At 31.7% G+C, this 141077-nt stretch overlaps 17 protein-coding genes, 1 non-coding gene and 2 pseudogenes across 27 annotated transcripts in view; 6 read left to right on the top strand and 14 right to left on the bottom strand.

Moving 5' to 3' along the window:
* The window catches only part of LOC108323159 (pectinesterase), a 3923-nt gene extending 2637 nt beyond the window's left edge, over positions 1-1286 (top strand). The window contains exon 3 of the mRNA XM_017555522.2: positions 618-1286. Coding sequence (XP_017411011.1) covers positions 618-832 — 215 coding nt within the window. The 3' untranslated portion in view covers positions 833-1286. The remainder of the gene's footprint in view (positions 1-617) is intronic.
* Positions 1287-11126: 9840 nt separating this feature from the next.
* LOC108323161 (phosphoglucomutase, cytoplasmic) lies at positions 11127-17578 on the bottom strand. Its single transcript, XM_017555525.2, has 19 exons — positions 17476-17578; positions 17245-17335; positions 16740-16821; positions 16480-16535; positions 16077-16190; positions 15836-15898; positions 15028-15147; positions 14801-14901; positions 14393-14452; positions 14197-14296; positions 13941-14098; positions 13765-13860; positions 13382-13445; positions 13208-13289; positions 12938-13110; positions 12779-12855; positions 11861-11993; positions 11516-11632; positions 11127-11439 (listed from the first exon to the last, which is right to left on the bottom strand). Exons 2-19 carry the CDS (start codon positions 17323-17325, stop codon positions 11368-11370), a joined length of 1749 nt encoding a protein of 582 aa, XP_017411014.1. The 5' UTR covers positions 17326-17335; positions 17476-17578; the 3' UTR covers positions 11127-11367.
* A 2992-nt stretch (positions 17579-20570) lies between these two features.
* LOC108323144 (LEAF RUST 10 DISEASE-RESISTANCE LOCUS RECEPTOR-LIKE PROTEIN KINASE-like 2.1) lies at positions 20571-24041 on the bottom strand. The gene is made up of 3 exons (XM_017555509.2): positions 23139-24041; positions 22140-22175; positions 20571-22034 (listed from the first exon to the last, which is right to left on the bottom strand). The coding sequence occupies exons 1-3, from the start codon at positions 23959-23961 to the stop codon at positions 20884-20886; spliced, it is 2010 nt and encodes a 669-aa protein (XP_017410998.1). The 5' UTR covers positions 23962-24041; the 3' UTR covers positions 20571-20883.
* A 2313-nt stretch (positions 24042-26354) lies between these two features.
* Positions 26355-28564, top strand: LOC108323145 (uncharacterized). Its single transcript, XM_017555510.2, has 3 exons — positions 26355-26571; positions 26679-28258; positions 28391-28564. Exons 1-3 carry the CDS (start codon positions 26355-26357, stop codon positions 28562-28564), a joined length of 1971 nt encoding a protein of 656 aa, XP_017410999.2.
* Positions 26750-26856, bottom strand: LOC128195135 (small nucleolar RNA R71). Its single transcript, XR_008246707.1, has one exon. It is a non-coding gene; the product is annotated as a small nucleolar RNA R71 (small nucleolar RNA).
* A 9761-nt stretch (positions 28565-38325) lies between the features above and the next one.
* On the bottom strand, positions 38326-39874 carry LOC108323146 (uncharacterized; annotated as a pseudogene).
* A 1060-nt stretch (positions 39875-40934) lies between these two features.
* On the bottom strand, positions 40935-41705 carry LOC108323156 (protein XAP5 CIRCADIAN TIMEKEEPER). 2 transcript variants are annotated; one of them, XR_001831650.2, is made up of 4 exons: positions 41492-41705; positions 41337-41402; positions 41189-41251; positions 40935-41119 (listed from the first exon to the last, which is right to left on the bottom strand). XR_001831650.2 is itself a non-coding variant. In XM_017555520.2 (3 exons), exons 1-3 carry the CDS (start codon positions 41660-41662, stop codon positions 41246-41248), a joined length of 243 nt encoding a protein of 80 aa, XP_017411009.1. In that variant the 5' UTR covers positions 41663-41705; the 3' UTR covers positions 40935-41245. The 2 variants fall into 2 exon arrangements, 1 of the variants encoding a protein (XP_017411009.1); XM_017555520.2 differs by having other exon boundaries at positions 40935-41251.
* Positions 41706-43532: 1827 nt separating this feature from the next.
* LOC108318785 (two-component response regulator ARR14) lies at positions 43533-48987 on the top strand. Of its 4 annotated transcripts, none has more exons than XM_052873916.1 (5): positions 44471-44571; positions 44918-44984; positions 48100-48239; positions 48326-48481; positions 48547-48987. In XM_052873916.1, the coding sequence occupies exons 3-5, from the start codon at positions 48116-48118 to the stop codon at positions 48822-48824; spliced, it is 558 nt and encodes a 185-aa protein (XP_052729876.1). In that variant the 5' UTR covers positions 44471-44571; positions 44918-44984; positions 48100-48115; the 3' UTR covers positions 48825-48987. The 4 variants fall into 4 exon arrangements, with proteins under 4 accessions (XP_052729883.1, XP_052729879.1, XP_052729876.1 ...); XM_052873920.1 differs by having other exon boundaries at positions 44472-44571; positions 44847-44984; XM_052873923.1 differs by lacking the exons at positions 44471-44571; positions 44918-44984 and adding an exon at positions 43533-43622.
* Positions 48988-60597: 11610 nt separating this feature from the next.
* Positions 60598-63526, bottom strand: LOC108323155 (LEAF RUST 10 DISEASE-RESISTANCE LOCUS RECEPTOR-LIKE PROTEIN KINASE-like 2.1). Of its 2 annotated transcripts, none has more exons than XM_052873911.1 (3): positions 62614-63526; positions 62424-62462; positions 60598-61921 (listed from the first exon to the last, which is right to left on the bottom strand). In XM_052873911.1, the coding sequence occupies exons 1-3, from the start codon at positions 63350-63352 to the stop codon at positions 60807-60809; spliced, it is 1893 nt and encodes a 630-aa protein (XP_052729871.1). In that variant the 5' UTR covers positions 63353-63526; the 3' UTR covers positions 60598-60806. The 2 variants fall into 2 exon arrangements, with proteins under 2 accessions (XP_052729871.1, XP_017411008.1); XM_017555519.2 differs by having other exon boundaries at positions 62424-62459.
* Positions 63527-67192: 3666 nt separating this feature from the next.
* On the bottom strand, positions 67193-70938 carry LOC108323151 (protein SAR DEFICIENT 1). The gene is made up of 7 exons (XM_017555514.2): positions 70705-70938; positions 70544-70619; positions 69844-70402; positions 68372-68532; positions 67996-68190; positions 67805-67886; positions 67193-67715 (listed from the first exon to the last, which is right to left on the bottom strand). Exons 1-7 carry the CDS (start codon positions 70791-70793, stop codon positions 67504-67506), a joined length of 1374 nt encoding a protein of 457 aa, XP_017411003.2. The 5' UTR covers positions 70794-70938; the 3' UTR covers positions 67193-67503.
* Positions 70939-74213: 3275 nt separating this feature from the next.
* LOC108323148 (glycosyltransferase BC10) lies at positions 74214-77106 on the bottom strand. Its single transcript, XM_017555511.2, has 2 exons — positions 76571-77106; positions 74214-75024 (listed from the first exon to the last, which is right to left on the bottom strand). Exons 1-2 carry the CDS (start codon positions 77081-77083, stop codon positions 74383-74385), a joined length of 1155 nt encoding a protein of 384 aa, XP_017411000.2. The 5' UTR covers positions 77084-77106; the 3' UTR covers positions 74214-74382.
* A 4704-nt stretch (positions 77107-81810) lies between these two features.
* On the bottom strand, positions 81811-84950 carry LOC108323163 (AP-3 complex subunit delta). The gene has a single exon (XM_017555528.2). It carries the CDS (start codon positions 84888-84890, stop codon positions 81966-81968), a length of 2925 nt encoding a protein of 974 aa, XP_017411017.1. The 5' UTR covers positions 84891-84950; the 3' UTR covers positions 81811-81965.
* Positions 84951-91693: 6743 nt separating this feature from the next.
* On the top strand, positions 91694-101526 carry LOC108323162 (zinc finger protein BRUTUS). Of its 2 annotated transcripts, XM_017555526.2 has the most exons (14): positions 91694-92275; positions 93202-93411; positions 95415-95609; positions 96122-96477; positions 96616-96844; positions 97065-97233; positions 97339-98580; positions 98678-98849; positions 98980-99201; positions 99280-99417; positions 100106-100340; positions 100456-100515; positions 100967-101038; positions 101205-101526. In XM_017555526.2, exons 1-14 carry the CDS (start codon positions 91994-91996, stop codon positions 101334-101336), a joined length of 3714 nt encoding a protein of 1237 aa, XP_017411015.1. In that variant the 5' UTR covers positions 91694-91993; the 3' UTR covers positions 101337-101526. The 2 variants fall into 2 exon arrangements, with proteins under 2 accessions (XP_017411015.1, XP_017411016.1); XM_017555527.2 differs by lacking the exons at positions 91694-92275; positions 93202-93411; positions 95415-95609 and adding an exon at positions 95869-95932.
* Positions 101527-104306: 2780 nt separating this feature from the next.
* LOC108323153 (uncharacterized) lies at positions 104307-105398 on the top strand. Its single transcript, XM_017555517.2, has 2 exons — positions 104307-104960; positions 105060-105398. The coding sequence occupies exons 1-2, from the start codon at positions 104520-104522 to the stop codon at positions 105129-105131; spliced, it is 513 nt and encodes a 170-aa protein (XP_017411006.1). The 5' UTR covers positions 104307-104519; the 3' UTR covers positions 105132-105398.
* Positions 105399-108866: 3468 nt separating this feature from the next.
* On the bottom strand, positions 108867-110471 carry LOC108323154 (uncharacterized). Its single transcript, XM_017555518.2, has one exon. The coding sequence runs from the start codon at positions 109808-109810 to the stop codon at positions 109079-109081; it is 732 nt and encodes a 243-aa protein (XP_017411007.1). The 5' UTR covers positions 109811-110471; the 3' UTR covers positions 108867-109078.
* Positions 110472-113184: 2713 nt separating this feature from the next.
* Positions 113185-119717, bottom strand: LOC108323140 (AMSH-like ubiquitin thioesterase 1). Of its 2 annotated transcripts, XM_017555504.2 has the most exons (14): positions 119408-119716; positions 118214-118278; positions 117993-118068; positions 117731-117913; positions 117447-117541; positions 117109-117214; positions 116993-117039; positions 116304-116634; positions 115594-115683; positions 115143-115205; positions 114989-115063; positions 114834-114896; positions 114296-114348; positions 113185-113537 (listed from the first exon to the last, which is right to left on the bottom strand). In XM_017555504.2, the coding sequence occupies exons 1-14, from the start codon at positions 119516-119518 to the stop codon at positions 113363-113365; spliced, it is 1533 nt and encodes a 510-aa protein (XP_017410993.1). In that variant the 5' UTR covers positions 119519-119716; the 3' UTR covers positions 113185-113362. The 2 variants fall into 2 exon arrangements, with proteins under 2 accessions (XP_017410993.1, XP_052729862.1); XM_052873902.1 differs by lacking the exon at positions 115143-115205 and having other exon boundaries at positions 119408-119717.
* A 2300-nt stretch (positions 119718-122017) lies between these two features.
* Positions 122018-125162, bottom strand: LOC108323149 (putative calcium-transporting ATPase 13, plasma membrane-type; annotated as a pseudogene).
* A 1458-nt stretch (positions 125163-126620) lies between these two features.
* Positions 126621-130206, top strand: LOC108323164 (uncharacterized). Of its 2 annotated transcripts, XM_017555529.2 has the most exons (9): positions 126621-127025; positions 127555-127650; positions 128404-128488; positions 128775-128896; positions 129230-129254; positions 129354-129437; positions 129627-129656; positions 129749-129854; positions 129952-130206. In XM_017555529.2, exons 1-9 carry the CDS (start codon positions 126933-126935, stop codon positions 130013-130015), a joined length of 705 nt encoding a protein of 234 aa, XP_017411018.1. In that variant the 5' UTR covers positions 126621-126932; the 3' UTR covers positions 130016-130206. The 2 variants fall into 2 exon arrangements, with proteins under 2 accessions (XP_017411018.1, XP_052729849.1); XM_052873889.1 differs by lacking the exon at positions 127555-127650.
* Positions 130207-131453: 1247 nt separating this feature from the next.
* Positions 131454-133374, bottom strand: LOC108323165 (40S ribosomal protein S7). Of its 2 annotated transcripts, none has more exons than XM_017555530.2 (6): positions 133258-133374; positions 132846-132928; positions 132696-132769; positions 132485-132608; positions 131877-132059; positions 131454-131716 (listed from the first exon to the last, which is right to left on the bottom strand). In XM_017555530.2, the coding sequence occupies exons 2-6, from the start codon at positions 132918-132920 to the stop codon at positions 131597-131599; spliced, it is 576 nt and encodes a 191-aa protein (XP_017411019.1). In that variant the 5' UTR covers positions 132921-132928; positions 133258-133374; the 3' UTR covers positions 131454-131596. The 2 variants fall into 2 exon arrangements, with proteins under 2 accessions (XP_017411019.1, XP_017411020.1); XM_017555531.2 differs by having other exon boundaries at positions 133263-133348.
* A 1121-nt stretch (positions 133375-134495) lies between these two features.
* Positions 134496-135649, bottom strand: LOC108323152 (uncharacterized). The gene has a single exon (XM_017555516.2). It carries the CDS (start codon positions 135511-135513, stop codon positions 134602-134604), a length of 912 nt encoding a protein of 303 aa, XP_017411005.1. The 5' UTR covers positions 135514-135649; the 3' UTR covers positions 134496-134601.
* Positions 135650-141077: the final 5428 nt, after the last annotated feature.

The raw sequence follows: 141077 nt of genomic DNA, 5'->3' as shown, positions 1-141077 counted from the left end.
AGTGTATGACAATAAGTTTTAAGTGAAAAGGAAGTTCTATAAGTATTTTTAATTAAAAAATTGGAGTTATAAAATGATTTTAGATGTACACAGTAAAGTAAGAGAACGTATATATAAAAATAATTTAGGTATGATACAATAGAATAAAAGAGAGAAAAATAACAAGAATTAATAAAAGTATATAACTATTCACACGGGGATGTTCAAAAGGATAATAACTCTCTACAGGAGTCTGCGTGCCCTTTGGTGGTATATGGGGACAGAAAGAAAAAGAGAAAGAAATAATTAAAAGATAAGAAAAACTAAACTTACCCTAAAAATAAATTTTATCATATTTAAGAGGTATAATTATTATTTATTTGACAACTTACACATTTTAGACCTGTTTAATTATAAAAATCAATTTTAAGATTTTAAAATAATTTTTAATATTTAAATAAAAAATATTTTAAAATAAAAATAATAAAAAATTTAATAATTTTTTGTAATTAAAATAAATAAATAAAAAATATTTCTGAAACGAATATCTAAAAATAGAGAAAAAAATAACACGAGTAACTGTTAACTGGAGTATTTACGTACTTACGGTTGGAGGGAAACTGGTGTTGTTTCTACAGGTTGGTCTGAGTGGAGCGGAAACTTTGCACTGAGCACTCTATATTACGGTGAACATGCGAACACAGGAGCAGGTGCCGGCACCGGAGGGAGGGTGAATTGGGGAGGTTTTCGTGTGCTCTCCAGCACTGAGGCTGTGAAGTTCACCGTCGGAGAATTCTTGGCCGGTGGCTCGTGGATTCCTGGGAGTGGCGTGCCCTTCGACGCAGGTTTATGAAAAAGGAAAACTGAAACGATGTGTTTTGTTGTGTTGTCTTGTGTTGTGTGGTCAGTGTGGTGGGTGGAGTGGGGAGGACTTGGGTGGTATTGTTTCCAAATTGGGACATAACAACTTCCTTAAAGAAAGGAAAACTAAATTGTCATGTAGGTTCTGTGTTGGGCTCTTCCTTGTACAGAGGGTACACAAAATGCTGTACTTCAGGTTGTGGGCTTCGTCTTCCCTTGCCTTAAGGACACTCTGTTCCTTTTGTCGACAGAACTTCAAGGAAGCATCGATCCATATCCGTGATGATACTTGATAGATAGATAGATACGAATATTCAATATTCTGTACTTCTCTTTTCTGACGTGAAGATAATCCTGTATATATTATATATGTGAATAATTGTAATGGAATGTCACCCATGTGTGTTCATTTGCATAAGTGTATAAAAGTTTCTGATTCAAGTTTTTCTATCTTGTACCGTACCTTCATAAATATTGAACATCATTCTTCTTCAGGTCCACTATATATTTTTATTTCTTTATTTCTCCCGATTACATCATTATTTTTTTGCAAAAAAAGTATATATAGGAAACATACAGATGATTTTTCCATCTTAAAATCTTTGTTTCTCTTTTCACTAAACACCCTTTTAGCCTCTAATGGATTAAGAAGTTATTCTAAATAATGTATATACTTTTCAAAACAAAAGTCATTTGTGCCAAATAACACCATTGATAATTATAATCTCTGCTATAGGACCCACAAACCAGTGGCGAGAAATTTGGGGCATGAAATTGAAAATTAGAAGAAAAAAATATCTAAACCGACATGGAGAAAAAGATAAAGAACCTGCCATTAATCCTTGCTTCTTTCTGCTAATCTTAAATCGTATAGACGTATATGATAACAAGGAAAAGTAAACTATATAAAAGGAAATACAGGTATACATACATACATGAAGCTCATAGCCGCAAATTATAATTGAATTTATATTACGTTAAACGGTTGTAATTAATGTTTCATTATCCTGACCAGCTGTGTATTCAGATAACTAAATACGTTCACTGTTCATTATCGTTGTCTTCTCTTATTTTCTGTTAAGCTATTTAATCATCTGAACTAAAAGAACTGTGTGATAAAATGCATACTGCATGAAATTAAACAACCATTTATAATAGTATAAGCACATCGCAAAGAAGATTAATGATACGTAATTGTAGTATAAGTTGTCGTTTTCTAGTTAAGATGATAATTGATTAAGGAAACTAAGTCACATGGAAAGTTAAACAATGTTAGGTTGTGGTCCTCTGTTGATGTTAACCTTCTAAGTATGGATTGTGATAGCTATCAAATAGAATTACAGAAAAACCAAATGGTTTTGCTCTGAAAATACAAGTCATGATATGTCTGGTCTTCTTCTTCTGTATTTTTTCCTGTTTAGCCGCCAGCAACAAGTTGTAATTAGCATATTCTTCTGTGAAAAATTAATACGATTATCGTGGAAAAGCAAAAGAAAATGAAGTATGATAAGATGTTTAAGACTTAAAAGGCTTGTGTATAACTGGTCCACCCATCATTTCTAATAGCTGTCTTTTGGTGGCTTTATCTTTAATAAACTACGGGGATTTAAAATTTCCAATGATGTTGAACAAAACCAGGGAAATGATTGGAGGAAAAAAAAAACAGATTAAAAACTTAACTTAAAAATAAAACTATAAGTAAGCGTCGACTTTGTTGTATTAATTTGTGTACTGTCTTTTTCATATATAGTTACCGTCAATTTTGTAACACTTGTATGCGACAAAATATATAAAATGTAAAATAAACTAAACAATCACAAATTAAAATACTTGTTACTCTGATTTTTCAAAACAAAAACAGAAGTGTATAAATTAATATGAACTATTTTACGTTTTATTTTACATAAATATATGATAAAAATTACTTACTACTAATAATTAGTGTTTGTTTGTGCAACGTGTTAATTATTTTCAGATTTTCTTTAGGGTCCTGATAGAAAAAACGTACCTGGTGCAACATAATAACAACATAATTAACACTGTCATTTTCTTATATTTCCATTTAACAACCATAAATAGTATTATTTTATTTTATAATTTTATTTATATTTATTTTGTTAGTAAAGGGCAAAATCATAAACAATCCCCAGAAAAAAAAATCCAGATAAATCAAGATTGAAAATTTCCAGTGTGAGACAAATTATAACTAATAGTATCTCAATTAATATTAATTCGAGTCTAATTTATTTATTGTTTACTATATTAAAGAAAAGGTTATAAAGTTGAAGAGTAGTTGGCCTCATAGCTCACAGAGGGCCCAGGCCCAGCCCAGGCCCAGGACCATGCATTAAATCAAAACTATATGGATGTTTTTTACACGAACGAACATTTTGGTAAGTCAAATCGGAACCTGTCATGATGATCACAACATGAAAGGTAACGGTGGATAATGATAACCTTGTCCATAGATAAATGATAGATAATTTATTAAAAAAATACTTTCTACAGTGCATTTTTCCATAAACTTTAGAATGTCCTGATAGAAAACTCTTGAAGAAAGCAGTGACCTTTTATATGGGTGGAGTTATATAGTCAACATATATTAACAATTGTAATTATAAAATAGAACTTATTAATATTATTATAATCTCTTAATTTTATAATTTATTAGGATTAGACGTCCATCACTGCCTATAAGGGCCTAAGTGATTAAGAGATTTCAATCTCATTAATTCATATAATTAAAAGATTGGTATGATTAACAAGAGTGTGAGAAGTAGATATACTAGAAATCTCTTCAAACAATAGTGTGTGAAACAAAGTTGGGTAGTAGGACCAGATTGTCTCTACCAACCGATCAGAGGTTTGAAAAACAATATTTATATGTCATTAGTCAGACTGTCAACTTAATAGCATAAATTGCAATCCTTCCACTAAGCTTAACATCATAAATTCACTCGTTGCCCCAACCATACTTCATTTTTACCAATATTTTATATAATCTCAACCTAAAAGTAAAAACACATTTTAGTTTTTCAAAGACAACGTTATTTCTGGCAAAAAAGAAAAAAACAAACTATGAGAAATGGATGTTTTGTTCTGCTATTATTATTGATATAAACACGTTCGATAGCGAATACCAGTAAGTGAAAGGTATCAATTTTCGAAACCTGTTCCTCGAATAAAGGAATCTTGTCACTATAATTATAAATATATCTATGGAATGAAAATATTGAAAATTCAACTCCTCTTTCTAAAGCGTAATAAAAAAATGATGATATTGAACAAATGGATGATTCTTTCTTTCATTCCTCCATTATTTCTTTCAGATGGATGGTTTCAAGCTTTTCATATTATAATTATTTTTACCCATTTACTTAAAAACGTTGTACTCATATATTTACAGTTTCTCTTTTTGCCAAACTTTTTTTATATTTATCTTCAGTAGTCGGCAGGAGTTAAATTAAGCGTTATTTTAGAAATTATTAAGAGAACACTGAGGAAAATTGTGTGGTCATATCTCTATTATTAGATTGTGCCTGCCTATATCTTATCTTAGAACTCAAATAATTTTAGAGAAGATAGAATATGTTTATTTGATTACACTATCATTTAACATAACATATAAAATATTTTTGTTGTTTTTTTCATAATACATCCTTTTAGAAATTATCTTTATCATATTTTGTTATAGATTCATAAATATAATTCTTGTGGACTAATAATTAATAGAATGTAAAGAAATATTTTGAAATCATTAACTTGTATGTATTTTTTCTTGTTATTACGTACAATTAATTGAGTACATGTTACGGTACATAGTTTGATTCTTAAAATATAATATTTTTATTTTAAATTTTTTTTAAAACCAACAGAAAATTATTTTTTTAATGTATTGTTTCATTGTTTTTTAGACATATTATTTTATTCGTTATTAAATCATTCACTAATATCAAGTCTCACACATTAAATATATCTTAAAATAGGAAGGTAATCTTATATAATCAAACATAAAATCAATTTAAAGTACACAAATAAAATCTCACTTTAAAAACTAGTTTTGTAAAATTAAATCAAACTTAAAATCCTTTAACTCAAATAAATTCAATCTATATGTGTTAAATTTAGATTAGAAATGGATTAATATCCCAGTAGCCAACGCAATCTAAATCAAATATTATTCATCATCAAATCATATTTTAGTAATTTCTATCTAATCTTTGTCCCCTCACTTTTGAATGGTTAAATAAATAAAAAAATGTTATACAACAAATATATACTAATTGCAGTTTCAAACGGTAGTCGCAAAAATATTTGTTATTAACATTTAATTATCATTGTAGTATACTTGGTGGTTATATATGTATCATTCTTACCTTTACTTTTTGGTGAAATCGATGACATGCATTGTTGATTATAATGTTTTTCATCAGTTGTCATATATATCATCATAATTTGATGTCGTTCTGCTTACCAATATCTTACTATATACTTGTAACTTTAATGTTTCTAATATCTTTTCTCAATTCTTCAAACTCCTGTCTTTATATACACTGATGGAGAAGATAAAATCATAATAACTAGGTTGAGGATTTTCGTATACAAAATGACCAGTCAAGGATAATTTAAAATTAATGTTGTAAATATTAAGATACATACAAAGTTTCACATAAAATTTATTGATAAGAACTTAATTCAGAATAAACAATATCTAATATAGAGATTTATATGTGTTATCCTCCTTAGAACAGATAGCAAATTAATCATCACTGTAATTTGTCAACTTAATAATCCGCCATAGCAATTTGAAACTGTTATGGTTTTTACGTTCGATTTGGGTGACAATAGTGTTGCATCAAAGCTGTGAAGAGCCAGCTCTTGGTTTGCATATCCAAGTCAATCATTCTTGAATTATAACTGGTGAAAAGATATGCGTGCATATAAAGATAAAAATGTTTAAGGTTATTTAATGTAAGAAAACCTTGTTGGGAAGCATAGAAACATTACTAATGAATGTTGTTTGTCCTACATCATCAACTCATATATTAGTCTTTGTACAATACAGCTCTATCAAATAATTGTTGTAATACTGTATGATTGGAAAAGAATGTAGTTATTAATCATTTCTTCTCACGATTTTCACCTAGAAAATTGAAATCCTATTACAGCTACACTTACATGACAATAAGTCAAGAACCATTATTTAAAACACGAATAAATCACAATTTTTTTATTAGTTATATAAAATTTTATTTACTTTTAACCCAATGTGTATGAAAAAACTATGCTTTTTTATTTTAAGCAAAACAAGTTAAAAAATGTAGATAACTATAATTAAGTTATTAAAACGTGGATAACTTAAACTATGTTTTATAAAATTGTGATTAGTTTAGATAATGTATTTAAAAATATAAGATAAATATTTAAAAGTGTCGATAATTTATACCGTATTTAAAAATATGAGTAATTTAATTTTAAATATTTCGTATTACTATCATGATACAATAATAATTAAATTGTTATGGAGTATATTAATTATATACAATGACAGAGACAAAATACACCAAGTCATAATTAAATTATGATACTTAATTTACTATAATTTTAAATAAAAAATGTTACATCCTAATTATCAATTATAATTCTTGACTTAGCTATAAACATTCCATCTATGAATTAATGTCAAAGTTAAGTTTCCAGGTTCAATGCATTGTAATGATCACTTAAAAAAACATTTTCTCAACAAATAAATTAAAGTGCTGTTTAAACAGATAAGATTGTATGTTTACTTGATGCTAATTAAATATCCCGATGTAATCAATCAACTTCACTGTCTAAAACAAGGTCATTTCCATATCAATAATGCATACCAAACTTTGAAATTTTAAGCTGAAGAATTTTACTTTTATTTTTAAAAGAGAAATCGAAAGAAGAATACAATAAGATAAGAGGTTGAGTTGCAAAACTCATTCATCTACGAATTCAAAGAAAACCACTAAGGATTTGTCCCTTTAGCTGGCCAGGAAATTATTATGAGAATATATATATATATATATATATATATATATATATATATATATATATATATATATATATATATATATATATATATATATATATAATTAAACCATGTCGCTTAAATGTTCTTTAATTGTAAAAGAATATCTACTCATCATCAAGATTTGACGAGAAGATATTAAGAAAATGGTTAAAATTGTGTCAGTTTCATTGGCTTCATTAGACAGAGACGACAAGTAGTACTAATTTTGTACAACTTAATGTTACGGACAATAATAATCAGAAATCCTTGTCATTTTCGTATGAAGCACTGTAAGGATAAAATAATCTAATAAACTTCATACTTTCAAACAACATTAATAAAAACGAAAGCATATTTAAAAAATCACACAGAATTAGTTATAGCTGTAGACAAATTGAATGTGACGAATTCATTTAGAATACAACATTTAGATTCACTGACAAAGCTTTTCCTACAATAATTAAAAATAACTTCTAAATTAACTAATATATTTGATGAGAAGAAAAATTCTAATTCTGCAGAGAAAAATATATTAGTTCAAACTATAAGAGTCTAATTATGATAGATTAAAGAAAATTAATACTAAATCTTTTAAAATAAGAATTTCTTGAAAATTATAATAAATTTCAAAGACTTTTATGAATTGTGTACCAGTTTAATATGATGAGAAAATTAGTTATTGAGGTTTAAATTTTTACTTCTGTTGTATTGGTTTACCTATTTATGTATTTTTCTTAACTTTTTCATGATAGATATTTTTTTCTATGTATACAATATATTTTTATCATGCGTTTTCTTCATGTTTTCCTGTTGATTTTTTTTAATAAAATTTTCATATAATTATGTATCATAAACTCGTGGAAAGTTGGTATGCAAGGTTAAGTTTGGAGTGAAAAGAGCAGTCTGAGCAGCTTTATGAAAATAATTGAAAGAAAGTACCCAAAAAGTCAAAACTGAAACCTATTTGTGTGTTGTGTTGGGCAGCTTCTTTGTTTCCAAAAGTCATGACGACTTTGAAATGAAGAACACAAAATAATGAAGTTTGTGTTGGATTTTTCCTTATTCATAGGCTACACTAATAAAATCTTGTACTTTGCCTGTTTCTTCTCGTGTTCCTTATCTTGCACTCTAACTAGTACTTCGAATAGGAGATCATAAGAACGGTGTTTGGATTTAAATTAAAATATTCAAACTAATTATTGGACATTATGTCAAACTTTGTCTTTTAAATTCAATTAAAACTAAAGTTCATCACTTTATAGTTAATTAGCCTAAAAAGTATAATAAATTATTTTTTAATTCGAAATAAATATAATTTACCTTAATTTTCTAACAAAAATATAAACTCATATTTTATATATGGTAGATAGGAACTGAATTTATTTTGTTTGAAAATCGTATAAACTGGTAGCCGTCTTAATTTATTAATTACATAACATAAGGAGTCTTTGTATATAAGTTTTTGTTTTTCCATTTGTAGTCTACTAGCAGGATTTAATGCGTGAAAGTTACTTATAATTTGCATTATTCACATTACTAAATTTATAACATTATTTTATTTATTTATATATTCCATTTATATAATTCATCTTATCTTTATTTTATCTCTGTTTTGCGCAAAAGTTATACGCATTTATTTTATTAATAAATTTCACAAAACTTATATCAATGATATAAAATTCATATTTTGTGAAACATTCAAAATGACTTCTTTCAAGGATAACTATTTCTTCGCTATACTTTTCAGTTGCTTGATTGATTAAGTGGATTCCAAACATTTCACTTTTCAAAATAAAATACTCATCTGTACAATCCCTTGCATAAAAAATGTCATTCACAACCTAATTTATTCAACCAAACCTTTGGAAGTAAGTTAGTATACAAAAATTTATGTCCTTGATGGATTAAAATATGAACTAAACTTAATTAATTTAATGATATTAAAAAATGAGCATGTTGTCACGTAAACGAATATATATTTTTTAAAGACTCCAAAAATGCTCTAATTCAATTTTTTAAATATTCATTCTATCTAAATACTTTAAGTCTTCAATTTTACGGGTATTCATCCTCTCTAAACTAGATAGAAATTATATATGCATGAAACAATTTGAAACCCAAGTCAGCTAAATACATTCATTAATAATAAATGCGGTTACCTTATAAATTATATTGTTTATACTATTGTTCATAATTTTTACTTAGATAAATCTCATACATGTAACTTAATAACTTTTTAATCTTAAATTATTATAGTTAATTTTGAATTATTATGAATATTAAATAGTTTGTATAGTGTCGTTCTAGTCGAATAGATAAAAATCAAGTACATATCAATTTACCAAACCAACGCATATTATTGGGTTAAACCAACGCATATTATTCGGTTAACAAGAGTAATTGTGGCTAAGAACCTTTTACATGCTTAACATATTATATTGTTAAAGACTTACCAACAGTTTCATAATGTCAGTAATTGATTTTTAGTGCTAGTCTTTTTTATCTTAATATTCTTATCTTATTTATAAAAATAAAAAATATATTTAGCTGATTATGTAACCCTATAAAGCATAATTTACAATACATATGAAAAGCTTATTCAGATTTATAGTACTGAAAAACACATATAAAAGAAATACATCGCCTGTTGTTTAAAAAAAATTATTTACATATATTTGAATTAAACTTGGAAAGTTGGCCTTATCACACACACATTGTGTGGTCATATCAACATATGGGATTGAACCAGCATCTTGTTAATCAAATAATTTAAGTAGCTAATCTTATTAATTTCCATATATTAATTGTCGTCATACATTTCACCATTCACATTCTGCCTTCTAAATAATAAATCAAATAATTTAAATCAGTGACCCTAATTTTTTTTTGTTTGTAAAAGTATTGTTATCATACTTGAGTTTATGTTTGAAAAGTTTTTGGAAGTTAAAACATTACATCAATACAGTGTAATTAAGTACTCTGTTAAGGAGTGTAGGTTTGAAAGCAGTTCATTTATCAAAAAGCACATTAAGAATTTTCAAGAAGTTAAACAATTTATTTCCTTAAAACAAATCAAATATATATGTATTACTTTTATATCAGTAATTAACATCTCAAATAAGGAACACAAACCATTCTATGTTAATGATAAAGTAAGTTCAACCTATTTGTTATTGAGATAAGACACTAAAATGCAGATTTAACAATTCAAACTTAATCATTAAGCATCTGACCCTTAGTGGCGATGAATGCTAAGAAGTTAAGTTCTATACTTAAGTTCGTCTTTCTTGGCCCAGTGAAGAATGTGAGGGGTAACACTTCTATGACAACAAATAGGTAAACCTCATCTCAAAACAAGGCTGAGCAAGTATTCAAGTGGCTTTGATGATGTTTTATTAATTACTTTGATTTCTAATCCTAATGAGTATCTCTTATTTGTATATCTTTTATAACTATTCGTACAATTTAAAGATACTAATATTTAAAATACCAGTCATTTATTTATAATAAACATGGGATAATTTTTTTCTGTTTTTGAATCTTTTAAAAAACATTTTTAATGTAAAATTCAAAGATAATCGCTTTGGGAATTCAAAGTTAGGGGAAATTATAGATGTGGTAACAATGAGATTTTTGTGTGGCGAACGTGTTGCTAGCAAACCTTACTGAAAGAAACTATACTAAAAACCATGTGGAAAAGACAAGTATCATTTGTTACTATTATTAATAGTAGGTTCAGAAATGACATTTTAATATTTTTTCTAAATCAAACTTTAATAAATTATTTATAGGAAAAAAACAAAAAGTGTAAATGTGTACATACATAAAGCCAGTAAACAAGTAAAAATCTCATATACAACTTTGGAACAATTTTCTGATTAATTTTTATAATGTTAAGTATTTTTTTACGAAGAAATAAAGAAAAGAAATCTCTGGCGTTTGCCCATAAGGTTAATTGTTCAGTATTAAGATTTCGTCAGTCTCGTTATGCCTACCTTTTCTTTCATTTCTGTTTTCAGTATGCCAGCTGCGATTAAGATTCATTTGGCCACCAAAACACTCTGGCACCATTCTTTCATTCTACGGAATTTTTTTGGCAACACTTTTTCACCAGAAATAATCTAAAATGGCCCATGAACCCGTACAAGACATTTGAAACGAAACAGCTAACCGTTGTTTGTTCTGCCAGTATCCATCTATCTTCTTCCAAAGATTACGAGAGAAATCAAATATCACGGCAGCAACCTAAAGAAGAAGGGAGTGCCCCCTAGAGGAACAATTATATTAAAAGACTATAATTATAGCACTCAGCAGTTGCAAATTATTCAGCACATCAAAATTTAGATAAAGTAATTCAAACTCCACTCAAGTGCCCACAGCAAAAGCTGCAAACAACCAAAGGTACAGGTCGGCTATCCGTAACACCGGATAGAAACTGGACAACAAAATGACATTCTCAGATCTAACCACGCTCCACTTGTATGCGTTCATGTAATCACAGTTGGTGCAGATCGACCAGTGAATTCCTCCATTTTTGAAAGTTTCAATGCAACTTCCACCTGTAATTGGGAAATTCAAGTCAGTCAAGACTAGAGTTAAAAGCATCTTCAATATGAAACATTTTATGCATCTTACAAGAGGAGCAAGCGCCTCATTTGAAAGTCTCCCTATTTTTGATGGATCCTTTTCATATTGCTCAATGTATAGTCGAATAGTTGCACCTTCTGATCCAGTTCCAGAGAGACGGAAAATCTAGGGTAGCGTATTGAACATAAGAAATCAAGGTAGTTTAGTAGACCCCATGAAAAATGAAGAGAAAATGGAAAATGAAATATATCTTAAGGGAAAAAAAATCCCACATCAACTTCAAGTTCCTAACAATGGAAAAAGATGAATATGGAACATGCATTTTCAATTACGAATTTCCTCCCACTTCCATCAAGTTAGTCGCAACAAATATTTCTTAAGCAGTAAACTCACCAATCGCGATCCATCCTCAAATAAATATCGAATTCCCTGATGTGATGAGATGGAACCATCCACAGGATCTTTGTACTCAAATTCATCAGCGTGGGAAACCTTCGAAACATCTGACCTTACCCCGTTAATAATCCTAAAAATAAGGGAATAAATTCATTAGATTTACCATGATACGCCATATTCAACCCCTTAACCGAGTAACCTTATTCCTAGGTCAAATACCGATTAACTAAACAGGTAACTGTAACATATTCATCAGTTCAAGTCCAATTGCTTATTTCTAAATTATTCTAAATAATCAGGAAATTCTATTGTGATGAGCAACAGATCAATAATTAGCACCGGAGGTGAACTAAAGCGGATCTACGAATAGGTAACTACAACATATCTATAATCAACAGGAGAAGTGAACTGAAGCGGGAAGACAAAAGGAAGTGGACCGATGTATACTTTTTCATGACTTGGTCAATATCTTACATGATAAACGTTTGGATTGTATTACCTAGGTTTTTTGAATAATGGTAGAATTTTGTGCTTTTGCTTTAGGTCAATGACTCCTAGAGAAGTCCACCAGAATGTCGCCAGTTTTTGGTTCTTTGGAGATGCACTAGTTATTTGAGGTTTTTTGTTGATGGATTGTGTACGATACTCAGGTAAGCAAGTATAGGACAGTTCTCACCCAAAGAATATCTTTATAAGAAGTATCAAAAAGATAGGGAAGAACTGTAAAATAACTATGGGGCTGCCATTATCCAGAAGTACAACGTACAGATCAGCTTCTTGATATCAATTTAAATAATTTCATTCAATGATCAAATTGATTGCCAAAAGCTTTTACTGCATGATAAGGGGGAAATATACTGTAAGGAAACTCAACTAAAATAATCTTGGTGTAATAAATTACTAATATTAACATACTCGTTGACTTCTGAAAGTGAGGACTGCAGCTTGACCAGATAAGCCATCAATTCCTTAGCTGCACCTGCATCCACGTTCTTTAACGAAAAAAGTTGAGGTCATTAACAGATTTTCAAAACGGGTTATAACAAAATATAACAAAATGTGATAGTATCATACTTCGTAGTCATATCGAGTATAATAATGGCGCCCATAAGTAGCCCAATGTTGGCGAACTATGTCTTCAACAGTGACAAGCTTGTCTTCAAGTTTATCTTTATTTTTATATGCAAGTATAGATAGCCAGGCCAGAACTGCCCAGATTCCATCTTTCTCACGAATATGGTCAGAACCTAACCACAAACATAAGGAATAATCACAAGATAAAATTAGGTTTTAAAAAAGTTTAAAGTTGTAGTTTGCTCCTCTTAATGCATGGCAAAAACGTACCAGTCCCAAAACTTTCTTCACCACAGACTGAACATAATCCAGCATCCATTAAATTACCAAAGAACTTCCAACCTGTGGGGACCTGGTTTTGAATAATAAATAAATTAAATAATTGTGTGCCCAAAAGCCACTGCCAAATGTTTTCATAAGTAAAGGCATCGAAGAGCAGAGTACCTCAAAAAATTTCAAATTCAGATGTTTGGCTACAACATCCAGGGCAGCAGAGGTTGGCATGCTCCTACAAAATATTTACGGTTTAAAATTGGTAGACATTAAGCTCTAGATTAACAGCAGATCAACAACTTCTGTTTAATTCGATGTAAATTCTTCCTGTTTCATATTCCAACTAGAAACAAATTCAATCACACCTTTTGCAGCAGCTAACTAGATAGTTACAAGACAGAACAATTACTAAACGTGTGCAAGTATAAGGTTGTCATAATAACTACATAAAATGGCTCAAGTGCACATTAGCACATGTGCTTCTGTATGCGCAAACACAGACTACTGACGAAATTGAGAGAGAAGAGCTTCAAACATATGAAAATGATGAAAACCTGGCAACACCCTTTAAACCAGTAGAGAAGTATGGTATAGCATCAACAGCATTTGCAGCAATAATGGCCACGGAATCTGAAGGAGTGACAAAAAACCTAACAAACAAGGGATACAAAAATATTACACTAAAAGGTAAGAAAAGATTCAAATTCATCATAAATAAGGGTAACACTACCTTTTACCAAGTATCATGTTGCGATCTGCATCACCATCAGCAGCAGCACCAAACTCTGGGGGCTCATCTTGTGGTTCTGATTTGCCCAATCCCAATCGAGCAACCAACTCTTTCGCATAAGTCAAATTGGGGTCTGGGTGTCCTCCTCCAAAGTCTTCCTATATCCAATAAGTCATCCACAAATCAAAGACAAATCACCACCAGCACTCAGAATATTGAAAGCCATACTAAGAAATAATCAACAAGAGAATAAGACCTTAGGTGTACAGTTCAGTAAAGAGCTTTCTTGTGCTCCAAGTTCATCCACAAAAATACTCTTTGCATATGCTCCAGCAACCCCATGAAGTGCATCATAACTTCAATGAAGGTAAAGAAATTTACTATAAAGTTTGGAATTAAAAAAACTAAGAAAAGTTCTATATCAAAGTTTAAACATCATCCCCAAAATATACCAGAAAGTGAACTTAGGAGAGGACAGCAGTTTCTTGATAGATTCAAAATCAAAAATTGACCTGCAAAATTTCAAGCATGGAGAAAGAAAGGATTGAATCAGCAGAAGCAAGTACAAATATAGAACACTTAATGATCTTATTAAAATAAGAAAATAAAAGAATTGCTTGTTGTAAGAACAACTGCCTCATGTGATACCAAACTGGATACTCAAAAAGGAAAAGGCAGGAAAGTTTATTAAAAGAAACTCATACAGCTTGACAAATTTAAACATTTTCTTCTTTCAATGTTCTCCAGTTTCGCAGCTCAATTGGCAGTTGTCATCACGATATGACATGACAAAAGAAATCCAACTGCATAAAAATTAGTTGTAGTCACGCAGAGTGTACAATGAAGTTGTAAAATCTTACTTCATCAATTTTATATAATCACTCGCTGAATCAAAAACCTCAACGTCAAATGGTCCTTCAGGGCCTGTAAAGTTTGTAACACCTGTTGTGGTGATATCCACCTGGGTAGACAATCAGGGAATGGGAAATATGGGTTAGATTGATACAAAAAAGTACAGTCTTGATTAAAAACAAGGTGATATAAATAAAGAAAAGGGGAAGATTTGTAGCCAGGTCTTGAGCAGTACATCTGGAAGATCTGCAGCAATCAGGTACTCCTTAATTGTTGTAGTGAATTCATATATCTTGTTAGTAATTCCCTCTGGTGCAGGTCCACCGTTTTCCATATTATATTTAATACCAAAATCCTACAACATTGAAAAAAATGACAGTTACAATCATTTAGAGTTAATTTTACAACCAATTAGATATCAGTATAATACTACCCAAGAAACTCCCATCCACTCCTACAGTTATCTATGAAAATATTCACCTTGTTAACTTAATTATGTCTCGTTGATATCTAAGAAAAACAATAATTTTATAACCACAAGATTATTTTGGGGAAGGGACACTCTGGAATATGTTCATGGTCACATAAACGCAATATGTTAAGGTTCACATAGATCAAGCTTGTCACTGAAATCTTCCCTGCATTTTAAAAATAATATTGTGTAATTAAATGTTTCCCTGATATTTCTTGCTCTTTGGTTTTTGACTACTTGCTACCTTTTTATCTTCTGTAAAGAAAAAATAGGTATTATCACTTATCGTTGGGTCATACAAGATAAAAAAAAAATGAATAGGGCACAATTTTTTTTCATGTCATTTGTAACTCCGTGAAACACAGATTATATTGATCTAAGCAATGTAAGTCAGCCGCAAACAACTCAACTGGCATAGCTATAGGCTAATTGTCAGAAAACCTAGTCCAGATTTCAGAAATAGAACGTGAGAGAGATCCACACATTAAATTACTATACTGGATATAATCATACACATTAATATAGTTTAACTCGTCTAGAAATAATTAAAGTAATTCACAGCAATTCTCACCTCATCAGGACCACCGGGATTGTGACTTGCTGTCAGTATAAATGCACCTGTTGCCTTGGATCCCTGTACAGATAACAATTTTTTTAATCACTATTTTTGCTTTAATACAGCAGAGAAATATATTACCTGATGTTCTTCCACTATAAAAATCATGCACCATATTCGAAGAAATAAAAAGCATTCTAAGCATAATAATGAGATAGCAAATAATGAGAACCAAACTGTAGAAAACATTACTCACATCAGCTCCAACTCTTTCACGTATGACAGCAGACACAGCAGGAGTTGAAAGCAATCCATTTTGACCAACCCAAACACGTCTTACACCATTTGCTGCTGACATTTTAGTTATAATCTGCAGGTTCATTAAGATCATTAACGATGTGCAGAAGTCGGATTAGTCCAAATGTCTGCCTGTGTTAGATGTAGAACAAATAAAATTAAACCTAAAGAAAAAGAAAAAAGCTCAATTTCAAATTGACCGCATCGGAAAAAATAGTAAGACAACAAAGAAATGCAAATGAGAAATTTTCCAAAGAAGTGTTACCATTTTGCCAGCACTTATAAAGTAATTGATAAACCAAATACTTCAGACACCACGAAGACTACACTAAAAGCAACAAAAATGGGCAGTGAAAAAGTACCTGAATGGCATCCTTTGAAAAATAACGACCATCACCAGATACAACTAGTGTTGCACCTACAAGAATGGAAGAAACAGTTCTCACAATCTTACAGTATAATGAAACCAGAAAAGGAAAACAGTTTCTGAAAAGATATGATGAATCCCTATCTTCTTTTGTCATGACAAAAAATGCATATTCATTTCTGGCGCAGTACAGCTAATTATAAAATTTCACTACCGTGAGTTTGAAGCAAAGTAAGAAAATTGAAGGATTCCTACCTCTGACTTTTTCCTCGGTTAATGCATTGAACGTTGCCTGAACAAAGTTATGGAGGTAATGAGGTTGAACAAATACTTTCACCTGAAAAGATCCATCCAGCAAGAAACCATTACTATTAACAGAAGGAATAACGAGCAACGAAGAAGAAAGCACCGATGTGAAACAGATCTTACAACAGAACAAATAATTCAAACTACATTGCAATTCCGAACAACTTAACAATTAAACTGATCCTAAACCGCGTATAACGAATTCATTCTGATCCAATCGCGATTCATCTCAAACACAACGCATAAACATCACATGCAGCTCAATCAAAATAACATGATCCGAAGGAGATCGGAATCAGAATATCTCATTTCAAGACAAGATCCAGCACTGCAACTCTGAGAAAAACAAAACAAGAAAGAATATACGAAGCGCGGAGAAATCAAAGGATGAAGTGATTTGGGAATGAATGAAATGGCGAGTGAGAATTGAGAAGAAGAAGAGAAGAAATGCAACCTTCTTGCGGAGACCAGAGGTTCCAGGCTTCTGGCCATCGAAGGGAGTAGTGTCTACGCGCGAAACGTTGAAGAGCACCATGGACGGTTACCTGAAGAAAGGAAAAGGAAATCCAGAAGGTTGAGACCAAAGAGAAAGTGTGTTGGTGAGAGAAAATCTGTTAGTGAGAGAAAGATGCGACGTGTATTTATAGGTGGAAGGAAGAGGGTGGAAGAGGAAGGAGAAGAGGACCTTAATGAGTGGAGTTTGCAGTAGATGAACGCTAATTTAGATGACATTTGTGCGACGAGGAATTTTATGGGAGTCTCTTCCCTGTTTTTTTCATTTTCTAACCATCGATAATTACTTTAGACTTAAACAAGACCTACTGCAATATATTTTCATTTTATTTTATTTTATAAACTTAATAAATCCTTTTTTAAATAAATTGTAAAACCTTTTATTAAAATTATATTTATTTATATTTTTACATATCATATTATCTTTTTTAATTTATATTTAAATATTTAAAATTCTACCATTGTTATAAAATTTAATAACTTTGTTGTACGTGGCATTATTACTACACGATGATATAAAAAAGTTATACTGACGATATATTTTAGTTAAAAAATAAAAACTATTTTAAATTGTAATTAATGTTTTTTATACTAATCAATACTTGTCATAAATATACTAAATAACCAATATTACCAGATATTATCATGTTTTCAAATTTTAACGAGTGCTTAGCTACATAGACGTTGATTTAGAAAAACACGTCATGCATGATTAAACATAATTAGTTTAATGACCTTCGATAATGAAGCTATTTATTTATTTCTTAGAAACCTCATTTTGTCTTTTTGAAAAAAGAGAATGAATTTTTTTATGATGGTATGTGATGAAAAACATAATCAAATCGTAAATTTTAATTTATTAAGATTTCAATTACCTCTAACTACCTCAAACTCTTTTATAATTTACAATTTAATAGGTTCGCTAAATTATATTAATTATATTAGAGTATATGTTTTTAACATCCTTTAATAATACACAAATTTGATAAACTTGGCTTGTCAAGTTTTATCAATGTTTTTAATTATTTTAGAAGCTGCTTACGTGAAAATGATTGGATGAAAAACTATATAAATAGATAGGCTCTTTGTGATGCTTTTGGTATTGGGACCATGGATTTAATTGCAGGTACTAACATTTATTTTGAATTGCTTTGGTAATATTCCAACTTCAAAATGGTTTATTCCATTTTATGATACGTGTGAACCACATGCGTATGTTAATTGCTCTTCCCCGTTCACGATGCTCCCTTTTATAATTTTAATCACCAGAACGGACATTAGGCAAATGAAAGTAACACAGCTATGAGTTTGGTCTACCCAATCATTTGTTGCTCTTTCTTTTAAATAAAATTTCAACACAGCAAAATAAAATAAAAATCATCAAGAACAGTGGCAAAGATGATAATAAAATTTAAATGAGAAACTTAGCGAAGAACCTTTACGCAACTTTTAGGTTCCATTAGTTATGCAATCCCCGTATATAGTTGGAAACCTGTCATTTCCTTACACGAGCGTACCAGAATGGGTGCCTTTTCCTTCTCACATCAACATCATTATACATCGAATCCGAAATTAGGTTAGATTAACAAAATCTTATATAATTTTAATATATATATAAAAACCACTCTATTTTTTCTAAATTATAACAAATATTTTTACAATAAGAAACAGCTACCTAATTGAATTTTAATCAAACGTAATGTTCTTTTAAGAAAATAATAAAAATGTTATTTAACCGAATATTGTATAACATTTTATCCATGAATAGCAAATACGTAACTACTATATCGAGATAAATTCGTGTTTTTTTATTTTTTTTATTTTTATGGGACACATTTAAATTATATTTATTTATTTATTAACACCAACATCACTCAATTTGATTTTATTTCTATAAGTTTGATTAGATTATTTATTTAAGTCTAAATCAAATCCACGAAGACTTCTAATATATCAAACAAGATCAGATCAATTCAACATTTTAATATAGTTATATCATAAAGTAAAAATATATTTACGTATTTTTCACAATCTGACACAACCAACTGTTCGCAAAACGTGATCTTTCCCTCTGAAAACAATTTAACTATATAAAAAATAATAATACTTCTATATTTCATTAAAATAAAATACCTACTTGCTTGACAATTATATTATAGCAATATAAATTAATGATTAATGAAACTATTATCTATTTATATACTTAAATTAATAGTTATTATACATTTATTTATGATAGACGAGTAACGAGACATGAATTGAACTTACAAGATTACCTTCTATCTAAAATTTGAATACAATAGACTTATGATTTTTTGTTGTTGTTGAACTTAACTTTCTTATTTCTCTTAGGCTAAGTCTTATATTTCTAATAGTTTGGAAAATGCATGCTTTTATTCCCTTTTGATGCATTTGTAAATTTAGGTTGATGAACCGAGCAAGAGTTGTGTTACTCTTAGCACTTCAAGCACTGAAAAAAAAAATTATATATATAGAGAGAGAGAGAGAAAAAAAACTTATAGAAAGTTAGTCAAATTAAACAGAGACTTAATGCATTTCAACTAGATGCTTATGAAGTGCAAAATAACTAAAATCCTGGAAGATAAACATAATGACGTTTCGTTACAAATTCATATCTTAGCTTCAATATTATCAATATTTGGCAAAGAGAAATATTAGATAAAAATAAAAATATCTTAAAAGTGACAAATATTTTATATTTTTTAATATATAAATTAAAAGATTATAATAATTAAGATTTTTCTTTATAAAAATAATTAAACAAATTTGTGGCAGAAAAAGTTGTATAATATACAGTATATATGTCAACATATGCATATTGATGTAAATGTCATGACTAATCCTCTAAGCCTAAAGAAGAATGATATAAGTTATTATTAGAAGTTAATCTAAATAGGTAAGTAATAAAGTTAAAACAAAATTGAATTGTAATTAGGTCATCTTTACCAAAAGTTTATTGGAAAAACTATAGAGGAATAAAAAGTATAGTTGTTGAAATTTTTACGACACATTATTTATATATTTATTGTACGTATTTATTGTTTCTGCTATGTGAACCAAACTGACTTTAGTAGGAGAGAAACCTGACAGTATCTACGATAATGTCCAAAAACAAAATTGGATTTGAAGATGATTAGTGGAAGACCACCCATTGAAGAAAATTTGAAATGGTGCAAAAATAGGTGCTTAAGACAATGAGTAAAAAATCACTTGTTGAAGAGAATACTCGATCCGTCTAAGAGAAGACTAGACCACTTGCATCCGAAACATATAATATTCTCCAATGATGATAGAAAAGTTTGTAAATACATAACAACCGAACTAATAAATTAATGTTTACAACACAATTCTCCAAATATGAAAGGCCACAAACTGTTTCATTTGTTGCAGTTATTTCACATATGCATGCGTGATGCCCATCACCCGTACCGCCTCCAAATAATAGAAAAAAGGACACTTAAATAACTATTGCATGAAAATGAAAGACAGATCAAACCTTAAGCTTTGATCATCAATACCGAATGTTCGGTTTGAAAAATTTTTGACAGAAGAGACGCAACTATGAGCTGCACGAGAGACTATCAAATGATTCGGATATTGCAGTGGAAAAACCTGTTGATCTTGGAGGAGAAGAGAGGAAAGGTTTTGGTGGTATTTCCAAGGAATCTGCACTACCTAACAACATGTCAATCACTCTACTTATGGTAGGTCTGTGAGAAGGAATTGTCTGAATGCACCACAAAGCCACCGTAGTCATTCTCTTTGCTATCTCATTCTCCTCACCAGACAATATCCCCTCAAGTCCCAAATCATTGCCCTGCTCAAGCTTCTTGTAAATAACCAAATGTGGGAAATATAGTTCGCTTGAGCGACTAGCTTCAACGTTGATGTTCTTCTGTCCTCCAACCATTTCTAGCAGCATCATTCCATAGCTGTAAACATCAGACTTGTGTGAAACACCTCCAAAACTTTTATTGAACACTTCAGGAGCCACATACCCTACTGTCCCTCTAGCATTTGACATTGATATAATGCTTTCATCTATTGTGCTCAGCTTAGCAAGTCCAAAATCTGATATCTTTGGGCGGTAAGTTTCGTCCAAAAGGATGTTATGTGGCTTGATGTCAAAATGCAGAATCCGAGTGTTGCATCCTTTATGCAAATACTCAAGTCCTCGAGCTATGCCTATTGCAATCTGGTTCAATCTGTCCCAACCCAATGGTGGAGTACTGGTTTTATTTTTTTCTGCTGCTTTCTTGTGAATGTACTTCTCAAGTGAACCATTGGACATAAACTCATACACGAGGGCTTTTCTGCTTCCATCTAGGCAGAATCCAAGGAGAGAGACAATGTTAACATGAGATGTTTTGCTTATGCTTGCAACCTCATTGATAAACTCTTCGCCATTCTCCTTTGATTCGTTCAGTATCTTCACTGCCACCGAACAACCGTTGAGTAACTTTCCTTTGTACACAGATCCATAACCACCTTCCCCCAGTTTAATTTTGAAGGAGTCCGTCATTTTCTTAACATCAGAGAAACTGTATCTCTTTATACCCATAGAACCTTGGCTTTCAAGGAAGGCTTCTATAACTCGATCATTCTTTTTTATCTTGCCCAATTGTATCAATATAAATTTCCAAATTCTAGCTTTGTTGCGGCATATGATGACAGCGATTAGAGGTAGTGCAAATCCAGTACCAACGAAACCTGTTAGCAGAGTTTATGATCGATTAAGATTGTCTTATTACATGATATATGTCCAGAAAACAAATGCATATAATATGAGAAGTGTTTGTGAAAAAAAAAAAGCACCTAAAACCAGCTTCAACACTCTGCTATTCCTGCTACCTGCACGAAAAAACATACGTCACTATAATGATTGAGATCTTAATGGACAAAAATGTCACATGTGAATTCAAACTCCAATTATAACAGTGAGTATCATGTTTAAAAATGGTAAATCCTACCAATCCTAATAAGTTAAAGTGAGTGTTACAATTTTCAAACTTAACCCCGTGATTGATTCTTGAACTCCAACAAGTATCTACCTAAACCACACCAACACGTGGCCTACCATTACTCTGGAAGGCAGTGGAAACTGAAAAGTCAACCATTGCGGAAAACGAGCTGAAAGTGTTGCGTGTCTATTAGTCATGCCACGCTGGTGTACTTTTGTGACCTGTTTTTTCATCAATATGTAGCTTATTATTGTTGTTATTTTATTATACAGTAAATTAGTAATACGCAGATGCTGCACAAAGTATATTTGTTTAAACCAAATGGGGTTCCGGTTAGCTGGAACGTCTCATCTGCAGCATCCAGGTCAAACTATGATGCTAAAACAAACAAAAAAACTTGACTCTGTTTGCTATAATTCTAAGCATTTTCACTACCAAAACTAATAATTATTGCCACGTACATTCCCTATATTTTAACCATGTTTCTGTCACATGACGCACATTCCCAATTAATATATTCCCCTCACTGTACCTACTGTCTAAAATGCCATCAATATCAAAAGGAGAAAACTAATACTAGGAAATTATGATTAGTATTAGAGGTTTTCCTTTTAAATACAATTTGTTAAGTTTTTCATTAACTACGTTTTACACTTAGATTATCACAAAGGTAGGAAGAGATGAAACGTAATCTCCATCATTATGTATCTTCTTCACCTTTATACATATAGGATGAGTTAAGCTTGTGTGTGCATGAGACCAAAATGGTAGGATACTAAATAATAGAAACATTTTTGGTGTACTAGAGGTATTCAATTCAGAAAACGAAGAGATAAGAGAAAAGAGAACATACTTTCGTGAGTAGAGCAAACTGAACCCCGAGTTCCACCCGAGCAATAGCAAGAAAACTGATTGGAATCATTCTCATTCGTTCCACATGCTCCTCCAGAATCCCTGCACGCTGTGCACTGAGAACTCCACTCGGCATCAAACTTCACATCAAACCCTTGATCCAACGCTTTCTTCAGCGGCTCAATCCCGTTCCCAGAATCCCAAACAACACCCTCTGAAACTTGCACCAGAACGCTAACCCCGCAGTTCTGAAGGCCCGGGAACTGCCTCAGCTGAGTTCCATTGACCACATAGAAAGCGTGCTTATTAGTATCATTCTGACACGTAAAGGAGTTTCCCCCGACAGAATCCTGAGAGGGGCAATCGTAGAATACAGTGACATTCTGGACGGTGGGGAGGAAAGCAAAGGGACTGGAACTGAGAGAAGTGTTGGTGAAATTGGAAGAGCAGCGATCATAGACAAGGTCTGTTCGCACCATTCTCATGGTGGAAGCCGTTTGGTTGATGTGTAGTACATGGAAGTTCATGGAACCAACTTGAAGCGAAGCGTTTCGGTTATCCATGCAGGTGAGGTTGAAGCCATTGCGGCCACAAAACTGGGGTCGGCTCCCTCCCCAGAAAGGATAGGATAGGTTTGTGAGAGTTCCACAGCTGAAAGATTGGCTGCAAATGGAGTAGGTGTTGTTTTGTTGAGAGTAGGATTGTGGCAAAGCTGCTAAGAAGAAAGCAAGGGCGAGTATGGATGCAAGGAAGGAGGAAGGGGTGGTCATAGTTGGATGGCTGGATGAAAAGGCCTGAGTGATCTTAATGGTGAAGCCTGGCATGCTTTCGTTGAAAATTTGGAGATAGAACAGAAAAGTGGGTAGTTTCTTTGCTCTTTACGGAAAGAAAATTAAGGCAAAAGAACAAGATTTATCAAGTGGTGTATGGTTGTGTTTTGATTGGAGTATTATATACCATTTTCTGAAACGAGGATGGATAAAATAATTTGAGTGGAAAACAGAAGTTTCATTTGACTAACTAGAATAACAGAACTTCTTTCGTGGAACTTTTTGCCCTTTCACACGGGGTAGCTTTTGGTGCAGTGGCAATATACCCGAGGGCATCACATGCGTCGGAGAAGAGTCTTAAGATTTCCATATCAGTCTTTTTCATTCACTTTTTTTATTTGGACAGACCCTTATTATTTTACCACGTACCTATAAAATATGACAAACGCTCTGAGCAGAATGCGGATATTTATATACAAGGAAAATTACTGGCACCTTATTTGAGGTTACTGACATTTGACACTGGCTGACTTGTCAAAGATATTATCTTTTATAACGTGATGAATGTAAAAGAAAAATGATACTTCAGACGTATATTTTCTATATTTATTTCATACTCTTTTATTTTTATTTTTAAATTTATAATTTTTTAATGATTATTTTATTTTTATAACGTGCCTTAAATGAATGTAAAGGAATGTTAGTAACATTCATTATTCTATGTAAAAAATTTGTCTTTCCCTTGTTTTTAGTTTCAAATTGGCACATGATGTATTTACTTCCCCCTTTGCTGCAAGACTGTGCTGGAATTGATTGTCATTTAATTGATAGCATGGTTTATAATTGTGTTTGCTTCCCCTTTGGTTTATAGTTATATTTATAATTGTGTTAATTATTAGCATGGTTTATTTTAGGGAAGTAGGTCGATTTTGATGTAGGAGTGGATATATGCGAGTAAAATGGCTTAAAACATGTATACTGATAAGTGTGAAAAAGAGTTGTTTTTACACTTATAAATGATTTCAATTTTCTAATTATTTATGTTATTACTCAGTGAAATCTTGTAATAAGACTTAGATTGTTTTTGTAAATTACTGTACTGAAAAGGATGTATAATTGGGAGTTTGTCAGTCAATTCTCGCATAGCGCAAGCCAAAACTCGCACTGTCAGGAAACAGAAATTCGCATAGCGTACCATTACTTGTGCGCTGTGCGAATAACATCAGTTAAGAGGCAGCAGTTACACGAAATTCGCATAGCGCACACACACCTGTGCGCTGAGCGAATTAATGACGTTATGTGGTTTTAAAAGACGTGACAGAAAGGCACAAAGCATCTTCTGACACACGAAAATAGCCAGAAAAATACTGGAGAATTCAGGAGACGATCAGGAGACCTTTCAAGACATCAAGACTTCACTTTCTGCAAGGAATTGCTGTAAAGAGTACGTTTGAGATGTCTAGGATAGGCTAAATTTTCTGTTCATTGAAATTGGTTGTATGACGAAACATTAATGTAAATTTTCTGTGCAATATATTTCTGTTCATGTTCTTTTCTTGACTTGCTTTTGATTATACGGAAGTATTATTTTTTATAAAAGTTCTTTTGTACTGGGAAGTATTTTTAGAACCAGAAACGTAAGAAAAGAAACTAAAAGTAATTACGCTAGGAATAGTTATGTGCTTCTGGTCATTCTTAACATCTGAACTTAATACAAAATTATCTGATGAATTAATTAAGGAATTAATAATTCAATAGATAATTTTAGAACTTGTTTTAAGGAATTAAATCAAGATACTCTCATGTGAATGCTTGAACAGAGAATATATGTTGTTCAGGAGCTTACTGTAATGTTAGTCAAAGACCAATTCCAGTGATCTTTTATCGCATTTTTAAATCTTATTTTTTTACGTTGTTAATTTCATGTTTAAATCCAAATTGAAATCACAATTATCATCAGTAATTGATCTTGATAAATAATTTTAATTGATTAACGTAACTCAAATTCCCTTGGGAGAACGATACATTTTTACTTATCCACTGTATTACTTGTAACGATTTGGTATACTTGCCAAAAAGTTATCAAGTTTTTGGCGCCGTTGCTGGGGAATTTGATTGTTATTGTTATTTCAGTCATTCATTGTTTATCAATTTCAATTCTGTTCCATTATCTGTAAATCCATTATTTTTAATTTTTGTATATCTGTATATATACATTGTGTTTTGTTTCTGTTGTTATTTCTTTGGGTTGATATCTTGAGATTTTTGTTCTCTGAATGAGTAGGAGAACAAAATCTGAAAATTTATTGTTTGATTATGAGATTGAGAGAACAGCCCGTAGGAATAACAGTAGACGTAGGAGAGAAAATAGAAAAAAAGAAGCTAGAGAAGCTAGCTTGTCTTCTATCTTCAACACTTTTTCTTCATTTGATCAAAAGGATAAGGATATGGAGGGAAATAATGAGGACGAACGAGTTAGGCGTACGTTGGAAGATTATGCTTCTGTGTCTGTACCTTCATCTTTCAACAGTATAGCCCGACCTGTGGTAAATGTTGCTCATATGGAAATGAAACCTGCACTGATTCACCTTGTTCAAAGTAATCAGTTTACAGGAATGTCACACGAAAATCCCTATGATCATCTGACAACTTTTACTGAGATTTGTAACACTGTAAAAATTTTACATGTGTCAGATGAAGCAATTAGATTGAGTTTATTTCCTTTTCTTTGGCTGGAAATGCAAAGCTTTGGCTAAATTCTTTTCCTGAAGGGAGTCTGACTGCTTGGGATGACGTAGTGGCAAAATTTTTGACTAAATATTTCCCCCAATCCAAGATCAATAAAGGCAAACAGGAAATATCCTCCTTTCAACAAGAGCATGAAGAGTCGTTGAGTCAAACATGGGAGAGGTTCAAGGGGTTGCTGAGAAAAACTCCAATTCATGGATTTGACATTCCCACTCAATTAAACCTTTTCTTAGGAGGTTTAAAATCTCACACAAAGCTTATGCTAGATGCCTCTGCTGGAGGTAACATTAGGTGGAAGACACCTGATGAGGCACAAGAAATAATTGAAAATATGGCATCTAGTGATAACGATGTCCAAAGTGAGAGAGTGCAAATGCAAAAGAAAGGAATGTTTGAATTGCAATCCCAAGATGCCTTGTTAGCCCAAAATAAAATCATGACTCAACAACTTGAGTCTTTAATGAAAAAGTTGTCACAATTACCCAAGGAACTCCAAACTGTATCACAGGCACAACATCATCAAACTGTGCAAGGTTGTGAATTGTGTGGTGGAGAGCACCAAAATGGACAGTGTGCTATTCAGTCCAATGCTAAGGAAGAGGTAAATTATATGGGAAATCAAGGCCGTTCGGGCAACTATGGAAATTATAATCAAGGATGGAGACCTCATCCTAGCATGGGTCAGGCTAGTTCTAGTAGACCACCACAACAACAGTTTCAACAACAACCTAATCTTTCTGATAGGACATCCAAACTAGAAGAAACTCTTCAACAATTCATACAAATGTCCATATCAAATCAAAAGAGCACAGACGCCTCTATTAGAAATTTGGAGACACAAATGGGTCAACTTGCAAAGAAGCTTGAGGAGACATCTGAAAAGAAATTTGTGGCTAATAATGAAGTTCACCCCAGGGAGGAATGTAATGTCATAATAACCAGAAGTGTAAAAGAAGTGGGGTTTGAAGATAAGGAGAAGCCGACAAATAAAGAGATTCAAGCACACAAAGAGGATGATCAAAAGAAGGTGATTAAAGAAGAAAGTAGAAACAGGAAGGAAGATGGAAGACAAAAAGAGAAAGTATTGGTGAAGCAACTTCCTTATCCTAAAAATACTTCACAGAAGGATAAGGAAAGAAAAATGGATCGGTTCAAGAAGATATTTAATCAACTTGAGATTACTTTGCTCTTGACTGAAGCACTGCAACAAATTCCTGCTTATGCAAAATATGTGAAGCAATTCCTCAGTAAAAAGAAGAAGTATTTAGATGAGGAAACAATTGAAGTGCAGGGAAATTGCAGTGCAATTATGCAGAAATCTCTACCTCCAAAAGTCAAAGATCCAGGGAGTTTCACTATCCCCTGCACCATTGGAAATCATGATATAGGGAAGGCTCTTGTTGACTTAGGGGCTAGCATCAATTTGATGCCCCTATCTATGCTCAAAAAGATTGGTGACCTTGAAGTCAAGTCAACAAGAATGATCTTGCAAATGGCAGATAGGTCCATTAAGCATCCTTACGGTGTAGTGGAAGATGTGGTGATTAAAGTTGATAAACTAAAATTTCCTGTTGATTTTGTAGTAATGGAAATGGAGAAAGGAGTAGATATACCTCTCATTCTTGGAAGACCTTTCATGAAGACATCTAAGGTTGTCATTCATGTTGATGATGGAACTGTGAAATTAAAAGACCAAGATGAGGAGGTGATATTTAATGTCTTTGAAGATGTGAAGCAAAATCAAGAGGAAAAGACTAGTTCCAAAGTAAAAGATGAAGTTTTAGCAATTACTAGTCTTCCAAGGCAAGTTGCCAAGTTGGCCAAGAAGAATCTTAATTGTTTCAATCCAAAAGTGAAGGAAAGAGATGAAATAAGGAGAAGCAAAGAGTTCACCAACAAATTGAAGTGAAAAGTGATGAACTCAAACCTGGAAAACCTGTGAATCTTAAGAACAGGTTATGGGTCATCAAGGACATAAAGGCAAATGGAGTACTCGAAATTGAGGCTCCATATTCAAGAAGAATTAAGTTGGTGACAAGTAAGTTACTCAGAAAATGTTGGTGTCATGAAAGGAAAAAATACACTAACATCAAGAATCCAACTTAACCATGAATTGTCTGGGTCAAGCTAGTGACGTTAAAGAAGCGCTTGCTAGGAGGCACCCTAACACATGTTTGTATATATGTGTTTGTTGATTGTGTTTCTGTAATTATTGAGATTGATTGTGGAGAGGAAGTATTGATGAAGGTTGAATATTGATTTCTGACGCTCTAGTCGCACAACGCACAACTGAGATGCGCTAAGCGACTAGATGATTTTATGAAGCAGTGATTTATTCGCACAGCGAATTTCAGGCGCTATGCGAGAGAGAAAAAGAAATTGTTTTGAGATTGTTGTTCGCATATCGCATTACATGCGCTTTGCGATTAAAAAAATTGAATTTTCTCTATGCAAAAGGATTCGCATAGCGCATTGGATAAGCAAGGCGAATAAAATCACTAGAGCAATTTAGGAGAAAGTGAGCATTAATTCGCATATCGCACACTTTGCGCTATGCTACCAAAAGTTTGAGGGAGAGCTTTGTTAAAATATTCGCAAGGCTAAATTTTGCGCAGAGCGAATTTGATGTGAGAGGGAATTTTTATTTTAATTCGCATAGCGCATAGTTGAAGTGCGCTTTGCGAATGTATGTTCAAAAAAAAAATATTTAAGTCGCACAGCTGCTGTAACACCCAAATATTTTAAAGGGTATTACTGATAGTAGAGACTAAATTAATTTGATATCTCATATAAACAATCAAACTTTATTTCAATTACTCCAAAGTACAATACCAAACTTACAAACTTTAAACAATATAGTCTTCACCATTGAAATTTCAACTTATAAGTTTTACACAACATAATCTTCCCAATACAAATTTATTCTTTTTACAAAAATCCCTGAAAGTTTTTCCCCGCATCTCTCTCATCTCTAAGCTTTTTCAACCGCATCTGCAACATTATCTAATCACATATAACATGAGTTATATGATCATAGTACAAACAAATAAGGGTAAGCCAACCATATCATAAAATTATTAAACTTGTAATAAAAATATTATAATCATGTATTTCTGCAATTGATAAAATATCATTATTCCGATGTCATTAATTCATCATTATCAAAATCGTCTTTCTCATTTCCATAAATCTTACAAGTGTACCATGCTTACTCATGAAGCCTTATGGTCAGACCGCTCTCTGCCTGCTTTCTTAAGCCTCACTTATATACTATGTCTTACTTTCTGAAGCCTTATGGTCAGACCCCTCTCTGCCTGCTTCTATAAAACTTACGAATCATATGTTTATGTCAAAGCCTTATGGTCAGACCACTTTCTACCTGCTTTCATAAACCTCAGGTGTTACTTTGCTCATACCAAACTCTCATGGTATAACTCGAACATACTACTCCCGGTAGTAAACATCATTTCATAAGTAATGATTTCTCATATTCACTCCAACATTTCATAAAACCAACAATTCATACCCTCTTATCTACCTAACTCAATCATGTTCATTCTTTAATCATGAATTCATAATAACCCGTTTTGGTATCAATAAATTAAACATATTGCCAGATATCATGCTTCATATTATAAACTCATTTTGCCCATAACGAGTATAACTCAACATATTTTCACCAAACAAAGATCATGGATCAACCAAAATATATCAACATATCTTAGGAACTACATATTAAAGTCTGGGCTCAATGTAATGATAAATAAAATATATATGAAATTTTTACCATGATAATATTATGCATCTATAATCAACTTGTTTTATTTTATTTTCATCCTAGTAGAGATTTTTCTTTACCCCAATTGGTCACCGGAGAGGACCCAGATGTCTGAACGCATCAAACTCACCTTCGACGCCAGCACATATGACTAGTCACAACTGACTGGACCAGGCCAAGGCTGCTCTATGATCAGGGATGTGCCAACTCAGGTTTTTAAGGTTCCTCTATCCTACCAACAAAGAAAGGCCCTCAATAATTAACAATTGATTTATTTAAATTATGGTTTAATTGCTTCCTTTGTCCCCAGTTTGGTTGAATTGTGTCAAATTCATCCTCATTTTTAAAAAAGTTTCATTGTCGTCCTCACGTGGTATAAAAGTGTCAATTGAATCCAAACATAGAAAAAATTTGTGTCAAAGTAGTCATTTTTCCTATATCTCTGTGTCTTCCTTTCATATGTCACTTCTCTGGAGCTATGAAAAGCCTTAAATTGGATAAGGTAAAATGAATATCTGTACTTGATTGTATGAAAGGAAGACACAGAGATATAGGAAAAATGACTACTTTGACACAAATTTTTTCTATGTTTGGATTCAATTGACACTTTTACACCACGTGAGGACGACAATGAAACTTTTTTAAAAATGAGGATGAATTTGACACAATTCAACCAAACTGGGGACAAAGGAAGCAATTAAACCTTAAATTATCTACCCTGTTCTCTTATGCTATAAATCTGAAATGCCTAATTTTAATATTTTCACTTCCTCTCACAACAACCTCAAACAGTATCTGTACATCTATTTAATACCCATATACAAGCTATTACAGAACCCTTACTCCAGACCTTCCAACAAGATCAATTTCAGCCAACAAACTCATTCAAAACAGATTGAATTCATCACATCACAACATGTACAATTTCACAGTTTCAGTTATAACACCCAATATAATAAAAGTCATAAAACAGTTTCACAAGAGCACACCAGTTCAACATTCATATGCATATATTTTTATAAAATAAATTCATACAAAAATAATTAGCTCCCCTTACCATCAAAATAATATTAATATAAAATTTCAGGGGAAACAAGAAGTTGAATCTGGCAGAGCCGGTTAGACAACTTCTCATCCTTCTAGAAAGATGCAATAAAAAAATAGATAAAACAATAAAATTTCTGGGGAAACAAGAAGTTCAATCTGGCAGAGTCAGTTAGATAACTTCTCATCCTTCCAAAAATACAATATAAATAAGAAATAAAAGGTAAGGGGAAACAAGAAGTTGAATCTGGCATAGCCGATTAGACAACTTCTCGTCCTTCCAAAAATACAATATAAAGATATAAGAAACAACAAAAGCTTTGGGAAAACAAGAAGTTGAATCTGGCAGAGCCGGTTAGACAACTTCTAATCCATCCAAAAATACAAAAATAAACAACTAATAATATACAAATGACATAACATAATCAACATCACATTTTACAATTATCACACTTGGATCTAAACGCAAAAGCATGTTCTCATTCAAATTTCAAGATCATACAGAAACAAAATACTTCATATTCAAAATTTAAAATCAGACAAAAGCAAAATATTGCATATTCAAGACTCCAGATAATACGAAACGAAATACTCAAGGTTAGCTACCCTTACCTCTTAATCTCCTCGTTCTCTGAAATACTCTTAATATCCCCTTTGCAATTAGAAATTCTTCCAACTCTCTTCTCTCAAAAAAAATTTAAGTTTTTTTGGTATAAATTTTCAGCCTCCCCCCTTAGCTATATATAGCAAAAAAATTTACTATTCATTTTTACTATTCATTTTAACTATTCATTTTTTTATTCATTTTACTATTACAAAAATAATTTTTTATTTACAATTTGGTGAATTCTGATCTCTTATGACTCAAGGCAACGTGGAATACTCATCCTTTCCAATATATATATATATATATATATATATATATATATATATTTACTATTCACTTTTTACTTTTTTTTTTCTAGTATCTGAAATACAAATATTTTCAAGGATCTTACAACTAACCTGTTGGAGAGCAAACGCACGAACAACCACCGCCACGAACAACCACCGCCACGAACAGCCACCGCCACGAACGACGCACAACCAACGCACCAAGAAGGAAGAAGAAACGACGGAAATGGAGAATGGTGTTAGAGAGAAAGTGAAAGCGAGCTGTCGTGAGTGAAAGAGTGAAAGTGGGTGCACTACTACAAAAAAGTGCATAGATAGCGCTTTTTTTTATCATAGATAGCGCTTTTTAAGCGCTATCTATGGCAGCGCTATCTATTAATAGATAACGCTTCTAAAAAAAGCGCTATCTATTAGTGTCTGACAATAGATAGCACTTTTTTAAGAAAGCGCTATTTATTACTGTCAGAAAATACATCTATTGTCAGACAACAATAGATGGCGCTTATTTAAAAAAGCGCTATCTATTGGTCTAAATTTTTTTAAAAAAAAATAATTTTAAAAAAAGAAAATTTAATAAAATATCTCAAAAACAAATAAAAAAAAATATAAAATATTAGTTTTATTATGTTTTAACCTGTGATATTTATTGGTTCTATTATAAAAAATATATATAAAATATTAAAAAAAATATGAGAAAGACAAATGTCTCAAAGAATGTTTATTAATATAAAAAATAACTATTTGTACAATAATGTTTCAAATATAAACATATATTCTATTCGTACCTATAAGCATTACATACCATAACATATCCTATAAGTATGTACTAATTACATGTAAACATTAATCTTCCTTAACTTCAATGATTTGACTGTCACGATATTGTTGATATCTGTAACTAAAAAAATACTGCAAAAAAGAAAAATAATATAAAATTAATCAATTTAATTTTTACTAAAAAAAATTATTATGACAATGAAGCAAAATATTAAAGAAATGCGTAAAAACAGAAGCAAAATATATTCAGGCAAGTTTAAATTGACTAAAGAAATATTTGTCAAACCAGAATTTGTAATGTAACTCTCTAAACATGTTTTAAATGCTACAAGACTATTGAAAACTATGCTAACTACTAAAAATAACAAAGAAATAAAAATTTACCTATGAAAACCAAAAAAAAGCAAAATAAGACAATATCCAATGCTACCTTCAAAACATTAAACAAGTTCCTTCAACTTTAAAACAGTAAGCAAGTTATAAATGATAAAAGAGCACTGTTATAACAATTATGTATTCTAGAAAACTAAAAATGCAAAATATCACTATACGTACCTAGAAAACAAGCTAGACTAAACAAATTGATTTAATCAAGCTAGACTAAACAAATTGATTTAATCAATATAAAACTGTACATAAACCAATCGACCTATTATCTAGAAGAAATAAAATATGGTATCTAAACTAACTCATTCTATCAAAAACAGATACTAAAAAAGTAAAAGTAAAATTGACGAAGTGAAGCTGTGGTGAACTTCTAATGTGAAATTAATGCTTGATTGATCAAGATTGGCAGCATTAGTAACATGGAAGTCATCCAATAGTAAGAAAAAATTAGGCCCACGATTAGTGATGCACTGCAAGATAATATATTGAGTACAAAAGCTACAATATTTATCAATTATCAAGTTGTTATATACTAACCTTGGTGGAGTTGTAAGGAGTTTTGCCTCTGCCATGCACAACACGATACATTAGTACAATTTAGAGATGAAAGCAACAACAGAAAATTGCACAGATAATAATAAATACTTTACAGCCCAATAAGATCAATATAGCTTAAGCAAAAACGTATTCCATCCTTGGACATTTGAACAGGACAGTCAAGAACATCCACACCATCTGAAATAGCCTTCTCATATGCTAAGTCAGTACAAGAAGGATTAGTCTCCACTTGCTCCATATCTTGGAATAACCAAAGTGTTAACTGAAACATGAACAAAATGAATGTATGTGGTTCACAATGATGTAATCTCCACTAGCATAAAGGTATTATGAAATGAATTTACCATGAATACACTAAAGAACAAGATGAATACATAATTATAGAAGCATAAAAGCACATAATCATAAAAGCAAAAAAGCATTGATTTTAACACACTTTTCCTTGGAGTATTGAGGCCTATGTGAGCAAAGCAGTCTACATAAGAAGAATAAAAATCAGTAATCATTTAAGGGGGGAAATTTTATACTCACTCCTATATGTACTCTAAAACATTGGAGAAGATAACTTGCCTCAGAAACTCTTTTTCAACTACATGTCGGGGTATATAGTTGAATCTATAATGATTGAAACATATATTTCAAAGTTATTAAAGTTCAAACTTCATTATCTTGATGTCATTAGTAAGGATCAACTTATCAAAGTTGAAACGATAAATTAAAAGACAACATATCTAAAATTGTTTCTTTATCTGATAACATATGATTAGTTTCTGGACTAAATGATCAAGATCTATTGGGCTATTGGACATAGTAAATTCCATACAAAAGAATAAGAAAGTATACCACAAACATTTTTTCACAAGTATATTATAGCCTCCAATGAATGAGAAGGAAAGCTCAACCTATTTAATCCTTGGAATCAGCTTCGACACAAGATGCAAAGAAAACAACTAGGTGCCTGGAAGTTAAGAATTTGAGAGTCCAAGTTATCTTTTATAACAATCAGAATAACATAAACTTATCTTGAATAAATATTCATTAAATAGAATAATATAGGATTTACATTATAAGAACCATAATGAGATTATAGGTTATTATCTTCATGTAGATAAAAGGTCAAGATTGATGAAATAAAAACAAGTTACGTTGAGATCTTGGATTTTGTTAGAGGAAAGGAATAAGAGAGCAAATATATTGCTTTATTTCAAACAAATGAAAAGTAGATTTTATCAACCCTTGAAGATAACCTTCACTTTATAATGAGATCCAGAGCCACTGTCACTATAGTACAATATATACAAATGAATTAAATAAACAATAATTGGACTTTAACTTCGAATCACATTTAAAATATACTTCATGAGTTAGTACCCACACACCATAATCTATGTTTTGTAATGTATGGGAGAAAACAAAACTCATATTACACCTTTCTTTTTCTTTATATTTTGGTTGACAAAAGTAGTAATACATTTATTAGAAAATGAGAAAATTTACCTCATAATCAACCCCTTGAATATAGATGCAGTTCTGGTCTATTGTTGAGAAAGCCAACCCTTTTATTTGCAGTATTAATGAAATCAATTACAGTCATCTGTGGCTGCAATAATCAACAACTAACACAATAATAACATCAACAATAACCTTATCTTAGTAAGTGAAATCAATTATATGGATCACACACTAAGTTAAAAACGAAATTCTGAAGGATATTATTATCTACCGTGAAACCAAAAAAGTAATTTTATATAGAAGAATATTGACATCAATGTTCACCAAAAACAAAATTCCTTTTTTCATCCTTCTCCAGTTCTGGTTATCCTCCACCCACCTCGTAACCACCAATGGATGTCCAAATGTGATTCTTTCCAGTGAGCTTTTTTGGCCTCAACCTACATCGGTGCTGCGAGGAAATGAAGTTATAATATGTCATTGGAATCAACAAAGAATAATAAAAAGGTACAAATTAGAGAAGTTGGGATAAAAAGAAGTGAAAATGAATTCTGAAGGTTAACATTGAAATCCCAAATTAGGAGAGAATAGATAAAGATATCATCTCACGCTTGCGAAGGGAGGTGATGGAATAAGCTCCGAGAAGAACCCCAAACGAACATGCTATGGACTCCTTCGAAGCTCCCTCAAAGAGTGAAACGCAGCGGAATGATACGAATAAAAGAGCAAATGAACCAAAACTGTGAATGAAGCAAGGAAACCCTAAATCGAACGGTGAAAGAACCTTAAAACACTAGGTTAACCGATTAAACGGTGGAAAGTGTTTAATCGAAGCAAAAGAGTTAAACGGTTAAAATCAAAGAAAAAGATGAAAGATGAGGGAAACCCTAGCGGAGGCCATAGATCGAAGAACTCATCGGTGAAGATGGTGTTTCTAAGGCCGAAATAGCTGAAATAAAGTAGAAATGTGAGGAGAAAAGGTGGATATGTGAAGAACTGTGGCTGTTGCAGGAGAGAGAAATCGAGGTATGGTTTGATGGCGATGCTTCGCAAGAATGAGAGAAGCAACGCGAAACTGAAAATGAGGTGCAAGCACTGACGCAAGCACAATGAAGATGTGGCAAAGGAGATCGCTGACGCGAGCAGAATGAAGATGTTGCAAAGGAGAGCGTTGACTCGAGGTGTGGTTTGTTGGTGATGCCTTCAACAACACCATCACTTCTCTCTCCAGAACTTCTGGCGAAGCATTAAACCTAGCCACGACCGTACTAATTTCTAGAAGGAGGCTGGTTTCCTAAACCCTTATAGGTGACCGCAATTACTGAACTTTGGTCGGCCGATGAGCAATGATGGAGAAGACAACGCAATAATGACTTGCTTCACTAAGAACTATTAGGTTTGATAAATGTAATGCAGGTTTGGGATCAATGCAAAGTGAAATTTGAGAGCAAGCACGAAGTAAAATTTAGAGGCAAATCGAAATTGAAATTTGGGGATGAATTTGTACCTTTAAGTGAAACTGAAAATATAGGAGGGGGGAGAAAATTTTGGAAAATACGAGAGTAAATAGGAAAAAGGGGGAAATTTTGAAAAATATAAGAGTAAAAAGATGCTGAAATAAAAAGAAGCTCGAAAACGTAAAAACACTCCGACTAAGAAGGATTGAAAACCTCTTTTCAAATCAGTTTTAATAGTATATTTTAAAAAATGTTATTTATTGTAACATAATATATAGCGCTTTTTTAGAAAAATGCTATCTATTATTTTATGAATTAAAAAAATAATATTAAATAGTTATAGATAGCGCTTATTTAAAAAAACGCTATCTATTGTCATAGTTATAGATAGCGTTTTTTTAAACAAGCGCTATCTATTGTTCCACACATTAATAGATAGCGCTTATTTAAAAAAGCGCTATCTATTAAGCGCTATTTATAGCTAATTTTGTAGTAGTGGTGGAATTTAAAAAATAATTGGGTCGAAAAAGAAAAAACTGATAAAGAAATAAAAAAAAACATGAAACGACAAAAAAAATAAACCTATTTTCCGACCCTATTTTGAAAGTGTTCAATGTTTCTTCTATTCTAATTTGACTTAAATATTAATTTGGCTTTTGTTTTTTTTAAAGTGGATTTTGATTTTTGTTAATTTTGTTTAATTTAGTATTAACATGGTTCAAAATAGATGATGAAATGTGAGTAGGATGTCTATTTAAATGGTATTAGTAAAAAAGATTAAAATAAATTACATGGGTTAAATATGTTTTTAGTCCCTCAACTATCAAGCGATTTTGTTTTTCGTACCTATTTCAAACTTTGTACGTTTTGATCCCTCTCCTTAAGAAAATCATAATTTTTGGTCCTCAAAAACTAACGCCGTTAAATTTAATCTGACGTGACTAACGGTGTGCCACGTTCTGTCATGGTAAAAATTGAAAATCTATACAAATAGTCTGAGCTGGCTAACGACCCTCCTCCCTCTCTCGACCTCCACCCCCGACACCACCACCTCTGCCTCGATCTTTCACCTCAGCCCCGCCGCTCTCCACCGCCCTTCGGCGACCTCCGCTGCCCTCCGTTTTTTCTATCAGTTTTGCCAAATGAAAGTGTCTTTATTTCATGGTATTAATTGGGATGTAATAAAGAAAATTGAAGAAGAAGATAAAAACAAGGTGGTGAGAAAGAGACGTTACTGCCTCAGTTTTTAAGGTGATCTTTATCACACCTGAGGGAGAAAATCTGGAAAAAAGGGAAATTTATTGCCAGGGGGTTAAGGGAAATTTACTCCGCTCCACCTCTCTGCAGTTCATCAGCATCGGTCATGGGCATCATCGGGTGTACGGGAACCAGGTCGGAATTTGGCACGGCATGATACATGTGTTGTTTCAAACCGTCGAGAACCACTGAGGCGGAAGGATTGTAAGGTTGCAGTGGAGTCATCTGCCAACGCCTGCACCATATACTTGACCCGAACCCGGAATCAAATGATGGTAGTCGATGGGAACCTGAGATGGCACCACTGCATGGTATGGTTGTTGAACGTAGGAGTAAGGTGTCTACTGCATATTAACCGACACAGTTCCCGGTTGAACCGGACTGGGAACATAGAAAACAGGAACTGGGTTTACTGTATGACCAGAATATGCAGATTCTTGGGGGTAGTGGACTACAGGGTTACTCGGGTAGAGGTTTAGGTTGAGGTTGGGTTGCGGTTCCGTTTCAGGTTCCATTTGATTTTCCTTGGAGTCCGAATCAGCAACAGAGTTTGAAAGTTTAGTCTTTGCTGAGGGAAGGTTCAGAAGAGAAGGAACGCAGGGCGCTGATGAGGTGAAACAGTACGGTGAGGAAACAACCGGGGCGGGAGAACCCGAATCCGAAACGGAAACGTTGTCTTGGAGAACGGGTCGGTCCTTGGGTCGTGGGTCGCGTTGGTGTGTGTCGTCGGAGTTGTCTAATCCGAAGAGGTAATCGGGTACTTTCGAGACCATGGAAAAGGCTTCAGAGCGGCCACGCTTGAGACCCGAAACGCCACCGTTTAGTGCGTCGAGGAACCAGTTCTCGCGTTTGGCTGAGCCGTTCAATAGCGAGGTGATGCTACTGGTTCGAGAGTCTTCCCCTTCGGGGAAGAGGAAGAGCCGAAGTCGCGCCGATCGCGGGTTCTGATTCTGTGTCACGCGGTCAATGGCGTTGTGATATGCGTGGATGGGTTTCTTCTTTGGAGCGCGATTTAGGGTTGAGTTTAGTCATGGTTGGCGACGACGGCTTGCGTGAGAGGTTGGTGGTGGCGAGCTTGCGTGAGGACGAAGTTGAAGGGGAAGGTGGTGGTGGAAGAGGAAAGAAGGAGAAGAGGGTGGTGAATAGTGGCACACCGTGAACGTGGCACAAGATTATTGTGAAAGCTGGTATCATGTGTGGCATACCGTTAGCCACGTCAGCGTCAGATTAAATTTAACGGCGTTAGTTTTTGAGGACCAAAAGTTATGATTTCCTTAAGAAGAGGGATCAAAACGTACAAAGTTTGAAACAGGGACGAAAAACAAAATCGCTTGATAGTTGAGGGACTAAAAACATATTTAGCCCAAATTAAATTAACAAGAATTAAGACTTTCTAAAAAATTAACCAGATTAAAAAACTAAGACTTTATGAAAATACTTAACTAAAAAAATCAAATTAGTATATAAGACTTTCGCTTTCTGGTACAAAATTTATTTTAGGAGGATGGATAAAGCCTCTTTTAATATCTGTTCATGATTTATAATATCTTCCATTTGACATCTAAAAGAGAAGACTTTCGATATCAAAAAAATATTTTTCCCTTACTTTATACATACTCGTGAGCCGTCACCAATATCAACTATCAATTAATTTTGATATCATTGTGAAGTTTTATTTTGCAAACAAACATATATTAAAAATCAAAACACTACTTTCAATTTAAAATATTAAAATAATGAATTTTTGAACTTATGCTTTTATATATATATAAAAGATATTTTACTCATTTTTATATGATTTAAGATTTTAACTCACCTTAAATTCCTAATAATACAATAATGTTTTTATCCTTATTTTCATCAATGAGGAATTATTTTTATATGGACATCAATTTTCTATTTTTTGTTTTATAGAATCAAACGATCAGGTTGAATTATTCACACCTAAAGGTCAACCTTGTTTCTTAAAGTGATCTTAGTTATAATATTAAGTTTTACATATATAGTTTATGTATCAAATTACCTATCTAAGTAAGTAAGTTTTCAAACAAATATCATATTAATTTAAGTCATTCTAAAACTTAATATAACGTGTACAATTTGATTAGATATACTTTCATGCCACTAGGTAGGAAGAAGGAAATAATTACATTGAATACGATGTTAGAAAAAAAAATAAAACAAAAAATTAGATAATTATCTTATAGTGGTAAATTATCTATAACTCAGCTATTATATCACACACCTTATAAAAGTGTATCGAAGTCAATTTATTTATTAGTACGATATTTTAAAATTCAAAAACATTGATAACATTATCAATTTTTTACCGCAAACAGTTTCAATTCAAACGATAGCATATTATCTCTTGAATTTTAAATTTTTCACGACTTGAAAAAGAATTTTGGAGTTAAAAAAATGTTGATTTTTTGAACGCCACGTGTTGAATTGAAATGCAAAATTGAGACGTCACCCTACCTTCATAAAAAGTAAGATTGATTCACTTATCTTGAAACATGTTGGATAAGATGCATTATAGACTAAATTTTATTATTTATATTTGTCTATTTGACCATTTAGATCTTGAAACATGTTGATAAAATTCATGTTGAAACATGTTGGATAAAATTCATGTTGAAACATGTTGGATAAAATTCATGTTGAAACATGTTGGATAAAATGCATACCCTAACTATTTTATTTTGAGTAATATGTGTCTATTTGACCATTTAGATCAATACCTGATTACATTTCTTGAATAGAAATTTATGTTTCATATTCACTATTTATTTTTTTACGCTTTTTACGCTTGCCCTTGATCTTCCTCTTTTTACGCTTTTCTAATTGAAGCTCCTCCTCCCTGTTTGAAGATTGTGAATACGTAATTATAAACAAAGAAAAAAGGGGAAAAAATGGGGAGAAGACGAACTCTTGCTGCTGCTTCTGAAGTTTCTCCTTCTCTTCTTCCTCTATTTTTCTCTGAATATTAACTCTTTACAATTAACAAATAAAAGAACAAACATAACATCAGTCACACCCCAGTATGCCATGAAAAAGTAAAGAAAACGATCGCATACCTTCTCCACATACTGCTCTCTGGTGACCAAACCCACGGTTTCTTTTTTGAAGGCGGTCTCTAGAATCTGAAATTCAAGAAAAGTTAAAATGATTGTCAGATTAAAAAAGCGCAACCCTAGACGAAGAAAGGACAGAAATTGGAAGAACATGGTACCTCGGAAGCGCTGGAACCGAATTGGAGGAGACCGAGTTGGCCCTTGGCGGAGGCAGACTTGGTTTTGAGTTCTTGGATTTTGTGACGCTCCGCTTCTCTCTGCTTCTCCAACCGTCGAATCCTCACCGCGTCTTGGGCGGTGCCCACGTCCCCGTCACCCATACCCGACATCCTCTTCTTGGCTCCTCAACTCAGACTCGTATTCAAAGACCAAGACAATAAATGTTTTTTTAATTTTTTCTTTTTCTTAATAAAGAATTTCAATTTTGATTTAAAATTTAATAATAATTTAATTTAATTTAAAATTTCATTATTATTTAAAATATATTTATATCTTAGTAATTATTAAAATATAATTTTTATTTTAATAATTATTTATCTATATCCAAATCCATATAAACAATTTTTTTTATTTTGTTTTCTATTTTATATTTAATATTTAATATTTATTTTATTTTATTTAATATAATTTAATATATTTAAGTATATTAAATTAATTTTATATTATTATTTTTTAAATTTGTTTTTTAATTTTTTTAATTTTTATTATTTCTATTTTGATTTTAATTATTTTTAATTTTATTTATAATATAATTATTATAATAATAAAATTTATATTTTAATAATTACTAAGATACAAACCTATATTAAATAGTATTCAAATTTTAAATTAAATTAGATTATTGTTAAATTTTAAATCTAAAAATGAATTTTAAAAACATTTATAAATTCTGTTAAAAAATATAAAATAATTTTAATAAAAAAATAATTTAAAAAAATATTTATTAAGATTAAAAATAGAATTATTCAAAAAAAATTAAAGGGGTAGGTGAGATGTTATCACCATTCTCAACGTCCTCACCACTATTATCAACATTCTCCACGTTCTCACCTTCAGCAACTAACAGAAAGAAACGAGTCTTACAACGATGGTTTGGGTTAAATTTTTCATAACAATATAGCAAAGCGCTTTTTCACGATGAACAGTGATCTCAGCTTGAGATAAGTGTTTATAGCAGGTATTGGCAGGAGCTAGCACAAAAGGAATTGGTGTGCGGGCTGTCACGGAGGTTGAAGAAGGCATTATAGAGGATGATGAGGAAGAAATTGTGGTAGGGGTTCCAATTCTGCTGTATTTAGATGAGTAATGATTATATAAGACACCTAAATATTTAAAAAAAAATACAAAAATTTATCTTTTTATGATTATTTTACCTTTGTGTTCTATTTCAAATGAATGTGATGTTGAATCATATTAATTTAAGAATTGGTTCATGAAATTTAAAGTATAATTTTAATATAAAGATTCTAATGTGATAGATTATTAGAATATAAGGTATTAAAGTTATATGATTATTTTAGAGTTGTTAAAATTAATCTCTCTTTTCTCACTTCAATAAAGGGTATTTTGGTATTTTACTAAAGTTGGTTAAATATCATAAAAGAGGAAAAATGTTTTACTACCGTTGACACGTTAAGTTTGTGAAAAGTGAAAGAAAAAAGTAATGTTCTCAGAAAGAACAAGAAACTGTGACTTTGGCAGAGAAAAACATCCTCGACAATTTCTATATCATCGTCAAGGAAGAATCAAAGAGGAATAAGAGAAGGGAGAACAATTGAAAGGAAGCAACTATAAAATGGATTCAGATAAGTTTTCTTATACTATGTATGTGAGAATAGTGAGAATTATGAAATTTAAGATCCTATATGTTTTTATTCAATTGAAAATTAAAGAAATTCCTTACATGTAAAAGTGTGTCATATATCATTAGTCATAATATTATAAAATTTTGAATATCTAGCCCATTGCATCTGTGCCCTCAAAACTTGGTATGTCGATCTTCATATACGGACTTTGGGGTGGATGCCTATTTACTCCTTGGACTTGCAGAAATTTACCGCAAAACGGAATAACTGAGGCAGTTGATAATATTAGCTATTGGGCTTACTGTCTTGCGGCCCAGCCCGTTGTTTTTCCCCTTTATTTTTTCTCTCTTCCGGTTTAACTGTAACACACGTTTCATTTTTACAATAATACACTTTTATGTTCTAGACATCCATCTCTTTCTTTCTCTATGCAATTTTTCTTTTCACTGTGCATAGGGTTGGATTACATGTTCTCCTCCTTAAGGTATGACTTATGTGCTTCCTTCTTCGATTGCAAATATCTTAAATGATCTATCTTTACTCTGCATATTTCTTCTATTATCTTGATATGGTATCAGAACTCTTCTTTTGAAGTGCTCTGCTGCGTAACTTTGTTTCTTCTTTCCCCTTTCTTGTCGTTCTTTCTTTCTTTTTGGTTCTTGCTTGAGTCATGGCAGAAGAGAGTTTCCTCCACAATTATTTGTACCTTCATCCCGGTGAGAACCCAATCACGACTCTTATTTTACCGGTTCTTGATTACACAAATTATTATTCTTGGAGTCGCTCAATGTTAACTGTCCTTAGCGCTAAAAACAAAATCGAATTCGTTCTTGGCAATGTTCGGTCCCCTGACAAAGATAAGCCAGAGCATGCTGCCTGGAATCGTGAAAATAATCATGGATCGTCCACTCTGTTTCCATGTCCATTAGACAAAGCGTCATATGGATGAACAACGCCTCAGAGATCTGGAACGATCTAAAGAACAAATTTTCTCAAAGAAGTCTTTCTCGCCACTAATGGAAAAATAGCATACTATGACAGACATATTATGATGGATGAAAATTATCCATCATAATAGATTGATCGGTGACATAATTATAATAAAAGTTAAATATATTATGACGTATTTTTGTACTAACAGTCATAATATAAAACGTGATGATAAACTTTTAAATAAATTTAAAACATATTATTTAATAGTTATAAACATCTGTCATAATATAAAATGCAATAGCAAAATAAGTTCAAAATTTATTATTACAAAATGATGAACACCTGTCATAAAGTTAAAATTTTCTTAATGTATTATGATGATATCTCTCTCATTTTCCATTTCCCTTAGTCCCGCTGTCTCACTATTGCCTCTAATTTTTCTTCATTCTCGCACTCTTCTTCCACTAGAGCATTTTCTTCTTGAGAGCTCACCATCAACCGTAAGCTTTGTTTCTCTTCACAGATTCATCATCTTATTTCATATTTCTTCATTGTCTCAGCCTATTCAACGACAAATTTCCTCTTCCACCGATTATTTTCATCTTCTTCTAGGGTTTCGTCATCCTTTCACCATTTTCTTCAAGTTTCACCGATTAAATCCTCTTTTGGTCCGTTTAAAAGCTTTTCCTTCGATTGAAAACTCATTTCCACCGTTCAATCTCGTTTTCGAACCGATTAATCGGTTCATTTTGAGTTTCTCCTCGTTTTCGAACAGATTAGGTTTTGGTAGAATCTCTCTCGATCTCTAATTCCTCATTATTCTGCTGCGTTTCATTCTCGGAGAAGCTTCAAGGACCTTTAAATCAGCTCGCGTCGCGCGTTCAGTCTTCTTCCTTGGAGCCTCTTCCATAAGGTGGTATTCAAAGCTCTGGTTTTTTCACGTGCTTCAAAAGCTAAGAATCTCTCTCCTTTGTGTCGTGTTTTCATTTGATTCATTATTGTGTTGACACTGTTTTGCGTCTCTGTTTTGTTGTTTTTCTCTGATTCATATAATGTTGAAGTTTTATTGGCTTGTTTTGTCTTAATTCTGAGTATTATATGTTAATTATGCTCATAAACTATTTGTTTAAATGTCTAAGAGAGCTAATTTGAGATTGTTCATTCTTGATAACTTATTACTCTCATATTGATAATCAGTGGAATATATAGCTTTGGTTCTTTTTTTTCTCACTTGCATTGTCTAGAACATCAGTTTTTGTTCAATGTTAGGTTCTTGCATTAAAGTATTTGCATTCCCTACATGGTTGAAAACAGACTGGGGAAAGCTTGGTCTTGGTGCAAAGATGGTATTGATTGAGGAGAAATAGGTTCAGGGATTGAGAAAATGTTTAACATCATTGAGATTAGAACTAAAAGATGGGATTGGTAGTTTTCAATGTTTGGTTCTTTGGTAACCATTGGTGCAATGCTTGGTGCTATGACCAGTGGTCGGATTACAGATTTTATTGGCCGGAAAAGCGTATGTGAAATCTAAATGCCTAAAAAACAGAATCTATGTTTCGAACCATGTATTAATTATGCATGTAACATGTTATGTTGGTTAATACTTTTTTGAATGAATAATATATATATATATATATATATATATATATATATATATATATATATATATATATATATATATATATATATATATATATATATACTACGAAAGGACTTGTGTTTCTGCATTGCCATTCAAATATAAACTGTTATGTGTGATGATTTCTTGACTCTAATAATATTGTTTAAAATTCATATGAAAGATGAGTTCTATTCACAATATCAGGCACATAATGCATAATAAAATGTTAATGAGGATTTCAACAGGTTTTTACAATACATTAAAATTTGATGAGAAAATGAGAAAGAAACACTGGAATGGTAAAATCTACAAAATAATAATCATGGGAAGTGGTAAAAGATGGCACTGAAACTTAAATACGAAAAGAATGACACATTTTACATTGAATTGAGTCAAACATAATGAAACTACGTTTGAAACTTGTTATCTTTGTGATGTTATTGACATTGATTGAAACACCTACAGAGTCTATAAATTAGATGGTTTATTATAAAAGCTTTAAATAAACAAAGACATCCATTATAATATATTTCGATTTCATGACATCTTTCACCAAATTAAAATTAATGTTTGTTGTTTTTTTTAAAAGTTATGGTGAGATGGAATTAATGGAAATCGAAATAAGACCAACATGATTCATAACCTCTGATTGAGACTCTCACAGAATAATTGAGACAAATTCTTGATGCCTTTATTATTCTCTGTATACCAGCGGCTACATTAGGGTTTGCTAGAGCCAGAAACCCTCTTCATATTTGTTCTGATGATTGATTTACTTTTTCCTTCTTGCACAACGAATATCTCAAATTACACGTAACACTCCAATCACTTAAGAACAACAACAAAAAAAAACAATAGTGGCTTTTGAATCTTCTTTTGGTCTTTTGATTGATTTTCGTGGGGAAAGAAAGTTTGGTATGTGGGATAAAGATGTGGAGTATATATAAATGATGATGGAGTGGGTGTGTTAGAGTAATAGAGTGAGTAGTTGGTTAAACTTTGTAACTCAACCTGCTTTAGGAATTTTACCAAAATTGAAAATACTTTTAAGTTTGCCAAACTAATAATAAGTAGATTAGTAGTGAGTTCTAAAACTAACTTTTTCATTTTAAATTTAATGGGCTTAATGAGAAATTAAGGGAAAGTGTTCTGACCATGGACAAACCTTTGGTGGATCTTTCTAAGTTTCATTTGTCATCTATCTTTATAGACCCCTCTTTTTAAGCCTACTTAAAGTTTCCTTTGCTAAGCACGCAGCTGCTTCTTGTGGATCCTTAGTGTCTTATGAGATTCACAGCCTCTTTTTCGCCACCTCCAAAACATATATTGAAATTCATGATCCTCTGTTTTCTAATGACCAAGTATTAGAAGTTACTTAATATTCTTGGACTTACCTCCCATGGCTTGCTAGGATGAAAAATTCAGTATCACAAGCTTTTCTCCATTAATCACAAATCAGTTCTGCAAAAACAATTTTGCAATTTTGCAGATGTTATGCTGTATATCATCATAACAGCATACATCATAAATGATACAAAATCAATTGATATATATATACACACAAACATTTAGAACGCTCACTGCTAGAGAACAATAATCAGCCAAATATTCTTATAAGGCATAAGACGAAGGTTCTAGGATGCCAATAATTTGTCATGTACATTGGGTCATTAACTATGTATCCACTGTGTCAATGCCACAAAAGAAAGAAAGAAAAGATTGTAAGGACATTGTCAGGATCAAAATTTAAATGCATGCATATATATAATACTATGTCATTGGTTCGTTTTTAATATGATTTTTAAAATTCCTAAACTAACTAAAAATTGAGAGGTCCCCTTATTTTATCCAAATTTGAATATTTTCTCTGTTTTTTTTGTTATGAAGACAGTGGTTCGTTTCTTTAATTTATACAATGAAGCGTTAAAAGATCCTTCTACTTAGTATATTTTTTTATGGAGATTTTAGTAATTGTTTCTGATATCTTTTTAAGTTAATGTTAAGTTAGAGGTGGATATTGGATGTAGACTAGTTAAACTATACCTTTAAAATTTTGGACCTTTTATTGTATTTTTCAGAGATTACAATTTAATATAAAATGTATAAGTTTTAATAAATATTTTATTACTAATTTTTAATATTTAATTTTGTAAATTTTATTATTTTAATTTTAAAACCATTCTTATTTTATATTTTTATCCAATTAGTTGAGAATTTGTTAATGTGTGGTGATGTGATCTCTGAGATGCTTTTATTGTGTAAATGAAATATGCATTTTAACATGAATCCAACAAAGCTTGTATTATTAATTAAAATATTATTATATATATTGTTGTTTGGATTTTGTTATACCATGCCATATGTATTTATTTCTTTCCCTTGCTTTCTCCATTCCTGATATAAGGTGATAGTGGAGAGTGATGGCCGAAAGTTCTTCAATTGACCCGCCTGAATTTCCATCAAATTTTAATGTCCTTGCCATTGATACTGACCTCAAAGTTCTTGAATTCATCGAGAAATCATGCAACAAGAATTCTCATCAAGGTTAGATATATACAATATTTTATTCGTTATCATTCTTTTAAGAGAAATATTTGTGTTTTTTTCTTATGCTTTTGAGCTGTGTGCAGTTAAGATATGCTCTAAATCTACAAGTGCGGTCGATCTTTTGCTGAAAAAAGAAATAGACTTTCATTTGATTATCATGGAACTCCATATGCCATTGATTGATGGCTATGAATTTCTGGAAATTCTCGATGATGAAGCAATTGATGTTCCTTTCATCAGTAAGTAACTAATCTTTTACCTTTTTACTTAAGTTTTCAACTTTTGACTGTTTAACCATCTGCAGTGATGTCTGAGGACTGTACTCCTCTTTCCCAAGAGAAGGCTTTTAGACTTGGAGCTTGCGATTATTGGATTAAACCCTTCTTCTTTGAGTATGAGTCTTTGTTCGAGAATAGGAATTTGTGGTCACCTATGATTCGACATCATTTCTACTTCAGGCGCATAGGGATAAATATTGATAGCTTGAAAGGTGATGAAAAAGGTGATGAAAAAGGAGAGACAGGTTATAATTCTGATGGAGAAGCGGAAGCCGATGATGATACTCCCCATAAGAAAGAATAGCCTAGTAGATTGCAAAAAATATGCTTAAGAAGTCAAAAAGCTGCCGCAGCTGAATAAAAAGACTGAATAGAGAGACTGAATAAAGAGACTAAGAATATAAAATTACTATTACTATTAAAATAGTTCCTTTCTTTCATTAATACATTGTTATTCTTAGTGCGAATAGTTTCTTTAATTTTCTACCGTACATGTTTTAATGAAAATTTAAATCAATAATTCAAATTATTATATTGAAAGTATATATATATATATATATATATATTTTTGAGAGAGGTAAAGGTGAAGGTGAGAGGTGGGGTGAGGTAGTAGGAAGAATGTTTAATATTTTTTTGATTACTCACTAATTGTTTTCATTTTGCCCATAAATATAACCAATAGGAACAATGTTTAATATTTTTTTGGTTACTCACTAATTGTTTTCATTTTACCCATAGATATAACCTTTCTTTTTAAAATGAATTGAGAAATCGTGCTTCTATCCAAACTCAATAAAATAGTGTAATTAAAATAGAAAGATAAAAGAAAAACAAAATTATTACATAAATTTGTTTATATTAATTATATTACATAATTATTAAACTCATATTCTACCTCTAAACTAACAAAAAAAATGAGATAATAAAATCTAAGTCGTGTAACAAATTTTAGCTCAACGAATAGTATGGAGTATAATAGCTAAAGGAACAATATAAAATGAAATTAATATTTCAAACCAATTTTAATAGCTCAACGAATAGTATGGAGTATAATATACAAACTATCCAATTTTCGAATAAATTTGTGTGTTAAAACTACACCTAAATACTTTTCTTATAACTTTTAAAAATAAATAAATTTCACGACAATAAAATAAAATTTAATCATATATTTATACCAAAACAACGTAAGAGTGAAACTATATGGGATAATAATCAAGCAAGTATATAATGTAGGACATTAATTAAATTTTAAAACAATAAATAACCAAAATAAAAACACAAAAAAATAAAAACTAACAAAACCAAAAGTCATAAAAATATAAATTAAAAAACACATAAAAATAATTAAATTTATTGAAATTCATGATCCACTGTTTTCTAATGACCAAGTATTAGAAGTTACTTAATAATCTTGGACTTACCTCCCATGACTTGCTAGGATGAAAAATTTAGTATCACAAGCTTTTCTCCATTTATCACAAATCAGTTCTGCAAAAACAATTTTGCTTTTATATATATATATATAAACATTTAGAACGCTCACTTGTAGAGAACAAATAATCAGCCAAATATTCTTATAAGGCATAAGACGAAGGTTCTAGGATGCCAATAATTTGTCATGTTGTCAACACCCAATTTCGTCCGGATGGACTAATTGTTTTGTTTTATTTTCATCATAAGTGTAAAATAAAAAAAATAAAATATAATAAAATAATAATAATAAAAAAAGAAAGCATTCGTCCTCTGCAGTGCGTTCCTATTCTCTATATCTTTATACCGTTCATCCTCTAAATTATGCGACCGTTACCCTCTACCATGGTGACCGTTCGTCGTGCACAACTGTTCGGCTTCTCTACATTGAACTACCGTTTGTTTTTGATCAATTTCACAGCCTGTTCGCTTCTCTTCTCCAAATTTTGTTTGACGATCGGTTCCTTCCCCTACATGCGAACGTTCGTTCCTTATTGAATAATATCACAGATGTTCGGCTTTTCGTCCATCCTTGACCACATTTCAGCACTCGGTCGTTCGGCCTCACATGTCTTCGGCCATTACGCCACTACCGCTCGGCCATGCAAGGTCTCACGTGTTAACACATTCAACCGTTCGACCGTTCGATCTCAATGACGCTCGTCGTTCATGCTCAACCGTTCGGTCATTCGGTTTCATTGACGTTCGGCTATTCTCATTCACGACCGTTCAACCATCCATACATTTAGGACGTTCGGCCTTTCATAGTTTCAACCGTTCGGTTATCCACAAGCTTTCCAACTGTTCGGCCGCTCGTCCTAAATCGTTCGGCCATGGACGTTCGGCAATTTTCAGCCTCCAGCGTTTGTTCGTTCAGCCTTGTAGTGTTACCGTTCGTTCTTTAATTTTGTCAAACCGATACCTGTTGCTCTAAGGTAGGGAGCGTTCGGTCTTGGTGTACTAGTGATGACTAGTGTTCAGTTTTGAGCGTTCGTCCTAGTATCGCATGATCTCTAGCCGTTCAGCAAATAACGTTCGATAGTGTTCTTGTTCAGCAAATAACTTTCGGTCTTGATGTGTTGAACGTTCGGTCTTGATGTTGTTATTCTCATTTGAATGCTCGGTCTCCTGTCTCTCTTCAGCGTTCGTACGATGCTTATTTTCGTCCAGCGTTTGGTTTTTGGGCGTTCGACCCGTTTTGGTTTGATCATCAAAATGGCGTTCGGTAAATAGTTTTGGTTTAATTTAATATATTAAATTAAATAATTTTAAGTTTTAAATAAAAAAAATTAAAAAATTTATTAAACGGTCGTTAATATTAAAATCCATTAAAAATGTTAAGAAATTTTGATAAGCAGAATTTTATTAAGAAAGAGAAAAAATTAAAAAAAAATTGTTAACATTAGTCATGGAATTTTTTTGAAAAATTGAAGTTGCATTATGAAATCTTGGAAATGCATATGGAAACGTTCCTGCAATGTTAACTTGCAATTTATGAGCCACTTCTTGACCCCTTTGAAGATAGGCCTAGCATACAAAACCTCCATGAAGTAGGGAGGATGACTCCCTACACCACCACACATTCCTCTCTGTATCATTATATTTTTTTTTAAATTTCAAAATTATCCTTTATATTTTAAAATATCCTACACCTCCTCCTTTTCTCTTGAACAGATGTCGACATCCGTTGAAGAAAAAATTCTTAAACGGATGTCCCACATCCATTTAGTATTTTTTTTAAGTTTTTAGTTTTTTTAAATTTTTAAATTAATATAAATATTATTTAATTTTTTTTAAATTATTACTTAATTATTTATAAATTAATTTTATTTTATTTAATAAAATAATTATTATAATTTAATTTATGTATTATTATTTTAAATAATAATTAAAATCCGTGAAGTTTTTTTCTTTTTAGAGTTTTTAGTTTTTTATTTTATTATATTTTATATTAATATATAAATATTATTTAATTTTTTTAAATATTATTTAATTAATTATAAATTAATTTTATTTTATTTAATTAAATAATAATTATTAATTTAATTTATGTATTATTATTTAAATAATAAAATAGTTTTTAAAAATTTATTAAAATTGATGTGGGCAATGTCCATGAAGTTTTTTCTTTTTAAATTTTAAATTTTAAATTTATTATATTTTAAATTAATATATAAATATTATTTAATTAATTTAAAATTATTACTTAATTATTTATGAATTAATTTTATTTTATTTAAAAAAATAATTATTATTAATTTAATTTATATACTATTATTTAAATAATAATCAAAATAGTTTTAAAAATTTTATTAAAACGGATGTGGCAATCCGTTAACGGATGTTGCCACATCCATTGAGAATTTATTTTTTTTAAAATAAAAACAAAAAATTAAAATATAAAATATGTGAACGGACAATTAAAATATAAAATATGTGAACGGACGGATGACCATCGATTGTCCCCACACATCACCACCACGCTTTTCAGTGTACTTTATACTCACTCGCACACTTTCTAGAAGGTCACCCATCCCTAAAATGCTCCAGGCCAAGCACGCTTAACCATGAAATTCTTATGGGTCAGACTACCGAAAAGAAATGCATTTTGATGATATGAGTAGTCAAATCAATTCCTTTAACCTATCTTTCAACTGTATAGTCCCATACCTTCACCACCACCTTTTCTCCCTCCACCTCCCCAATTTATTTGATTATGCACCTCGGGTTTTAGTTGCCATAAAATTATATGCATTTACTTTTTGTTTGATTGTTTGTAGTGTACAATGAAAAATTAATGTATTTTCATGTGCCTCCTACTCCATCTGGGACTCTCTCACGTGGTCTTCATCAGAGATTATAATTAAATTACAGTACATTACCATGTTGAATTTTTTTTCTTCTCTTGTTCTGAATGCCCTATAAAGTCAAATTGCATTGTACTTTTCTAAATTTAAGTAATTTATTGTTGCATTTAAAAAGTTGTTCTGCTAATCTTTATATAATCTGCTTTCCTAAACGTAAAATGAAGTATTAATGTTATCCGTTTGGCCAAACTGACATGAAACAAGCCACCTGCGATGGAGATGAAACAAGCCGCAACGAAACCAAATCTACGCTCCTCAACGAAATCAGATCCACGCTCCTCTTTTACGCTCCTCCACAACCAGGAATCAACATCAATGGAAGTAATGAACGGAAAAGAAAGAGAAGGGAAGAATGAGCGAAAAAGGGAGAGAAGGAAGAACAAAAACTCAAAACGGAAATGGAAAGAGAAAAGAGAATCCATGAGAGATATGGTGGTGGGGTGCAATTTGCGTGAGTGATTAAGTGAGGTAAAATTAAGGTTTTAAAATATATTAAAAAATTCTAAATGGTAAAAGTAAATAAATTTTAACAGAAGGATAATTTTGGAAATAAAATAAATTGGAAAAGTGGAACGAGAAAGGGGTGATGGTGGAGGGAACAACCCCCTACTTCTCATGCCCTATGGGCCTCCTAACCCAGCCCATAACCAAAAAGAAAAAAAGAAAAGATGATAAGAAAAATAAAAAATAAATGAAACGAAAATAAAAATAAACCTATTTTTCGACCCTATTTTCAAAGTGTTCAATGTTTCTTAATTTTAATTTGACTTAAATATTAATTTGGCTTCTTTTTTTGAAGTGGATTTTGATTTTTGTTAATTTTGTTTAATTTAGTATTAACATGGTTCAAAATAGATGATGAAATGTGAGTAGGATGTCTATTTCAATCGTATTAGTAAAAGGGATTAAAATAAATTAAATTAACAAGAATTAGGACTTGATTGAAAAGAAAAAAAACTGAAGATTGCATTGAAAATACATAACTAAAAAAATCAAATTAGTATATAAGCTTTTGCTTTCTAGTATAAAATTTACTTTAGGAGGATGGATAAAGCCTCTTTTCAATTTATTGATTTATAATGTCTTCTATTTGATATCTAAAACAGAAGACTTTCGATTTCAAATTACTTTAAATGTTAAGATTTTTTCCTTCCTTTATACATACTCGTGAGAGGTCACCAAAATCAATTATCATTTAATTTTGATATCATTGTGAAGGTTTTATTTTGCAAACAAACATATATTAAAAATCAAAACACTACTTTCAATTTAAAATATTAAGATAATGAAATTTTGAACTTTTATATATATATATATATATATATATATATATATATATATTAATTAGATATTTTGCTTAATATTTTGCTTATATGAGTTAAGATTTTAACTCACCTTAAATTTCTAATAATATTATAATGTTTTTATCCTTTTTTTTATCAAGGAGGAATTATTTTTATAAGGACATCAATTTTCTATTTTTTGATTTATAGGATTAAACGATCAGGTTGAATTATTCATACCTAAAGGTCAATCTTGTTTCTTAAGCGATCTTAGTTATAATATTAAGTTTTATATATATAGTTTATGTATCAAATTACCTATCTAAGTTTTCAAACAAATATTATATTAATTTGAGTCATTCTAAAACTTAATATAACGTGTACAATTTGATTAGATATCCTTTAATTGCTAATAGAGCCACTGAGAAGAAGGAAATAATTACATTGAATACGATGTTAAAAAAATAAAAATAAAACACAAAATTGGATAATTATCTTAATCGTGGTAAATTATCTATAACTCAGTTATTATATCACACACACCTCATAAAAGTTGCCAATTTTGGACTATCAGGGAGATGTCTTCCACCACAGGATCCAGCAAGGAAGTTTTGAGGAAGAACTGCTTCATCCTCCAGATTTGATCGAGCAGGGAAATGTCTTCCTCAACTGGATCTAAGAAGTGATTGTTGATGAGCGGGTTCAGCCGGTGCCTATTGTCCTTGAAGTTTTTGTGCATGCGAACACCTTTGTTTTCCACTGTGGGTGTTTGTTGATCAAATTCATGTGTACCTCCTACAACATGGTTAGTGCAACGTGGCTCCAAGGAAATGACATGCAAAGGTATAACACTCAATCCCAATGTAACAGGCCGAACCTCAAATATACTCTCAGAACATGAATCACTTTCAAATTTAGAAACAATATCAACAACGGACTCAGATTCATGTTCAGTGCATGGAGAATAAACATTCGAATGTGATAGCCAAGAGTGGTTCTCATCATGCAGAGAGGGAGAATTAAGAACAGACTCATCAACAATATAATCATCAACATACTTATCAAAAGCATAATCATGAATGGCACAATCATCAACAGAATAATCAATTTGAGGTACCTCCACTTCCCTTAAGATTGGAAGAGTGGTGAAAGATGAAAATGGTCTACCTGACTCAAAATTACTGCTTATACCTACCTTGTCCTCAAAATCTTTATCAGGATCCTCATGTGCAAGAGTGGGGACATAGGAGGGTGGGAGAGTAGGTGGTGCAGTAGTAAGCTCATGAATCTCCTCCCCATCTCCTATGTTGATGGCACTAACATCATCTGGAAGCTGAACAGTCTGAAATGACAATTCCTTAAAATGTTGAGATTGTTCCTGACCAAGCTGAATGGATGCTCTGGTATCTTTCATGAACTCAATGTTCTGCATGACCATCTGCCTCAGTAACTCCTCCAATGTAGGCTCAGAAGCATAAGGCTGAGGAGCTATTTGGACAGGAGCATCATATTACTGACTCTGGTATTGCTGGACAGGTGGAGGCATACAAACATTTTGAGATGGTGCTTCCTGATATTGTTGTGGAGCATCATACCATCCCATATTAGGACCATTCCATCCAGGATTGTTCTTGTAACCATACTGAGCAGGGACAAATTTCTCCAAAAACAGATGCTCAAGATTTTCCCAACTGGCTTTGGATCCTGGAGGAAGACAATACAAGCAATCCCTTGCTCCTTCTTGTAATGAATGTGGGAATGCCCTTAAGAACATGTGATCAACCGAGACATGTGGAGGCTTCATAGAAGAGCAAATGATGTGGAATTCCTCCAAATGTCTATGTGGGCATTCACCTGCAAAACCATGAAACTTAGGCAGCAAATGTATCAGTCCAGATGTGAGAACGCAATGAACATCATCCTCATTAAGTGAAACTGGCTCCCAAAGAGCACTCTTAAGAATGAGAGGATGTGTCATATTGTTCTCAACATAGAATTCAGCATGAGAACCATAATCAGAGTAATATGCAGAAGGAGAATCATATATTAAGCTCGTAATGACATTTATTACGAGCTTATTCGCACAGCGAACAGATGTGATGCGCTATGCGAATTTACTCGTTCAGTTCCATTTTTTTAAATCTTACTCCATTCCCTACTCATTTTCCCACTCTTCATTTTACCCTAGCCACCATTCTTCCTTCCTCTTCGCACAGCGAACGCACTTTCCTTTTTTGCCAAATTCTCCACTTTCTCTCCATTGCCACATTTCACATTCTTGACTCTGCTTCTGCTTTGCTTCAAGTGCATCTTCACTCTTTGCTCTTGGTCACTCTCCACAGGTTTCACTCCTACTCCATTTGCTTCTTTGATTCTTAGTGTTCATGGGACTATAATAGGATTTCTTGTCTATTTGGCTTGATCTGTTTGAACCAAATCGTGCATATAAATTTTCAAGCCAAAACTGTTGTTGATATATGATAAACATACATTTGCACTGTCAATTGATCTCTGCTGGATGTCCTCTGCAATGTCTCTCGCTAGGCGACACATTCGCATAGCGAATTATAGGTTTGGTTTTCTGATATGAAATTCGCTTTGCGAGAAATTCGCACAGCGAATTACATGTTTGCTTTCTGATAAGAAATTCGCACAGCGACTCTTGTCGCATAGCGAATGGTTCCTGAGCGAAGACACCTATTTCTCATTTTCGCACAGCGTCTTGTGTCGCATAGCGAATTGATCTTGACAGCAGGCACTGAAAGTGCAAATTCGCATAGCGCACGCTGGCGCATAGCGAATTTTATCTGCCAGCATTTGTGTTTTGAGTCATTCACTTGCTCTGACCCATCTTCCACAATTGTTTGCCCTGTCTATTATTTCTTGCAGATGGCACCTCCCAAGAGCACACAAGAAAAGAAGAGGAAGACCACCCGAGGGTCTTCTTCTAGATCCCAACCTGCAGAAGCCCAAGAGGAGAACCTTGTCCTGAACTATGATCAGGATCATTTTATTTCAGAGGCCAATTCTGATAGGTTCCATCAAAATATTATGAGCAGGGCGTTATTACCTGAGAGGAGGATTGAATTGAAACCTGGAGAATATGACCATATCCAAGAAGAACTGGAGAAGCGGAAATGGAATTTTGTATTGGCTAATCTCCCTGATGAGATTGATGAAGTATTGGTTAAGGAATTTTATGCAAATGCCTGGAACCTTACCACTCTCAGCCTCACTCCAGAGTTTCCAAAGTTCGAGGCAAGCTAGTACGCTATGACCGCAGATCATTGAACAGAATTCTGAATACACTGATGTTTCAGCCGTGCCCTCTAGGCGTTTTCATGTCCAGCTATCCTGACCATGACCTTATTGCTTCCAATTTATGCCTCCCAGGATATGGCTATCAGCTTGGAACTAGTGGGACACCAGTGCGAATATTAAGGAAACATTTGAATTCACTGGCCACTATCTAGAGTCTCTTCACGTTCACCAACATTTGTCCCAATTCTCATACTTCTGACATCAATCTGGAAAGATCGTATATGGTATATGGTATTATGACCGGGATTGATATGGATGTGGGAGCTTATATCTCTCAAGAGATGGCATTGATTGCTGATAATGAGACATGTAAGCTTGGATTTCCTGCTCTAGTAACAGCCTTGTGCAAGGCAAGTGGAGTCGCTGGAGTTTCTGATATCACTTTGAAACTTCAACCCCCTCTCAACAAGAAATTCTTTGATAGGAATTGCACCAATAGGGGAGAGTTTTCTGCTATGAATGCCCCTCCTCCCATTCCCCCTCTACGCAGGAATGTTAGAGTTGCCAGACCACCCGTAGCACCTTCTGTTCCTTCACCTGATCTTTTCACTCGCTACATGCAGTAGAGTCTGACGCGACAGGACGACATCCGAGATTGGTGTGCTAGTATGCGACAGGGTCAGATGTCCTTACATGATAGCATGTATAACCTGTCCCTGGGCATCCCTGATTTTCCTCCAGATTCACTGATGACTGGAGCTCAGTTTGCCGAGCAGATTCCATGGCCTAAGGGCAGGCCTGAGTCCAGGTGGGGGAGTGCTTATCCAGGAGCACCAGAGCCAGAGTTAAATGAGCAGGAGGACATGATGGCAGGCGATGGTGATGAGGAGGAAGAGGAACCAGATTCCAGATGGACACATCAGAGTTATCATTCACAGGAGAGCCAGTGGAGATCAAGATCTGATGGGTCGTGGTAGAGCGACTCCTGTTGTTATGTTGATTGTCATTTTGTAATTCAGTTCAGTTGTTCGTATGTGGAACCTTGTTTAGTTGATTTATATTTGTGGTTGTAAAGACAATTGTGTTTTGATTTAATGATTTGGCATTGTCTGATTAAGTTATGTGATTCTTGAGGATGATGACATGTATGTTTGTGGTGCCTGTGCTTCACAAAATTTTTATCTGTGTGTATGAATATGACCAGATCTGTGAGTGTTGAGATCATATATATTGATTGAGAGATATTGAGTTGTCTAGATACGGAATTGGCTTTTGCATGATTTTGATTCTACGTACATATACACACTTTTTTGTGAGTGATGCACCATGTCATACTTGTTGAAATCTTTGGGAATACATGTAATTTTTTTTTCTGATGTGCCAAGTCATTCTATCAAAATGTCACATGTCTTTTGTGTTGTGTTGTTCAGTTTCTTTCTGTGATTTCCTGAAGGCATGAAATAGTTCAAGTTTGGGGAGTTGATAAGTGTGAAAAAGAGTTGTTTTTACACTTACAAATGATCTCAATCTTCTAATTATTCATGTTATTACTCAGTGAAATGTTGTAATAGGACGTAGATTGTTTTTGTAAATTATTATACAGGAAAGGATGTATAATTGGGAGTTTGTCAGCCAATTCTCGCATAGCGCAAGCCAAAACTCGCACTCCCAGGAAACGGAAATTCGCATAGCGCACCATTACTTGTGCGCTGTGCGAATAACATCAGTTGAGAGGCAGCAGTTACACGAAATTCGCATAGCGCACACACACCTGTGCGTTAAGCGAATTAATGACGTTATGTGGTTTTAAAAGACGTGACAAAAAGGCACAAAGCATCTTCTGACACACGAAAATAGCCAGAAAAATACTGGAGAATTCAGGAGACGATCAGGAGACCTTTCAAGACATCAAGACTTCACTTTCTGCAAGGAATTGCTGTAAAGAGTACGTTTGAGATGTCTAGGATAGGCTAAATTTTCTGTTCATTGAAATTGGTTGTATGACGAAACATTAATGTAAATTTTCTGTGCAATATATGTTTATGTTCATGTTCTTTTCTTGACTTGCTTTTGATTATACGGAAGTATTATTCTTTATAAAAATTCTTTTGTACTGGGAAGTATTTTTAGAACCAGAAACGTAAGAAAAGAAACTAAAAGTAATTACGCTAGGAATAGTTATGTGCTTCTGGTCATTCTTAACATCTGAACTTAATACAAAATTATCTGATGAATTAATTAAGGAATTAATAATTCAATAGATAATTTTAGAACTTGTTTTAAGGAATTAAATCAAGATACTCTCATGTGAATGCTTGAACAGAGAATATATGTTGTTCAGGAGCTTACTGTAATGTTAGTCAAAGACCAATTCCGGTGATCTTTTATCGCATTTTTAAATCTTATTTTTTTACGTTGTTAATTTCATGTTTAAATCCAAATTGAAATCACAATTATCATCAGTAATTGATTTTGATAAATAATTTTAATTGATTAACGTAACTCAAATTCTCTTAGGAGAACGATACATTTTTACTTATCCACTGTATTACTTGTAACGATTTGGTATACTTGTCAAAAAGTTATCATATACATGTAAATGTCATAAAATAGTGAAGTTTTCTTTTTCGTTTGAGTTTGCAATTCTTGATCAAAGGTGGTAGTTTCATATACAGTCGATAAGGTGCATGATTAGTTTGCAGTATGAGTATTTGTTTGTCAAATAGAAATGACCTGGTTCGGAAGTATTACAATGTCCTATTTTTTGTTTTGGATGTTGTGACAGTGATTTTCATATGTGTGTGGGTATAACATGTTTAACTGTATTATAGTGTTTTTTATATTTGACAAGAGAATCAAGTGGAAACAAATTATGCATTCCTAAAGAAGGTTAAATTGTTCTTTGCTCTTGCTGCAGACAAATGGGATGCTGAGTTATATGCTAAAGTCAATGATGATGTTTATAAATATTGGTCAGTTTTCCTTTGACTGAATGAGGTGATTATTGTTAACAATGTAATTTACTTAATATTTATCTTAGAAAGTAAATTTAGGTGTAGCACAATCCTATAAAATAAACTTACAAATGAGTTTCCTCTTATATATTATAATTTGATCTTATTTATCAGCACAATAATTTTATTTCATGTGTAATATGTATATGTTCTTTTCATATCTTAATTGAACTCCTCTGTTAAATCCTCCCATGCATTAGACTTGCTTCAACTTAACTATCATTAACTAATCTTATAATTAACTCAATTAGCAAGTCCACAGGTAAATTAACTCTTCAAGCTTCTTTATCTCGATTATTTACACAATCATTAACAGTATTGGAAAGTTGCTTTTCGAAATGGAAACTTCATTATACAATAGTTCTTGGAAGTTCTGAAAATGTGAGAATCAATCGCTGCTACTAGTGGTGCAAATATCCACTTCAGTTTTCATAGGACTAAATATGAATGGCTCGGGTGGAATTTGCAATTGATCCGTGCTTCCTTCTAACATTTCAACCACCCGACTCATAGCAGGCCTGTCAGAAGGGATTGTCTGTATGCACCACAATCCCACAATAATCATTTTCTTACAAATTTCATTTTCCTCTGGGGTCATACCTTCATGCCATGCCAAATTTTTTCCCACCTCAACGTGCTTGTATATCCAATGGGGAAAGTATGTCTCACTTGAATGACTTGCTTCAATGCTGATATTTTGCCTTCCTCCAACCATTTCCAAAATCATCATTCCGTAACTATAAACATCAGATTTATACGAAACCCCTCCAAAGCTTCTGTTCCACACCTCTGGAGCTATGTACCCAACTGTCCCTCTAGCACCATACATAGATATGATACTTTGTGTGTTTGAGCAGAGCTTGGCCATCCCAAAATCAGAGATTTTGGGACAGAAATTTTTGTCCAAAAGAATGTTGCTTGGTTTTATGTCAAAATGTAATATCCGAGTGTTGCAGCCTCTGTGCAAGTACTCCAATCCTTTGGCTATTCCTTCGGCAATGTGGTGTAGCCTTTGCCAACTCAAAGGTGGATCAGTTTCCAAATTCTTGTTGGGAATATACTTTTCAAGTGATCCATTTGGCATAAAATCGTATATAATAGCCTTCTTCTTGCCTTCAAGACAAAAACCAAGGAGATTAACGATGTTTACATGGGATGTTCTACTGATGCTTATAACCTCGTTGATAAATTCTTCCCCGTTTCCCTTGGAAGCATTCAGTAGCTTCACAGCCACGGGAGCTTTGTTGCATAGATTTCCCTTATATACTTCACCATAACCACCTTGTCCCAGTTTGGACTCAAAATAATTGGTCATTTTCTTGATATCTGAATATGAGTACCTTTTTATGGGAAGTGGTCCATTATTTCTGATGAAGGCCTCAATGTCTCGATCAATCTTTCTCGCCTGCCGAATGTCTGACAAAATTGGTGACAATTTTCTTCCAAAAATGTAAATTACGATGCATGTCAGCAGTGCACCAATTCCTCCAGCTATAATAAAACCTGCAAGAAAAAATAGAAAAGTAATTCAGCTCTTCTAGTCCTTGAAATGAAGGTTCCGAAATTTCGATACATTCACAATGGAACACTATCATGTGAGAAACGTTAATTATCGAGAATATCATGGTTTAGTTTAACTTCTAAATTCGGTGACATAAACGATGACAAACCACATAAATCATTTCCTTTTCAATATAAACCAGAACTAGTAACAACAGATTAGTCATCTTTTCACAACGCAGGTTGTCTTGGTTTGGTACTTTGTTTTTTATATTAACATCATTCGGAAAATCCAAGGCTTTGGGAGTTACTTGTTTGATAAGATTATGTTGCTAAGCTTAGGAGAAAGTTAGCATGAGCAAATTTGTGATTCTGGTGTTACTTTTTAATGTTTCTGCTATCGAAAATTCTATCAAAGAGGTTGTAAAAACAGTTTATAAAGTGAGTACACTTTTCTGCGAAACAAGAAAATGACAAGAAATATAATTAAAGACATAAATTATACCTATAATTAATCTCGACAAACCAGAACTGCTTCCCCCTGCTATCAAAACAGAACATGATCAGTTAAATAATAAAACTCATACGCAACCATATTAGTAAAACTCAATTGTTTAATATGTGGAAATGGTCGGAACCATGATAATGCCAAGTATTCTAATTCAGTTGATTCCACCATTTGGCAACAAGCATACCGTAACACGAAGTGTCTTTTGTACTTCCATCCTTGCAGAAACACAGCACCTTCTTCTCGGGGTTACTGTAGCCGCAGACTCCACCACTAGCCTCGCACTGAACGCAATACGAAGCAGTGTGCCATTCAAGAACAAACCCTTTATCCATGGCACTCGGAAACTGGCTTATCAAGTCACCGTCACTTGTAATCGCATCCTTCATCACTGTGACCACAATCTTTTCCTCACAGTTCCCGGACCAGTCAAAACCTGTGGTCTCGTTCCCCGACACAAACACAAAAGACTGGTTTGTCCCAGAACGGAGACACTGGATTGAAGGCACACCAGAAGGGTAGTTAGTGCAGTTGTAGTAAAAGCTAAGGTTTAAGTTCAAGGGGGAGTGGGTGAGCGGTAGGTTGCCTAAGGGAACAGCGTGACGTGCCTTTGGACAGGTTTCGTTGAAAGTGTCAGGATCCAGCAGCTTAAGGCTATGGTTCTCATAGTCTATATTTTGTACCGTATAGTATAATCCTATGTGAGAAAAAACTGTGACGCCTTCACTACAGAGAAGGCCAAGTTCATGGTAACCGCAGAGTTGGTCAGTAAGGGAAAGCCAAAAGGGGTAGGTGATGTTAGGACCAGATGTGCAGCGTTGAGTAAGACAAATTGGTGAGAATGATGTGTTGTGGATGGCAGAGGTATTGGTGAAGAAGAGAAACAAGGTAGAAACAAAACAAACAAATGCAATTTTGATGAACATCAGGACCAATACAGCATAACCTATTCGGTATTGGGAAGAAGAGGGTCTGTTTCAACATATACGTGAAGATTAATCAGACTTCCAATGTCCAGAGCATGAAGGAAATTTCTTGGGAGATAGCAAAGTTGAATTTTCGTTACCCAAACACATCATAACTCAGTTCTGGTCAATAAGAGAAACAGATCATAGTAGCGAAGGAGAATCTGTTTCCCGTTTCTCACCTTCTACTTTTCACATTCATACATTCAATGAAATGAAAATGTTTCGTAACGTGCAACTTAATTTTCATATCATTTCTCTATTTCTTTTAATTCATACAAAAATTAATTTAACTTATAAAAAAATCACACACAATCTTCATTTCATCCATACCTATACATATAATATTAAATATTAATAAATAATCTAATAATAATGATATGATAATTTTATCAAACAACAAATCGGTTAATATAATGTTAAATAAGTTTTAAATCTAATTCAATTTTATAATATATAAAATGTAATTTTCATCCATTTATATATTTATAAATATGTTTTATTTTTAGTTAATATAAAATATAAATATATCTGAAAAACAAAATTTCAAATAACATTTTTATGAACGTGTTGACGAGAATATCATATTCACTTGTGACAATTTCTTTCTTCTTTAGGAGATATTGTAGTTTTATTTACAGAAATAAAAGATGTTTCAATACAACCCAAAAAGTCTTAGATTTTTTTGAGTGAGAACTATAGGTCGTTTCCAAAAGTTGAAATGTTTGTTAGAGTTTTAAATACGTATATTAGGCTTTGTTGACAAATTATAAGTAGATGTTGTTTAGGGTCCTACATGAGTAGGTGAGAAGGAAGAAAATATGAACAATTATAAGTTCTTATGTTTTTCGTTGAGATTATACTTGCATTATTGAGCTCCAAATATGTAGGAATTGTTTTTTATTTGTAATATTATTATTAATTTTTTGTTTTGCTTGTTCACTAAATCTAAACGTGTTTAAAACGAATAAGATAGTCCATTCATTTAAAACGAAAGAAAACTTGATTCAATTGGATAAATTCACTAGTTCTTTTATATTCTATACAAGTTTTGGTCCATTCTTTTAATTTTGGAAATATATTCTAAAATATAAAATTTAAACATTTTTATAGGACACAGCAAGTTAAACCCTTTATTGGGTGAGCAAGAAAAAAATAAATGGCTCACAAAACATAATAAACAAAGACTGGGTCCAAAATTAGATCCAAAATAAAAAACGATTTCCATATCTTTCTTTGTATTCCCCCTTTCCTCGTTTATTTTTCTGTACAATGACATTTATAGATTAAGAAAAGTCCAATTTTTTTTTTTAAATACTCACAAAATTTATTTAACTGGAGAAGTAAATTATACAAAAATGGTTAAATATTGTGAAGTTTCCCGAGTGAGATAGTACGATCTTTACTTCAATTAGAATGTGAAACTAAGCTTACTTAATGTAGTTAATGTTACATGGATGGACTCTTTATTAGTTGAACTAAAAATAATTTAGTTACTCAATTCACTTTTTGTTAATCAAACATTTTGTAACTTGTCGTGATCCACCATATATTAATTATTTAAATGAATGGATTCCTTTAAATATGTTTTATTTAATAAATTTATTTTAAATATTTATTTTATTACAAAGTAGATTTGACAAAACTCATTTATATAGTAGTACAATTAAACTATTCACCTATTAGTATTATTATAAAAATGATAATTGAAAATTAAAGTATCAAATTATATAATTTGAATTATAATCTTAAGTAATTCACTTATTACTATTATTATAAAAATGATAATTGAAAATTAAAGTATCAAATTATATAATTTGAATTATAATCTTAAGTAATGACTAATTGTAATACAAATATGATGAAAATGATAAAGGATTGTTGTTACTGGATTACGGAACAACAATCTTCAACTCGGTTCAAACCCATTTAAACTATGACTAAGTGAGTCGGTTTCAATTTGACATCCATTTAAAAAAAATGAATTTTTTTCAACCTAATTTATCTCAAACTCAAAGTGATCTAGATTGTCTCTCGAACTTAAACCAATTTTGGTATCTTAAATTTTGATTCACATTACAAGGGTCAAAAGACCCACATTTGAAAATAGTTCAAAAAGGTAAAATTGCCCACAAAAACCATATGGATAAGGATAAACCCATGAACTATTTAAAAAAATCTTATTTAAAAGTGAAAATGAAAAAAAAGAACAAATATTTACTTAAAAAATTGTGTACATATAAAAAATATTTACTTAATTAGACATGAGTCAAGTTATGCCAAATTGGGACCATGTTCTAATTGAGATGAGCCTTTATTTACATGGTCTAAGGTTTGACTACGTTCAAGTCAGGCCAAGGTGGATTACGTTTTGGTCAAGCCAAAACAAATTGAGTCAAACTCAAGTAGAGTTGGGCTTCACCCAAGTCGTGTTAAGTCAGATTGAGTCCAATTGTAACCAAGTCAGATCAAGCTAAGACAAACTCAACTTGTGTCAAGATAAGTATTGAGTTGGGCTAAGTCTAGGTTTGGCCAAGTCAAGCACATGTAAATATTGTTAGGTGGAACATAACTTAAGTTAGGTTGAGCTAAGAGCATGTTAAGGTTGTCAAGTTGGACTCAAGCTCGATCAAATTTTAAGTCAAGTCGAGTTGATTTAGATACGTATTAGGCCAAGTTGTGTCTGGTCCAAGTCAGGTCAAGTTGGTTCGAGCCCTTGTCATGCAAATTCGAGTTAGATCCACATTAGGACAAGTAGAATCAGGCCATGTCAAGTTAGGATGAGATAGGTTTAACTTTAAGTCTGATCTATGTTTGAAAATCTTGGGTTGGGTCCATGTTAGGTTGGGTTAAGCCTAGTCTAAATTGGGTTAGATTGACCTAGTCAAGGTAAGGGTTAGACCAAAGTTAGGAAATGTCTAGTTAAATTAGGTTTAAGTCATGTAAGGTCAAGATGGATCAAATCGAGCCTAAGTTAGAACTAGTCCAAGTTAGAAAAGGTATACTTGAATTAAGTTCAAATCATGTAAAATTAAATTGGATTAAGTCAAAGTTTAAATTAAAAGAAGCCTAGACAAGTTCAGTTGGACCTCAACCTTGTAATTAAAAAACAAATAATAAAAATTAGTTAAAGATCAATTTATAATTAATTAAAATATATAGAAAAAATATATAATTTAGAATATTATAAGGACTTGTATAATTTTATAAAATATTTAAGAGTTAATTGAAGTTTAAAAAGTAACTAAACTTATTTTGATTCTAACTCTAATTTGTTTTATGTGTGAATTTTGAGAGTTGAAACTTTTTCAACCACTCATTTAACGAACTAATAAAAGAAAAATATTTTAGAAGTTTCTTTTGCTCAACTATAGATTAAATTTACATACTTGCAAGAAAATGTATTTAAATTTGTGTTATAGTGTATTGGCAAAAGAAGAAAAAAAATCATTCTAGATTTTATATTTTTGACTTTCTTACAAGTGGCAAAACAAAAAACACTAATGGATAAAACTGATTTTGGAGAGAAATATATCAGAAAAAAAGAAAGTGAGACAAAGGAAGGTGACAAAAAGGAAATCACAGACATGCTTATTACCTAATACTCTGAGTTTGCAAAGTAACAAACTGTTTGTTTATTATATTTAAAGTATATATAAACTAAAATTAATCAGTGACTAACTAAGATGTAACACAATAATAGTTGGTTTTAGGTCAAAATGAAAGTGATCTGCTGATGGGTGAAGTCGCATCAGCTATTTATTCATCCAAATCAGCTACCAAATGTTTAGAAAGACTTAATTTGGAACCAAAGGATCGGATAATTTCTAACCATTCATAAAACGTACATTTTTTTTTCTGATTGCTGAAAAGATGGTAAAACATAGCAACACAGGCAGGTTGCATTTTTTGCAGTCTGAGGCCTCATCTTTGATCTTATCCTTGAAATGGACCTGACAATTCACTGCAGCTAACAAAAAACAGAGAAAAAGAAAGTGAAGCCAATATAAGCCAAGAGAGGCTGAACACTTGTCTCTAAGTCACTAAACCTAATTTGATTCTTCAACTGTTAACTCTTATTTACAGCTGAAAGTCAAGCACTAAAACTTTTCCTAGTTCCACCTTGTGGCACCATCACTGTCAGATTGTGAATCTGAGAAGCTGTAAGGTAAAGCTGGAAGAGCGTTATTCACAAATGATGTTGTGCCAAATGTTGCATTCACACCCCACTCACTGCCACCAATCTGTGCATTATGTGTTGATGCATAGTACTCGTTCTGATCATATGCTTGAAGATTGTTTGGAATTTGCTCCATGGTCTCACCTACATATATTAATGTCACTGAATTTCAGGGACTGTAGAAAAATTCACATATTATACAACACATCGATTAAACAGAACAAATTTTATACCTTGGGTTAACAGAGCCTCGTCAATTTCCTCCAAGTCATTCCATCTAGTATATGCTTCTCTCACCAGTTTTTCCATATAGCCCTGCATATGTGCAACCGATTGAAATGAATAATAGGTAGGATCAAATGAAAAAAGACCTAGAAAAGTTAGGGAAGAAGGTATTAAGTTTTTTGTTTGAAGTTACTCTTACCTTTGTGAAGTTGCTTAACTCGCTTCCCGGAAAACTTTGGCCATTAATGTCAGCTTTAACCAATTGGCAAATGGAATTGAGAAAGACGGTAAAATTTTGCCCACGGAAGACATAGTATTTCTTCCCCTTCTCACATGTCTTTGCATGCTTGATTGTCACATCCCACATTCTCTCTGACATCCCAGCGCCCAAAATCTGCTTCCAATAAATGCAAATTATTATTTACCACATCACAGACAAAATCACAAACACTTAAAATACGACAAAAGAACTTGTCGGTTTTTATAACCCTTTCTTCTTCTTTAATTTTTTTATCCTGTTTTTCCGTTTTCGTGCTTTCTAATTACTCAAGGAATTGAGAAATGAAAATATGTACCCTTCTGAGCTTCTGGGCATCAACAACAGACAACTTGAGAAAGTCTTGCACACTGTTTATTCCCTCCTTGGACAGCTTTTTGTGGAAAGCTCCGTCTTTTCCGATCTTCTCTAGGCGCCATACTTCGTCATTCAGCATAGGTGGGTGATGTTTCTTGTACACTTCAAATCAATCAAAAAAATACATATTCAGTATGGGACAACAACAGAATTATCATCACACGAATAATAAACCTAAGTTCTGTACCAAATTTCATATGTCACAATCGAAAATAAATAAATAAATCAATTCATCACAATTCTTTTAAAGGTCCACTTGATACGTGTTTTTTGACTGTGGTATTGAAACCAGTGACCTGAGACTGTCAGATTGGCAAAACCGGAGTAGAAGTTGGTATGAATGATGTGTCTATGTATTATTTGTTTGTTACATTGGTGGGACCATGGTTGATGTCTAAGCAAAACCCTCACTATTACTTGTATGTTTGACCATCAATCACTTTCGAGACATCACAAATTAAGAAAGATGAAAACAAAAAAAAATAAAAAAATAAAAAAATAAAATTAAAAGGATCAGTATTGCAGTATTGCTTGCTGTAAAGGGTGAAAATGAAATGCCCTATATTGTAGGAGCTGTGGCCAATGTACTTTTCTATTGCTGTAAAGTACGATGTGGATACTAATTAATAAATTCCAAGTCACAACCTCTAGACAATTTTAATAAATGATCATCGCTTTACCTTCACTCCAAGGTTCTAAATTCTAATGCAGTTTTTGACTATTTCAATCTTACGCATATTTGAACAATTCTTTTCACAGAAAATCCATAACCTCTAAAAACTTATGCTTAAACAAGTGAGAAATTTTTACTGTTTTTGTTTAATTATATAAGGTGAAAACTGTGATCATAGTTACTATCTTTTTTATTTATCCTCACCAACCATTTCTTTTTGTCTTCCTCTTCTTCCAGATTCTCATAACAGGTTGTTTGGATGATGAGATTGAAACAGCAATTGGACCAATTGATAATATTATATTAAGTGTATATATTCTGCAATGATTTACTGACGCAACTATATTACACTAAATAGGTTGACTGAAGATACTTTTTCTTAGCAGACAACCTTTGAAATAACTAGTTGTACCATATCCACAGAAGAAATTATATATTTTAAGACTGAGTTTGTGCAGAATGTTAAAAGACATGCGAGATGAAAAAAAGGAGGAAAAAAAAATTCATGGTAAGATTGATACAAGAGAAAATGAAACAAAATAACACTATAATTATATATTCTAAACTATCAAGCGTTTGATCAAGAAAATATATATAGCAGTTAACAAACATATTCTAAAACTGTTATAAATGTCATGCTTGCAGATAGGTAAAAAAAACAAGATAAAAGGCATCCGTGAATAAATACAAACTATTTAGTATTGACAAAATTAGAAGTAAGGAAAAGAGAAAATACTCACATTCACCACGGTGATCCCTGACAATAAATGGTTCGGTCATGCCTTCACGAATTCTAACAGTTTGATTAGTCCCAGGAACAACTCGAACAGCAACTCTGAACTTTCTGCTTCTTATCCAACTGGAATTATCAGTGAATTCAATGTCTTCAATTGGTGCAATTCCATCTCTCATGGTCAGATTCAATTCTCCAGTGAGCAGCGGCCTCTTTCCCGTTCTCTCCTTCACTATGCGGTTGTTGAGTTCCTCACTCGTCCACGACTCGTTGTTATCACCGGTGGAAGGAAAATCTCCATCGAGCACCACGATTTCTAGCTTGATGGGGTGGGGGAGACTCGTGCGAACCGTCTGACCACCGCTTTTATCGACAAGAACAACAAGGAGGGGGTTCCCATCTGTATCTACTATTCTGCTTCCTGTGAATATAGTTGGCATCAGCTTCTTCTCGAACATGAGTTCGTAGCTCGTTGGTTGCTCCAATGCTTGGATCCTCAACGAAGGGGACCTGGTTATCGAACGCGGCACACAATGCCCCATCACTCGCTCCATCTCTTCGTTCACCTGGCAAAAATTAATGGAAGCCTGTTATATATCACATGAAACTAACGAAGAAAAACTTTCTAATCAGAGAATTCCATGGTTGCAATATGGTATATGTTTGACTTTTTATGCCATAGGGTATATATATTGATGATCACTTACCACTCTCCTAAGCAAGGGTTCCAAGCCTGAGAAAAGGTTCTGCAAGTTCTTGACCATGACGACTTCTCCAATTACCCTGTGAAGAAGATTGGTTTAGTCGAAGGTAGCAATGATATAGTAAGAAGTTTTGCAACACAGAAAGTTGGTTAGACGGAACATACGAAGCAAAAGAAGGTCTTGAAGTAGGTCTCCTCCGTTTATCACCATTGGTATCTTGATCAGAATCATCCAAAAACCGTTTGGCGGCCATTGTTTTTTGTTTTTTTCTTGTGTTTGAAGAGATCTTGGGGGGCCAATGAGAGGTTGGTGTAACTGAGGTTGTTCCAGAATCGAAGGTTGGTTACAATGAGGAGAAGGAGAAGAAGATTTGCATTTTATACGAGAAAAATGAAAGTGTGTGAAGTGAGGAATTGGGGAAGTTGAATTTATATTAGTACACAGAAAAGGAAAAAAGAGCGAAAGAAGGTTCTTGGAATGTCGGAGGAAGCATCGAAGTAATTAGGATGTTATAACCGAGAAAGCGTATCATATGATGTAAAGACTTAGACGTCAACAGCTCCAAAGTCAACCGTCCAAATCCTTATTATATATGCTTCTCTCTTCCGCGGCCAGAAATACATACCAAACCCGAACCCGACGTAGGACCCAGAAACCATCAATTCAACGTCCATTTCGTTCAACAATTCTTGCTTTTCCTTTCAAACATATTTTCACAAAAAGCTTTCAACCAATTATATCAATAAATATCTATGATAGTTTCAACAGACAGACAAATAAAATTTGGCCATTCCTGTAATTCTTCTATCAACACGCACAACTGTCTTTTGTAATTTCAGAAAAAAAAATCAGTGTTCTTTAATGAAAATTTAAGTAGGGTTTTAATTTTACCATGCTCGGAGTCTGAAGTATGAGTATACTATATATTTAAACACATGTATATATCTATATCTATATTATTTATATTAACTATATTATTATATAAAAGGATTCTTTTTTCAGAGTTCAATTTTTTTTAAATCTTTTTTCAAGTGACTTTTTTAAATTAAAAAACATAAAAATTATCTACGATCAAATTATAAAAAAAATTATATTTATTTTTATAATTATAATTTTATTATTTTTTGTTATAATGATGTTTCAAAAATTACACTTAAATGATTTCTTGATAAATCAAAATATAAAAATTTTACACTGATGATACACACATTATTATTTGTATTAATAACTGATTTAGAGTAATTAGTGACAATGGAAAGAATTTTACATTCACTATTAGTTTCATCATGAAATAGTATTATGTTTCTTATGTTTGTCTTATATATCTAGGTGATTTTAACAATCGTGATTTGACTTAATTCTATTTTTATTCCATCAAACATTACAATCATACGACTTTACATATTAAATAGATCTCAATTGTGAAACACTGAGTTAGGTTCCCATTATTTCAAATGATTTATTGGAACAGTAAATATAGAATCTTATTCTTTTTAATTATAGATATATATTAGATGAAAAATCTTATACTTACAATATTAAATTTTATGATTTGTACCTGAATAGGCTCGTAAACTATTTTATAACGATAGTGTATAGAAACGGAAATCTAAGGTATAATATATATGATTGTTTAATGAGTAATGTAGTAAATTTGATGTAACATATAGGATTCTACTCGTAAGATTTTGTCGTGGTGTAACAGTTTAGTCAAATTACGCGCTTCTCGGAAGGATCGAAGCCTTCGTGAGGGCTCTCCGTCATGTTCACCCAAACGGCCAAGCTGACTTGTAGTAACTTGCGTATAGCACCAAATGATGTTACTATGATGTTTTTCTTTTCAATATCTTAAACATTGTTTTCAAAGTCCAAGTGTTAGAATAGAACTACAAATTCAAGGTGACTCGCTTTGTTTGTCAGCCACCAAATCATTAATACCGCTATTTAATTGAACAAATTATGTAATAAGTGAAAAAACTTAAACACTTTAAAACAGTTTATTCCAGTTATTATTTATGTTTCGATTTCAAATCAATCTAATATGTTAGAGTCAATTATGTATTGTCTATTTTAAAATCTTATCCATTACAATTTTATTATTGAAAAACATCTTAAAATATAAAAGAATTATATAAACTCTTTCCTAAAGAACATGAAATTATTAAACTACGGTAAAAACATTTTATATTTTGTGCTTTTTTATAATATATCTTTGAATTTGGATTCTTTATTAATTTTTTTTCTATACTGTTCGTCTTATGTGTCTTTAAAATACATTGATAAATATCAATTTTGATGTTTTAAAATATATTAAAAATATTATTAATACTAAGTAGATGATACTAAAAAAAATCTGGAGTTACCACTGTTTTTGTTTTTTATCAAACAGTGTGTTGAGAAATTTCACGTGTAAACTTTGGTAGATGCTAACAAACATATCACTAACACAAGTTTTTGTGTATGAATTGTTTGTACTCGGTTAAGAAGTAGGGCCCACCTGGTTGAATTATAACATATATAGAACAGGAAAAGGAAAAGAGCATGAGCAGTGTCGCAAATGGAACAAAAAGGGAAAAAGGAAGTGGCATTGTCGTTAGTCCAATTATGATGCTGCACTTCCACATCAACAATTTCACCAATGCGAAGTTTATAAGCTCCTTCCTAGTTCCATCACTTTTTCTTCACCTTCGCATCCCCAAACAAATGTCAGTTTCTCATGTTAGTTTTCGCTAAACATTAACATCCACAATTTTAATTCAATTCCTAAAACAGACTATCGCCCTTACACGCATAATACTACTCGGAATACATTTTGACCATTCAAAAACAATTTTTATATTGATATTTATTCTTGCTCAACTTAATTTACGACTAATTAAGTTAAAAATAAGATTAATTTATAATATATGATTAAATATTAATTTTATTTTATAACGAGTTTAAATTAGATTTAAAATTTATTTTTTAATATTTTAAAAATTTATTTAATTGGAGATGGATGAGTTTTTACACGAGTATTTAACCATTCTGTCATTTCTTATATAATTTTTGTTTAGTTAAGAAAAAATTATTAACTAATACTACAAAATAATTTTACATTGTCGTATGAGAAATTTCCTATTATTTAATAATAATGATAAAATAATATTTGAAAATATAATGTCAATTATTTTGAATTCTATATTTACTTTAGTTCTTTGTATCCGTACTTCTTAAAACTAGGGTGAAAAATCAACATTTTCCTTGTTTTACACAAAGGAAACTGACGTGAAAGTATGGCGAGGTTTCTCCGTAATGCTACATTACAACGCAGTACTTTGCAAATACTTTTCTATGTTCTTGTTTGGTCCACAGGACACGAACAATTATTTAAGTCACTGTCATTGATCCAACTTTTTCTCATAAATCATACAACATTTTTGCACATCTTTTCCAAGAGAATATCCTACGGTGACGACTGTTCATTACTTTTCATCCAAACTTAGAGAACAAATAATTTATTCATATATATAAATCAGCGTATTTATATAGAACGTAAATAACAAAAAAACCAATGGCCAAAAAACAGGATGAAATTAAACTTATTTTAAAACAGATATTTCACTTGGAAAGTTATAAACTAATGCCCAAAAAACTACAATATTTATGTGTATAAACTGAATTTAAACTCTGATCTGTATATATTTATGTTTATAAATACACCCATTTTCATGAGAAACATGCTATGAAATGAACTGTTTATAGTATACAATGGATTCTTTTGTTTAAATACTTCAATAACAGTACTCAAATTAATCTCTGAGGAGCAAAAACGATTGAACAAGAGCATGAGAAAAGAGAAATCAGTTGAAGTGCATTATCTTTGGAGCAAACCTGAGTAATCTATCCAAAGCCTGTGGCATGAACTTTCTTGCAAAGAGGTAGCAAATATTGGTGGTGTTCCCATTGTAGTGACATGTTGTTCCATGCCTTAGTCTCTTGAGAAATTCAATGGTGACATTCCTTCTCATAAACCTTGCTGGATGGGGTCCGCCCTGAGACCAATCAACCCATGTCAGAGTTCTGTCAGAGTTCCTCTGCGAAAACTTGATGCTGACAAAAGTTGGCAAGTAGTGTTCATCACCATAACATCCATTCCTGCAATGTTTGTTGAACAGGGGGAAGTATAGTTGGTCAGACACAATTTCAGTTGCGAGAGCACGGTCTATTTGGAACCATTGGGACCCTTTTCTCCACTGAGAAAGCCTAAGCAGTGGCCTCATTCTGGGACTGTACCTGCCTCTCCCCACTGGACCTGGGAGATCATAGGATTCTACGAAGGTCTTGGTCGAGTTGATGAGGTAGTTATAGACGGTTGAGAAGTTGAACAGAGGAATGCATGATTCTGAGAGAAGAACAAAACGTTGGTTGGAGAAGTCGAGCAGAGCATTGGCTAGCAGACGCCTCTCTGCCCCTACAATGTTGAAATCACCCCATCTTACCTCCTGCATCATCTTAATTCATGCTACTTCAAATTTTACGAAAACATTTTATAAAAATAAAATATAGTTTAAGAAAAAAAAAATTGAAGATCTTGTGAAATAAATGTAAAAAATTTAATGTGTTGTTCAATCCTAAACTCTATGTGTCTAACTAAATTGCTTGGACTCTGCTAAAAATTAGTCAACCTTAAAAAATAAATTGTAAATCGTCAACTTGTTTAAAACTAAGTTAAGAAATAATCACTAAAAGACTCTGCTTTAACTGTGTAAATGGGTCAATGAGCTTGAGCTTGTGTCCAATAATATAATGTTTTTTCTTCCTGCACCTAATTATTACTAATTGTACCCTCACAAGAATATGAAAAGACTAAAATATTCTTTTGTATGAGCTGCAAAAGGAGTCGAATCAAAGAAAAGTATTCACCTTTAGTTGAACTTCGGAAGCAACCAACAAGAACAAGGACAAATTTTCACACTCCTAATTATCTCATTTTGTCATTAAATACATGTTCTTATATTCTTTTCCATTTTATTCTTCAAAACTGAAAACTATTAAAAGTTTAGAGGGAATAATTCCAGTCATAAAAAAATGGGAATTCCTAAAAAAAAAATAAGTATTTGACCAATTGACCAATAACTGCACTGGGAATACGGAAAAAAAATCTCTGGTTCCGAAGCGATGACTTGAAAATTAAATGTGCATAAGCATAGTCTTAGCTGGTATCTCTGGTGCTGACCATGAATGACTTCTAAAATAAGTTATTGCATAAAACTCATAATAATACATTAGTCTCTAATTGGAGGAAATTTCAAATACTAAGACTGTTCAGGTTCATGCAGACAGGCGTTGCCCTAAATAGTTTTAGGTCCAACAAAATTTAATATTTTTTATATATCATACAATAATAATAATAATAATTGCAAGTTGATTCTTATTGAGAACTTCACTTCAGAAGTAGTTATCTGCCAATAATATACATCAATTATGTCTAGTGAAGACAATAACCCTGTATTTTAATTTTTTTTATGATATAAATATTAAAATATTAATTTTGTTGGTAAGTACTGGGAGAAGAAACTGTAGTTGGAAACAAAGTAAAAATCACATCAAATATTTGAAGACTTCAAAACAGAGAAACAACACATGCTAGTGAGCAAACGTTAAATAAGGAGTTTATTGAGGCGCACCTCATGTTTGACATAAAATGAAAAACTGTTTCTTTGCTCTGTCTCATTAAAGCCGTGGAATACCAAAAGGTTACTGCCATTGGAAAATACAGAGTAAATCCAAAAACAGGGGAAATAATCTTAGTTTCGTGACAGTGTATTATAATTTTTGCCCTTTCAAAATTACCATACCCAATTGTTTCACATTACTTAATAATATCACAATTTAATTCATGTTTAAAAAAAACTTTCTGGGGATTTGCTTGTGACATGAAAAACTGGAATTTTGGATATCCCAAAATGAAAAGAAAAGACAGAACAGAACAGAGTTAATTGAAAAGTTGTTGATTTGATTAACTGGGAAGAATTAGGACACACTGACCTTGCTCGGGATTCTACGGCCATGAAAGACAGAAGTTTGAGGCAGTGTTTGATTGAAAGAAGGATGAGAATGGACATAGATGGAATAGAAGCCTTCATTTCCTTTGAAGAATCTCTCCCAGAGTGGGCCCAAAAAGACTGGCCCTTTTGTCAGAAACATAAATGCGACCTTTGGGACGTGTTTGTAGGGCAGTTCCTTAATCCTAGGAACCATGGAAGCTCTCCACAGCAACTCTTCCTCTGTCATGTCATGCATAGGCTTCTCGTTTGGAGTGAAGATGGCGACTTTTGAAGCATTGTGCAAAGTTGAGATTGAAGCAGGCAGAGATTGAAGGGATTGAAAGTTTGGGGAAAAGTTTTTGAGAGAGAAAGTGATGATGGTGATTCCGATGAGCAAACCAGAGGCAAATGCAAGAACATGAGAGAAGAATTTGAATAAGTGTGATTGAGCACTGAAGAAATTGACAGCAGCAAGAGACCGTTCTTGCTGCTTAGCCTTCATGATGGTGTTCATTAGAAACCGCAAAATAAGTTTTCTACACGAAACTTAAATTCATCACAGAGTCGTCTCTGTTCTCAATTTGACCTCAGCTGGTCAATATTCCTTTACAAAATCATCCACCATTTTCTTTCACGATTTTTTTATTTATTTTACCATAGTAATTAAATAATATTTTTTCATTGTCAACTGAAAGAGATTACAACAACTGAAGTAAACTGAATTCATCAACAAAACAAAATATGATTAATGCAAAAGAGAATGGATTAATTAAAAAATTAATAATTTTTTAAATAACCTCAAACATTAGTTTTAATTTTTACCCTTTCTGTCAAAATTTTAAATATAAAAAGAATTAAAGAAAAATATTTTAACAATATACTCTTTAACGTCTTTTCTTTTTATATTATATTATATATATATATATATATATATATATATATATATTAAAAATATAAAACATGTTTTAAAAAAGGAAAACGAGGTACAAACATGTTCAATTAGACATTATAACAGATAAATAGTTAGAAAAATAACGTAAAAAAATAGTTTTTAATTACACAATTAATCAAGTGATATTATAAAGAAATTTCTAAGAAATATAATTTTTTTTTCATTTTAAGAATATACAACTATATTAATAATAAATTTTGTTTTCATGACTTGAATATTTAAACTGATAACAAAATATTTTTTTTATTCAAGCTAATCTTGAAAAAAGATTTTAATTTTTACATAAAATAAAAATATCAGTAGTGTCCTCAACACTATAGTCATTGCTAATAAACTATTATCTAAAAGTCTAAATCAAACCCATATTGTATATTATTTAAATTTAACATCAACAGTGTTATATATTTATTAATACCTATTCTTGCAAAAGTTGAAGACTGATTAAGTTAGAAATATATTACATGTTGTCTCCATATAGAAGTACATTTATAGATTAAAAATAGCTATTAATGTGTGTATCCAACTTCGTCCTTTTTCACATAATGATATGTTTGGTTTTATCTGTTAAGGCCCTCATTAAGAATGATTCCTTCTTATGTTCTTATGTCTGTAATATTTATTACACTGACAGCCGCTCAACAAAAATAATTATATAATTAATTAATTTTTGTAGGATTTTTGTAGGGTAAGCACCCACCAACATTTTTCAGCATTTACTTAAAATAATTGCAAGTGGAACAACAAGTATACATTTATCAAACGATTATCAAATAAATTAGATATAAGTACACCTCCATTTAAAATTAGATATTAATTTATAACCAATAATAATAATTAATTAAAATCTTGATATTTAATGTGGGAGATTAATTTAGACTTTAATTCTTAAGTTAATAATAAATTAATAATAACTTTTTATTTACAATAAAAACTATTTTAGATATTATTAATTTTTAGATTATAAGATAAAAAATTATTTTGATTTTTAAAATTGATTATTATTTAATGATTTTCTTGCACTCTAACTTGTAATAAAAAAAATTTAAGTATTAGAAATATTAAATAATAAATAATCACAATGATATTGAAATCAATAATAGAAATACAAAGTAACAATGAAATAAGTTTTTAAGTTTTAAATATAAATTCTGTATACTTATTAATAACATTATTATACACATTTTAGCTTATGTGCATTTTATTTAATATTATTGTATTAAATTAATATATTATAATTTATTAAAGTAAAAATACAAATTAATTTAATTTATTGATATGAATGTTATTATGATATATTTATTATTTTTTATGCATTAATATTTAATAATAGTATTACACATTAATCAATGTATTAGTTTTTAATTTGTTTTCATTAGTTTATTAGAATTTAATATTTAATATTGTTAGTACATAATAAATAATTAAATTTAAATTAATTTAGGCATATTATAAATAATTCATTAACTAGTAGTAACTATCGTGTAATAAAATATAGATAGTTTTACATAGAGGTATCAATTTAACCCATAGTCCAAAGATCAGTCCCTACCCATTATTGAAAAAGTCCTATTTTAAGAAGGGCCTCAAATAGGGGGTCAAAAAAAAGTCCCAACTCCCAAAACCCCCTTTCAAGTCCTATTTTAATTAAATTTTAGAAACAATATAATTTATATATAAATTATAATTTTATTCTCTTATATATATATATATATATATATATATATATATATATTATTATATATATTATATATTATATTATATTAAATATTTATGAACCAAATTGGTCAAATAACCGCATTATTAGAAAGATAAAAAATGAGGTTTTATATAAATTAAATTTACTGATATGAAATATTGAAAATTTACATTTTAATCTTATAAACAGTACAAAAATATGTTAATTAATTATAAACAATTCATTTAATATCTATTCATTTTTTAATAATAATTTTCAGTTTATTCTTACACTTTTATTTATTTTTTAAACTATTCATAGTGAATACTTTTATATATATATATATATATATATATATATATATATATATAATAGAAAAATAAAAATACTTGTTTCCCATAAATTAAAATTAGCTTAAACGTTATTATCTTATTAAATATATATTTTAATAAAAATAATTATCTTATTAATTTCATTATGTTGGTAATATTTTATAAATTAAATGTTATTATTTATTTAATTATTTTTAAAACATACAAAATAAAATAATTATTTATAAAAAAATATTATTTATAAAATTAATAAAAATTATTTATATTCATTTTTATAATTATGATAATAATGATCTTTTTAATTTTTTTAAAAAAAAACTCAAACACATATATATATTTTTTATTTTTGATTGAGATAGTAATAGATAGATATATATCCTTCAAGTCACAATGTTTGGTCTTATCTTTTTCCGACAATTCATTTAATCAAACATTTATCTTATTTTTCTGATTCTTTTAAATCACAAAATTGATAAATGAGCAACATATGATTTTTTTTATTAAATATTTAAAAGATTTTTTTATTAAATATTTAAAAGAAAGTGTTGTATACTATTTTAATAATAAATTGTTAACTCAACAATTACATCCAATGAGACATAAAAAGTAGATGAAACAATGATTAAGGTAATGTGTTCCACTTTAAAAATTTGATAAAAAGAAAGGTCAATGGGCTAGTCCTAACCCCAAAAGGCTTTGGGATTAGTGGGCTAGGGCCAATTCATGGGAGCTTATTTGACAGGTCTAGTTTTACATATGAAATTAGTAATTAGGCATAGTAGGATTAAGCATAAACTCCAAGAGTGGCCTAAATCTGAGAACTTGGAATAACAAAATTATGTGGGTTTGAACATGTATTCAAATTCAAGCAGCTGAAAAAAATAGCTGAATGTTTTCATGCACCTATGCTTACAAAGTACTTTTAACATATCATTAGTTAGTTATTTTATATTATTCAATCTTGGGCAGACAGGTTTAAGTTAAGAAAAACATATTATGATTGTTTAAAAGGAAAGAAGAAAGCAGTAGTAATTTCCAGGTAGTGGCGAATGGATTTTACAGCCTGCACTTAACAGCTTGTCAATTCTATCCAAAAATTCCAAAAATTGGCATATCTACATTCTATCCAAAAATTGGCATATCTACGTAGAAATCACATCCACGATTTTTTCAGTTCAAGATTAGGATGTTGTTTTCTTGAAGGTATAACGAACTGTAAGAACTGAGCAAAATAGCCAGAGGTTTATTACTCAAAACATTAACGCAGAAGATATCAGGTTTCCTAGGTCGGGTCATTGTAGTCTTTCCTTTGAGAAATTAACCAGGATAATTTGCGCTTAAATTATAAAACAAAACTGGATAATAACAATGGAAAAGGGAGTATCAGACATACCTGTTAAATGGAAATGAACTTGAGCCCCGTACAATAATAACATACGATTACATGAAAGCTAAATAACATGAAAGAAAGCAACTGTGAGAATTGCTTCATCCATATTTTATAGACAGTCCTCATCCATAATTTTCCAACTAAATCCACTATCTTTCTCATTTCTCCTCTTCTCTTTTTGTATTCAAAGAAGCTTTAGTTTCCACGTAAGATTTCTGTACTTGTTTTATGTGCAAAATATGAGTAGGGTCCTAGCATATCATAAATAACCAAAAAAAGGATAAACAATCAAACTACAATCACAGCGGAAAATAATTAAAATATCAAGATGATCTCCTATAATAGAAATCAATAAAATCGTAGGATTCCATGATTAAAACCTACATAAGTAGTTTGCAAAACCATGAGATTCAGAAGATAAGGAAAACCAAATCCACAGGAGAAAATGAGAAGCAGGCAGTTCAAATTAGGGAGGCAACAAACGAAAGCAAGGGCATTCGAATTTCTCTGTTTTTGGTGGAATTTTGCACTTGAGAAGTTCCTTTTCTTTTGGATTGCTAAATGCCCAGAGTGCTTTTAATAGAAAGGATTTTAAATCCTCTTCAAGTTAACATTTCTCCCTTAAAATACCTTATCCAAACACAGCATGAACGTTTCTAAACTAGCATTTTGAACTTAATATTACAAAATATTAAATTGAAGCACTTGTCCACCAGTTTTCAAGCAGTTTATGCTGAGAGAAGAATTTCCACAAGCTATGTTATAATTTTGTGGCAAAAGATTCAACAATAATTACTTCATGTATCTAGAAATGGGCTGCCAAACAACATCCAACTTGAATATTTACTTCTTGAACATGCTCATTCTGTGACTTGTATGGCAAAAAACATGATGACAAGGAATATAGTATTAAGAAATCATAACAAATGACCAAAAAATAAGTAAAATCTACAGAACTAACTCAAGAACTCTGCACAAAGAATACAATATGTAAACAGCCTCAGTCAATAAAGACAGGTGATGAGAAATCAAACCAATCCTTAAATCCTACAAAAGAAAATCAGGAATGACTGGAGTTTGGGAAGCCACACTTAAGGGTGACTTCGCTCTGTGATGAGTTTTTCTCCTACCACGGCCGTGGCCACTCTTTTTCTTTCCCTCCTGATCACGCTCTTCACCCTCAACAATCTTTTCTTTTCCTCTGTGTTTTCTCTCTTTACTATGACCATGATTTTTGCTACTAGAATTTGCTCTTTCAGGGTCAGGCTTTTCTGAATCAACTGCATTTTCCTTCATTTCAGATCGACCATTCGAGCTTAGTTTCTTTTTCTCTTTCTGCTTCCTTGATGACTTATTAGAAGGGTAACTTTGAGACACACTTGGTCCACTTTCACTTCCTAGAAGAACATCTTGTATGGCACCAGAAAGAGAATCGTCCCTAGGCTCTGGCCTTTTGACTGAAATTGGTGCCAGATCTCCATCATCCAATTTCACTACTACCGGCCTGGGCTTTGTTTGGTTTGTCCTTTTCTTCATAAGTGATTGTTCTGTCAGCTTGACTAGTTCGGCAGCTTCATCATTTATATTACTGTTTGACTTCGGATCATTTGCACGAGGATACTCATCTGGAACAATCTCACTCTTCTCCGAAGGAAGATAATATAACCCATGCCTCTTACGATGTTCAATCAAGGATGTGGATTCATTCAAAGGCCCTAACTCTTCATTTTGCAGAAGATTAGATGAAGAACCATCAGAAATAGTGATACCGTGAGGGGCCCCCGTGGCAAACGAACTTGATGAAGATAGTTCAGTATCACCACATATTGCTTGTAATTCATCAAGATTTTCTTTAAGAACTAGTCCTTCCGGCACAGCAACTCTGCCCTGTGCACTTACTGAGACTGGACCAAGTTCTGTAGTAAAAGTATCACGCATCAAATTGATAATAGTTGAAACTCGAGTATCTTTCTTTTCTACGGTGTCCACACTCTGGACTGAATTATCAATTATTTCTTCTTTAATCAACTGAACAAGGGAAAGTATGTTTTGTGCTCTCTCCAGCACTTCAACATCCTGGTTTGTTATTAGCGGGCCAAAAATTAATTCAATTCTATTCAATAAGCTTACAATAGATTCGTACAAGAAATTCTTCCCTGCCACTAGAGTAGATGTAAATGTTTTACCATGAGTAGCAACTCTATCTATACCATTTTCAACAGAGAGATCTTCAGAAGAGTCAGCTATATTCCTTGGGTTAAAACCAACATCCTGTTCATAATTTGAACCTCCACAAGTTGCCAATTTCGTAGCCTCAGTGTCATTTTTTGCACTAAACAACTCTGATTGTTCCCCTTCCAAATTACCAGAATATAAAGATCCAGAACCATCATTTTGCAAAAGGTAGCAGTCGAGACAAAAGATTAAAATTTTAAGAACAGAGTTAATATAAACTGCTCTAATGGATGGTGGCAAGAGACTGGTACGAGGCTGTAGGAGTGCATCCATGAGTTCAAAGGGATTGCTTGCAAACTCAACATACTCTCCAGCAACCCAAGCAGCAGCACACAATATCCTATGCAAGTGCACATTACCCAGTAATGCCGGGTCAATCAACAGATCACGCCCCACCCGAACGAGCTCCATTCTAGCATCCTTAACTCTCATGCCAATGTCAACAAGCTGAGTTTCAATCTCTTCCCCCTTTTGGCAATTAGGAATCGTGGCCATTTCTCCAAGAAGAGACACGTACCAATCAAAGTCAACAACAATCTCATACAAATTTCTAGAACATGTCCTCAAAATGGAATCCAATATCTCGTTGCAAAATCCAGGGTCAGATTTCAACGCATAATTAAGCAACACCCTGGAGATATCTGCAACATGGCTCTCAGATACCATGGCCATCAACAATCGCAGAGACTCAATCTTGATATTCAAATCATCATCACTCAACGACTTTACCACCGCTTCCTTATTCTCCAAGACCGCCCACAAGTGCTTGGGTACAGCAACCGAAAGTGCATGTAGCCCAAGATACCTAAGATTGGGATCCTGATCAACCACCAACTCCCTAACCTTCTCAACCGCGAGCTTAACAGCTGACTCATAATCACTCAAGCTAGTGAGCACAGTCCTAACACACTCAAACACCAAGGACTTGGCCCCAGACCTCCTCATGTGATCACAAACCGGCTCAACAATCCTTTTCCCTAATCTATGCTCCAAGGGAGCCAACTTAGCAAACACCTTGAGCACCTTGATCAAAACCCAATTGTTCTTAGAATCAACCAAAATCCTATAAAACTCCGGCGCCAAGGGAAGATATGACCTAGGATCCTTGGCAGCCAGCTCGCAGAAAACTCCAATCACGGCGGTCACAACCAGAGGATCGGAACTCTCGAGATTCTCAACCAAGCGCTTGAAGCAAACCCTAACAGCGTCGGGGTACTTATCGAAAACCCTCAAAACCACGGCGATAGCCTTCTTCCTGACGAAAACCTTAGTGGTGGAGAGCAATTTGAAAACCTCGGGCGTCAAATCGCGCGCGAGGTCGAGAGTGGCAATTCGCGACAACAAATTGAGAGCGAGGCTTACCTCGAATTCGTTGGTGGAGGAGAGGTCCTTGCGGAGCTGGTTGGTGATGAGTAGGAGCACCGGCGTGTCGTCGTTAAAGGATTGGGAAGCGGCGTGGTAACCGATCCTCTTGTGCGCGAACTTGGAGGAGGACATGACCTCGACGACGTGAAAGGACGCCCAGGACATGTCGACGCCGTGCACGGCAGAGAGGTAAGAGAGCTTCTGGAGCGCAGTGGATTTGGTTTGCTGGTCGGTAGATTTGATCTCCCGGCGGATCTCCTCCGTGGCCTTGGAGATGAAGGTAGTTTCACCGATGAGTTGGAGGCGCATGGATTTGATCATATCCTCCAGCGAGCGTTGGAAGAGGTTCTCCATGATCGAAGAACCCGCCATTGGGGATTCCACTGTTACTGCATCCAACAGAATCAATAATTCTATTCAACCGAGTACAAACCGATCTTGCTGCCGGAGGAAGGAGAGGACTCCGAATGGGCTCAAATCTTGGGCCTAAAGCTAAACCATAGAGGCCCATATCAAAATCTGCTGAGACCTAGAAACTCGGCTTATAACACTTTTATAAAGGTTTTTTCTTCATGCACTCTCATTATTACTAATTGCACTCACATACTAACAAAAATTAAAAACTAAAATACCTTCTCCCCTGGATATTTCTTTTACGAGGGGGTTGCAGAAAGAAATATATGGAAATGCTGGAAGAAATTGTCGAAACTGAAAGGTTATAAGATCTTATGTAAACACAGTTGTTTTGTTCTTTTTTAATTCCTTTATTGATGTAAAGTGGAATAATGAAGTAACTTATTGAAGAAATGATTCGACCTCGTTAGGTTTGGCTGATAAGATATGTAAGCACTTGTGTTTGTTTTTTCTCACTTTCTAACTTTTTTTCACCAATCAAATGTCCATATGTTAAAGCAGCCCACGCTGCAATGGATATTTCAGTCCTCCCAACTTGATAACACCTACTTTACTTGGTGAAACAAAAAGGCTGTGTGTGGCCTCACTTTAGCTCACACAAGTGAGGTTAAATCACATACTAGCTATAGTATCCAACACTCATAAAACAAAACACCTTTTCATATATTTTGGCCATCAATAAATAGATTAATTTATGAAAGATACACTTTCTCTAAAGTTAGCTTTCCTTTCATGTTATTTCAATTCCATAATTCTAAACTTTTTTTTTTAAGTTTTTGATAAAATATAATCAGTCTCAACTAAATATAAGATTAATTTCTAATATATAAATAGTTATAAATTTTTTTATTTTAATTATGAATTAAAGGTTATGATAATAAAATTTAGATTTAAATATATATTTTTATTTTTTAACTTTAAATGAAAATTAAAATTAGTTTTTATTCAAGATTTTGGATTAATTTAGTCTTTTATATTTTTAAAAGTGTATAAATTCAGTTTTTATAACCAAATTTTGTTAAATTTATTTAAAATTTTAAATACCTTTTTTAACAGATATTTAAAAAAATATATTCAATAATATAAATAACTCAAATATTTATGAAATGTCTTTAAAATGTCAAATAAACTTATGAAGATTTAGTTAAAAAAATTAAATTCATATATTTTAAGTTGAAAGACCAACTTAAATGAAAATTTTGAAAATAAATTAATTCTAATTTTTTACTTAAAAACCAAAAACATATTTTATTCTAAAATTAATGGTTTGTTAGGTCTATTATTTTATTTTATCAGTTGTTGTCAAAATATCCGTAAAATTTAACTTCAAAGTAAATTATTATTTCATCACAAAAATGACTGCAAACTTTAACAATTTTAATAATTAGAGAGAACAAAATTACTATAACGACAAAATTCATGCCCCTAGTTGATATTAATTATAAAACTATAAGTTTAAATTGAAACAACATAATCATTACCATTCCACTTGTGAACTCCAAAACATACACCTTATTTTGGATATTCCTAGAATAACATCTGAACAACTCATCGATTTGATCTCATTCTGATCTAATTCAGTCTTCAAAACTCAATAAGATCGACCCTCGGTTTTCATTCTTCAGATCATAATTGTCTGCAAGAATTTTTGTGATTGCATAACAATTTCCTATCTGCTTTATTCAGTGGAGCCTTCAGGTTCTGGTTCAGGCCATAGAATTTGAATATTTTAAAGCACGAACTTATTATATGAGAGAAATGCAGGCTGGGAATTTCATTAGATTGAATATTTGTTGTTGAGTGGAGTGACCATTTGATATTAAAACAAAAGGGCATATATAGATACTGAGATGGTGGTAGAAAGTTTAGAATGAAAATGACATGAACAATGTGTGCATTATTATTACTATTTTATGTTAGTATATACTGGTAAAGTTACAGAGTTAGGGATTGATTATTGAAGGAATGGATAAGGAATCTCCAACTAAAGTGGGATTAAAACTAAAAGAGTGGAAACTAACCATAGTGGATCCATTTGAGTATAAGGACATGTCAATATTTTAATGTGTCACACCTGTGTCTGGCACATGTATCAATAAAGATGACAGTTACGTTTATCTTTCCATTTCCTTGCATATATGACTACTTGCCTTTTTTCTCTTTTCTTTTTTTGGTTTTGCTTACTTCTACCTTACACAGTCTGAGTAAAGAAAAAATCAAGAAATTTAATTGTTTTTTTGAGAATTAAAAGTGGGAAATAGATAAAATATAGTTGTAACTATATGTATACTGTTTATTACTGAGATGATGTCGATCACTTGGAATAACATAATTTGGAATCAGTTATATAAAGAAGATATCGAAAAAGTTCATATATAGAAAGAACGTGTTTCGATCTAGAACAGGAGATGATACCAAAATCACGAAAAGAAATATCTAAATCATGACATGGCGTGTGGCTGTAAAAATGCATATAAGGATGAAATAAATCACGGGTATGTGAGGAGGCTCGCGTTGGCTACTTATATGCAATATTATATGTCTTTTAGGTAAAAATATTGTTTCATTATTAGTCTTAATATTTATTTGTTTTCTGTTTTGTCAGTTTAGTTTAAAATGATTTTCAACTTTTTTTATATTTAAATTGGTTTTAACTTTTCTTCAGTTTAGTTATTTTTTCTAATCATTAACATCACAATGTCTTCTAGAGTCATTAATAAATATGTGACTGTCATACAATTTCATCCTATTCTTAATATTCTCAACTTTATTGTCAATCACAAATCTTTCCCTTTCTCGTCATTACATCACACAACGAAAACTCAAACTGCAAATGCTAATCTACAAAATGGAACCCAAATCATAAAAGTCTAATTCTCTATCACATATCTTACACATTCATCATCATAAACATGCAGAAGAACCATCGCGCAATCATAAAATACCCAAATTTGTGAATTACATTCCATCACACACAGAACTATAACTTCACGAAACAAAGAAACCCCTAAATCACGAATCTCAATCTACAAAGTGAAACCCAAATCGCAAAAGCCTAAATTTTCACCACATATTTTGCATCTTCATTACCAAAAACACGTAGAAGAACCAAGAAAAACTTATAACAAAGAAACCCTAATTCACGAACATTTCAAGAGCATCTCATCTTCACACCACCTTAAGAGCCACCACAAACTAGAAACGTGAAAACCCTCTATTACAGAGTTGAGGCGGTTGGGAAGAAGATTAGATGATGTGACAACCACGTCAAAAAAATGAAAATCATTCTGATGAAAAACCTTAACAATTTATATCTCATCAACAAAAATGAACAAATTAAAAAAATAATTACCATTTTAAAAGCATATAATATCATTTTGAACACTATATAAACAAAGTTTTATGACTAAATTGTTAGTCATAAATTAATAAATTATTATTTTAAAATTGGATTGGAATCATGTTGAATAAATGTAGCAAACAAACTTTTTTTCAAGAGTGTGGCTCTTTCTTCCCACACCTCCATTATTTTTTTTTCATCTTTTACCTTTCTTGGATTTACAATCTCTTACAAAGAATTTCAAAATATACTATTAAAAGTCAAAATTCACTTTTAAATTATATAATATGAAACTAAATAATTATCGGATTACAATTCAAAAATTACATTTTATTAATTTTTGAATTACGATCTGAAAATTACTTTTTAATTTTCAAATTATTTAATTAAAAACAATTTTTAAAAAGTAATAATATCCCAATTAAACAATAAAAGAAGACAAATATAAGATAAATAAGAAAGTCATGGTAGTCTAAATTTTATCATCAACAGACCAAACCAAATTTAAATTATGAGATAAATAAGACTATATATCTAAATATTATAACAAATATAGCAATTTGTTTATCTTACAAATATTTTACTGTCATAGAAAGTAAACTATGGTCATATTTTACTAATTTTATATAATAATAGAAAGTGACTTTGTTTATAATTCTAAAATCATCATAAAAAGATATAATTTTTTTTATGTAAAATAGAGTTTAAAACTGTTGTGGAAAAAGTTTTTATCAACCGTCACGAATTTTCTATTAATCGATGTAGTAATTATAATTTTTTATTATCTTGCCAGTTACACATAATATACTTATACGTGTGAATTTAATTTATTAAAAAATACAAATTTAATTACTACTCGTTAAACAATTTTAACGATGGTTAAACTAATTAACGAAAAATCAATACCTCTTATTCAATTACTAACTGAATTTTAAAAACACTGACATAAATATTGATAACTATAATGGAGTTACAGTTATTTATTTATATAATAACAAAGTAACCACATTATAAAGCTTCTCCAATATTTTCTTGTGGGGTTGCTTTCCAATATCACAATATCAACGGTTGAAAAATAAAACTAAACTGATAAAGGCATTACGGGTCAAACAAGGAAAGTTAGAAGATTTGCACAATAACATCTTATCCAAAACCAAGACTTTTAATTTTTTTTTATCTCCTAACAGGATATATCATAATTGAAAGTCAAAATTATTAAAAGAATTATTTTTAATATTTGTATATACACATTTACATTTACAAAATTTATTTCCATGTATGTAAAATAATAAATGCTTAACAAGTAAACAATATATACTTCCCTCTTCACTGTTTATGATATTTTAATATATTTTATAGGAAGGGATAATACCATATTAAAATTTAATCCGCATCATCTCAACCAACAGTGCCTATTTTTTAAAACAAAACTGAAATATAAATATAATTTGTGAAATCATTATCTTACTCCTGTTTCTAGGGTTTTTCTCAAACTAACACCTTGATATGACTTTCACTTACTAAAATAATAATTAACTCTGTTTATACTAAGATTTCTTTTATTTTATTGTCATTTTCGGTGATATAAACAAATATTCTTGAATATTCATCTGTTTCTTTATACCCTATTTGGAACTCATGAGTCATCACGTTCCTTTATTCTTTTGTGCTTACTTTGAATGTATACACATGGAAATATAAAAGATGTTGACTATATTTGTTTAATCAAGGTCCAATTGAAAACATATAAATATAAATGAGTAACTATTTTTTAAATTTTATTAATAATAACATTTAAATGATTTAATTATCTTTAAATTTCCTGATAAATTTAAAAACTTTTCATATTGATTTTCTAATAAATTTTTATGGTTTATAAAGTACTTAATAAGTTTCAAATTTTCAAGTTGAATATAGTTGTTAACTTTTCATTTTGTCATGTTATTTTATTAAGTTGTTGTCGTATGTACTTTTAATATTTTAAAATTTTATAAATTATATATTTATAATTTATGATTTATAAATTTATTAAATTATAAATTTTTAAAATAATAATATTACATATAAAGACAATTCAGCAAATTAACATAATAATACTAAGTTAACAACAAAAAAATATCAACAAAAGTTTAAATAAAAATAAAAATTTATCAAGTACTCAATAAATTATAAATTTTTTTATTAGAAATTCAATTAAAAGTTTTTAAAGTTTTTAAAACATAATTAAATCAATTTTAATTTAGATCAAAAGCTAACTATAATTTGAAAATTTTAGTTAAGTTTGAATTAAATACTTTTATTTGATATATGTATTATAATATGTTATTACATGCTAACATATAGAAAATACTTTTTTTTTACATTGACAACTGTATCAGTAATGATATGTAATTAAATATGAGAGTGAAAAATATGAATTTATAAAAACACTATACACATATACTTCACTTTTATTACATTTGTCAATAATGAATACATTGTAGTTGGTAGGTAGGTTGTGTGGGTCTTATCCAAAATTTTCTTACACATGTTTAATTTTTCCAGATTAAAAAATATTACATACACATGATTTAATAATTATTTACCACATTCGACTGTTGGTACTCAGAATTGTATATGTATATTTATAGTTTATAATTAAAAAATCATTTAACAGTGATTTTTCACATTTGTTAGGTAATTGTTCTCGTCTATCATTTCCACCCATGTTTTGGATGAAGACGGAAATAGTTCTGAAATGTCCCTCACATTTTCTTTTTCAAATAAATTTCATAGCAAAAATCCAGCTTTCAGACACTTTGAACAAGTGACCAACAAAGAAAATGTAAAATCACTACTATTAATTCCACAAGCTTATGTTATATGTGAAATAACTTAAGATTTTTATTTTTGGATTTAGGCTATTTATGGTGACAATAAAAATTAACCTAAAATTAAACATAGATCATTCCTATATTTTATTTTACTTCCATGTTTTAATTGTACATTTGGCTTTTTAATACTGAAAGGAGAATAAAAGCTAGTTTTGTACACACGTGAAGAGTCAGATTACTATAAGCACTATCCAACAGGTAACTTATGTGAAAGGATAATTTATTATTACTCACTAGTTATGGAAAAACTAATAGAGATTATGATTTATAAATTGTAGTACACAAATATTTATAAATTTAAAGTATAAAAAATAAACTGTGTACTACAATTTAAAATGATTTAATCTTATTTTACTTATTTTTATGATATATACATTACCTTTAAAAGAAAAAGAAAAGACTATTCTTGAAGAGGTGAAAACATAGAAAGAGAAGAAACTATAATGAGTTATCAGAAATTGACAAAGTCATCCAACGTGGCACATGTAGCCACGTGGCATGGACCCAAATGGTGAAACTGGTCCTCTCTGGCTCTGGCGCTCCTAAGTTCTCTCTCTTATGGGCTTAGTAGCGAAACCAATCTCGTCTTCCTTCTTCGCTTCACAAGAACATATCGACAAAAGAGATTTAACACAGAAATTCTCTCTCTTTCTTCAACCATTTTTCTTTCTAGAACCGTCCATGCCACCGGATAACCATCGCACATCACTCACTGATTTTGTGCAAACAAACAATAAGCTGATAAAGTTCTCAACCACTTAGACACAATTTTAACTTTTTCGAAAAATAAGAAAGGAAAGAAAAACGGAAAAGAAAGTCCAAGAAAGTTGGGCTACAGAAACCGCAGCATGGCAACGCCGTTGGACGGAGGAGGAGTGGCGGTGCTCTCGAATTCCGTCAACAAGGTAGACTCCGCCTCGGCTCTCAAGGACGACTTGAAGTGCTCGAAACCGGAGTCGCCGATTTTGATTTTCTTGTTTTTTCACAAAGCAATTCGGAATGAGCTTGAGGCGCTGCACCGATTGGCCTTGGCATTCGCCACCGGCAACCGCTCCGACATTAAGCCGCTCTCCGAGCGCTACCATTTCCTCAGCTCCATGTACAGACACCACTCCAATGCTGAAGACGAGGTGCTAATCTTTTGTTCATCTTTATGTTTTCGGAGTTCGTTCCTTGTTAGATTGTGTAACCTAATTTCCCTTGGCTAGAGAAATGGCCTTATGACTGAAGATTTTATAGTTTCTTGCATTTTCAATGACAGAACGAAATGCCACTCTTGTTTTGCAATTCCTTTGGTCATCTCCTCTTGGTTAATTTAGGTCAAACTTTCATATTTGGTTACTGGTTTGAGCATAGTCCAACAGGAACTATTTCTAGAATCGATTCTGAGAATTTGCTTCTCTCCTTTGGATTATTTTTTTTATGTACAGTATAATTTGATTTACTGGCTATACATGTTTCTTTATCTTCTCTTGTATTCTGTTATTGTCCAGGTGCGGTAGAAATTTTTTAGAATTGAAGCGGTGGATATGATATCCTCAATGGCTGCTGTGTTTTCTGGTCTTTTTGGTTATCATCTGTTTTTAAACCACATGTTTGTGCATATGTCGTGGGTATACTGTGTAACTTGCATGTGAGACTAAGTAAAAACCTACTTGTTTGTGCTATTGCAAGGTTGTTCACTTGTCTGTCACTAACCATCCGCAACAAAACTGATTGAATGCTATGTAGCAGTAAAAGAAAAAAATCAGATTGAATACTGATGCTGATACTAATTTAGTTCATCACTAAATTAAGCTTTTATAAACTAGTAAGTTAATAAATTAGTAATGTATATTTAGATTGGAAGTTTGTTTCAAATTTCAAAATATCAGAGCTTCCTACTGGTTTCTTGATAAATTTGACGACTGCCTTCTCTTTTATGATGTTTGAGTTATGCTTGGGATGTGCATCTTTCCCACTCTCTCAAAAGCATTATCTTATTAATTTGGCTTTATCACTCCTTATCTTTTTCTATGCTTCAAACTTTCTGAGGGAAATATATTCTGGAATGTAGGTGATATTTCCAGCTTTAGATATACGTGTGAAGAATGTAGCACAGACATATTCTCTCGAACACAAGGGTGAAAACAACCTTTTTGATCATCTATTTGAGCTTTTAAATTCTTCCATCAATAGTGATGAAACTTTTCCAAGAGAGTTAGCTTCCTGCACAGGAGCTTTGCAGACGTCAGTTAGTCAACATATGGCAAAAGAAGAGGAGCAGGTATAAGTTTATTTAACATCTCTTACCTTGTATTTTGCTTGGACTCGTACAATGAGATAACTAGAAAGAAATGGTATTTCCTCTCTACGAGATAGGATTACTATTATTATTATTATTGCAAAAGCAGAAATTTTCGAAGATGAAGAGAAGATAAATACTAAGGGTTTGGAGACTAAAGAATGCTCCATCTGTGAAAAAGAACTGTTAATATTTACTATTGGAAGTGCCAAAGGGGCTAATGAAGTGCAACTGTATGACTAGAAAAGTTATATTTGTGATGTTTACGAAATCCTTCCGCTGGCTCACTTGATGGGTGAAGTATTCTTGTTGAGCACTTTTAGCACGATCATGGGGCTTTGTCTAGCGATTCAAATAGAGCAGTCAAGTGTATGCCATGGAATGATGAATTAAGTCGATTAGGCTTTTATATGTGTGAAATTATCATTTTATCTAAATTATAAATTATTGCAGCAGGCAAAGTGTTTCTATATGAACTTTTGAAACAATTGTTTTTGCCTTTTTCCCCCTTAGTCAAAAAGCCAAAGAAGAAATTTTGCCAATTAAGTTGTTCAGGACCAACAGATTGCATCAGTTGTTCAGGATTTAATGAACGAAAAGTTAGATGTCATAAAATGTTGTTTAAAATAAACTGAAATTGAAGATTTTTTGTTTAATTTATTGAAAATAAACTCTATTATGAACAAGAATGAAAGAGTATATAGATTTATCTTACACTCTAAGAACCAGTGCCTCATACATACTTGTTTTGGATGATACTGTCCAGGGTGATGAGTCAAGACAAAGTGAATAATAAATTTCGTTTACATAGAAAGGCCTTGGAACTGGAGTTTTTCCTGGTATGATAGGAGTAGACGGGGTTATGGTGAGCAGGTTCAAAAAGAGTGGAGTTATGTGCTGGAGGTTAAAATTTCGATCATTACCATGTGTTGTGCTGGTTAGGTATCTTGGACCCTTCCTACTCAGGGATGAGGATATTGAATAGAATTGTTTGGTAAATCTTGGTGAATTTTCTTTTAATTTCAGTTTTAGTGGAAAGAGAAAAAGGTGGTGGGAGTATAAAACTTCGATTTAAATAAAAACTGATTAATTTGGAAATCAAGAAATCAAGTTTTGGTTGGGTTTCTTTTAAACCCGTATTGACTTTAAAAAAACCTTCAATTAATAACCAGTTTATTTCAATGGAGTACCAAGTAAACACTTAATATTTCTGAACTTGTCTATGGTACCTAATTATCTGGTTTTAGGAGGTTGACAAACACCCCTTTTATTGAACTAGAAGAACAAACCAAAATGCAGTCCACAAATTTGTCCTGATGATCTCATTCTAATGGGGCTCGAGACAGTTAGCTGACCATTATAAAGATGCTTAGAAGACAAGTCAATCTTGTATATGCGGAAATTGATCTTTAGAAACGTGAGCATAATTATGTTTAAGAAAAAACCAAAATGTGAAAAGAAAACTGTCCTTTTACTTTTTTAGGAATCTAGTTGTAAATTATGCTAGTTATTTAGACTTTGGACACTAATTTTATCATCCTGGTAAATGAGTACTTTGTGTACAAATTGCTACTAAAATTGAACTAAAGAAAGCATTGAAGAAGAGTTTCACACAGTTCCAATTGCATGTAGAAATGACATGGAGGAAATTATTTATTTTTGTGATCGATTAATGGTTTAATGTGTACTTGGAAGCTTTTATTTTATGTGTTATTTCGTTTTATTTATTAATGGGGTTCATATGTACTGAGAAGCATTTTGTATTAATGGGTTGATATACTAGCTAGATAACATATGATCAAGTTCCACTGCTTGTTCCCTTCAAGGAAGTTTTCACAATACAGAAATCTGTTTTTTAGCTGGTGTCCAAAAGGAGATTCTTAGAGTAACATTTTGTCATGGTCATGTAGTTTAAGTTGCCAAACAATTTTATTTACTTGGGATGTGTCTGACATTTTATTTTTTGGTTTGTGGTGTGATATCAGGTATTTCCTCTGCTTATCGAGAAGTTTTCTCTGGAGGAACAGGCATCCTTAGTTTGGCAGTTCCTGTGCAGTATTCCTGTGAATATGATGGTCGATTTTCTACCGTGGCTTTCAACATCTATATCACCTGATGAATCTCAGGATTTGCGAAATTGCTTAATCAAGATAGTGCCACAGGAGAAGCTTCTTCAAAAGGTATGGTTTTCAAATGCTAATAGAGCATTGTTATTTCCTTTTATTTGCCAGTGCTTTTTTATGCATTGATGATGGTGATGCCATTCATTATTACTGACGGTCAATAAGGAGCTTCTCCACTAAGAAGAATAAGAGAGGGAGTTAAGGGAAATAGTGGTTTAATCTGATATTTATCAAAATAGCAGAAGCTATCATTTATAGAAATAATGGAATATTTGTTGTAACTCTTTGGTTGGTTACAATACAGAGAGAAGCTATAAAGCAGTTAGGGAGAGGAATGGAGGTGCATGAATTGTTTCTGAGAAAAAGAGAGAAGAGACCAGGTCTCTCAAATCTTTATTTCACAAATAATTGTGTTGTCCATCTCTGTTCTGTTCCACATTGACACTATTGCAGAGATTGTTTGTTTGGAATAAACATTACTCATTTCTCATATTCTGATCCAGTTCTATTATTTAAGTTCATTTGACATGTAACTGTATTATATATTACCATATTCTTGCTTATTGAAGGTTGTTTTCACTTGGATGGAAGGGAGAGGTAGGGCTAACTCAGTTGAAAGTTGTGTAGATCATTCTCAAGTTTTATGCAGTTCTAGGTCATTACCCAATCAGGTTGAGAAAGTAAACTGTGCCTGTGAATCTACAACATGTGGAAAAAGGAAATATTCTGGATCTATGATAGGCGTTTCTGATACCACTGGAGCACATCCTATAGATGAAATATTACTTTGGCATAATGCAATAAAAAAAGAGTTGAGTGAGATAGCAGTGGAGGCCAGAAAGATACAACATTCTGGAGATTTTACTAATCTGTCTGCTTTTAATGAAAGATTTCAATTCATAGCCGATGTTTGCATATTTCACAGGTATCAGATTGATTTAGTTTGATCAATGTTTGTCTTTTGCGAGTACCATACCTTTCTTCTGTAAGCAGTTTGATAATTTATCTTAAGCTAAACTCTATTATCTGAAATATTGACTATTTTCTTTTTTCATAAATGTAGTATTGCTGAGGACAAGGTTATTTTTCCCGCGGTAGATGGAGAGTTTTCTTTCTTTCAGGAGCATGCTGAAGAAGAAAGCCAATTTAATGACTTCCGAAGTTTGATTGAAAATATTCAAAGTGAAGGAGCATCATCCAATTCAGATGTTGAATTTTACTCCAAGTTATGCACACATGCTGATCATATAATGGAAACCATACAGAGGCATTTCCACAATGAAGAAGTTCAGGTGATTCACCATTGGTCATGTGATAATCTTTGAGTTAATACTGTGAGATAAGAGTATGAGATGCAAATGCATTGTTAATTGCAATGAGAGTAATTAATCTATTGCTGGGATTTCAATGCCATATATGTAGAAGTTGATAAATCCAAAGTTCTTTATAAGGAATCTTTTATTAAGCTCTCTGTTAATCTATTAAAGCGTTCTTCATCCCTCTCATCTGTAGGTTCTTCCTTTGGCAAGAAAGCACTTTAGCTTTAGAAGGCAATGTGAACTTTTGTATCAAAGCTTATGTATGATGCCTTTGAAATTAATTGAGCGTGTCCTGCCATGGTTGGTAGGATCTTTTACTGAAGATGAAGCAAAGATGTTTCAGAGAAATATGCAGTTGGCAGGTAGGTCCTATGTCTCTTCAAAGTTCCCTGCGACCTTAAAATAATTATATCTCTGATAATTTTATTTGTTTAATCTATATTTGGCAACTTCTTAATCTGTTTCAGCTCCAGCAACAGATTCTGCTCTAGTTACACTCTTCTGTGGATGGGGTTGCAAGGCTCGTAGTGAAGGTCAGTGTTTGTCTTCAGGTGCATCAGGTTGCTGTCCTGCACATAAACTTTCGGACATTGAAGAATACATTGATCCATTATCCTGTGCTTGTTCATCTACATTATCTAATAGACATTGCTCAGTATTAGCAGAATCAGGAGAGAACAAAAGAGAAGTCAAACGAAACATATTGAAGTTGCACAAAAATGAAGATTTGCCAGAAACTTCGGAGACTGAAAGCATTGAGAAACAATGTTGTAGTTCACGGTCTTGTTGTGTGCCGGGTTTGGGAGTAAATAGTAACAATTTAGGGTTGAGCTCTCTCTCTACAGCCAAGTCCTTACGCTCCTTGTCTTTCAGCTCTTCTGCCCCATCTATTAATTCCAGTCTGTTCGTATGGGAAACAGAGCGAGGGTCTTGCAATGTGGGATGTACACAAAGACCAATTGATACAATCTTTAAATTCCATAAAGCCATACGCAAAGACTTGGAGTATCTTGATGTTGAATCAGGAAAGCTGCGAGATGGTGATGAGACAATTATTCGGCAATTTAATGGAAGATTTCGACTCTTGTGGGGTTTATATAGAGCTCATAGTAATGCTGAAGATGATATAGTATTTCCAGCTTTGGAATCCAAAGAGGCGCTTCATAATGTGAGTCATTCATACATGCTAGACCATAAGCAGGAAGAAAAATTGTTTGAAGACATTTCCTGTGTTCTTTCAGAGTTTTCTGTCATTCATGAATCCTTGCAGATGACCCACATGGCTGAGAGTTTAAGTGAAAGTAATTTTGAAACCTCTGATGGCAATAATACTAGTGATGTCGTAAAAAAATATAATGAACTTGCTACTAAGCTTCAGGGGATGTGCAAATCCATAAGAGTGACCCTTGATCAGCATCTCTTCAGAGAAGAATGTGAACTGTGGCCATTGTTTGGGAGACATTTTACTGTGGAAGAACAAGACAAGATAGTGGGTCGGATAATTGGAACAACGGGTGCTGAAGTTCTCCAATCAATGTTACCATGGGTAACATCTGCACTTACTCAGGATGAACAGAACAGAATGATGGATACATGGAAACAAGCAACAAAGAACACTATGTTCAATGAATGGCTTAGTGAATGCTGGAAAGAGAGTCCAGTGTCTATAGCACAGGAAGAAGCATCAGATCATAGCACTTCTCCGAGAGGTATTTAATGTGATTTTTGTTTCTTTCATCTTTTTGAGGAAATTGTGGATTCTGATATTTAATATCATAATGTGTTATTAACTTGTTTTCTCCCTAGGTGCTGAAGGTCGAGAAAGCTTGGGCCACAATGATCCGATGTTCAAGCCAGGTTGGAAAGACATATTTCGAATGAATCAGAATGAACTTGAGTCGGAGATCCGGAAGGTATATCGAGACTCAACACTTGATCCAAGGAGAAAGGCATATCTTGTGCAGAATCTATTGACAAGGTTGGTTCCAATGATCATACCTTTAGTGTTCTTTTACAGGACCAACATTTTCTGTATATTTGTCCGATAGCGCTTTAGCCTTCATTGACATCAAACTCCAACCGTTGATTGGGTTTTTGCCTTTGACTAGTCGATGGATAGCTGCCCAGCAGCAATCACCTAAAGCACTTTCGGAAGGATCATCTAACAGTGTAGAAATAGTAGGACTCTCACCATCATTTCGAGACCCAGAGAAACTTGTATTTGGGTGTGATCACTATAAGAGAAATTGCAAGCTTCGGGCTGAATGTTGTGGCAAGTTATTTACTTGCAGATTTTGTCATGACAATGTCAGTGATCACTCGATGGATAGGTAAATTTCTCATGGGATTTCTTGTGTTTTATACTTTATAATAGTGTTTAGTTCTAATCATCTGCTTGATCATTACAGAAAAGCAACATTGGAAATGATGTGTATGCACTGCCTGAATATACAGCCTATAGGGCCTATGTGCATGACACCTTCATGTAATGGATTTTCAATGGCGAAGTACTATTGCAATATATGCAAATTTTTTGATGATGAAAGGTATCTTTTTGTTCGTTGGAATCCTAAATATGGTATTAAAACTGCTATTACCTTCCTTTTCCCGTGTGGTGGTGGGTGGGGGTGGTGGGTGGGGTAGGTGTTACCGATTTGTTGGAGACAATTATTCTGTAAACTAATTCAACTTTTAGTCTCGGGAAAAATAGGACATCTATTGACTATAGAACCAAATGCATGTTCAATATTATCTTGGGGCAAAATCAACTTCTTTAAAAGAGTTGGAATAATATCTCATTCTTTTGAAATGTATCAATTCAAACTATTGATGCTTGAGCTGGACAAATCTGTACCGCTCAAAACAATATAGAGTTAAAATTTAGTCTGTCTATATGAATGTTTTATCAATAAATATGTCTCATAGAGGGGGAGTGCTTGAGCAAGGTCTATTGTGGGTTTGCTGGAGTTGGCTACAATGGTCAGGGTTTGGCGTTGGTGAAAGATGATTGGGAAGGCTGCCAAACACTGCCCCAAACACTGATCATCTAAAACCATATAAAAGATTTCCAGGGATTCTGTGTTATGATCACACTCATGATTCTTTATTTATAAGGAATAGCAAAAGTAATGATCCAATTCCATATTATAAGGAAAGGAAAGAAAAATAACGTTATTCTAAAGTGAAGCTATACGATATTTTCGTATTTACACCATCGTATTTTACTATTTTCAGGAACGTATATCATTGCCCATTTTGCAATTTATGCCGTGTTGGACAAGGGCTTGGGATCGATTATTTTCATTGCATGAAATGCAATTGTTGCTTGGGGATTAAGTCAACATCTCATAAATGTCTCGAGAAAGGTTTAGAAATGAACTGTCCAATTTGTTGCGATGACTTGTTCACTTCAAGTGCTACGGTCAGAGCTCTACCTTGCGGCCACTATATGCATTCTGCTTGCTTCCAGGTCTATTTCACAGCTGTTTTCGGTTTTAGGTTTCAATGCTATCCCCAAACCAGGGGGTGGTAACATATTCTCAAGGGCTGTGGGTTTAATCTAATATTTTGGTATATTACATTAGGCATACACGTGCAGTCACTACACATGTCCAATCTGCAGCAAGTCATTGGGAGATATGGCGGTAAGATAATTTTCTTCCATTAATCTTTTCTTTTACACTCAACTAAGCCTTATTCTCCACCTTTATTATTCCCCATTAAAAAAAGAAAAAAATTATAGATGCACAAAAGTAATGAAAGGAAAACCAAACAGGGCCATCAGTTTAATAATGTTCTAGTATCTTTCGAACATGTACTTTTGAGTTCTCAAGTTGAGTCTTTCATATATTTCAGTTAAATGTAAAAGTTTGGAAAAATTAAAACTTCAATGGTATATGTTTACTGATCTTTAACTAATTTTTGCATACATTGTTCCTGCTTATAGATTAGGAATTTAAGATAAGTAAAGAGTGTAAGCTTCCTTTTGATAATAAAAAATCGTTGAAAAAATGAGGGATATAATTAGAAAATTTGTGTCTAATCAATTGAAGTTCTTAAAGAGGTACTCGGTATACTTATTTTTTACCTACCTAGGTTTACTTTGGTATGCTTGATGCCCTATTGGCTGCTGAGGAGCTTCCTGAAGAGTACAGGGAACGCTGTCAGGTGAATACTTTTTTGTGTGTCTTGCATTTTACTCTTCACGCAGTTCCTTTCGGAAGCTAATGTGGATTTTATGGAAAAAGAAAAAGAATTTTGGCATTTTAGTTGACGAGCAAAGAATTTGTAAGATGATTGTCTGTTGAGCCTGTTATGTAATAACAAAATGCAGGACATACTCTGCCATGACTGCGATCGGAAGGGCTCTTCACGCTTCCACTGGTTGTACCACAAATGTGAATTTTGTGGCTCTTATAATACCCGGGTTATCAAGTGTGAGACGTCAAACTCCAGCTGCTCTTAGTATGCTTCTTTTGATGGGAGGTAGATAGTTTGTAAATACTTCATAGCAAAATAGGAATTCAAATTTTGCCACAACTAGGAGCCCTCTTATTTTTTTCGTCGTATATATAATGCAGACGCATGACGAATGTAGTGACCTCTTTATTAGTATAAACAGAAGCCCCTAATCAGTTCTATAGCAATTGTGTACAGATCAAGTTTCTTCCTAACTTTTTATTTCTGCAAGGGATATTGTTGCTGTCAATATTCATTTCTTTATTCTTATCTTTATCTTCGTTTAAGTGCACCCTGTCTTCACCGCGATCACGCTGAGTAATTTATCTCCAAATTCCCAGCTACTGGCTAGAGGTGGCTTCTGACTGATGTGAGTTCATCGTATGCAAGCTCAAATGATATTCTCACCAGAGTAATATTCCTACTTTTTTGTTCTGTTCTATTTTCTGCTATATCATCATCCAGTCCCATTTGTGGAAATCTAACAATTTCGGAAGTGATAATTGAAAGAGAGAGAGAGAGAGAAGCAGGAGTAGGCTCCAGTAGAAAGTATATCAAATCAATTTGTAGCTTTTTTTAGATTATAGTAAATAACAAATAATAAATAGGGTTCCCGAGAGTTATGTGCTAATATGGAGATTCAATTTTATAATTATTCATTCTTTTTTTGTTTATTTCCTTTAATTAGATAATTACCAAAATAATAATAATAATCATAAATAATTTAAACTTTAATTTTTAAAATAAGATCAGCTCAAGTTTTGGTGTTTGATTGTGAATCACTGCATGACGTAGAAGTAGTTTGAAAATTTTATTTCGAAAAATATTATATGCATTCTGAAAAATTTATTTCCAAAATATGTTCTGAAAAACATGTTTCAGAATGTATTTAACACCTTTCAGAAATATTATTTAAAAAATTGTTTTGAAATTGTTCTCATTTTCAAAAATTGATAGAGTTCAGGAAGCTATTGTCATTAATCCGTTATAAAATCAGATAAATCAATATATATATATATATATATATATATATATATATATATATATATATATATATATATATCACTTATAAGCAGTCAACTTTTCCTTGTATTTTTTAAGCTTAAACTTTTACTTTTATGAAAATTTTTAGCTCACATTAATTTTACTTATTTTATCCCCTATTTTTTAAAAGCCCTAAAAATTTTGGGCGGTTTCGTCCCAACTTTTTGTTCTAGAGAAACAGTTATTTTAATTATTACTTCATTAGTTTTAAGCTAATGATAAAAAAATATTAAATAAATAACTTATTGATAATTTTTTAAAAGCTAATTTAATGTCCTGATTTTAGTTGATATCTTCTGGCTAGTACAATAAGTAATGGATTGCGAAAGAAAACCTTATGATCGATGTCAAGACCCCATCTATCAAGTTTGCGTTTTTGTTTCAAATGTATTTTTACATCACAATATCTGAATTCGTCTATGCGACTAGAAGTGAAAAAAAAGAAGTTAGAGTACAAATTGATCTTTTTTTTTTCTTCGTAGTTGAATGCATATTTTTAAGCTGAAAATATCTGTAAAGGAAAATAAAAACATTAGTTATATATAGACAACTACGCATGAAGACGCAATGAAATGCATTATATCCTCTTTTGGTTCTTGTAGTTTTGTTGTCTCCCTAGTGACAGCTAGACAAATACAAAATTCTTCTGATTCAAGGTCTCTCAATATTCATCTTAAGCTGGCCAGATCCAAGAATGTTCATACCTTAGTTTTTCTAATTCTTCAACATTTTAAAGAACAGTTTCAGGAAAAAAGTTATGTTGGAATGGTCATAATGACAATTGGTGTCATGTACGAATAATGTTTATTCATTATTGAATTTATAATAGAAATTCGACTTTTACCTGTTGTTATTAGTTAGGGTTGATTTTATCAAAGTCAAATTTTAGTAAATGTTGACTTAGTTGAATTTCGGTCAAGAGATTGTCTCACTTGACCTTTAAATGTGTCATTTCGACCATCATCGACTTAAACTAGTCCATTTTGATCTTCGGTCTAAGTTGGTCTGTCTTGACTTTCAGCTGACGTCGACTCCTTTCGACCTTTAGCTAGCGTCGGTCCCTTTCGACCTTTGACTCAGGCCAATTCAAGTCAACTCCATTTGTTTTGTCCGTCTTGACCTTTGAATAGGGTTAGATCATGTCAACCTTCAACTCGAACAGGGTAATTTCAATCTTCAATCTAGATTAACTCATCTTGACTTTTAGTTTGCGTCAATTTAGGTCGATCTTTCGTCTTATCGTCTTAGCTCGATCTTGCATCTAAATCAACTTGTATCGACTTTCAATTCATATTAGTTCATTTCAACCTTTATTTTTGGGTTAGTTTCTCTTAACCTTCGACTTTTTTATATTTAAAAATTTGGATTCAAATAATGAATATTCAATTTAAAAGAGTTATAAAATATAGATAATAGATTAAATAAAATGGATTTTAAATGAAATGGAACTTTAATAAAAATAAATTTTAAATAGAATCTATGGGAACAAATGGATCAAATTGACAAAGAGTGGATTTTTTTTGTCTACACCTATGAATAGTTTGTTGAACAATGAAGAAAAAAAATTCTAGAAGTTTAGCAACAATAATTTCTTTTATTCAAATAATTTAGTCACATTTATATGGTCTTTATTTTATTGATCAATAATTCTTTTTAAGGTAAATTGTGCTTTAATTATTAAAAAAATTAAAATTATACAGAAGGCCCTTCGAAAGTGGAGTTTGACACTGATGGATAAATTTCAGATGGCGTCATTGGATTAAAAAATCATTTATCAATATAATCTCATGGGACTTGAGTGTTTACATTTTAAAACAATAAAAATCAGTTAAATAAAAGAAATATTGCGACAATAAAAAGAATGTATTTTTTTCATATATCAGTAAGTATAGATATATATAAGTTTATTCAAGATGAGTACGTCTCCATTAATAATTTTAGGAAATTATAAAAAGAACAACGTTAGGAATAGAAAAGTTGCAGTTTGGCAACTCCAACTCGAACGGAACGCCACCACCATCGTTTTATTTTGTTTTTGTTTCATATTAATTTGGCTTCTCTGCCTCCAATTTCCTGAGACAACAAACTCGTTAAACAGAGTACGAGGTACAGGAGAAGGTGATCATCGAGCACCAAAACCACGATCATGGCTATGGGCCCGGAAAGATCCAAACCTCTCCACAACTTCCCCATGCCCTGTCTCAAATGGGGCAACCAGAGATTCCTCAGGTGCGTCAAAGTCGCCGACGATCATGACGATATCGCCGCCGTTCGCAGGAAGCTCATACTCGATCTCAGAGTCGCCGCCGACAACCTCAAAGTTTCCATCTTCCAAGAACCCAATTCCAAACCCTGGAATTTGCGAACACGAAGAGCCGCCTGCAAGGCACCGCATCACACCAACCAGCTCAATTCCCTCACCCAAGAGATGAAGAAGAAGAAGAAGACGACGAAGATTGAAGAAAAAACTAAGTTTTCCGTTTCACTCACGAAGGAGGAGGTGGAACACGATTTCTGGGCCCTGCTCGGAACCAGGCCTCCCAGGAGGCCCAAGAAGAGGCCCAGAATCATCCAGAAGAATTTGGATGTAATAATACCATTAACCCCATGGATTATCAACTATATTCATGCTTTCTTTCTCGTAATCTTGTTTAATTTTTGGCTTGGTTTTGTTTCGTTTCTGCAGACACTTTTTCCTGGTTTGTGGCTCTCCGAGGTTACTGCAGAATCTTACGAAGTGCCTGAAGTTCCCGAATGAGACCAATTAGGGGTGATTCCTAACTTCTAACTTTTTCACCTTGTGATATAAATGATGGTAATTGCCAAATCAACCATGTTAGTAGAATACTTGATTCAATACTAGTGAATGTTGTGGAATTCTGCATCTGAATATCCGAGATGTAGCAGTTTGTACATTCTGTATGTTAATATTATCACTGCTTCTGATTAAACATCTGTGGTTCATTTTTATTTTATGAATTTGGTAGAAGCCGAATTACTGGATGCAGCAGTTTTAATCGTTCAATTGCTTTTTTGCTTGGAATCTGAGAGTGTAATCTTGTCCTCTTTGGTACTAAGAAGTTGTTTATGGAAAATTTGTATATAGCGTGAAATTCATTCGGTATATCTGCTGTAGTTGTTGTCATTCAAGAACTAATTGCAGTGATGTAAATCTGATGCAACTGCTATAGAAAACCTCTGTTTGCTGAGAAAGAACAGCAAGAAAACATACTTTACTTTCTCTTCTATTCTCGAATCTAGGTATTTCTATCTGTTACTTTCTCATTTCAATATTTTAACCATCATAAAAAAAAAAACTATCAATCTTCTGTAATTTAAAGCTAAGAACATAGCACAGGTCACAATCAGCACCATTAATGTGCATGTAAAGATAATAGACACAATACCATCCAATTAATTGAAGTGATGTCCTTTCAATGTCTTTCTCTGGAATTTTATATTTTTTTCATTTGGTGAAGAAGGCCACAGACACAACCCATTCTCTGGTCCAAAAAAACACACTAAAATAATCCAATTGTAATGATTTGTGGTCAGAAAATTATTTTTCTTTGAAGTCCATCCGGATTACCGCCAAGATTTTTTATTTCATGTTATTTTTATTTATTTCAAGCTTATTTGCGTATATTATACCAACAAAATTCAAACATTATTTATTTATGATCCAAGTAATCCGATGGTTGAGATTTTAAGTGTAAATTTAATTCTCACATTAAATAATAAATTCAACATTCATTTATGTGATTAGAATTCAATTTCATTAGTACTGTGTTTTCCAGATAATTTCTTCCAGATCTAACACCGATAACTCATTCTTATGATTTTTTAGTTTCTATATGATTCCTGATAGGTTTTATTGTTTTGTGTGAATCTTTTAACTTTTCTTTTATACGTTCAAACTTGTGTTCATGAAAAATATTTGGTCATTCCGTAAAGTCTCTACTTCAAAATGGCTTAATTGCAGTTTGATTGAATTCAATAACTTGATTTTTTTCTTCTAAACCGGCGTTGTTGTTTTTTTTCTTTTTCAACATCTTCATATGTGAAGACATGTTTGTTTACTTTCTTTTTTGGTCATGTTCGGAATAGGTAATGCTTTTAGATTTTACTAAGTTGAATGAAGAATAAATATTACACCAAGATAAAATAAAGTCTAAAAAATGGCAACATGAGAAGTAAACGTATGTCAAAATGGTTGGGAATTCACTTATAAATCTAAGTTTCACAATAAATAAATATGATAAAATTGAACAACATGGAAAAATAGTCCATAAAGTTATTGTCATTAATTTTTGAGTTAAAGATAATGTTAATATTTTATGTGAATTATGTTAATGTCTAATGTTATATCTTTATAATAAAATGTATCCTTGAAAGACTCGTTGATCATAAGACATAATTTTAAAATACTTAATTATTTTTTCATATCAACATAAGAAAAGGTTTTATAAGACTGATATTAACTGAGTGATCAAGAAAGCTAAATGTAACTTAATTTTAAAAAATTGTCTTTTATTTCAAAGGGAGATAAAAGTGATTTTTTTATGTGCTGGAAAAAGTTATAATTATGGCTTAATCACATTAATATTTGTAATCTATTTATAATAAATGATGACATGATAGCCCCCATTGTAGAGGTATAACAAATTTGATTTTTAATAAAAAAGGTATACAAATTAATATGATTCTTTGTCAGTTATTATATATTTTTGGTTTTTTTAACGTCATTTTAAATGATAAAGTTATATGTCCAAATGAGAATGAAGTTCTTCGTAATGAAATTCAAACGTAATTGTATATAATGTCTATAAGAGATACACGCATAGATGTTACATATATATAAGACCAAACAATGATTACTATAATTAGTGTTTTACCATTGTTGATGTTCGAGATTGTTGCATGAAACATGAATATTGTTTATTATTTTGAATCATATTTACGTTCATTATTTAAAGTGTGATATTTATTTTTAATTTCTTAATTTAGTTATAATTATTATAGAAAACAAAATTCAATTGTCTTAAAATATGATTCAATACAGTTAATCAGTACAACTAGAAGCATATCAAGAGGTCTGACATATTTGTAATTAAAGTCCTGACGGTAAACTATAATCTGTCGATATAAATAGTTTAATTTAATGAGTTTATTAGATCACGAACAGAATATTTGATACGAGCTTAATAAAAAATATTAATTTGATTATTTAAAAAACAATTTAGTAGATTAAAAAATACAATGCATGATTAAGTTCTCCATTACATTAAATTAAGAAATAGTTTCTCGTTCCTCACATTTGAATAGAAAAACGAAGTTCCATTAAAAATAAGATGACTTAGTTAATAAAGGATATAAATGATCATTAAATTTTTTTGAAATCTTATATATATTTTTATATATTCTACATATTTATATTATTCTCACTTATGTAGATGATAGGACGTAATGTATTTTATTCCTTATTTAGACTTGTACAATCTTAACTAACTTACTCGATTAATGCTGTGAAACAATATTAATTGAAAAAAGTTCAAACTCCCTTAAACAATGGCGTGTACTGATAAGAATCCAATTTTGTCTGCAGTGGAGATGATTTATAGAGGTATTATCTGAATTTAATATGATTTTTAAATTGATATGAATATGAGTAATAATTTTTTTAAAATTATTAAAATACAAATAATTTATTAAATAATCTAACAAATTTATATTCATGTTCTCTCTTGTTTTTAATTTCATTTTCACAAAATCTTGTTTTTTAGATGAGAAAAAGAAAACCTTATCAAATAAATCTAAAGAAACTCAAATAATTTATCAGATTGGATAATATTGAATAAATAAAACGAAAAGCTATGTCGAATTCAAACTACATATTAAAACTTATAAATATAAAATTACATGAATATCTGACTCAACTCAAATTTATATTTTAATATTTATAAATTTATAAATATATCTAAAATTTAAAATTTTATTTTAATATGATATTATTTTGTTAAAATTTAATAATAATTTATATATAATCAAATTTCATCATAATAATTATTATTATTATACATGACATTTTTTTAAGTCAAAGATTCACTATATTTATCTTATTTGCTTAAGATAAAATAATTTTTTATTAAAAGAATTTAATTTAGTATAAATTCATAATGCAAAAATCCAATCAAATTAACTTGCGATCCAAACAATTCATGTTTATAATAATTATTATTATTGAGTGTGAAAAGTAATTTTTTTACGATGCGAAGCCTAAACATGCCACTGGATAAATCAGGTTCCATGATCACCTGAGTAACTAATGAACACTGACAACAAAACTTTCCAAAAAGTAAAAGTTTGATGAGGTGAAAGTTCCAAAGCTGCCACCACTACATGTCATGTCATATGTTTTGCAATTAAAGACAAAATGTTTGTTCAACAAAACAGCATTTCTGACAAATAAGCAAGTGGTAATCTAAGGAACCACTAACCACGAAACCTTCCATTTATTATACACAGAAAACAATACAAGACCGACAGATTCCCGTTGTTCTGTCTCCCGACCCTGTAGTACCCTTTTAACTGCATCCTCATCATACATTTCTTCTTTTTGCTCTCCAAATCATTAGCTAGGCATATATAATAAGCTTCATGCTAATTAGCATAACTAATCACATCACCTAATATGAACAAATTAAATTATTTCTTGCTTTTCTTTGCCCTCCCAACACGTAGAAAAGAACCCAACCCAAAGAGACTAGCACTTGCTTTCGAAATGCAAGGAGTTGGTAGGTTCAAAACAGGACTGATCCAAAGACCATTGGCATAAGATCCACCGTAATAACTCTTACCAGAACGAGACCTTTGCACAGGATACAAATTTAGGGTTGAAGAAGTCGAAGATGACAGTGGCTTCGCAGCTGAATGCTGCCTGCTCGAACTAACTCTCTTTGGAAGTGGCACCGAACCAGTTGAATTGCTCCTTGACAAAGGAGGTGAATAAGACATGAAGCTTTTCTTTCCATCACAACTAAGACTTTTGCTTCTGCCGAACCCCCAGAAAGAGTTGGACTGAGTTTTCTTCTCACAACAACCACCATTCTCATTGACAACTTCTCTAATGCTATCTTTCTTCATAATAGGGGAACATGGAAGTGGAGGAAGTCTCGTGTACGGAGCTTCCCCATAGAGGGTGTGTTTCCGAGTTGTGTTTCTCTTCTGTTGCATCTGAACGGGAAGCATCACCCCATTAGAGAAAAGTTCGTCAGCAGAAGATGATTCAAACTCGAGGCTTCTTCTCCCGGTGCTGAACTCAAAGTCATGATTTGACCCAAGAAGCATAGTGTCTTTGCGTGACGCATCTTGTTTCTTTGGTTGCTCAGAGACATCATGGGAAAAAGAGAAACGAGGGGGAACTATTTCAGAACACATAATCACGCTGTTCTTTGTTGCCACCAAAGTTGAAGTGTGAAACAGAACAAAAACGAAAGCCAAACAAGGTGGACTTTTTAAGGTTGGATGTGAGTTAGGAGAGAAAAGTGAGGAAAAGAATTCAAATTAAAAAGCGAAACAAGGGGAAAGAGATTTAAAGGGGTAGAATTTGAAAATATGGGGTTACTTTTGATTTACAAGTCAGAAGTAGAAGGAAACAGAAGGCATCCAGATACAGTGTACAAAAGGAAGCATTTTGTTTTCAAGGGATAGAGATATTGTGTGAAAATTGGAAGATCAAAGGAGATTCAATGCTCTTCTCTGAAAAGGAGGTACAAGGGATTTTTTTGTCTATGATTGTGGTTAATAGAAACAAAAGAGGATGACAGAGAAAATGACTTAAAAAAGGAGAAAATGTTGTGTGTGAAGGTTAAAGGTATGTGGCTGAAACCAAGATCTAATTCTGCTGAAATGAAGGAATAATGTTTGGAGTTTTGGTCTGCAAAATAGGCAGCCAGCATAAGATGTAGACTTTGCTTGTTCTTATCTCAAACTATGATCAACTCCCATATTCTTTTCCACCGTCATCTTTATATATATAATTTTAATAAGGTGGGAGGAACATTGTCTCTTCTATAACATAAAGTGTAAACAATCACAGTTTATTTTATATGTTTTAAGAAAATCATCTGGATGATGAACCAGTCTCAAATGAACATTTATAAATTAGGTTTCCTCTAGCTCTGTAATTATCTCTTCTTCTTGTGTCTAGGATCATTTCTTAATACTGATTTGAATAATCAAATTACACGTGGATGGACCATACTGCAGTCTTTATGGGTTAATCACCCCATACTTTGAAATGTATACTAAATACGTTTTCTTAATTTTTTAATTATGAAGAAAGAATCTTCCCCCAACCACTGACTTAGAAGCCTCTATATCACAATTTGTTTTCCTTAGCAACATTTCAATATTATGGATGCATTTAAATAGTTACACTTTCCATTTTCTTTTTTTTCTTTTAATTCAATCAAGTACACTACCCTTCTTCTTTCTTTCTTTTTTTATTTATTTATTTCATTTACCACTTCCTTCTTTTCACCAGAAAATGTTTTCAAAACATAAAGACTTGTTAAAATATGAATGATTCGTATTCTAAAGAAATTGTTACGTATTGTAACTTTACTTACGCAACCATATCTGCTATAAAAACTTAGTCAAATTAATGAATGATACTGACTCAATCTTTCTTTACTACCCAACATTACTTGTATGACACCACCATGGTTGCAAATAGAAATATTCAATCCTTCCTTCTAATGTCCTTCAGTGTTCATCTCTAATCAAAATCACAATTTTACTCATCATTTTCATAATAAAGACTCCCATTAAATGTTAATACCACAAAATTTACTCTTTAAGATAAAGAAATTCTTTTTTTAAAAAAGTAAAGATTAGAAACAATATTGTTTGATTATTTATATATTATAAAAGAAAAGATAAATAAAGTTTTGAGAATGGAGGATAGAAATGAATGATGTTCCATTTTAGTGAAAGATGGCACGTGAGTAATTTGAGAGTCCTTGTTTGCAGAATGCGGGGGTTGGCACAGCATGGGACCCACTTACCAACACTGTTTGAAGGAGCAGACAGAGCATCTATGAACCCTAAATTAGTCATAACAGAAGCCATTGTTTGGGACAGGAAAAGATGTAACAAAAATCATAAATGACGTACACTTTGTTCATCCCAACAAATGTTAACAATTTCTGTACACATATATATGAGAGTGTGACTGGTCTTCATTTGATTAATAAATGGTGTGAATGCTTGAGTGGACCAAACAGAAAGTAAAATGTCATCACAGCACCAATTATATATTTCCTACTGATGCTGCCTCTTCATCTGTCAAGAAGATAAAACAATCCCAAACTAGTACGTTTCAGCTTATTAGTCAACTTTAATTATCACAAAAATTAATAAATCAATGTTTTTTTAATCATGAATAATTTTTCAATTTGAGATTTTACAATGTGTTGATGGAAGAGGAAGAAGTAAAAAGATACTCAAGTCATAGAAACTTTTAAACAAGATTACTGTTATTTTTATGAATTTTGACATTTTTATTACAGTGTTTCAAAGCTTATCAATCATTAATCATTATATAAAAATTTATTATAAAAAAACAAAGTATAAAAGATTACATCAAATTTATGTTAAAAATTATATTCTATGAAACATAAACAAATTATATATATTATGAAAAAATATCTAAACAAATACATTGAGATAAAATATTAAATTATTTAAATAACTTATAAATAATATGTTACTTATATTAAAATTAATAATTTGTTACCACCTTAAATTATTAGATAAGAATAGAATAGTAATTTTTAATAATTTAGACTCGTTTGTACAATACCCAATTCATATCAAAATCAAATCTATCACTATGAAATATTTTGAAAAGAGTAACTATACTTTGATCCGAAAAAAAAAAGTTATACTCATTTGATATTTATCTTTGAAAAGACAAACTAATTGTGAAAAACATAATTTCTGAATCCCAAATTTTCAGGAAATTAAATAATATTTTCAGGAAGGTTTAAAATTTATTTCAAAATGTTGTTTCTAAAAGTAAAAGAAATATAAGGTCATCCAATTCTCCATTTCGAAAATGGAAACAGTGATCCAAGAAAAACGTACCAAATTATTGGAATACACCGTCTCCTTGTTATCACATTCTTTCAACAAGTTTGGAAATTGCAGTTAGATGAAGCTGCTGCATAAGAGAAGAAGACAACCTTCTCTAAAAACATTCCCAGATAGTAAAACGGAGCAAAATTGATTTTCAATTAATTTCAAAATAATTTTGGATCAATTTTTAAAACAAAAAGGAATTTCAGATTTTTTGTAAATTTCGTCAATTATTATTCTATCAAAATTTGAAAACCTATCGATTTATTCATTGAATTGGAACTTTACATGACCTTGATTTGGGGTCATATTGTCAAAATTATACAACAATAAAATAGTAATGAAAAGACTAAATTTGTTAAGAAAATTTGGAAATGTAGATAGCATATTAATTTTGATCTACACAAACGAAAGATAAAATCTTCTAATTACTAGGGGAGTGTTGAAAACTTATTCAGTATAGTTTATTTTCAGTTAAGATGATTTAATATGAAAAAATAAGTTTAATATCTGATATTGCTAAATAGTCATACCTACTACACACAAACAGACTCAACACTTGGAAGCTGAGGATTTATAGTTGATTCACCCCTATATTAGGTACATTTGATTGATGCCGATATAATATAGTATGAGAGGGTAACAGTCACAAATATCCTAAATGCAAGATATAACAAAATAATGACCGTGCAGGCATCCATTGGTGAATAGTTCCAATCTTTTTACAGGCACATGCAGCATGAATGCATTATAATGTCCACGGCTGGTGTTCTTATCATGTGAAGTTATGGTAATATGAACAATTAGATGACTATTGTAGTTCAGCCATCAAGAAAAACATACTCTTTGTCATCGAAGATCAATGACATCAAATTTTAAATCTGGGTTCATGTAAACATCTGTGCAAGTATCGTAAATGGGACCACCATCAGGAGGCTGATTGTGTGAATGAAAGCCACGTTGCTGGCATTGTCTTATGACCGACATTCCACCTGGGGTTGTTAACCGAAAAATGCCATGGCTTCTGTACATGTAAACAGATAAGAGTCATTTCAAAATAGACAATCTTTCGGGCACCGAAATTCAGTACCTTTCTTGTGTAAATCTGAAAAGATTCCAACTTATTCCTTATAGTTGGGCAAGAATAATAAACAGCTGACGTAGAAGAAGCACAGCCAAGAGGGAAACCATCATATTACTGCTAAATTTTTATCTTTTTATATATTTTTCTTGACAGCTAAAGTGGAAAATGGCTTTAAGAATTATTTATCATCACAACGTACCTACCAAATTCAAAGCCTATGATAATGAATGATGGACAAGAAAAATGCACGAGTAGAAGAAATGAGGATGTTAAAACGGATGCCTGATTACACAAGACTTTATACTTGAACAAATTGATTGTGGACATCAAGAGATTGGTGTAACATCAATGGAGGAAAATATGACAGAAAATCAATTAAGGTGGTTTGACCAGCGAGGATAGTAGGGTGGATTGTATGACTTTAAGTCTTCTGAAAGGAAACCAAGAAGAATCATCAAGTACATAACATCTTTGAAACTTTGGGCCGATCACTTAACAATGAGAGATACTAGGATTTGAAGCCAAGTCATGCAGTTATTATAAGTAAAAAGATAACTTCCTAGTACAAATAGGATTACTCTTAACTAGGCAGTGTTATGCTTGGTAGTTATATATTAAATTCGTCTCAAAATTTTTAATTGGATTCCTTCCTTGCCCTTTTCCCACATGAAGACAGACATTTTGAGACACGATGTTACCTTGAACTGTCTGTTGGTGCCATGACTATTGCAACAGCTTCTGGCAGCATAATCTATAGAGACAAGGATTTGCATAAGATGCAAAGAAAGAATATAAAGAAAACACCACAAAAATAAAATGTACTCAGCTTGATTAGTAATTGAAAGCACAACAAATATGTGTGAGAGACACAGGCCTCTGGAGCACTACAAATAGTTCCGTGTTTAACAGAAAACATTTTTAGAATAAATTTTAGCAAAATCACCAAATTTCTGAGATCGATATCAAAGCAAGATGCGCTAGAAACAGATTTGTCAGGTATATTGTAAATTATACACTGTATATGAAATAATATAGGTTTACACTCAAATATATGTTAGATAATGTAAAACTGAATCTAGAATGAGTAGTTGCAAGTCTTCATGTATCAATTTCTACAGGAAATTTAGTCTGGGTAGCGTATAAACCATTTCCTCATTTGCAAAAAGCAGAAATATATTTCGAAGACTGAGGCAAACATTTCTCAACTAAAATTTAAGAAAGCTCTCTTGAACTCACCTGATACGAGTAATGGGTATGTACATCAATTGATGACATGAAACAAGATTGTGTGGGATGTGTCTGGCAATGCAAAATTATATATCAGTGTTTGCAACATGGGAAAAGAAGCAAATTAAGTTAAGCGATGAATATGTATAGAAAACTGAACTCACGTGGATCCATCCTAGGGGGAAAAGAGATTGCTTATCCTGTACTTCAAATATCTCCTCTTCATTTGTAGCTTGGCACTGCTCCAAATGTAACAAATTTAAAACAAATAATTGTAAAAAGATATTACTCAAAAGGCTTGAGATGAATATTTCATACAGAACTAGCTGTTGCCTCCTGCTTTGGGATTATTAGAGCTGTAATATAAAATTTCCTGTTTTTCTGCAGATCAGTTGTATTAGCAAAATATTAATCAATATCTCACAATTTCAGCTGGCAGATAGATCCAAAGTTAAAACCCAACCACATGGGTGAAAATTTTACAAAAACCTAGCATAGAAAAAAAATTTGTGTAGTGTGGATGCCCAAACACGCATGACTAAAGACAAAGTCCACAAATTGTTGTTGCTATGGACTCAACACAAAATTATAACACAAGTTTAAGTTTATTTTTGGTTGCTAGGAATCCAACAACAGGTTAATTTAATTTCTCAGATGAACAGCATTTAATACAAATGGAAAATAATATGGAGTTGATAGGTGCCAAGCTAATCTTGGATCTGTCCTTGCTTGTTGCTTCAAGTTCCAAAAAATATGTGAAATCACTTACAAGCAAACCTGCAAGAATGCCACAAGTCTCTAAATTTTTGTCAGTATTTGATTTGGCAAGCTCCATAAAACTCTTCATCATAGAAGTTGACTGCATATAGAAACAATTGTCAGGAAAATAGGGAATATACTACAACTGAGAATAGTTATTCCTCCCCAGAAATGTACCCAAAAAAGTGTTGAGAGAGAAAATGGCATGTGCTGAATTCTGTGTTAAATTACATCAAAGCATATATTTAAATTAAGGGTTATAGATACAAGAACATATAGTTTCTCTCAACAAAATTACGTAACATGTAATCCACCCTATGTACAATATTATTATAATAACATTTTTCTAACACTCCCCTTTATGTTGAAGAATATAATCCTATGTATGAAGATTGCTACTCATAAAACTGGCTAATTGACTTTTCAATGACTAGGTAAACATTCACCAGATAATCATTTGAATTGACAAAGCTAGTAGTGATTCTCCCAACAAGATCTTCTCTTTAATAAGATGATATCTCTTATGATGTATAATATATCCTGAGGATTTTGTAGTCAATAATGGACGAAAACATCCCAATCATGAGATAAAAAGTCGTAAGAATAGCATAACTACAGGAAGATAGTTAGTAGTAGCATAATTATACAATATGTACCTTCCATATCACAATTAAATTAGAAAACAAGAAGAAAGCATCAAAGAATGTTATTAGTTCTTACAATGTGTAGTTGCAGAGGAGACTCAGCACGAACAATACTATCTGATGATGGAATTTCTTTCATACATCCTTCCTCAATAACATGAGGTGACACTACTGGAATCAAATCCTGTACTTCAGCAAGTACAGGTGGAGGAGAAGGCTGTCTGATAACTTCTATTTGAGTAGGGATTTCTGTTGCTTCAAAAGAGATAAGAGAAGGAGCTTCATCAGCAAGCTTTTCCTGGAAGTTGTCACTCAGGGTAAGAAATGATTCTACGTCTGATCTTTGTTGTTCTGAAACGGTATTATCTTTTTCACTCAGAGATCCATCTTCCAAGGGTTGTTGAAGGCTGTTTGTTCAGGAAGACAATCCAACAGGATGGATTTAGTTTATATAAAAAGTAAATAGATAAACAAGCTCAAGGTGCATCATGGGCAAAAACATTTCTCTTATGATCCAAAGTGGGGCTCAAAGTAGGCCTTACAAGATCAAGAGGGAGGGGATATGGGAACAGGAAAAAGGGTGATGTCCCATTGCTTGAACAACTGAACTAACTCAAGGGACATCAAGGATGGTAACTTGAGAAGCATTTCACCAATCATCAAATCAAAAACCCCTTTTTTGAATAAATTATCTAAATAAAGTACCATTATTTAGAAAGACCAACAACATAAAAAAAAATGCAGAAACTTAAAATAGGCCATAACCTTGGAATTTCAACTGGAGACAAATCTATGATGGTTGGATACCTGACCTACATCCAGATGGAACATTCAGAATGATCTTTGAACAGAACTGGAAAACAACTAAATTCTAAGCATACCCCGTGATCACTTGCAGGTGGTCGCCACTGTCCTTTCAGTCCATTGGGACCTAGAATAGAATGTCTGGAGAGAGTTTCCTCCTTTGGACGTAGGAGATTTAGAGATCTGTAGAAAGCAAGCATAATCACAGGGTTGGTTGTCAAACAAGACAAAATCATCTAGCACTATCCACTTTTATATGCAAAGTATAGTATGACAATTGCAGTAACTAAACAGATTATAAAACTCCCACACAACTTCATGCGTGCAGAGAAAGTGGGAATAATTTTATGCAGCGCTGATCACCGTCAGAAGGCAAAACATACACGTAGGAAAAGTCCAAATGTTCAATACTTACAGTCTTCTCATATTTTCTTCCACAGGCCTTACACTAGAAAACTGCTGGCCCCTTGATCCTTGATAAACAAACTCTCCTGTAGTTGGCACGATTGCCTGGTCACATACAAAGCACATGGATACAGAAAAGTCTTTGAAAGGGGAGTTGGAGAGCATACAAATAGCTAAAAAGCATTCACCCAGAAGAATAGATATAATTGTGAGGAATGATTGCCATTGATAAGCTACAACCTTCAAAGCAAATTCACATGCAAAAGAATGAAAAAAATTTCAGGAAAATTTTACCTTTGTTCGACCATAACTAGCCAAAGATTGCTTTTTCACTGGAGAAACCATCAAATTATTTGAATAACAATTTTTCAGCCCATTGTGATGGTGGTATGCTCGCCTGCTGTTATTAAACTCATTGATCTTCTGTTGCACCTTTGGTTTCAATTTCTCCAGCTCATTCAAAGAATTTAACAATTTCTATAACAAGAACCTCAAAATTAAATTACATCCAAGAATGTGCAACACTTTATAGATCGAAGACAAGATGAAAGCCAACCTTTCTCAAAATTTCTTTCTTGATTTGTGGAGATGATCTATAATCTCGGTGACGTGGTATCGTCTCAGAGACCAAACTAACACCAACCAAGGGCAAAAACCTCAACTCAGTTTGATGACAAATATAAAAAAATAGAAGTCAACTACTCTAAACCAAATGATCTCAAAAGACAGTACAAGTCACTTATGAGTCAAATAATATACCGGGGGCATCAATATTACCTAGAAAATCTTAGGAGCATGACATATAGATCGACGATATTGTTCTCTGCACGAAAGATATCAGCCTGCAATATCAAAACAAAAGAGCTGAGAGGTCATGCAAAGCAAGTATTGAAAAAATTATCATAAAAATAAAAACAGTACCACATTATTATTCCCAGATATTGAAAGGTATTAAAGCAAAACAATTAATTCGGAAGGGGAGAATAAAATCTAAAATTTCAGTACAAGCAATTAGCATTAAAAGAAAAAATATGTATAGTCAAACACTGAAATTATTAGTTGCAATGCTGTATATATGACTCGACATGACTGGAAGTAAAAATCGAACATAATAGCATAATAGTTGAATAGTGAAATCCATACATGCAATTTTTCATGTCACTCTTAATTAAGATCTTAACTTAGTATCTAACACTTCTATATTAAAAAATGTATAAAAAAAAGGGTAAATACAAATATTTTCAATTGTCCATTTTTATGCAAAGGAGAGCACTTGCACAACATTATAGTTGTCCTTTGTTTGTGAGCAGTTGGTGCTAGGTTTGAATCCGAAAACAATAATATGAAGGGGGAGATAGTGTATAGTGATACTCTCAGTTATCTTCGTTCAGAAATGAGCCTTTGAGCACTGGGGTATGTTAGCTTCTCCAACAAACAGTTTATCAGCTTAGCTATGCACACATGTAACATCACAATGCAGATTGGATAGTTAGTTGTAACTGTAGGCACCGACTAGGAAGAATGTAGGCTTAAATCGATTAGTTCTATGCTTTTCTTGTAACTTTCTATCTTCCCCTATCACTCTCTATCTTATTAATGCAACTCTTGTATAAAAAATATTTTCGGTCAATTAAATCAATAATAACAATGAGCTTCTACTATGAATCCCCTCTCCTCTAATTTGGGCTCTACGATTTGTGGCTACATCAAGTTAGTTTTACTTTCATCACCTCTCTATAAATAAATAACTGCAAAAACATGATGTTGAGTGTCAAGAATATAACCTAACATTCTTATAAATTTAAATGTAATAATATATCATAAATGAAAATTCAAAAATGTCGGCGAAAATTGCAATATCTCAGTGAACCCTATCTGCCTCGTCCTCCTCCCGTATATTCTTACAAAAGCAAATAAAATGCTAGCAAATTCGTTGGTGTTCACATCATACCCCGTGTAAAGGAAAAATACCTGTTTGAGGATATTATCGGCGATTCTGTAATAGAATCGCAGAGCAAGTCGATTGTCAACATCGAGTTTCTGCGTACTTGCAGCGATATTAATGGTCTCCGAAGACAACATCTCACTTTTCCTTCCGCAGAATAAGAATTGAATATATTGTTTTTGTGTTATGCGTTTTACTGCGGATGCAGTTCCACTCTCAGTTTAGCTTCGCCGAATCCTCGCCAATGGCGGCTTCGGAACACAATAACAGATCAGCGGATGCCATGTTATTTTGGTTTCTCGCGAGGACAAAAATGGTAATTTTAGTTATTATTCTGTTTTTTTGTTAATTTGTTTGATTTGACGACCTCGCACCAACCTCGTTTTAAAGTTAGCAATTTACAATTTTTTCACTGTTTTCCTATTTTCTTTTTTAAAATTTCCCAATCAAATCAACGAGTTATATGAAGCATATACAGGAATGTAAAACGTGAATGGTATATTTTCAATCTTATTTCGTAAATAAAATCTTTGGTTTCTTCCAAAATATTTTGAAATTAGCATTATATTCTCTTCGACATTACTAACATGGACAAAATATTAAATTTTAAACTTTAAAACTTTAATGGATGGCAATAACTTCTTATACGAAAAACAATATTAATATTCCGTAAGTAATTATTTTCTTTTTTTACTTTTTTAATTGATAAATAATTTAAAATTTTTATAATAACCACCTAAACTTAAATATGTGCACCTCAAATTCATCGTTCAACTGAACTGAATGAATCCCAGTGATTGAAATAGGGAGGTACTTATGGTAGAACGAACAAATCTAATGTTTCACAATAAAGCAATAGGTGGAACTACTATTAAACGACTTATTAGCAGATTAATAGATCACTTTGAAATGACATATACATCACATATCCTGTATCAAGTCAAGATTATGGAATTCTGCCAAGCTACGGCTACATCCATTTCATTAGGAATTGATGATCTTTTAATCATACCTTCTAAAAGATGGCTAGTCTGAGATGCTGAATACCAAAATTTGATTTTGGAATGTCTACAGCGAAACTTCTCAATTTGAGGCTTATAAAATGGGAGATTATCGGCACAAACACATTAGGCTAAAGGGCCTCATAACTAAGTACATAGCAGGCAGATGGACAAAAGGAATTATTCATCAATATTTGCTTTTTCTTTGCTAAACCCACTATTATTCATAAAATGCTTGATTTAAAGCATGTACCTAATTTATTTTTTAGAATATTCATAAAATGCTTGATCTAAAGTATGTAACTAATCATTTGAAGGTTTGTTTTATGTGCATTTATCTTCTTTTTAATATCTAGTTACTATTAACCATCATTTGATATTTTACTTTTCTATAAAATAATCATATCCGATTTAAATTCTATTTTTTTTATTAAAACAACACAAAATAATGCTTAATTATTAATAAATATAAAATAAATAAGTAATTATTACATATATTATTAATTTCATAAGAAAATTTTTCTAGATAATGTAAATTTAAATTCTATATTTTTACTAATAATTATTATAATAAAACAGAACATACCAACACTAAAAAATAAATAATTACTAATTATTAATATGAAATTTATGCAATATTATAAAAGAATTTTGTTTTATTCAATTAAAAATTTCTTTCCATATATATATTTCATTATAACATATATTTAAATAAAAAATATATATTTATTTATTCACTTTTTTTAAATCTAAAATATTATGCATTTAGACATATTTAATAAGGATAAAATATCATAAAATAATAAATTTTTATAATTCTTCAATAAAAGAGAGTACAACTTGAAAAAAAAAAAGAGAAGATAATATTAAATAAATATAAAAAAATTATGTATATAAAATATTATTTTTCATAAATAAAATATGAATACGTGATAGATAAGAGGAAGAAAAGATAAATATCCCAAGAAAAGAGAATAAAAACTTTAAAAGAAAAAGGAGATAATATTAAATAAATATAAAGAAAGGTGTATATAAAATATTATTTCTCATAAATAAAACATGAATATTTGGTAGGTAAGACGAAGGAATGAAGAAAAGATGAGGGGAAAATATCAAAAATTATTTGTTAGACCTCAGTTTTTTTTATGAGAAATGGTATCACGAAATACTTTTATTTTCATTTGACATATGTATAAGGATAAAACGGTCTAGAAAACGTAAAATTTTTTATTTTTTTTTTAAGAAAAAGAAAATAAAAAATAAATATAAATAGTATCAAAATAAATTAAAAAATTTAGGTGTTGCGGATAATATTTTCCTTTTTCTAACTTCCACTACAAATATTTGTGGCTTAAATTTTGACCTGCTTTACAAGTTACTTTTTACAAAATGTAAAAACTCTTCAACAGTCATTCCCTTTCTAAGTTACCTCATTCCTATCCGTCTTTGAAAGAACAGTCAACCTCTATCATCATTTGTGAACTACTCATTTGAGTAAACATTCTGAAATATTATAAAACAAACTAATAAAGATAAGTTTGGGATGAAATTAATGCGTTTCGTTAATCCAAATCCAATAATAGCAAAATCCACTTGCATGAATGACAATGCTATAATTTTTCCACAGGTAGGCCCTTTAATTTTTAGATCACTATATACAAAATAAAGAAGTAAAAAAAGACTATAAAATAGCACTGCAAAAAGAAAAATATATATATGAAATCAAAAAATAACGTACTGGCTTGACCTACTACTTCTTGCGAACAACTGGGATACACTTCACCAGCACACCAATTGGCCAAGACAAAGCTCCAATGCTAACACAAACACCCCATTGCTCCCAAGTCAATCTCTCAGTATTGGCAAACTTTTTCAGAAACTCAACCATCACTAGCTGAAGAACAACAGTTAGGCTCACAATTACAATGAACAACCTATTCTTACCAAGTCCCTTAAATATGTTCTTCTTCTCCAGCTCCCTTGCATTGAACTCATTGAACACTTGGCAGAGGACAAAAGAATTGAAGATAATGGTGTTCTTCACCTTCTCAGTAACATCAAAGATTGATCTTCCCCTGAATTCTAAAACCAGCAACACCATAACCTGGTACAATGCCTGTGAAATCAGGTTCCTCCACATAACTCTAGTTATCAGTGGCTCAACTCTACCTACAGGTGGCATCTTCATGAGATCATCAGTAGGTTCCTCGGTGGCTAAAGCCAAAGCTCCAAGGGTATCCATTATCAGGTTTACCCACAAAAGCTGGACTGCTGTAAGAGGCACTTTACCAGAAGAAACTGCAGCTACAAAGTTTATGACCAGTGCAGCAACATTAACTGTGAGCTGAAACTGAATGAACTTCTGAATGTTTTTGTACACACATCTTCCCCATCTGATTACTGTAACCACAGAAGAGAAATTGTCGTCAAGGATAACAATATCTGAGCTCTCCTTTGCCACTTCAGTGCCTTCTATTCCCATGGAAAGTCCAATATCTGCTTCTTTTAGAGCAGGTGCGTCATTTGTGCCATCACCTGTGACTGCCACCACATTACCCTTCTGCTTTAAACATTGAACCATCAGAAGCTTGTCAAATGGAGATGATCTGGCCATGACCCTGATTCTGTCAATCTTATCCATTCTTTCCTCATGCGAGTAATTTCTGAATTGAAACCCTTCAACCACAGCATCTTCATCCAATTCTTCACTAGGATCAAGAATCCCGCATTCAGAGGCTATGGCCTTCGCTGTGTGCACATTATCTCCGGTGATCATCTTGATCTTCACTCCAGCATTCCTACATGATTCAACTGCTGCTTCAACTCCTGGCCTACAAGGGTCTTTCAATCCAAGTATTCCCAACAGTGTTAGTTCTGTCTCTTCAAGCTTTTCACAGACCTGCCCATTGGAGCTCTTTTGGGCAAAGGCAATGCATCGCAAACTATTGGTAGCCATGCCCTTCACAATGTTCTCAATCTGAACCCTTTCTTCACCATTAAAGATCATGATTTCCCCTGACCGGCCATAATAACTTGAACACATAGCCAATATCATCTCAGCAGCACCCTTCCAATGTGTAACGATCCTGTTGCTCCCTCTCTTCTCCCTCATCAAAATCCCACTTCTCTTTTTCTCAGAATTAAACGTCTCCACATGAATGATTTCACAATGCTGCTTCACAAGATCAATGTCCATCCCCAAATCCACAACAGCCCAAGAAAGCAATGCTTTCTCAGTTGGACTACCTGAAATTTCGGGCGGAGACGTTTGTTGGGTCTGGTAAACGCTTCCTGCGGTATTCAACCCAATTCCTTCTTTCAATAATTGTACTAAACTCGGTGCCAAATACGCACCTTCTGCTATTTCCTCTTTTCCCACCCAAACCTCAGTCACCTGCATCTCATTCATCGTAAGAGTACCAGTTTTATCAGTGCAGATTGTTGTTGCTGACCCCATTGTCTCACAAGCAGAGATTCTCCTAACCATAGCATTATCCCGCATCATTTTCTTCATGGAATAAGCCAAAGTCAAAGTAACAGCCAGAGGCAACCCTTCTGGAATAGCCACCACCACAATTGTCACAGCCGCAGCAACAATCCCCACAACCGCATTCATAACATCATCAAACTTTGTCTTCCTCCCAACGAATTCTCGGTTACCAAAATCATCTCTGGTACTTCCTGTGAAGTAACGTATCATAGATACCACCAAAACAAGCGCAGCCACCAACAGCCCAACCTTGCCGATAGCAGAAGTCAATTTATTAAGACGCACTTGCAAAGGTGTCTCCTCATTAACCTCTCTCGCTATCGAACCCATCATTTCACCCCAGGCAGTGTTCACGCCCACAGAAGTGACAAGCATGTATGCAAAACCATCACTGATCTTTGTGCCAGATAACAAGAAAGGGTTTGTGTCAGCGTTCACGTGAACGTGATCACTCTCCCCCGTCATGCTAGATTCGTCCACCTTCAACGAATACCCTTCCAAAAGCACTCCATCAGCTGGAACCTGATCACCGATCTTCAGGTACGCAATGTCACCAACCACCACATCAAAGATTGACACGCTTCGGCGTCGACCACCTCGTACTACTTCGACTCCAATGTTTTCACTCTTCGCAGAAAGCTTCTGGAACTGTCTAGATTGATTGAAGTTGCTCACGGAAGAGACAACAATGACGAGAATAACCGCCAATATGATGCTTCCTCCATCGTACCAGCCCTCCTTCCATCCATGCTGCTTGATCCCAAAGCCAAGAGAAAGCAGAGCACAAGCCAAAAGGATGATAATAGTGGTGTCCTTAAAAGATTCAAGAACAAAAGAAAAAAAACCTTTAGATGGAGGTTTGGTGAACATGTTAAGACACGTCTTCGGTGATCAAGATCATCCTTGCTGTCGCTTACGCCACCCTTTACATCGGTTTCAAGAAGTGAAGCGAGTTCCTTGACGCCTCCAAACTGGGTGAGAGACTCGAGCGTCTTGTCCCTTACCATGTGACTGAGAAGATCGGGATCAACGTCGAAGGGTTTCTCACGTGGGGTATGCTCGTGGTCTTGTTCAACATCAATGGCCAGATACGAGAATGAGCGCAAGAGCCTTGGAGTTTGAAATTTGAAAGCTTTGTTGGAGACATGAAGAACGAAAGAGATGGCATTCAAAGCCATTCTCCACCTCTTCTTGCATGTCATGGAGGACGTGTAGGGTTTGACCATGCTCAAAAGACTCTTGTCAAACAAGAAAAAACCAGTACTATATCTGATGTGACAGGAAAAAAAGTACTGAGATTCTGTCAAAACTCTCAGTGAGATTCAAGGATCTGAAGACGAAGCAACAATGTGATCATCACGGGTAATTTATATAGGAATTATTATCATCAAAACTATGTTACTGGTTATAAATTACGCGTAATTCGTGTTATTTCTTTGAAGTTTCCCTTCATCATATTCATCGCATTCGATTAAGTTTCATAGCGCGTTTTTACGTCGGTTAATTGCAGTGTTTTCCTTTCTTCACTCTACACATATATTACGCATAAATAGCACGGTTTAGATATTTACTGCTTTGGTTTTCAATATTACTCATTTATCGTCATATATTGTGTTTAATTGCTTTTATTTTTTTCAGCAGTTATCTTATAATTAATACCTATTCATTTGTTTTACAGTTAATATTTTTATTTGTTCTTTATTTTTATAACGTAAAATACTGTTTTGATGAATTTTATTATAATTTTATTTTTATTTTTTAACATATTATTATAAGTGTAATTTTATCATCAAGAAATTTTTTATATTATTTTTACTTTAATAAAAATATTTTTACAACCGTTATTTCATTTACAATTGACGAGTAATTATGAAAAAAATGAATATATAAATCGATAAGAAATTTTTTAAAAATATCATATCATTATATTATTATTATAATATAAGGTTATCAAAATATTATGACTCCTTTTAGTTAAGATCAAAATTCCATGTGATAGTATGCGCAAAATACGTTGCTTTTTTATTTTTTATTATAAATATTTCATTTAATTTTTTCTTTTGGTAAAAGTCATTGCAAACATATATGAATTGTAATTAAAAATGAAATCTGAACTAACCATAAATTTTTAAATAAATACAAATAAATATTAAATTGCAATCTGTTTCCTAAATAAAATAAAAATGTGCTTATTTTTAAAACTGAAAAATATATTATATCACAGCAGTACAAGTCGATGGCAACTTATTTACTCTAGGGAAAATATGGTGTCAATAATAAATACAGGTTTGCAATTTGCTTATTTGAAATTTTATTTTATAATTAAATCATCAAATTATTAAATAAGTATTTTAAGTATATAATAACAACAGTATTAAGTATAAACTTAAAAGTTTATAAAGCAATTATAGTCCATTGACCAGTCAACATTATCAAGGTGCCCGTTGAAACTTGCTCAAATTAAAGTTTTTATTTTTAATATTCAATACTAATAACAAATTAATTAATTAATACGGTACACACACATACATATATATATATATATATATATATATATATATATATATATATATTATAATGCAAACATATATTTTTAATTATGAAAAATAACCAAGTATACCCATTATTCTCATAAAATATAATTAGATATAATTAATTATTTTTATTAAATTAAAAATTTGAATATGTGTTATATAAGTGCTAGCTAAAAACTATAAGAAATGTTGATCTATTTAAGAAAGAAAAGTGAACTTGTGCTGAAAAAAATGAAAGAAGTCTGACACAAAAGGTTTGACAGAGTCTGTTGTACACTGCTAGCTATCTCTGCTATCCACCAATACTTGAGCAGAGAAGAAGAGCAACGTTGATTCAGAGTGTTAAAAATTTCTAATTTTGATCCAAATCCAGCCTCATTCAGCTGTCACCAACTTCATTGGGAAGATTGAAGCAAACAAATCAATCATCTCTTTTATGACTGCATTACCGTTTTGCAGATCCCAAGAAGCATAAGAATCAACTTTCATTTATTCATTCATTCTTTCTTTCTTGCAATTTTACTTGATGAAACCGAACTGGGAGCTCAACAACTGCTGCAACCACGAACAGGTGGTGTTTCTGGTCACTGTCGGTGTCTGCACTGTCGTTATACTTGCGGTATGTACCCTTCTCCTCTCCCACCTTTCTTTTACTTTTTGCATTGGATCCACTAAACATACCCCACTCCTGGTAAGACCCAAGTTGGGAACTTTTTTCTTTTGGGTAAGATCTTTTGGGACATTGTGCTGCTTTGAAACAAAATGAAATGCCTTTTTGTAAATGGGTATATTCTGGTGCTACCTTTCTAAATTTGAATTGCTATTTCCAAAGTCAACGATTCAAGCTTACCAAGAATGTTCTTTTTCCTTACTACCCTAAATTGCTTCAGTTAAGCATAATTAAGATCGGTTATGGATAAACTCTCCTAATTCTGCATGTTTATAGCTATTGCAATGCCTGAATCTGAATGGTTTATGTGGTTTTATTAATTTAATGTTCACTCAAGTATTCTACATTTATTGGATGGATTTTGTAATTGTATCAAAACTCCTGGTATGTTAGTATTGTTATAAATGCGGTGAATAATAGTATGTTACCTATATTTTCGTTGTAAACCCACCTTTTTTGTAATTCCTACATTTTTCAGCTATGGAGAACAGTGTTACTCAGACCCTTTAAGCTTGTTACCGTATTTCTTCACGAGGCAAGCCATGCAATTGCTTGTAAACTCACTTGCGGTCATGTAAGAGCTTAATATTGGTGCTTTTGTTTGTTCGATTAACATTTCTGTGTTGATTAAGTATTGAAAGAGAACATAACTTTTGTTTTGGCTTATCATTTGACCAGATTTTTAGTGTATATTTTGATCTATCTGTCTCAAATATCTCTTGTTTTTAAGATTTCTGTTTTCCCTCGTCTGATGTTACCACACTTAGCTTATAACACAGTGCCGAACTTGTATTCTTAATCTTTACTCTATCATTTAACTTGAAAATCACAAAACTAAAAAGGGCGGGATAATTCTTCTCATTTATGGAAGGTGACTTAAATCTGAAATGTTTTTGTTTGAATGGCTAAACTCATCTGCTTAGTGCCAAAAATATCAATTTCAGAGATAGGATTTTACGTCAGTTAAGGTTAACTGGTTGTTTTTACTCCTGCAGCTCATCTCTAACTAGTTTTTATTTTCATTTTTCCCAAGTGTATCTTTGGTTACAAGTTCTTTGGTTTTTTAAGCGATTGAAGACAGATATATCCTGGTTCCGAGGTTCTTCCTCTCTTTCAATTTTCCTCATTTGCTAATCAAATGAGTATGCCATATTGCCATCACTTCGCAATAATTTATACTCACATTCTGTTGTAGTGTTTGGTATCAAAAATACTAATTATGGATGTTCTATACCTGTGTAATCTTCTTTTGCTTCTTAATATCAGAAAAGTATATCGCTTTCAGCAAAGAATAGCTAAGTACCCTTGACATGACATTTAATTGCAGGTAGAAGGAATACAGGTTCATGCAGATGAAGGTGGAACAACCCAAACACGTGGAGGCGTATATTGGTTTATCTTGCCAGCTGGATGTATTGTCAACAATTTTTTCTTATACATTTTAGTTTTTTTACCTTGACGTGTTAATTTAATTTACAGCTCTCACGCAAAACATACATAGCATTCTAAATTATCAAATCTATTCTGATAAATGTGATAATTTCTGCTCTTATTGCTTATCATATACAGCGTAGCAGTTAATGTGTATATCCTGCTTATAGCTTTCGTAGAATACTGTGATGACATTGCTATTAGTTTCTGTAAATATTTGGTTTCATTTCATCTTATTTGTTTTTTATCCATGTATTGTTAATTCAGATATTGGTTCATCTTTCTGGGGCATGGTATTGATACTTGCATCCACAAAACTTCTTACTGCCAGAATAGCTGCTGGTTGTTTTATTGCTGCTCTTCTTATTGTTCTCTTCGTTGCCAAAAACGTAGGTGATGGACTCTGGCCACTTATTTTTAACCTTGATCTTTCTCCTTTCGTGCTACAATGTCTATTCAGAATATGAAAATTTAGAAACAGATTGAACAGTTTCAAGCATCCGTGTCACTATGAAGATTCAAACCTGTTGATAAAATGAATTATGATTTTCCATCATTGCTAAAATTCAGTAATAAAATACTTGCCTGTCACCTTGCATTTCTATGGCAGTGTGTGAAAGTGAAACTATTTTCTGAGATAATGAGAGATTTTGATCCATTATGCTATCTCTGGCTTATATTATGACTGACCCTTTATTCTTGATCTTCAATTCTACATGCAGTGGACTCTTCGGGGACTTTGTATTGGTGAGTTATGTGTTTTCATACTAAAGTTTTATGAGTTACAAATAATGAATGTATCATCTTTTTTTCAACATATTCTATGTTTGGATATTGAGGTCTCAGGATTTATAGTGTTCCTTGGGGTGATATGGATTTTGCAAGAGACAACCAAAGTTCGAATCTTGCGGTACATTATTTTGTTCATAGGTAAATACAGTAACAACCTTTTCTTTTGAACATTATTTGGTGTCTCTATTGAGATACTATAGCCTAGTTGGGGCAAGGGGTTTGTCTTAAGAGAATCCCTATCCAATTCCTTGCCCAGGTTAAAGATGAAGGTTAAGGTTACTTTGATCATTTTCATTGAAAACATAACTTATTTTCATTGAAATGCAGGAGTGATGAATAGCTTGTTTTCAGTATACGGTATGTTTTTTGGAAATAAAGAATTAAGGTGGTTTGGTGTTACATATACTTTTTGTATGAAATATTAAGACCCCTTTAATATGAGATTGCAGATATATACGATGATCTGATCTCCCGAAGAGTAAATTCTAGTGATGCAGAAAAATTTGCAGAAGTGTGCCCTTGTCCTTGTACTGGTGTTGGATGGGGTGTTATTTGGTGAGTATATCTTATTACAGAGAGTTTACTGTGTTGTTTATGCTAAAGGTTATTGAACTCACTAGTTTATTTGACCAATTCTTAACTCTTTCTGCAGGGGTTTGATATCTTTTATCTTTCTTTGCGGAGCAGTGTATCTGGGTGCTGTGATCTTGTCATAATTCACAAAGTAGCTTTATCCTGCACTTGTCATTAGTTTATGAGTAATGCCTTCCATTCTAATCCTTTTTGGATTTTTTATTTTTTGTGCAAGTGCAGCAAGAAACGTTCTATTACCACTGAAATGTGATTCCATTTTTGAACGTCTCGTGTTATTAATGAGCAATACTATATATATAATTGATTTCATTTATATCTATTCCATATTTATTTTTTATTCTTATCTCTCTTATTACTTAATGACTCTTATAAATCTATCAATTTTATTAAGGTTATATATATATATATATATATATATATATATATATATATATATATATATATATATATATATTGCACCAATTTTGATAAATTATTAGTGTGCAAAAATTAACTATGGTATGGGTCCCATTTCCCAAAACTAATTCATAGCTTGGGTTAGAAACATGACAAAAGAAAAGATAATAATTCCTCGTTTTAATTAACAATTGACGATGCATAAGTATTTAATAAAATAATCTATGCATCACAATTTAACAAGAAGAAATTTAACAATATTGAATATATAGATAAATTAACTGAAATTTGAGTGCCAGAAGTTTTGCCAAATTTTAAACTTTAGGTGTTGTCATTAACCTAATTCACTCCACGGTTAGTGAAGTCAACTTAATTCGCTATATGAATATAATGTATATATTGCAATACAATCAAAACGCATTTATTCAACCTACGTATTTATAAAAGTGTAAATCAAAATAAAAATTTGCATAATTAAATTAGTTAATTAATTATTCAAATTATTTAAATAACAATATCTTAATACTACATCAACAAAAGTATCAAGATATAGAAGATCAAGAACAACAAATAATTATAATAAAAATACCTCCAATGGAATTTCTTCTAAAACTCTTGATTTAAATAAATTAAATCTAATTTGATCCAAATTAAAAAATGTTACATTTTTTTTTTAGCTCAATCTTACTTATAAAGATTGTCCAGTGGTTTCCTATTTTGACCTTTAAGAAGCAAATGATTTATTTACATTGTATATTTTGAGGTTTTTTTCTAACAGAACTAAAGTATAGCAAAGAGGAGCACAAAACAATACATTCATTTACCGTCAACATAACATAATTCTACTAACCCACAAATTCGAAAGAATTCTAAATTGTACCTAAAAAATATTTAATCTGTCAGTTAGTGTTAATTCAACGTAAACTTAAATTTGAAACTTGAATTCGACAACTAGAAATGCAACTAATGCAATTCGAATTAAAGATAATATTTTGCACATAATTCAAATAGACAAAACGTCATTTTAGCAAACATTTTGTCACAGAACTAGTTATTTTTATGAAATTACGGCAACGTACCACAAATCCCCTTCTCAAAAACTAAATCCTGTTTTTCTGCCAATAAACTGCATGAAAAATATTAACCATAATTGAAGGTTTCGAATCAAATGAACTTCAGATTTATAATTATAATAAAGCTCAAAACTACATCGATGAAACCACAAATAGTACTTTGAAAAATCCCAAAACGAAAGTCAAATTGTAACCAAAATTTTAACAAGCATACTCCATATGCAATTAATAAAACTAAGCCTCTGAGACAGGATAATCAAACACAACATCTTTGCCCGAAAGCTTCCTGTACACTGCAGCAAATGTCTCCAACTTGTACTCAGTGTTGTTTCTCTCCTTTGGGTCCAAGAAAACCTACAAAATCATTGAATCATACAAATTTAGCAGGCAACAATAAAAGTTAGAAAATAGGTACTCAATCCAATCACTAACAAAACACTTTATAGAAACCTTTTACAATTCTATTCCAATAGACAAAGTAACTTGGAGAAGTGGCAATAAGAGCTATTTATACCTTCATGATCTTCGATCCATCAATTCTATACCTCACACGCTTCCCAACAATCTCAGCAGGCAATACAACATCCTCCAGCATTGCTTCATGAACAGCAGTAAGAGTTCGGCTGCGTGGTCGCTGAACAGCAGAACCCTTCTTTGGTGGCCTCAATATCCTTCGGGTGGCAACCAAGATAACATCCTTCAAGTTATAATCAAATTAAAGAGGATCAATAAAAATTATATAAATAACATGATACAAAAATAGAAAAAAAAAATGATATCTACAACAAGCATTCCACAAAGGAATGTTTAAGACTATTACACAGAAAAAATTAGCCAAATTGCACTCAATTCCGAGGGATGATTAAATGCTGAGGAGAACATGATCAACTCTAACACAGGTTAATCAATCTCGTAAGGTGGGACAGCAACTTTTTTCTTATTTCGTTAGCATGGCAAAAACAATTAGTCATCACGAGTTCTGAGACACATTTTAAAAAATTAATTCTCCTCTTGCACAATCAACGGAATAGAATGATTTAGTAAAGAGAATAAAAAGGATACCAAACGTATTCTAAATCTAAAATACCAAAAATCATGCGAAAGCAAAATTTTGCTATATACCTTCCCACTAAACTTCTTCTCGAGCTCCCTAACAAGCCTAACATGAATCTTGCGGAAACCTTTCCTTAATCTGTATGGAACATGAATGACAACAGCCTTGCGGTTCCCAGAAACATCAATTTGGCTGCAGATATTTAAACGGCATTTACAAGTCAGAGGGAAAACCAATCAACCTTGCCAACAAACACAGACATATAATAGGCATGCTTACATGGCTGAATTAATGTATAGATCCTTAAGATCACTTTTAAGCTCCTGGTTGGTGTTTTCCAAATCAAACAGTGCCTGCAAAACAACAAGTTAACACAATTAAAAATAAGTGTCATCAAACAGCAACATTGTATAACGATTAATGTGTTACCTGCCCAACTGACTCTTCAAACTCAGTTGGCTCGGCATCCTTATCCTTGTGGATTTTCTTCCTTGATGTATACATCTTCAAAACTATACAAAACAACAAAATTTTAATGTGGCTAAACAAAATTAAGGATCGTTCACTTTCACATAAACTACAAATTGTTGTACATGACTTGAAATTTCATACAAAGTATAAAAAGTCTAGATAAAACATAATAGGTGTAGAAACAAACCTAACCCCAATCATAAAGATTTCAAGATACAAACCCAGCCCCAATCAGTAAAAATGCAAACAGCCATTTGGATTAAACCATTACACTAAAATAAAAAAGAAAAATTTTGCTCTGCTTTTCAGTGACTCTGTTAATCGATATACAGAATACGTAAAGGAGGCAAATGGGTTTCCAGACACATACCTTACCAGGAGAAGATGCAAACCCTCAGAGATCTGCGGCTAAGACTAAGAATGCGAGTCCGTGCTGATTTCGCAGTGAACGAAAACCCTAGGGTTTGAGATGAAACTGTTTATAAGGACTGAATGAACGACTGTGATGGACTTTATGTACACGTGGACGGTCCATATTGTCAACTGTTTTATTATTGGGCCTCACTCTCTTGTTATTTTTTAAATATTTATTAATTACAACCTCAGTTTGCTATTAAAAGTCCTTTCACTAGAACTTTGTTTATTGACTAAAATATCCTTGATGCTTTAATCATTCATTTTAATAAATTATTTGTTTCTATTAAATATCTCAGAAAAATAATTTTACAAATTACATAAAAAAATAAGTTTTCCAATCCTTATTATTTCTACCGGATTTTCTTACCATTTCTTAATATACATTATAAATAAATCTTCATTTGATATTATTTTGTGTATCTTTATATATAAAATTTTATAGAATTTCTCTTGTTTTTAAGGATGACAATATATATTAAATTTTACTATTATTATTATATTATACGATGACATAATAATTATATAATGTAGTAAATAACTTGTTTGATTAAAGATATTGATTAAATAATTAAGATTTAATCATATTTATAATGTGTTTATATATATATATATATATATATATATATATATATATAATAAATTTTTAAAATAAAAAATTGAAAATGTTGGCAGATCAAACTATCCTCTATAGGAATGGGTTAGAATTTTTCAGTCCATTAAGGAACCAACCCACCTCATCTCATTTTAGACATATCTGTTTTATTCTTATTGACTTTCAATTATTTTTTCTTAATTCAAAAAATCATCTAATTTTTTACATCTCATTTTTTATAAAAATATGATATTTTGACACAGCTTAAATTTATATAATATATTAAAAATAAAATAATAAAAAATAAATAAAGTCTTGTATTTAAAAAATAATTAAAAATAATATCAATTAAATATTAAATTTTATTACGTATTAAAATATCTTTACTCAAAAAAAATATTTTGACATATATTACATTCATTTAGTTTTTTTTTTTAACTCTTCTCATTTCCAAAAATTGTTCGAAACAATTTCACTCTATGAAGTCAGTCATATTTTTCTATTTCTTTCAGTTTTGCAGATATTCCCATTCTAACAAACACACCGTTAATAAGGTGAAACTGGGAGAAAAGAAGCAACAGATACATAAACACAATAGATAATGTGAAAACGTGTTCCTGGTAGATTAAACAGTAACGAACTTAAATGTCTGAAATAGAAGAAAGACATTTAGGAATGGAATGGAATGGCATTCCTCGGATGAAGTCAGTTAAGGAGATGTTGTACCCATTGTTCCAACACCTGCGGCGAACCATACCATGGTCTGGTAGCATCGTCTGCACCAACAGGTGAGTGATAAACTCCATCCAAGAAAATGTTAAGCGCACCCTCCAGATGAGCTGATACTTCCGGCACAACACCATCACCCCATACATCTGCTTCCCCACAAACTTGCTTGTATCCCTGCCCAACAAACCGAGCACGCAACGTCGTCGCATTAGGTGCAGAGGTGCCGCCACTAACAGAACTTTCAGACACAATCTGATTACTGTCCACAGAGGAAACTGCAAGCTCAGTATCTGAATTGCCGAAAAATCGACAACCTTTGATGAACCTTCCTGCTACACATACATACTTCAGCTGAGGAGTGTAAACAGCTTTGGAGCAGTTGTCTTGAACATAGTGAAGGAGACCCCTTGTTTGATCGATAACCCCTTGCACGCCTTTTGGAGGTGGAAGATGAGGGGTTCCGAGAGTCAATAACAGGGATACGTCGGAACTTCCAAATTCTTCCATGTACACGCGAGCAAGCCATCCTCCTGCAGAGTGTCCAATCAGCGAAACATTTTCAGATCCATTTGCAGTTCCCTTTGCTTCTTCAACAGCTTCCTCTATTCTCTTCAAATACCAATCCAGGACTGGCCTTGGTTGAAGACTGCCACGCCAGTAATTGGGGTCCACCAGACCGGCGGCGTTGCGGAGCCAATCCAGCCTGGACACTTTGGCCACCACGGCGGAAACGCCGTACTTGTCGTTCAGCGTTTGCTTCAAGCTCTGGTAGTCACCGGAATTGTTCCCTAAGCCAGGCAGAATGACGGCGGGGCGATGGATGGAGACGGAGTTTGAGGAGGAAAGGAGTGGCGATGGATTGAAGCTCTGAAGAGAAGCCACATCCATTTCCTTCCACAAATTCAAATTCTCTGTCCTTTTCTAATCCAACTTTTCAGTTTCCATGAAAATAAGCCACAGAATTATCTCCATGTACGATAATTTATTTGTGTATAATTATCTAACCCTGTTTATTACTATTAATGTTCTAAAAAGTACTGAATATTGTTAAGGGAAATGCACCAAGTTGCAGCTTTCTCTCCACATAACAATGGCCAATGAAAAAAAAATAAAGATTTTTTTTTCTTCTGTGGTCCAGATTTTAAGATGTAAGATGTACGAGCTGTTGGTTAGATGGGAAAATTAAGGTGAGAGTGCAGTGAGAGGAAGATATGAGATACAAATAAAGTATTATTTTAAAATCTTGTGCACTTTATTTGAATAAAAAAGTAATAATTATGCAGAAGAAAACTATTGATATTAAAAATGTGTTAAAAAAGAAAACATGTGTTTTATTTGAAATTAAAAGTTAGTGTATTATTTTAGAGAACAAACTACTATATTTTTCTAAGCAAATGCAAAATTAAATTAGGAGTCTTATAAAATCAAAATCCAACCTTTGTTATATGTGGAATGAGAATGTTTCCAAGTGATGGAAAAAACCCAACTGCAATCCCACTGGATCAAATACAAAAGTATATAGGAGTGTTGGCTGTAATTATAGGGGTAGAGAAAGAAATTGTCAAATGACTTTGGACTGCGGATTTGCATAGCAATTTAAGCCTGTTTATTTGTAAGCTCGTGCAGATTTGATTATATTTTTTCATGTATGTATTTTAGTCAGGGTTGGACAAAAATAACTTATCTGCATTATAGTTAATTATACTATATTATACTAAAAAAACTGATCCACTTTTACTAAAAAGTTTAGTATACTATGTTTAGTATACTATTTTATGGTTTAGTTTTTAAAAACTGAACTTATAACATTTCCAATTCAGTTAACTACGAGAACTGTATCTACTCTTTCTTCTTTTCTAGTTTTCGTTCATCTGTTTCATCTTGTCAAGAAAACGTTATTTAATAATAAAATATTAATAAAAGAAATCGTTCACATAAAAAATTAATAATGAATTTTTTAAGACAAAATTTTTTAATCAAAAATTTTTATATTTTTTTTATCAATAAACATATATTACTTTTTAAATAATATTATTTTAAGAAATAAAAGTAAAATATATTTTTTTTAATTTTATTTTATTAAATGATTAAGTAATAGAAATCATAAAAGAAAATAGACTATATAAAAAAATAATACTTTAAATATATTATATTCTTTAACATATTATTAAATATGAAAAAATATGTTAAAAAAACTTTTAATGATATTAAAATGTGTAAGCGCACACACTAAAATAATTATTTATTTTAAAAATCAACTAACTTTAAAATAAATATCAATATTATTATTTTTAAATGATAGTATTTTACAGACTAAAAATAAAATATATTTTTTAACGTTAAATTTTATTAAATGACTATATAATGAAATATCATAAAAAAATAGTAATATAGAAAAAATAATTAATATTATAAAAATATCAAATGACAAAATAATTAACAAACGTTTGTTAAGAGTTTCTAGTATCATCTTTTATTATATTATAATAATTAATAAATATTAGTTTAAATTTTACATAATAAAATATAAATAATAAATAGTTGATTAATAAAACAATTTTATGAGGCAACAAAATAAATATAAATAAAAAATTATTTTAAAATAAAATAAGTAAATAAAAAAATAAAATAAATTATATACACATATCAAACAAAAAAATATAAAGAAAAAATTAAAAAATAATATAAAAGTAAAATAATATTAATGACAAAATAAAAAAATAAAAAATAAAATAAAATAAAATAAATAAAAAATAAAATAATTTCCATACACATATAATAATAAAATAAATATAAATAAAATAAATAATAATAATATCAAATAATTAAAAAATTAATTTGTAAGACACTTATGAATAAAATAAAATAAATTTTTAGTATGTTTTTTTATATTATAGCAGATAATAAATTTTCTAAAAAACTCTCATTTAGAATCAAATAAACGAAATCTTCAAAAATATTTAAAGAAAAAAATGTTAAATAAAAAATATTTATAAAATCATAATATTTTTTAAGTAAAATTTAAATATTTTTTATTTAATGGACCCATCGGTTAAAAACTTCAAGAACATGCATTGTTATACTTCTCAATTTCAATTAAAAAGTTACTTTAATAATTTATTTAATATAATTATCGCGTTGTTTCAGGGTATCAGACGGCTACCATTTAAAAAATTTAAATAATTAATCTTTTTGTAATAAACTTTTATAATTACAGTTGTATGTGTTTGTGTCAGTTCAAGAAAGTGGAAAAGTTTGAAGAAAAGTGCTTAATAAAAACTAGGGCAGTGTTAAAATTAGTACAATTCAATTTAACATTAGTATAGTTAGTAGTTCTGTTTAGTCTATATTGTAGTTTAGTACAATTTAGTATAGTTCAGTTCAATCCAGTTTAATAAAACAAAAAATAGTTCGGTTCAGTTTGTTTGAATTGTTTTACAGATCAGTTTAAACAAATTAGTTTTTAATTCAGTATAAATTTTAATAGTGCAGTTCAGTTCTATTTGTTCACCCCTGATTTTATTTTCTTTCTCCTCCTCTTCACTATGCTTTTATGCTCCAAGCAAGTTGAAGGTTATAATAGTTCTTTTAATTTTATTTATTTATTTCAAAGATAAGGAATAAAGGTTGTTTAACAGTTTCCTATTCTTATTTTTTTTTAAGGCCTAAAAAATAATTTAATAGTAATGTTAATTTTAACAATGACATTCAATTATTTTATTTATAAAAAAATTTATAAAAAAATTTAGTGTTAATTGAGTTTAGTTTATAAAAGCGATCATTTTTTTTAAATTTATTTTATAGAACTTTTGATGTTTTCTTAATTTTTTGAATTTATCATTTGTTTGTCGATTAAAGACCATCAATAAAATTATGATAAAGAAATCTACATTTTTATCGATCAAAATTTCAAATATATAGTAAGTTCATTTTTTACTCTATTTTTTAGTTAGTTTAGCATTTTAAGATATACGTGATTCTAAAATACATGCATGTAAAGTAAACTTTTGTTTAGTTGCGATCGTAATAATATACTCAAATATGATATTTGTGTAAGTAGTTATAACATCTTGTAAAAATTATAACTCTAAAATATTTGAGATAATTGTGTTTTCTTCACTAAATAAGATAATGAATTGCGAGTTACGTAATATTGATTTGTGATGAATTTGATGTGTGAAATATGTTTAGAATAATGAATTTCATGTACGAAGTGTCTTGTTAAAATTGATTGATAAATGTAATATTGAGTTGTCTTTCCTGATGGTTTGTGAATTTGTTATATATTTAATATTATTTCATTTGTTTGAGGTTGTTTGATAAGTAAAAGTATACATATTTCAAGGGAAGATAATTTAAAAGCTTAGACAAATAGGTTAGGGGTACACTACTAATAGAAATTAACCTGCATAATGATGCAAATTTGTTGGACAAACATATAATTTGTTAACGATAATGCATAATTTACAAGTTAAATAGTTCTAATATTTTAATTTACTGGAGTAATAATTATTCAATAGACAAACTTGTTAAAAGCAATCTCAATAAAAACTCAATTTGACAAATCTAAAATATTAAAAAACCTAATGATATATTTATAAAAAAAAATCAAGTTAAAGCCTATTATAAATATTTATTAATTGTCATTTTCAAGATTATGATTTATATGCATTAATGCCAAGTTTCTCAAATGTTAATTAAGAATTTTTTGTCAACATTAATAATTATCTTGATTAATGCTAAACATATTTTTTTATTTTAAAATTAATTGATAATATTTTAAAAGTTAATGATTTATACGAAAGTAATTTTTTTCTTTAAATATTATACGTATAAGTTGTTGTAAATTAAAAGATTTAAGTTCACTTTTGACTTTTATATTTCCTCAATTTATCTATTATTTTACCAAAAAAAACAATAATTTTTTAAAATATAATTTATTTTTAAAATTAAATACTTTATTATAAAATATGTTACTTATATAAACAAAGTTTAAAAAAGTAATTGAATTTAAGAATTAATAGAGTAGCTTAATCACTTTAAATTAAAGAATTTTAAATTCCATTTAAAAAAATATGAATTTGGAAAAAAATCTCACATTACCATTTCTTAAATTCATTTATATTTTGTTTATATTTTCTCTAAATCCATTTTGAATTTAGATATTATCATTTTGATTTTAGTTCATATTAATATTAATGGTGGACATAATTGAATTTATAAATATTCAATATAGATTGAATATATAATCTATATTTATTAAATTTGTTTTTATTAATTTCATTTTGAATATTTAATTTTGTTTATTAAGCTATTAGGCATGTATCAAACTAATTTAACTCGAATTGAACCTAGTTTGATATGTGTTGATTTAGGTTCAGTTTATTTGACTCGATCTTCCGTTTAGATCAACTTTGCTCAATTTTCGATCCAATTCGTCTCGATTTAACCTTGACCTAAATTGAATCAATTCAATATTCGATTCGACTTAACCATTAACTCAAGACTAATTGACTCAATTTTTGAATGAGGGTGACTAACTAGACCTTTGATTGAAATCAATTCAACATTATTTTTTATCTAAACAACTTGTACAACTTTTTATCCGGCTTACTCAATGTAGATTGACTTTGACACACACCTTTATTTTTTATTTTCAAGATTCAAAAGATAGTTCAAATATAAAATTGATTCAAAAGATAGTTCAAATATAAAATTTATCCAAATTAAATTAAATGGATTGATTTTAAAATTAAAAAAGTACATATATGAATTTAAATTTGTGAAAAATCTTAAAATAATATGAATTTAGATTGGATTTCTTGCGTCATTTGTCCACTCTTCCCTGAATTTGTTAACTCGATCAACACCAATATGTAACTCAACATTGTTTTTACAATTAATATCAGTAAAGGTTTCTTTTAAATTAAAGTTAATCATTATTATTTAGTGATTACAATCAGCGTAGGCTTATTTAAACACTTTTGTATCAAAATCGACACTTTATTTTATTAATATCGAACATCATTGTTTAAGTTATACTATCAAATAATATTTTAGTTTAAATTAGTCAGGTTTATTTTTTACCAATATCAATTATAATGTAAGTTATTAATACAGATTATAGTTACTCATTGAATTTTTTCCAATTAATATTTAATTTTTTAAATTGTAACTAAATTTTAGGTTAAAGTGTGATTATTAGTTTTTGCAAATATCTTGAAAGGTTGAAGTAGTGATTTGATATTTTGCGGTCGTTGAGATATTCTTTCTAAATAAAAAAAAAAATCGATAAATTGAATTGTTTTATTCGAATGAAATATTAAAATACAAATAAGCTAAATTAAATGTATTTAAATTCTTAAAAATCATAAAGTTTGTTATCATATGATATGATTATTCAATTTTTTTAAAAATTAAATATGTTTTTAGAAATAATTTAATATTTTCTT

Source organism: Vigna angularis, chromosome 1 (assembly GCF_016808095.1).
Source record: "Vigna angularis cultivar LongXiaoDou No.4 chromosome 1, ASM1680809v1, whole genome shotgun sequence".
NCBI classification, from domain to species: Eukaryota; Viridiplantae; Streptophyta; class Magnoliopsida; order Fabales; family Fabaceae; genus Vigna; species Vigna angularis.
This window is presented reverse-complemented; position numbering and strand designations above follow the sequence as displayed.

What these genes read in the sequence shown, in the direction of transcription:
- LOC108323145 (XM_017555510.2), top strand. Translation starts at nt 26,355, where the DNA reads ATGGAGGGAAATAATGAGGACGAACGAGTTAGGCGTACGTTGGAAGAT. An exon ending in GACAACTTTTACTGAGATTT is followed by an intron (nt 26,572 to 26,678) that starts GTAACACTGTAA and finishes CTTTTCCTGAAG; the next exon opens with GGAGTCTGACTGCTTGGGAT. An exon ending in TAATGGAAATGGAGAAAGGA is followed by an intron (nt 28,259 to 28,390) that starts GTAGATATACCT and finishes GAAGATGTGAAG; the next exon opens with CAAAATCAAGAGGAAAAGAC.
- LOC108323155 (XM_052873911.1), bottom strand. Translation starts at nt 63,352, where the DNA reads ATGTTCATCAAAATTGCATTTGTTTGTTTTGTTTCTACCTTGTTTCTC. An exon ending in AAAAGACACTTCGTGTTACG is followed by an intron (nt 62,463 to 62,613) that starts GTATGCTTGTTG and finishes CTGTTTTGATAG; the next exon opens with CAGGGGGAAGCAGTTCTGGT. An exon ending in TTTGTCGAGATTAATTATAG is followed by an intron (nt 61,922 to 62,423) that starts GTATAATTTATG and finishes TTTTTCTTGCAG; the next exon opens with GTTTTATTATAGCTGGAGGA.
- LOC108323144 (XM_017555509.2), bottom strand. Translation starts at nt 23,961, where the DNA reads ATGCCAGGCTTCACCATTAAGATCACTCAGGCCTTTTCATCCAGCCAT. An exon ending in AGTTTGCTCTACTCACGAAA is followed by an intron (nt 22,176 to 23,138) that starts GTATGTTCTCTT and finishes TTTTTCGTGCAG; the next exon opens with GTAGCAGGAATAGCAGAGTG. An exon ending in AGTGTTGAAGCTGGTTTTAG is followed by an intron (nt 22,035 to 22,139) that starts GTGCTTTTTTTT and finishes CTCTGCTAACAG; the next exon opens with GTTTCGTTGGTACTGGATTT.
- LOC108323164 (XM_017555529.2), top strand. Translation starts at nt 126,933, where the DNA reads ATGAAACCGAACTGGGAGCTCAACAACTGCTGCAACCACGAACAGGTG. An exon ending in GCACTGTCGTTATACTTGCG is followed by an intron (nt 127,026 to 127,554) that starts GTATGTACCCTT and finishes TACATTTTTCAG; the next exon opens with CTATGGAGAACAGTGTTACT. An exon ending in GTACATTATTTTGTTCATAG is followed by an intron (nt 129,438 to 129,626) that starts GTAAATACAGTA and finishes ATTGAAATGCAG; the next exon opens with GAGTGATGAATAGCTTGTTT.
- LOC108323161 (XM_017555525.2), bottom strand. Translation starts at nt 17,325, where the DNA reads ATGGTGCTCTTCAACGTTTCGCGCGTAGACACTACTCCCTTCGATGGC. An exon ending in ATCCCGGTGGTCCTGATGAG is followed by an intron (nt 15,148 to 15,835) that starts GTGAGAATTGCT and finishes TCAATGTTGTAG; the next exon opens with GATTTTGGTATTAAATATAA. An exon ending in AACATGATACTTGGTAAAAG is followed by an intron (nt 13,861 to 13,940) that starts GTAGTGTTACCC and finishes CTTGTTTGTTAG; the next exon opens with GTTTTTTGTCACTCCTTCAG.
- LOC108323152 (XM_017555516.2), bottom strand. Translation starts at nt 135,513, where the DNA reads ATGGATGTGGCTTCTCTTCAGAGCTTCAATCCATCGCCACTCCTTTCC.
- LOC108323156 (XM_017555520.2), bottom strand. Translation starts at nt 41,662, where the DNA reads ATGTCGGGTATGGGTGACGGGGACGTGGGCACCGCCCAAGACGCGGTG. An exon ending in TCGGTTCCAGCGCTTCCGAG is followed by an intron (nt 41,403 to 41,491) that starts GTACCATGTTCT and finishes CTTGAATTTCAG; the next exon opens with ATTCTAGAGACCGCCTTCAA.
- LOC108323140 (XM_017555504.2), bottom strand. Translation starts at nt 119,518, where the DNA reads ATGTTGTCTTCGGAGACCATTAATATCGCTGCAAGTACGCAGAAACTC. An exon ending in GAAGAAAATATGAGAAGACT is followed by an intron (nt 117,215 to 117,446) that starts GTAAGTATTGAA and finishes TGCTTTCTACAG; the next exon opens with ATCTCTAAATCTCCTACGTC. An exon ending in GCACCAACAGACAGTTCAAG is followed by an intron (nt 113,538 to 114,295) that starts GTAACATCGTGT and finishes TTACATGTACAG; the next exon opens with AAGCCATGGCATTTTTCGGT.
- LOC108318785 (XM_052873923.1), top strand. Translation starts at nt 48,116, where the DNA reads ATGGCCGAAAGTTCTTCAATTGACCCGCCTGAATTTCCATCAAATTTT. An exon ending in CAACAAGAATTCTCATCAAG is followed by an intron (nt 48,240 to 48,325) that starts GTTAGATATATA and finishes AGCTGTGTGCAG; the next exon opens with TTAAGATATGCTCTAAATCT. An exon ending in AATTGATGTTCCTTTCATCA is followed by an intron (nt 48,482 to 48,546) that starts GTAAGTAACTAA and finishes AACCATCTGCAG; the next exon opens with TGATGTCTGAGGACTGTACT.
- LOC108323153 (XM_017555517.2), top strand. Translation starts at nt 104,520, where the DNA reads ATGGCTATGGGCCCGGAAAGATCCAAACCTCTCCACAACTTCCCCATG. An exon ending in TCATCCAGAAGAATTTGGAT is followed by an intron (nt 104,961 to 105,059) that starts GTAATAATACCA and finishes TCGTTTCTGCAG; the next exon opens with ACACTTTTTCCTGGTTTGTG.
- LOC108323154 (XM_017555518.2), bottom strand. Translation starts at nt 109,810, where the DNA reads ATGTGTTCTGAAATAGTTCCCCCTCGTTTCTCTTTTTCCCATGATGTC.
- LOC108323163 (XM_017555528.2), bottom strand. Translation starts at nt 84,890, where the DNA reads ATGGCGGGTTCTTCGATCATGGAGAACCTCTTCCAACGCTCGCTGGAG.
- LOC108323151 (XM_017555514.2), bottom strand. Translation starts at nt 70,793, where the DNA reads ATGGCCGCCAAACGGTTTTTGGATGATTCTGATCAAGATACCAATGGT. An exon ending in ATGCCCAGAAGCTCAGAAGG is followed by an intron (nt 68,191 to 68,371) that starts GTACATATTTTC and finishes TATTGGAAGCAG; the next exon opens with ATTTTGGGCGCTGGGATGTC. An exon ending in AGTTAAGCAACTTCACAAAG is followed by an intron (nt 67,887 to 67,995) that starts GTAAGAGTAACT and finishes GCACATATGCAG; the next exon opens with GGCTATATGGAAAAACTGGT.
- LOC108323148 (XM_017555511.2), bottom strand. Translation starts at nt 77,083, where the DNA reads ATGAACACCATCATGAAGGCTAAGCAGCAAGAACGGTCTCTTGCTGCT. An exon ending in GCCGTAGAATCCCGAGCAAG is followed by an intron (nt 75,025 to 76,570) that starts GTCAGTGTGTCC and finishes AAGATGATGCAG; the next exon opens with GAGGTAAGATGGGGTGATTT.
- LOC108323165 (XM_017555530.2), bottom strand. Translation starts at nt 132,920, where the DNA reads ATGTATACATCAAGGAAGAAAATCCACAAGGATAAGGATGCCGAGCCA. An exon ending in CTATACATTAATTCAGCCAT is followed by an intron (nt 132,609 to 132,695) that starts GTAAGCATGCCT and finishes AAATATCTGCAG; the next exon opens with CCAAATTGATGTTTCTGGGA. An exon ending in AGAAGAAGTTTAGTGGGAAG is followed by an intron (nt 132,060 to 132,484) that starts GTATATAGCAAA and finishes TATAACTTGAAG; the next exon opens with GATGTTATCTTGGTTGCCAC.
- LOC108323162 (XM_017555526.2), top strand. Translation starts at nt 91,994, where the DNA reads ATGGCAACGCCGTTGGACGGAGGAGGAGTGGCGGTGCTCTCGAATTCC. An exon ending in TGCATTCTGCTTGCTTCCAG is followed by an intron (nt 100,341 to 100,455) that starts GTCTATTTCACA and finishes ATATTACATTAG; the next exon opens with GCATACACGTGCAGTCACTA. An exon ending in AGTCATTGGGAGATATGGCG is followed by an intron (nt 100,516 to 100,966) that starts GTAAGATAATTT and finishes TTACCTACCTAG; the next exon opens with GTTTACTTTGGTATGCTTGA.